The sequence below is a fragment of the Nyctereutes procyonoides genome, unplaced genomic scaffold (assembly GCF_905146905.1).
Source record: "Nyctereutes procyonoides isolate TBG_1078 unplaced genomic scaffold, NYPRO_anot_genome, whole genome shotgun sequence".
Classification (NCBI taxonomy): Eukaryota; Metazoa; Chordata; class Mammalia; order Carnivora; family Canidae; genus Nyctereutes; species Nyctereutes procyonoides.
The window spans coordinates 63,845,159-63,987,466 of record NW_026575146.1 but is presented as its reverse complement, the minus strand read 5'-3'; the positions used below and the strand labels follow the sequence as shown (position 1 = coordinate 63,987,466).

At 48.5% G+C, this 142,308-nt stretch overlaps 3 protein-coding genes across 9 annotated transcripts; 2 read left to right on the top strand and 1 right to left on the bottom strand.

Annotated features, from left to right (window-relative positions):
• The first annotated feature begins 24,279 nt into the window (after positions 1-24,279).
• Positions 24,280-102,095, top strand: SPIN1 (spindlin 1). Of its 7 annotated transcripts, none has more exons than XM_055311004.1 (7): positions 24,300-24,407; positions 26,580-26,700; positions 64,886-65,096; positions 79,841-79,889; positions 90,716-90,969; positions 95,257-95,490; positions 98,712-102,095. In XM_055311004.1, exons 3-7 carry the CDS (start codon positions 65,045-65,047, stop codon positions 98,909-98,911), a joined length of 789 nt encoding a protein of 262 aa, XP_055166979.1. In that variant the 5' UTR covers positions 24,300-24,407; positions 26,580-26,700; positions 64,886-65,044; the 3' UTR covers positions 98,912-102,095. The 7 variants fall into 7 exon arrangements, with proteins under 7 accessions (XP_055166981.1, XP_055166979.1, XP_055166977.1 ...); XM_055311002.1 differs by having other exon boundaries at positions 24,300-24,463; XM_055311001.1 differs by lacking the exon at positions 24,300-24,407 and adding an exon at positions 25,217-25,304.
• On the bottom strand, positions 51,001-53,169 carry LOC129500494 (PR domain zinc finger protein 14-like). Its single transcript, XM_055311000.1, is given in 3 exon segments — positions 51,001-51,693; positions 51,696-52,930; positions 52,932-53,169. Coding segments are annotated over 3 exon segments (1,686 nt in total). The 5' UTR covers positions 53,069-53,169; the 3' UTR covers positions 51,001-51,379.
• An 18,212-nt stretch (positions 102,096-120,307) lies between the features above and the next one.
• Positions 120,308-127,707, top strand: NXNL2 (nucleoredoxin like 2). Its single transcript, XM_055310172.1, has 2 exons — positions 120,308-120,609; positions 127,539-127,707. The coding sequence occupies exons 1-2, from the start codon at positions 120,308-120,310 to the stop codon at positions 127,705-127,707; spliced, it is 471 nt and encodes a 156-aa protein (XP_055166147.1).
• The last annotated feature ends 14,601 nt before the right edge of the window (positions 127,708-142,308 follow it).

Genomic DNA, 142,308 nt, shown 5'->3' with positions numbered 1-142,308 from the left:
TCTCTTCACCAGCAGTGACACGTTCCTATCTGATTTGTGTTTGCTCATGAACCAGTCTAGCTCTTGTTTCCTCCTTGTCTCTTTCCAGAAAATTTTGTTAAGGATAAATAAAGGGGGAGCCGACAAGCACCAAGCATGTAGGCTGTGGTGGAAGGAGGCCCGAGTGGGAGCTCTGGGAACGTGGACCTGTGAGGACACCCCCAACACCAGAGGCCACTCAGGTCCGAGGAAGAAGAAACCACTGCGTCTGCCTCCTGAGGGCAGTTGGCGGGCACCCTGGTCTCCTGGGCCCGGGAGCAAAAAGGAAGGAACGTGGAGGTGCAGCCCCCTCTTCCCACCAAACACAGAATGCCCGCCCCCCAGCGTCACACTGGCTGTGACCAGTTCATCATAGGAATGATACGATGAGAAGGAACAACAAGGCGCCTTCTCTGTTTCCTTCTCAAACAAGCTGAAGGGAACCTGGCAGTTGATCAAACGGTGAGGCTCTTTGTTCAAAACCTTTGGTCCTTGGACAGTGAGGACCTGACTGCCGTGCAGCAAGGGAGCTGCTGACTGGGCCATGGAGGGTGAGGGGACTGTGTAGGGTGGGGGTGGTGCAGGGTGTGGGCTGCACAGGGTGGGGGGATCATGTAGGGCAGGGGCCGCACAACGTGGGGGCTGTGCAGGGTGGGGGGACTGTGTAGGGTGGGGGTGGTGCAGAGTGGGGGCTGCACAGGGTGGGGCCTGTAGGGTGTGGGGTCTGCGGCCATGGAGGGTGGGGGGCATGCAGGGTGGGGGGCGTTCAGGGTGGGGCCCACACTGGGTGGGGGCAGGAGGATGGAGAACCAAAAGGGGGGTGGCCTCCAGGGGAAGGCGGTGTGTTGTCAGACCTTGGGGCAGGAGAAGGAGTCTGATCCCTATCAGGGTCGGAACCCCCAGACTGACTGGGCAGGATTCTTTGCTGAGATGTCCTCAGGGGCCGAGACCTAGAGCCCGTGTGATGTTGGAGCCAGAAGCGTCTTTGTGAAGCAGCAGGTTTAAGCAGGGGGCCCGAGTGTGGCCGTGTGTGTGCCCGCATGTGTTCAATTATGGAAGCAGAAGAGGCAGAAAAGAGGCAGAAACGAGCTCTCTTGTAAGAGCATATCTTACATGACAGGGTCCCTCTTGCTCTGCTGGGGTGTCTGTCCCTGCCTCTGTCTGGGATGGGCAACAAGTGCCACATAACCTGCTCTGGGGGATGAACTAGCCTGACGAGTGCAGGAAGCCAGACAGCAGTGGGGGCTGCAGGGGTGGTGGGGGAGGAGGGGGAGGCGGGGGAGGGGGCAGAGGGCACAGCGGGGGGGCTGCAGGGGTGGGGGGTGGGAGGAGGGAGCGGTGGGGGAGGAGGGAGCAGCGGGAGGCTGGGGGGAGGGCGCAGAGGGCATGGCAGGGGCTGGGGGGGTTGGGAGGCAGGAGGGCCCAGAGGGCTTGGTGGGCCGCACACTCCTCTGCTCCCACCTGCAGGATGGCTCCATCCCCACGGGGTCCCCTGAGGGCGGGGGGTGTCTGCACACTGACCCCTAGACTGCACGGCCTTCCTGCTTGAGCCAGGCCTTGAGTCCACTGGTCGGGTGGGCACATGGAGGGGGAGGCAGGGCTGTGGCACTCCAGGGCTCTGGGGCAAAGCGGGGGTGTCAGGGAACCCTCTGAGAAGTCGGCAGCCCTCACTGACCTTCCTCCTTCTTTCCTGACCCAGGACCAGTCCCCTTGCCCTGATGTGTAACCCATATGTGCTGATGGAGTCCTAACGCATGTCAGACGTTCAGTAATAGGAGTTAGGGTTGGTGACTGGACAAGCGCTTTCAGCCCCAGGATGTGCACGGAGACACCCTGGCCAGAGCTCTGGGGCGCCCACAGCACCGCCTCCTCTCTGCAGCTGCTCTTCCATATTCAGGGTCACCCTCCCCCCCAGGTCATGGAGGGGGGCAGTACCCAGCCCCACTGTGAGGAAGGCACATTTCGTGGGGCAGGACCAGTGCTTCCTTGGCTTCCTTCTGGCTCAACCACTGGGCCTGCGTCACCCCCTTGGGAGCCAGGCCTGCAAGACAAAATCACACAGGTACTCGGGTGTGCGGTACTGCGGGGACCCTTGTGGCAACCGGACAAACACCTGTCCATCTGTGGGGAGGGTGCAGGCTCAGGAACAGGTGTCCCCAAGCTGACTCCCAAGGCAGCTGTAGAGCAGCTTTGTCATGTAGACTCTCCTTCACACCTGGGGATTTTACAGGCGGGAGGGCGGGAGGGCGGGAGGGCGGGAGGGCGAGGGCTCTATTTGGCATCTGCCTTTTCTCAATTGTCTTTAGCTCAATCCTTATGTCAAAGTAGCCTCTTGGGGGGTGGTGTGTTCTGAAGGGTGGCCAAGTATGGCTCTGCCCTCCAGGGAGTCGTGGCGGGAGGGAGCCACGTGGCACCAGGATGGCAGTTTCTGGCTGTGTGGCTCCGGCTGAGGAGCTGGGAGCGACTTCTCCATCCACACAATACTCAGTGGAGACCACAGTGACATGCCCATGAGTCAGCAGGTGTGGAATCCTTAGGGCATCAGGCACACACAGTAGGTGCTCCATAAATGCCAGCTTCTATTACTTAGCTACGACAAGCCTTCAGCAATAATCGGCACCCGCAGGAGCCCTGTGAATTTTGGGGTGAATGTTGAAAGACTCAACAAAATTTAGTCTGTCCCAGGCAGAGAGCATTGCATGGGCCAGAAGGAAGGGTAAGGGGATAGAAAAGAGCTTTGAAAAAACAGTGAGGAAACTTGTTTCTTTTGCCGATTGCCAATTAGGGTTCTGTTGCCAGGAGGTCACATGACACCCCCTAAAATTACCTCCTGCGTGTTGGGGTTCCACACCCCTTGAGGAAGAGAACGAAAGCATAGTCGCAGCCCAAATCTAGCATCCTCATCCCTGCGTGACACTTCCCTGCCCTGCAGCGTGACAGGTAGCGCCTAGTAGAGAAATTTTGGAAGCAGCTAGTGTCTCAGACAATGGAATGTTATTCGGCACCAGGAGGACCATCCCATGGGGAGGCTGCATGGGGCGGTTGGTGGGAATCTCTGCACCTAACTCTTAATGTTGCTGTGAATCTACAGCTGCTCTCAAACAAATAAGTCTGCTTCCAAGGGATACACCGGAGACATAGAAAGACAAACGGTCCAGCAAAGAGATCGGCTCGTAGTTGTGAAACTGTTTCTTGGCAATAAAACGTTCCAACAAACAGCAGTTTTACAAATAGCTGGTGCTCGTGCCGGCAAGGTGGGTGCGGGCCAGAAACACATTCCTTCGAAAGGCCGGACATTACCGTGCCTGTGTGGGAAGATGGGTCACCTGAACCTATCGTGATCATTTCATAGAATACGTGAATCGGGCCACCACAGTGCATCCTTAAACGTGTACGGTGATGTATGTCAATTATTTCCCACCAAAACTGGAAAAGTAAATAAATAAAAAGAAAAATTATAAAAAAAAAGGTCATAGGAATGTGGATAAAGCTGCTCTCACCCTTCGATCTGCAGCTTCTGTGACAAAACAGGAGACAGAAAAGCAGAAGGCAGTGTTTTGAGGGGAATTTAAAGGGAAGGAAAGACAAGGGTGTTGAGAACCATGAGTAGACCTGCCCTCTGCTTGATGTGTGTGTGTGAGACACCTGCAGGGCCACCCTCACTCTCGGTTACCGGCCACAGGTGCCGGTTTCACTGCCCTCAGCTGGTCCGGGCACCGGGCCAGCCAGGGAGCAAACGGGTAGCCACCCGAAGGATACACGTCTCAGGGCACAGGTTTTCCAGACTCTGCGAGAGGACGCAGAAGAAACAAGCATGTTGAAAAGCCTCCTTAGGTTTCCTGCTGCGGTAGGTGGGTTGTTCTAGATCTCTCTGCAGCTGAGAGTAGAACTGGTGTTCCCAAATGGCCGGATTAGGTAAGTGGTGCCACTTAGCTTGTTTGAGGAGACATTTCTTAAGGACGGGACCACCTTCCACGGCGACACTGGGAGTTTCTTACCAGTCCTTCTATTAGATGTGAGAACTCGATATTTGCTTCCATGAAAAGGCCAAGTGTTGGGGCACCTGGGGTTTCCGTCAGTGAAGCGTCTGCCTTCTGCTCAGGTCACCATCCTGGGGTCCTGGGATGGAGTCCCACATCAAGCTCCCTGCTCACCGAGGAGTCCGCTTCTCCCTCTTCTTCTGCCCCTCATCCTGCTTATGTTCTCTCTCTCTCTCAAGTAAATAAAATCTAAAAACAAAACAAATAAACAGCCAAGTGTCTGACTTGAGCATTGCTGCTGAGCATGACCTCCCCCCGAGGATGATACAAGCCCACAGCTGCTGGGAAGCCATCCAGGGCACTGGGCCCAGGGGAAATATCCCTACCTACCAGCCCAACCGTGGCCAGCAGACAACGCTCTGGGTGACACAGAGTCACTCAGCGTGTGAAGTCTGGTAGCCGGGATCCTGCCATCCTCTCCCTCAAGCTCTCATCTGGACACAAGGCCAGCCAGGTAGGGTGCTAGTTGCTGTGAGCACAGTCCTGGGCTGCTTGCCACCCTCACCGCAGGCCCCAACCCTGCCAAATCTTAGGACAGAGGCTGAGCTGGTCCTCCTGGGGCACCGATGCTATCCTGCTGGCTGGGGGTACAGGTGGACTGGTGGAGGATGCCCGCATGGCCCTTGTCTTGGTGGAGTACTGGGTGAGCTTATACCTCAGCAGGTGCAGGAGGGACAGGGCCTCGCCAGCCAGGGTGCTAGCCCTGCCACACGGCTTACCCAGGCCGTGACACAAGCACAGGCTGAAAAGAAGAGTCTTCAAGGTCCTGAGAAATATGGGAGGAGACATTCTCCCTGCCCTTTTCTTTCAGAATGCCTCTGTTCTGTCCTATTTTAAATGTGCAGAAGTCTGGGGCATCTGGGGGGCTCAGCGGTTGAGCTTCTGCCTTCAGCTCAGGGTGTGATCCTGGGGTCCTGGGATCGAGTCCCACATTGGCTCCCCGCAGGGAGCCAGCTTCTCCCTCTGCCTGTCTCTCTCTCTCTCTCAGTGTCTCTCATAAATAAATAAATAACATCTTTCTTTAAAAAAAAATAAAATCTTTTAAAAAGTAAATGTATGAGAGTCTTTCACAGCCAAGGAAGCAGTGGGAGGGGGTGGGCTGGACTTTTCACCTGACTCCAATGGCAAACCTGCCCCAAGTGTGGCTTGTCTGCAATTTCCCTCTGTCCCTGGGGCACTGCTAGTGGCTGTCCGTTGGTCGTGGGTTTAATGATTATCTGAGCAGCATTGTTTTCTTTCTCTTCTACTCTTACGGAGTGATGTTCTGGGGTGTGAGAGGATTTTGTTTGCAGCTCTATCTCCCTATCCCTGGCCCCCGACAACCCCCAGTGCACCTGCCCCAGAGAACCTGCAGATGGGTGCAGATTCTGGGCCCCCGCCCCAGCCAGGGCTCCTTTTCTGCCTCCCCGAAAGCACCACCGGGGTGCTCCAGTGGGAGCCCAGGCCAATCACCAGCAATCGGAATTTCTGGGCCAGGGCTGGGAAATCAGATGTTTGGCTTGTTTTTCCCAGGAGACTCCGAGGTGCAGGCACTGCTGGTATTTCCACCTTGGGAGACAAACAAGGCCAACTCTAGCAGGAATTGGAGCTGCAGCAGGGCCGTAAAGGAGCCGGGTCTCTAGTCTACTTTCTATTTGGGGAATAATGAGTTGCCATTAATTTAATTTCACTTGTTGGCTCATAACAGAAAACCCAATATAGCTCTCCTAAGGAAGTGTGAAGGAAGAAGAAAGTTGCCGTGACCTTCTCAGCACCCTCCTCCAGGCATACGGAGGGCTCCTCTAATGCAAGGGCCTCATGCCCAGCTTCAGGGTTGGGGGTGGGGGGGGTGGGGGGTGGGGTCAGAGAACTCTGCCAGCACTTGGCATATCTCAAATCCCTTCAACTTAAAATAGTCAATATGCCAAGGTGCCAAGATGTCCCCAATCCCATGAGAAGGAATCACTAGTCTAAGCCTTATAATGAAAATCTGACCATGCGTTAGATTTTTTTCCTAACCTCTCAAAGCTTAGAAAATCCAATTCAAACTTTTTAAGACCACGGCCCTTTTAAAGAAAAGATTATTCTGACACTCGTTAGAATGGGACAGTGGGACGGGTGTCCAGACTGTTGGACATGGGCGCTCGGCAGCAAAGATGCTGGAGATGTGTGGGTCACCTGTCACATGGGGCCGGTTTAGCCAGAATCCCCTCCTGATCGGTTGATCTTATTATATCCCAAATTTTCTTTAAAACACTGGATTTTAAAACATTATGTGACTATTGCTATGATTAGATTGTCAACTATTTGTGGGAAGAGATACTTGTATAGTGTCGAGACCTGGCATGGTGTCTGACCCCCGAGTAGTTTCTCGAATGTAATTAAAGTAAACACAAAGACATATATTTCTTTGAAATAAAATAATAGCCAAAAAAAGAAAGAAGGAAAGAAAGAAAGAAATAGAAAAAGTAATGAAGTAAGTGTAGACTATAGTTGGTCGATTACAAGGCAAAGTAAACTCAGGGGTCTCACCATGCAGCCACCTGTCGGGTCCCCAGGTCCCTCGCCGATCAGCCTTCTTCTCTGCAGCTTTCAGAGTCTCGTCATGTTTGTTTCACGTTCAACATCCAGTAAACACGTTGTACTTAGTGAGGGAAACCAGGGTTAGGGAAACCACCATGACTCCCCTATCATGAAACGGATTGTTTGAAGAGCCACATAACTCCTAAAGAAACAGAGTCCGTAATTTAAAACTCTCAAAAAAGAAATATTTAGGGCCAGATGGTTCCATTGGAGACTTCCTCCAAATGTTTAAAGGATGAACCCCAATTTTACAGTCTATTTCAGAAACATAGCAGAGCTGGGAACTCCTCCTGAATCATTTTATGAAGTTAGTATCACCTTGATACCAGAGCCAGACAAAGAAAATACAAACAAACAAAGATAAAAAACCACAGACTAATCTCCCTCTTGAGTAGAAGTGCAAAAATCCTTAAAATATTAGCAAGTAAAATTTGACAGCGTATTGAAAATTGCACACCATGACCTGTAGAGTTGGTTCCAGGGATGTGAGACTGGTTCAATGTTTGAAAAGCAATCAAGGTAATCCACTAAACTAACGGTGAAAAGAGGGGGAAAAAATCACATGATCATGTCAAGCATTGCAGAAAAAGCTTCGGAGAAACTTCAACATGGGTTAATGATAAATTTCCTGGTGGGAGTATGGAACAGAACCAGCCACTTCTGTGGTCCCTCAAAGTGATCAACGCGGTGTTACTACGTGACTGGCAGCTCATTCCTAAGCACCAACCTGGAGAGATACAAGTGTGAGACAATGTGAAAACTTGTACACAAATGCTCGGGGCAGCATTTTTCATAATCACCCCCAAAGAGAATGATGCAAATGTCCATCAACTGATGAGTGAATAGACAAACTGTGATCCGTAGGCTGAATTATTATTATTCTATGATAACAAGGAAGGAAGCATTGACACCTGCTAACACGTGGATGAGGCCTGAAAACACGCTGAGTGGGAGGAGCCAGTCACAGAAAACCACGTCTTGTAGGATTCTGTTTATATGAAATGTCCAGAACAGGTAAATCCTCAGATATGGAGAGTAAATCAGTGGTTGCCCAGGCCAGGGGGAGGAGGGAACGGGGAGACACTACTAATGCTATAAATAGATTGTAAACTGATTGTAGTGATGGTTGCACAACTCTGTAAATACAGCAAGAATATGGAACCGCACACTTTATTTTTTATTTTTAAAGATACTTTATTTATTTATTCATGAAAGACACAGACACACAGGCAGAGGGAGAAGCAGGCTCGATGTGGGGAGCCTGATGTGGGACTCGATCCCAGGACCCCGAGATCATGCCCTGAGCTGAAGGCAGATGCTTAACCACTGAGCCACCCAGGCGCCCCAGCTTTGTGCTTTTTGCTGTAGCTGCATTTCACTGTTTCCAGGGATTATTTGCATCCTGTTAAGCGACGTCATCCTTGGCACCCAGTAAATACTTATTGAAGGAATGAGGGCAGAGGAAGAGATCCTGGTAGAAGTACATTGCAGACTCTGTTATTTCTATTCCTTTGGCGTAAAAGATTACCTCTCCTGCAAAAAGAAAAAGGCAGCAAACATCTTCTAGGGATCTGCATGCTAGGGGATGATACTGTTTAATTGTGCTGGAATTTTTATAGCTTCTTTTGGAACATTGTTTGTATTTTACTGTTATTACATGCTGTGATGGTTTTAGGTTGGCCAGGGTGGTATTTGCCCCATCGAAGTCTTCCTATTACTGTTGTAATTGTCTCCTCCTGATGAGCACAATCCGTCTCCAGATGCAGTGACCAGAGATACAGGAGTTACACAGAAGAGCATATGGACAGCATTAGTAAAAATACTTTCAATGCTTTGTCAACAAGTCTTTTACAGTTATTGTAATGAAATTTGTGAAAAAACGTACTCGTTACAGGGTGGAAACTTGGAGGACATTACTGAGTGTTTTGTTAGACCTGGAAGCTCACCAGCTTTCTCTTGTAGGTGGATGGACAACTTACCTGGTCATTCATTGCCTGTCTCTCAGAAGCCCCTGGATGTAAGGACACATCTATCAGAACCGAACACAGCAGAGATGCTCGACGAATGCTGGGGTGGCTGGGGTCCAAAGTATTTGATCACCTATTATGCTATAATGTGGGGATCACATTTCGGAATGAGTTGGATTGTATCAGAAGGAGCACCGCCCTTAGGACATAAATGGATTAATGATTAAAATGGATCCAAAGTGGCCTCCCCACATTCATACACTCATCTTGTCTTGACATTATGTTGGATGTACTGACAAGATGCTTTAAAAGACAAGAGCTTTGGCTACTCACCTTCGTAAAAAGCACACCTGCTGTTGGAACATGTTCTGGTGAATCTTCTACCTTTCCTTGTCCCTTTGTTCTCTTGACAGCCAGGTAATTTTTAATTTTCTACCACAAATGAGCCTTTGGTTCACTTGAAGTACTGTATGAGTGGCTGACATGTTTACCACACGTTTTCCATGCCCAAGCGGGAAGCAGGTTGTCTGCTATGATGAAATAAAGAGACACCTGCAGCCCAGTGCTGGGCTCACCACAGGGTTAAAAAAGCTTTACTAGGGATGCCTGGTTGGCTCAGTCAGTGGGGCAGGTGACTCTTGATCTCGGGGTTGTGAGTTTGAGCCCTGATTTGGATGTAGGGATGACTTAAAAATTAAAAAAAAAAACTTAAAAAAAAACCTTAAAAAACAAAGATTTATTAGTTTTTTTTTTTATTATTTATTTATGATAGTCATACAGAGAGAGAGAGAGAGAGGCAGAGACACAGGCAGAGGGAGAAGCAGGCTCCATGCTACCGGGAGCCTGACGTGGGATTCGATCCCGGGTCTCCAGGATCGCGCCTTGGGCCAAAGGCAGGCGCCAAACCGCTGCGCCACCCAGGGATCCCCAACAAAGATTTATTAGTAAGAATGGTTTTACATGAATACCAACATGATACCAACAAAGAGGAGGATCTTCTGCCAAATGCAATAAAACGAATATGGGATCAAGAATCCTATGGTAATGATAATTTTGCTGTGAGTGTTCTAGACCAAAGGCAAGCTAAGCAACATGGCATTTGTTCCTGCCATGGATAGGATTGTTAATGAACTCATATTCCTGTGGCTTTTATTTAAACTAGAGTATGGATTGTATTGCTCTTGAGTTTGTTTCCTGGGGCAGCACACAGCTTGTGTATGATGCACCAGGGAGACGAGTTTAAGAGGAAGAGTGTGCCTCTGGAGGGTGGGTAGCCCCCGAGGTCGGCTGCAGGGGGTCATCCATGGCCCCACAGTCAGCCAGCCTGAGGGTCCTGGAGGACCAGCCATGGAGAGGCCACAAAGGGAGTGTTCTCCTTCTAGTAAGAGTGTGGTAACAGGCATAGAATCTGTCCCTGGCCTCACCCTACCAGAATGCATACCAAGTATAGGAAAGCACCTGAGTCAGCCACTGGGGAGCAGGTAGGCCAGACGGTGGCCCCTGGATTCCTACCTGGAGAGTTTGCTGGCCACAGAGCCAAGAGCAGCCCCCCTAAGGGAGGGCAGCCAAGGGGCTCGGCTTCACAGGGCAGCAGCCAGTTCCAGGAATCTGTCTGCAGACTCCACTGGCTTCTGAAAAGTGAGTGCACAAGCGGATGAAGGCCAGAGAGAGATCGGCCCTGGGGAGCCGTCCCCAGGCTCACTCAGGCCAGGGCTAATTCATGGTCCACCAATGAGCCTGGAAGGACTCCCAAGAAACCACGTGTTGAGGAAGGTATTCAAAAGGGTATTGTCCTGCTGGCGACTCCAGAATAAATAAGCCTCTGAAGGTCAAGCCCTTTCCACCACCTTCAGGAAACACCACAGAAAAGGCTAAGAATATCTCAAGGGATTTAAAAAAATAATAATAAAATAAATAATCCTGCACCCAGGGGCATATTTACCATATCTCTGAAGCAATAAAATATTTCTAAATATGCAAAGAAGGAGGAAGATATTACTCATGATTATTAGAGAAATGAGTCAGTGGAGACAGATCCAGGAGGACACCAGTGCAAGAACCGGTGGACACTCTGATAGACTCCAAACGTGCACGGGAGCTCAGGGAATGCATGTGTACAAAACAGATCTAGAAAAAGGGACCCAAACAGAAAGACCTTTGAGAAATGAAAACACAACATCTAACATGAAAACTGCACCGATGGGATTTGTGGCCACTCAGACAATGTGGAAGAAAGGTTAGCAAAGACCGAACAAAAGTGTCCAAAGTGCAAGCGCACCAGTGAGCTGCACACCATGAATGCTGCCCAGTAATTCTGTGATTTGAGCCCAGAAGTACCGAGTAGGGGGGGAGGGTGGGGGGATTGGACGAATACTGTAAACCCACAGCTCAGGCAAGCAAGAACAAAAAGCAGAACTCCACAACCTGGAGCAGAAGGAGCACAGTGATGACTGCACTTTTAGTCTTTGACAACAGATTGGGACAAAGTGTGTCTGGCAGTGGTTGCAGCCTCTGGGCGACTCTGCTCGGACAAGAGCTGGGGTTCCTGGTGCCCGGAACCCTCAGGATCCAGGATACCCAAGCTGCCCTCTGGGGCTGATGAGGGGACTTCAGAGAAGGCCTCTTCCCGCCTTAGGTCTTCAAGTGCCTTCAGTTCAAGATGATCAATATACCAAAGAGGCATATTTCTGGATGGCATGTCTGGAACTCCTTCTAGAGACCTCAGCATTTGTGGATGCAGAATGAGGGCCCCCAGACATACAGGATCCAAGAAATGCCACATAATATCTTACAGCCGCAAAAGGCAACAACACCACACACAAAGAGGCTAGCTACTGCCTTACAGGGGAGGCTGCAGATCATTTAACTTGAGTCCTGGGGACATGGGCTGGGAGGCCCTTTGGCACAGAAACATGTCCCTCATTTTGAGAAGGTCATGTAGTTTTTCTGGGGTGGAGGGATCACCTCTGCTTGGGAAGGGCATCCTTACCCCTCTCCTGTCTTTGCTGTGTGAATGGATTTCAAGATTTAAACATAGATGTGGACCCGAGGACACACACAGTATTAACAGTCTTGTACATGCTTGGTATTTTAGGCATTTTTAAAGTTTAAGGACTTGGGACACAATAGTCTCATGATTTCAAATTAAAGTGTGTAAATAGGGCTCCTGGGGGGCTCAGTTGGTGACACGTCTGCCCTCGGCTCAGGTCCATGATCTCAGAGTCCTGGGATCTAGTTCCACATCAGATTCCCTGCTCAGCAGGGACCCTGCTCCCCCCTCTGCCTCTGCCCATAACCCCGCTCGTGCATACTCTCTGTCAAATAAATAAAATATATTTTTAAAAACTAGTATAACTGTTAGATACTAAATAGAGTAATAAGAATTATAAGTTTAACTTGAAGAACTGGGTTTTTACATTTTTAAAATTCATGAACTTTATATTCATCCCTTTGGCAAAGCGAATATTGACTTTAAAAAACAAAGCTTGCCCCACAATGTAGCTTGAGTGTGTGTAGGGAGCCACCCTCAAGGATATCCAAACCTGTGCTTTGAAAGGAAGTGACTTTTCCTTTTTTTTTTTAAGATTTTATTTATTTATTCATGAGAGACACACACAGAGAGAGAGAGAGAGTCAGAGGGAGAAGCAGGCTCCATGCTGGGAACCCGACATGGGACTCCATCCACAGTCTCAAGAATCACACCCTGGGCTGAAGGTGGCGCTAAACCACTGAGCCCCACCCGGGCTGCCTAAGAAGTGACTTTTCTGATGAAAGAAGTCCTCCGGAGGTCAACAGGAGTGGCCCCTGAGCAGTGGAGGCGAGCTCATGGTACACATCTCTGGTATTCCTTGTGTATTGCTCAACAAGCAAGATCACTTTTCCAATAAGAAAGTGTTTTAAAAAGTGAATGCTGCCACCTGTCCTTTCTTATCACAGGAGAGCTGGACTCAGAAGTCCAGCTGTTTATCTGCAATCCAGGGGGAGGGCTTGGGAGCAGCCTCCCCCACCCAGGGTCCTGCTCCCTGCCTGCCTGCAGCACAGGTGGTGACCCAGGGCAGCTGGGGAGTCATTTGCCCTTTGTAGGGACCAGCTGACATTTGTCCTTGAGAACCAGAATCCATCTCTCCTGGGCAGATTTATTTTTTTTAAGTAATGTCTATACCTAACATGGGGCTTGAACTCACGACCTGGAGACCAGGTCCACTGATGGCAGCAGCCTGGGCATACTGAAAGCTCTCCCTCTCACTAGTTAATCACAAAACTCAACCAAGCAAACCTCAAGATCTGACTGGCTTTATTGGGTGAATCCTGAAGGGGCAACCCCCCACCTGGCAGGTAGAGAGGCGGTGTGGGGAGTTGTGTGGCCTGGAAGGTTGGAGGGTGGGAGCAAGAAAGTTCGCGGTGGAAGAAAGGAGGCTGTGTGTGGACAGCTCGGGCTCTGACCATGCTGGTGACCTGCTCTTCTTTCTGGGATAAGGAGGCCTGGGCAGCAGGCGCCCCCTGCGCTGCGGAAGCAAACATTTCCTGAGTGGCTGGGGAGCCACATTTCCAGGGGAGGTGGAGTCACAGTCAGATGGGAATACGTGTAAGTGATACGCGTGTCACCATCAGCACGTCAGTCACCAGTGTCACCATCAGCATGGTGCCGCCGTGCACTGGCTGCTGGCTGGCTGACCCACGCCACATTTAACTCACATCCACAGCAGCGGGGAAAGCGGTGTTTTGCCAGTCTTATGTGTATTCTTTTTTTAAGATTTTATTTATTTATTTCAGAGAGAGACTGAGAGAGAGAGAACACGCAAGAGGAGGGGCAGAGGCAGAGGGAGTGGCAGGTTCCCTTCTGAGTGAGGACCCCCCCAACCCCCCGCTCAAAACGAGGGACCCCATACCAGGACCCCATGTTCACTACTTGAGCCGAAGGCAGACGCTCTACCATCTGAGCCCCCCCAGGCGCCCCAGCTTTCCCGTATTGACGTGCAGCAGCCTGGACACTCACACGAAGCCCACTCCACGTGGGGAGGCCTGGGGCTTTTAGCTGCTGATCAAACATGTTTGGAATCCAACTGTTTAGAACCTGTGAACACCCCTGCCTCAATGGAGGGGGGTCAGAAGAATGAAAGAGAGCACAACTCTTGCCATCTGATGGACAAAGTGGGCTTCCAAGTTTTGCAGGTAGGGATGGTGGTTTGAGACAGAAATGGGAGCCCTACAGGCCAGGCTTCAGACTCAAACAGCCGACATCAAGGACACAGGGACCCGGGGGTGCAGGGGTTGGAGATGAGGTCAGCCGGCCCTGGCCTCCTGAGGTCAGGATGCTCTCCTCATCCTCCCAGGTCCTGAAGTCTGCCAATGCCCGGAAAGATATGGGGCCTGAGTTGGAGTTTGGCAAAGCCCACGGCAGGAGGCTCTCAGCTCTGCGCCATGTAGGCCACGGGCTAGAGTCTCAGCAGAGGGCCTGTGTGTTGGTCTGGTCCTGATCACGGGCTGCGCAGCAGGGGGGCCCTGGACGTGTGTGGTCCCCTGGAATGCTGGTGCTCCCCGCGGACCTCAGCTTTGCTCTGCCCACGTCAGCCTCACACCCGGAGGAGGTGTGCTGGGGCCTAGCATCACCCTCATTGGGATACCACCCTCACACGCACCCAAACTGAAGCTGGTCCATTTCCTGGAAGGGACATTGTGAAAAGTTGTGGCCCAGGGTCACTTCGCATGCACTTTGGCTTCACAGATGTAATCTCTCCCACTGTGGGCTAATTATTCTCATTTTTCAAATCAAAGAAGTGAGCTTTTATGCCTTTATGCTCTTGAGGTGAACATGGGAGTGGGGTGCGGGCTCTTGGCTCTAGCACAGTAAAAACGGCGTGCCCCCTCGGAGCAAGGGCAATCTCTCTCTCTCTCTTGGGACCCTTGGGAAATCTTGTTTTGGATTTCTAGGGACATCATCTGTGAATGATCCAAATATTTTTTTTAAATTTTTAAAAAAGATTTTATTTATTTATTCATAGAGACAGAGAGCAGAGAGAGAAGCAGGCATCATACAGAGAGCCTGATGTGAGACTCGATCCAGGGTCTCCAGGATCACTCCCTGGGCTGCAGGCGGTGCTAAACCACTGCGCTACCGGGGCTGCCCCAGACAAATATTTAAACATGATAGAAGATGAACATCAATGATGTTGGCTATTGGACAATGAAATCCACATTAAAAACATGGGCAAATGTTTAAAGACAAAGTCAAAACGACTCTTTTCTAGTGCTTAAAGTTATATTGTATAATTCTAAGTTCCTAAAGAACCAAAAAAACAACAAAAAAAGTTTCTGAACATGGGAGGGAGAAATGCATTATCTCCTGATAGGGAAGGTCTTTCCAAACATGGTTAAAAAAAAAAAAAAAAAAGAGGCAACGTAAGACTACCAAAGCTGCTTGTATAAATTTTTTTTTTTTTTTTTTTTTTTAGATTTTATTTATTCATTCATGAGAGACACAGAGAGGCAGAGAAGCAGGCTCCATGCAGGGAGCCTGATATGGAACTCGATCCCCGGACTCCAGGATCACACCCTGGGCCGAAGGCAGGTGCTCAACCACTCAAGCCACCCAGGCGTCCCCACTTGTATAAAACTTTCAAACCTTTGCAGGAAAAAAGCAATCCCAGAAACAAAATAAGAAGCCAGACAAAAAAATCAGATAAAAATTTTGTTAGCATATGATAAAGCTAATATTGTGCAACATGTAAAGAGTGCCTACAAACAGGGAGAAAAATAAAGCAAAAATCCAAGTAGAAGAGAAGACTAAGGCCACGGACAATTTGCAAGAAATAGCCGCCCAATGACATTATTCTGTTTTATTCTTTTATTTAGCAACTTATTTTGAGAGAGAATTCATGTAGCAAACAGTCCACCCACCTAACGTGTACAATTCAATGGTGTTTGGTGTATTCATATAGCTGTGCACCCATCACAAGCAGTACTCCTGTACCCAGGCCTGGGCCACCACTAATCTACTTTCTCTCTCATACATTTGCCTATTTCTGGACATTTGTCTAAAGAGAATCACACCATCTGTGGCCCTTCTGATAGTTGATGACATTGAATGTCTTTTCCTGGGCTTACTGACCATTTGCTTATCGTTTTGAGAGAATTATCTGTTCCAACACGTGGTCCGTTCTTGATTGATTGTTGTTTTTTTATTGTAAGTTCTTTTACATGATCTATATGCAAGTTCTTTTCCAAATATGTGATTTTCAGATATTTTCTCCCATTCTGTGGGTTTTCTTTACACACTTTAAAAAAAGGTTATATTCATTTATTGGAGAGACAGAGTGAGCACAAGAGTCGAGGGAGAGGGAGAGGGTGAAGGAGAAGCAAGCTTCCCCCTGCCGAGCAGGGAGCCTGGTGTGGGGCTCCATCCCAGGACCCTGGGAGCCACCCAGGCTCCCCTCTTTTCACATTTTTGATGGTGTTCTCTGAGCTCAGGTTTTAATTTAGGTGATCCACAGTTTATTTTTCCTTTTACTGCTTGTGCTTTTGGTATTGTAGTTGAGAAACCTCTGCCCTAATCCAAGGTCACAAAGATTTACACCTATATTTTCTTCTAAGCACTCTATAGTTCTTACATTTAGGTCTTTGACATGTTTTGAGTCAATATGTAACATATAGTGGAGTTGGGGGATCCAACATCATTTTTTTTTATGTATGAAATACACTTGTCCCAGTATCATTTATGGTAAAGACCGGCATCCCATTCCATGGTCTTGGTAACCCTGTCGAAAATTGATTGTACATATGAGGGTTTATTTCTGGGCTGTTTTATTCCATCTATCTGTATAGCTAGTCCTATGGCAGGACCACCAAGTCTCTGTTACTGTAGCTTTGTAGGAAGTTCTACAATTGAGAAGGGTGATTGCTCAAACTTTTTCAATATTGCTTTGGCCATCCTGGATGTCTTAAATTTGCATACGAATGTTAGGATCAACTTGTCAATGTTTGCAAAAAGGAAAAAAAAATGTCAGCTGGGATTTTGACAGGGATTGCACTGAACCCATTATAGATCAATCCAGGGAGTATTGCCACCAGTAAGTATGAAGTCTTTTAGTCAATGCCTTAGTTCTTTAATTTCTACACTGTTTGGTGGTTTTCAGGGTATAAAATTTGCACTTCTTTTATTAGATTTATCCCTATTTTATTTTTTGAAATCTACTCTAAGAGGAGTTTCTTTTGAATTACATCTTTCTTTTCATTTTTTTAAAAAAAGTGATGTCTAGTTGACACACAATGTTACATCAGTGTCAGGTGCATGGCACAGACGCCCCACAAGTCTGTGCTCCCCAAATGTGTAGGGGCCACCTGTCACTGCATGACACCATCACAGAACCACTGGCTGGACGCCCCGTGTTGTGCCATTATCCCCGGGACTCACTCACTCCATAACTGGGAGCTGGGACCTCCTGCTCCTTCCCCCACTGTGCCCGGCCCCCCACCCCTCTGACAACCACCAGTTTGTTTTGTTTTTATGGTTTGTTTCCACTTTATGTTGTTTTTTAGATTCCGCATATAAGTGAAATCATATATTTGACTTATGATACCTTCTGGTCCATCCATGTTGTAGGAATGGTTTCCTTAATCTCACTTTTAGTTTGTTCATTGCTACTATACAAAACCACAATTGATTTCTGTATATTGATCTTATATCCTGCAACCTTGCTGAATTTATTACATCCAATAGTTTTTAGTGGACTCCCTAGGATCAAATGACTTTTAAACATCAGAAAAGAGACCAGTTTCTTTTACAGTGTGAGAAATGCAGATGCAAACTATCATAGGATATGGTTTTGCTCACTTACGAACTTGGCAAAGATATAAAATTCTGGTACCATCGTACAGATGTGGTGTCTAGTAACATATAGGCTCCATCAAGCCCACTTGTAGGGATACATCCTACAGCAGCCGTCTTCCAGCTTGTCTACAGTATCTCTGGGATGTATAAATAATATTGAAGGAATATGTGATATGCAGGCATGTCACTGTTTGATTCCATTTATATAAAGTTCAAACACAGGAAAAACTAATCTGTTGAGAGAAATCAGCATAATTGTACTATCATCATAACATTTAATTAAAATTCTCAGGTAGTATTTTTTTTAAATGATGAGGATTTCCTTCTTCTCAACCTGATCATAAGGCCATCCAATAAAACAGTAATTTCCCCCTGCCATCAAGTGTCCACCGTGCGTGCTGTTTGGAAGTCATTGTTCTATTACTCTTTCCATGAGCACTCCATTCAGTCCAATCCATCCCCCAACATTATTACCATATTCTTCATGGTCTCCTGTAGTTCATGATTCTCTCTCTAAATCCTCCTCTAGATAGCATCAGATTGGTACTAACCCGACTGAATGGTGTTAGTTGTGTCTTCCTGGGAAGTGAAACTCCCTTGTGTCTGTGTAGGGCTGTACAGAATTTATTTTGATCTCTTTTTAAAAGATTTTAGTTATTTATTCATGAGAGACACACAGAGAGAGGCAGAGTCAGGCAGAGGGAGAATCAGGATCTCTGCAGGGAACCTGATGTGGGACTTGGTCCTGGGACCCCGGGATCACGCCCTGAGCCGAAGCCAGATGCTCAACCACTGAGCTACCCAGGTGGCCCCCCTTTTTCTTAGATTTTAGCTATTTTGATCTTTGACATAACCTTATAAGAGTAGGTAATGAGAATTTAAATTGCCTGATATCCAGGTATTTGAGCCCTGCGTCATAATAAATCCACGTGATCCAGTATTCTCAGAACATGTCATATATTCATTTATAATAGACAGCTTCTGAGTCCTTCCTGTCCTTTAGGAGGTAGATTGATAAGGACAACAAATCTTGTCTCTGCCACCTGGACTTTTTTTTTTAAAAGATTTTATTTATTTATTTATTCATAAAGACAGAGAGAAAGAGAGGCAGAGACACAGGCAGAGGGAGGAGAAGCAGGCATCATACAGAGAGCCTGACGTGGGACTTGATTCAGGGTCTCCAGGATCACACCCTGGGCTGCAGGTGGCGCTAAACCGCTGCGCCACCGGGGCTGCCCTGCCACCTGGACTTTTTAACGAGGTGGGGTACAGGCAATACACATATAAATGACTCAATGCTGTATGCGATTACAAAACAGAAGCCAAAGAGAAATAAATAAGGATGCACGTCAAAGAGTAGAGAACAATCAGCTTGTGCAGGTGCTCATGGGAGACTTCTGAGCAGAAGTGGGAGAGTGCTTATTTGCCTGCTGTGTAGAGAATGATCTCAAGGAGTGCCAGAGTGGACCAGGGCAGGAAGCTGTGTGGTGGACCAGATGGCTGAACTCTGCTCCTGCAGTCTCTACCAGAGTCATTCTTTCTGCCAGCATTTCCGTAGCACCAGGAGATGTTCCCTTTACACTTCATGAAGTTCACGAAGTGTAAACGCCTTGTGGCTGTAGACGCGTGCCTCCTTCAGAGGCTAATGCTGCATCTGTGTTCCCTAGGGCGCTTTTGACAATTGCAGGGAGTGGAAAGGCTCTTCTGGCTCACTTCTTCATGAGGCAGTGCCGTGATGGTTTCTGTTGTTTGAGAGAAAACTGGAGGGGCAGGGCACTCTAATTTGTGACTTTGCTGAAGTTCCAGGAGCAAGTTATTAAAGTCAGAATTGCCTTTGGAGAGAGTGCCTTCTGGGAGAAAGGATTCCCGAGAGGAATGTGGTCCTCCTGGCCCTTCCTGACCCACTGCTGCCAGACGTCCAGGGAGAAAGAGGATTATAACAGGCTGGCTCCCTCCCACTCCACCAGGAAGAAGCTTCAGTGTGGGATCTACTAGGTCTGAGGCCCCTCCACTCACAGTGGACAGTTGAGGTGGACCCTGGAGAGCACTGGGTATGGGGAGAGGGGTAAGCAGCCAGGGTCTAGGCCTGGGACTGTGTGGCCCTCCAGAGCCTGCATTAGCATCTCCCGTGAACCTGAGTTCTTCCCTGGAGGATGAATTCCCCTCGAAGTATAACATCTGCACTCAAGTGGTGGAGCAAACCTGGGGAAGCCATCTCTAGACCACAGATGGTGTGCAGGACCTTCAGTGAACTCCTCGCTCTGCTCTAGTCTGCAGATACAGCAGAGAATGGAAAGAAAGGGTCTTACAAGAGATGAGGTGATAGGAGGGTGAGAAGCAGCTGGAGAATGCATCCCCACCCACTCCGGCCTCTGGGAGCCCCGAGTGGGGTCAATACCTGGAGAAGTTCCAGGCAGGGCTGACCCTGCCCCTTCCTGTGCTCTCCTTATCACTCTCCCTTTTTCTGGTCCCACTGCTGACCTGGCAAACAAGCTCTGGTCTCCTTTGCACTGCATGGCAGCCCTAGACCTCACACATCCTTCTGCAGAGTGTGTATCAGGGTGCCTTTCAGTTAGAGATTTAGCCCTGGTGCCTTATCAGGACCAGCAGACAACAGATGTCTCTGTCCAGTACGGCCACTGTCTTATCAGGATTCCCGTGCTAGGGCTGCCTAATTAACATAGCCATAAATCTGGACCACAGGCGGGGGGGGGGGGAGGGCCAGCCTGAGCTCCATTTGAAAGGACCAACATATTAGAGACTGAAAAACCCTGAGTGTGCCCAGCTCAACAGCCTTTGCCCCCACTACCTGGGGTGGGGGGTGGGAAGGAACAGGCTGTTGGGCCAATTGGAGGATGACCCAGGTACCCAACAGGGAAAGAGGATCCTTACCTACAAGAAGACTGGTACCCCATCAAACTAATCCACCTAGAGAAGCTAATACAAAGAATTATCCCCGTGCGTGGTGTGTATGATGCATATTGAATACTTTCTGCTGTGTTGAATAATTGGATTATTTTATAAGTATAACTAATTTGAAAAGGCTTCTGAAGGTTAGTTTTCATCTAACATATCAAGGTCAGTTCACTGTGGATCCAGCTCACCCTACCTCCATACCACACATCTCCGGGCAGAAATTTCATCTCTCCAAGTAGGAACCCAGGGACCCAGCACGAAGAGACATGGCCCTAGGGGCGCCTAGGTGGCTCAGTTGGTTAAGCATCTGACTCTTGGTTTTGGCTCAGGTCATGCTCAGTGTTGTGGAATTGAGCCTGCGCTGGGGGTCTGCAATGGGCGTGGGGCCTGCTTAAGACTCTCTCCCAAGCTCGCTCAATCTCTTTATCAAACAAATACAATCTTAAGAAAAAGAGAGAGAGAGAGACAGAGACAGAGACATAGGTCTAGGAGAGGTTGGAACTGTTAACATGCCTATTTGTTTACTGGCAATAAATTTCCTGCAGTAGGAAAAAATATACACAGGCTCCTCCGACCTAGTCTCCAGAAATCAAGTGTGGTTGAGAAACTGTAAAGACACTATTATATTTCAGTTTCTGAAAATGCGTGACAAGTTGGAAGAGGGCAGGGACTGTTGACCTAGCACCCTAGAAATTCAAGACATAACTGGGGTTCACTCTTCCAATTTATTTTGGAAAATTTCAGTTTTCCTGAAAAGCTCAATGGGACAATGAACACACATATCCCCATCATTTAAATGTACTGATTGGTAACATTTTGTTATATTTGCTTTATCTCTGTATAAAATACATCTGTTTCTGAACCATTTGAGATACGTTGTAGCCACTAGGACTCTTCACTTTAAATAACTCAGGACAAGGGATGTTTGGGTGGCTCAGCAGTTGAGCATCTGCCTTTGGCTCAGTTCATGATCCTGCGGTCCCAGGATCGAGTACTGCATTGGATGCCCTGCAGGAACCTGTTTCTCCCTCTGTCTCTGACTCTCTCTGTTTCTCATGAATAAATAAAACTTAAAACAACAACAACAAAAAACAACTCAGGACATATGTCCTAAGAATGAGGGTATTCTCATAAATAGATGTCATGACATTGAAACATTCAATGATCACTTAGCAGTACTCTCTCTGAAATGCATTCCACATACAAAATCTTCCAACTGTCCCCCAAATCTTTTACAGCTTCTTTCCTTCAAAGTGGTGTAAGATCAGGGTCATGTAATGGATTTGATTGTGGTTTTCTATGTCTGGCCTGATTCCCTAGCTTTTCTGTGTATTTTTTTGATACTGAGTTTTTGAAAAGTCCAGTGGAACTGTTTCGCACAAAGTCTCTCAATCTGGATTTGTCTGATTCTCCTCCCCAACTCCTCCACCCCTCCTCCCCCAACCAGATTCATTTAAGAATTTTTTTTGGCAGATTTACATTGGTGATGTAGATGCCCATTTCTGACATTCAGCACGGTAAGGAGCAAGGCTTTTGAGGGGAGGGAGAGGAGATACTTCTAAGGGAAGGACTGGTGGTTGCCTACTTGGGAGGGCGGCCCTTTCTGACGTAGGGTGTTGGCTCACCTCCCCCGCCAGTGCATTGTTGATAGCTCCCAGTGATCATTACTTTGGGCAAAATTTAAAACAGAGGTTCTCCAAGAGGGAGAGGATGGGAAATGCATGTGGCTTTGTCTGGCGACAATTCTGGTCGTCATAATGTTGGGGAGGGTGTGTGCTACTGGCATCTAGTGGATAGAGGCCAAGGATGCTGCCAAACATCTTCCTTTAAAAAAGAATCACTCAGCCTCAAATGTCAACAGTGGCAAGGTGGAGAAATCCAGGGGACAGACAACACTGAAGCCCCCTATCAGCAGACTCCTTGGCACCTGCCTCCTTCTCATCCCTTCTGCTCCCTGATCGGCTCCACTGCCGTCTGCGCCTTCAACATTAAACACAACGGATTCAACAATTTTCCAATGCTTCCTCACTGCTAAGTACAGTGACTTGCTTCTCTGTCCGTGTCTAAATTGGCTCTCTACTTGGCCTGTGAACTCCCAGGTCTTGCCAAGTGTGTCACCTGAGAGGAGCTTTAATTGCTGGAGCAGGCACGTATCAATCTCATTTGGGAGAAGAGGACAAGGTGCCAGTAAAATCCTGCAGAGCATTGCTAACTAGCAGTCGTGCGGCGCCAGAGCCTAGTGCGCTCTCCAAAGTCCTGTCATCTGACCCGATAACACCGCGGAGGCGTTTTTCTGAGAGGTCGATTGCACTCGAGGAACGACCTCTGCTCGGTGACCTGCTGGACACCGGGCTGGTGGGGGGGGGGGGCGCGCAGAGCTCCAGCCAGGGGTGCGGGGGTGGGGGGGCTGGGGTTTAGACTCAGGATTCAGCCTACAGGTCCTGCACTCAACACAGCAGACGTCAAAACTGTTCTCACTGCCTTCCTCTCTCCCCTTCCTCCCGCAAACAACTAACAAAATACTCAAGGGGCATTTTGGGTCAAACGAGTCAAACGAGTTCACGAATGACCGTGGGAATGCCTGGCTCCCGATCTCAGAGAAGAGCTGGTCGACTTCTCCCATGTGTGGTGGGGGCCAGGCTCTCAAGGTCACAGATAGGTGGGCCAGGCCCGGGTCCGGGGTACAGGGGCGCAGGTCTGCAGAGATCCCCTTCCCTGCTCCGCGGGGCAGGGGGGTGGGTGGGGGAGGCTCGGGTGGGGGCCCGGGTCTGCAGAGATCCCCTTCCCTGCTCCGCCGGGCAGGGGGGTGGGTGGGGGAGGCTCGGGTGGGAGCCCGGGTCTGCAGACAGCCCCTCCCCTGCTCCGCGGGGCAGGGGGGCGGGTGGGGGAGGCTCGGGTGGGGGCCCGGGTCTGCAGACAGCCCCTCCCCTGCTCCGCCGGGCAGGGGGGCGGGTGGGGGAGGCTCGGGTGGGGGCCCGGGTCTGCAGACAGCCCCTCCCCTGCTCCGCCGGGCAGGGGGGCGGGTGGGGAGGCTCGGTGGGGGCCCGGGTCTGCAGACAGCCCCTCCCCTGCTCCGCGGGGCAGGGGGGCGGGTGGGGGAGGCTCGGGTGGGGGCCCGGGTCTGCAGACAGCCCCTCCCCTGCTCCGCCGGGCAGGGGGGTGGGTGGGGGAGGCTCGGGTGGGGGCCCGGGTCTGCAGACAGCCCCTCCCCTGCTCCGCGGGGCAGGGGGGTGGGTGGGGGAGGCTCGGGTGGGGGCCCGGGTCTGCAGACAGCCCCTCCCCTGCTCCGCGGGGCAGGGGGGCGGGTGGGGGAGGCTCGGGTGGGGGCCCGGGTCTGCAGACAGCCCCTCCCCTGCTCCGCCGGGCAGGGGGGCGGGTGGGGGAGGCTCGGGTGGGGGCCCGGGTCTGCAGACAGCCCCTCCCCTGCTCCGCGGGGCAGGGGGGCGGGTGGGGGAGGCTCGGGTGGGGGCCCGGGTCTGCAGACAGCCCCTTTCCCAGCCCCCGCCCCGCAGGGCAGAGGGGTGGGCGAGGCCCGGGTCCACACGGACCCGGGAGCGGGGCGGCGGCGCAGTGCGGCGGCGGGTCGGCGCGCAGGAGGCGATGCGGCCCGGCGCTGGCGGCTGGCGCCCTGCCCGGCGTGCGGACCGCGTCCAGGCGGCCACGACTCCGCCCGCGGGCGCCCCTACCACCGTACCCGGCCTCATCCTCCCCGGCGGCGCGCGGGCACGACGTCTGGCGGCTCAAATCCAAGGAGGAGGAGGGCCGCTCCACCAGAAAGCGTCCTCCCACCGAGCGAAAACGAAACTTCCCAGGATGCCTGACTTCCGGCGCCCCAACACCGCCCCTTCCCGCGCGCACCTGCGGTCCCGCCCCGCCCAGTCGCCCCCGGCGCCGGCAGGTGAGATGCGCGCCAGGCCCCGCCCCTCGGCCCCGCCCCAGCCTCCCACGCCGCCACCTGGCCAGGCCGCGCCGGGTCCGCCTGCTCTGTCCCGCCCGGCCGCCAGGTGAGCCGCGCCAGGCCCCAGCGCCCAGCAGGCCCAGCCCCGCTCCCTTACGCCTCGCCCGCCCCGCCGCCAGGTGAGCAGCTCCAGGCCCCGTCCCGCGCCGTCCCCGCTCATCCTTCCGACCGCCAGGTGAGCAGCTCCGGGCCCCGCCCCACTACCAGGCCCTGTCCCGCGCCGCGCCGTCCCGTCCCCTTTCTTCCTCCCGGCTCCCAGGTGAGCACCGCTAAGCCCCGCCCCACCGCCAGGCCCTGTCCCGCGCCGACCCCTCCCATCCTCCCGGCCCCAGGTGAGCAGCTCCAAGCCCCGCCCTACCGCCAGGCCCGGTCCCACGCGGTCCCTCCTCATCCTCCCGGCCCCCAGGTGAGTGGCGCCCTTCCCCGCTGGGCCACCCACCAGGCCCCGCCCCGCCGCGGACCCTGGTCCTACTTCCTCGCGCCCCGCCCCGCCCCGCCCCGCCCCGCCGTGCCTGCCCCCAGGTGCGCAGCTCCGGGCCCCGCCCGCCGCCCCCAGGCTCCACCCAGACGCCAGTGCCCGTCGCGCCCGGTCCCGCCCCACCTGCGTCGCCGCGGGCTGGGTTGCGCCAGGCCCGGTCCCGCCGCCAGCCAGCCCGGCTCCGAGGCCTCTTCCCGCCGCCTCGCCGGGCCCCGCCCCGCCTCCAGGTGAGCGTCGCGGGACCGAGTCCGGGCTCAGGCCGCGCCCCGCCGTGCTCCAGGCCCCGCCCTCCCAGCGGGCCCCGCCCACCGCCCGCGGCGCCTGCGCAGTGCGGCCCGTCGGGCCGGAGCCGGGCGGCGCGGCCGGCGCAGTCGGCGGGCGCAGTGCGCGTGCGCTGTGCGGCCGGGGGCGGGCGGTGGCGGCCGCGGAGCGGAGCGGGGGCGGGGCGGCGCCGTCTGGCTCGGTCGGGCCGGGGCGGGAGTGCGGCGCGGGACGGCGGGGCCCGCGGGCTGAGGACGGCGGCCTAGGCGGCCGGCAGGTGAGACCCGCGGGCCGCGGGGGAGCGGGCGCCGCTCGGGGCGGGGAGGGGGCGCGGGCGGGGCGCGCGGCGGGGCGGCGGGGCGCGGGGGAGCGGCGGCCGGGCCGCGGCGCATTGTCCGGGCGCGGGCGGCGCCTGCACAGCGCCCCCTGCCGGCCGGGCCGCGGGGCGGGGGGCCTCGGGCTCGGGCCGCGCGCCTTTGTTCGCCGCCCCCGCCAACATGGCGGCCGCCCTGCCCGCCGGGCCGCGGGCCCCGCGCTTTGTTCCGCAGGCCTGGGCGGCGGGGGCGGGGGCGGGGGCGGGGGGCGGCGGGGGCGGGGCGCGGGAGCGTTGCATAACCCGCCGGGCGGGGCGGGGGACGGGACCCCCGGGCGGAGGCGGGGCGGGGGGGGAGGGGCGGGGCGGGGCGGCCGTTCTCCTCCCTCCTCCGTCCCTCCCGCGGGCCCGGGGCGCCCCCGCCCCGCGCCCCCGGCCCCGGCCCCGGCCCCGGCCCCGGCCGGGGTCTGCCCCTCGCCCGCGCGCCCCCGCATCCCGGGTGACCTTGAGCGCGCTGCGCCCGGGGCGCGGGGATGAGCCGCACGACGCGGAAGCTTGCGCAGTGCCCGGGGTGGGCTCGCGCGCCTGCCCGGAGCCGGTTTCGGGGGGCGGCGGTGGCCGCGGCCGGGAGGTGGGCGCCCGAGGCTGTTGGCGCCCGAGGCTGTTGGCGCGGCGGCTGCGTGCGGCGGGGCCGGGCCCGGGGCCGGGTGCTCGGGGGTGTCCGTGCTCGCCGGGGCCGCGGTGGCGGGCACCTCGGGGGGCGGCGCGGGACGCCGTGGGCCGACACCTGTAACTTTCTTCTGCGGGAATCTTCTGGAAGGAGCCCTGCAGGCCGAAGAGCTGGAGGCAGAGGGCACAGCTTTTGTTAGGAGACGAGAATCCCGCGTGCGCTTGGGGGTGTTTCCAGGGCGGGCGCTGACAGTGCAGGCGGGGGTCAGAGGGAAGGGGCGGCTGCCCCAGGGCCTTGCCCCAGCCTGGCGTGGTGGGCAGACACCCCAGGTTGTAACCGCCGGGAATTCGCGGAACAGCCTTGTTAGACTGGAGGATGGCGAGTAAACGTCGCACACTTTGTATGTGTCACAAATTCATGGATAGGTATTAGTTTTTTGTGGGGAGATAGAATTTATTTTTCATTTAGAGTAGCGAGTAGATGTTAAGATGCTGTGAAATGGCTAAGGCAAGCAAAGGCCTTCTAGTCATTTCTTTACCTTTGACCTACAGGTTTTTTTTTTTTTCCAGAAACTTTGGCTGATCCCAGGAATTTGGCTAGTAGTGCTTCCACAGTACTTCCGGTTCCCAGTCCAGACTACAGTAACAGTACCGACTTAGTTTTGGAATATCTGAAGCGGTGCTGCTGAAGGTAGTGCGGAACTAGTCTTAGATGCTACTGGAGAAACAAAGGGTTCCTTGGTCACCTCAGTTTGGGAAATAGTGCTGTGTTCTGTCCTCCCTTGGGGTCGGAGTCTACCGCCTCCAATTAAGGGCTCTGAGAAATATTGTGCCGTTTCCATCGTTGGCTGCAGATCTTTGTTTTGTTTTGTTTCAGCGCCCATGAAATCCAGGTAACAGTGAAACGTTGGTCATTGCTGTCCTCAGAGTGCATTTTAGGTAACGGTACCCACGCCTTCATGTGCTTTGTGATGCCTGTGCATCTCGTGGTCAGGATCTCAAATCTGGCTTTTAGTCTTCAGATGAGAATTATTAATTTGAAGTTGTAAGTGGAGAAATGCAATAGCAGTGTTTTCGCAGTGACTTAACTTGAATGCCCACACACTCGTAACTTGTCTTGCTGCACTCCTTAATCGTTAGCCTTTTTTTCTCTGGTGCATTAAAAATTTGTGGAAAAGATACTGTTTCTGAAGAATTAATCACATCGGTCATTTACAGATTAAAAGTAATGATGTTGAGTGTTTTTTTGATTTAACTGTTAGGATCTTAATTTGCTGACAGAGCAGTTGATACATGTCTACATAAACACTTTCTTAATATTTATTGATGCTTGAATGGCCCCCCACCCCCACCCCCGTTCCTTGAATGAGAAGAACTTGGAAGAGGGAATCAATTATTTTATCCAGGTATTTTGTTCAATTTGGCACACACACTGTGGTGTTGTGAAAAGGCTCTGGGCTCTGAAGTTGGCCACTGAGAGAGTGTGGCCTTCAGCTCTGGAGAGTCTGGGTGTGGAAATCAAGCCCTACTGGGTCCTGATCTGAAGCCACACAGCTGATCCCCCTTCCCAAACCCCTTGTGTTCTTTAGAACTTGCCATTTCTTCCCTGTAAACTGGGAGGAGACGTGTCACATGAGGCTTTTTCGAGAACTACATGAATTTGTAGGGTTCCCAGCACAGTCCTGCAATGCAATAGCTGCTGCCATTCATTGTTCATTTCCTTCCCTTCTGCTTTTGAACTTTGCTGCAGTCAATGTTGAAGTGAACCATTTGGTTCATTGTGCTCTAGTATTCAGTGTGATTTTTTTTTTTTAAAGATTTTATTTATTTATTCATGAGACACAGAGAGAGAGAAGCAGAGACACAGGCAGAGGGAAGCAGGCTCCATGCAGGAAGACTGATGCGGAACTCGATCCCAGGTCTCCCAGAGGCAGCCCTAAACCGCTGAGCCACCCAGGCTGCCCCTTCAGTGTGATTTTTAGTTCTTTATTAGGTGCTTAAGGCATTTAAAAATGCCATAAGTTCTTAATGCAGTGAGTCTCGTATGGGCATACTGCACAAACATGTGCCCTTGGAGACCTTCCAGTCTGGTAGGGAGGATACGCATACACAGGTTGAGGGCATCTGGAAGAGAAGGCAATGCTCTAGCAGGGTCAGGAGTGTAGAGCAGGAGAGCAAAGAAGTCCAGGTGGAAGGACAGTGCCAGCAGACACGTGTAGAGGGTGTTTGAGACCATCCTGGATTTGCATCCCAACCATAGATTGCCCCATGTTAACATTTACTTCTAAGAGTGTGTTTATCTGTTAAACAGGATGACACCTACCTTATCAAGTGTAAGTTTCTAGGGCTTTGTGGTAAGTGCCCTGCGGATACCGACAATGATGATGAGGTCACCACTGCTGACACCACCTGTACTTTGTCAGGGCCGGTCTGGGTAGCATGAATTTGGGGCCAGGTTTTACTTGGTCTGCATACCATGTCAAGGCAGTTGGGGTTTCTTCTCTATGTGGGGAAAGCCATTGGAAGGCATTAAGCAGCATGAAAGGTGGACCAAGGAATGTGCCAGCACAGGATCTCTATGTAGTCCAGACTTGGGGGGTGGTGGTGGATGAAGTCATTTGGGACAAGGGGGATCAGTCTGGAGCCACTACAATGTTGACTGTGTTGAGTTTTTCAGGCAGAAGGGGTGGAGGGAGAAGGATCCATTCAACACGGGTGTTGTTTTATTCAAATGTTGACAGTGTAAGTAAAGAGACTACTAAAGCATTTTTTATACCATTTTAGATACTTTTCAATTGTAGTAACCTGTGTTTTTAGTTTTTTAAATTTTTTTTATTTTTTAAAAGGCAGGCATGCCTGGTTGGCTCGGTTGGAAGAGCATGTGACTCTTAATCTCAGGGTCATGAGTTCAAACCCCACCTTGGGTATAGAGACTGCTTAAAATAAATACATAAAAACTAAAAGAAAAGATGGAACAACTTTTTTTTTTAAACTTAGATTGTATTTGTTTAAAGCAAGTTCAATTTGCTTATAGTTACATCCATAGAGCGTAAATGTAATTTTTGTACCTGTTGGTGGCCTATATGTTTGTCTACAAATGAGAACAAATCCATGTTTATAGTTGTATATGTGAATGTATATTTATATATTAACTAGTCCCATTTCTTAGTTAATATTAATCATTCTAGGCCCTGACAGGTGATTAGAATGTCCATTTTTCCTGTGTCTAGAGTTGGGTTGTGAATTTCTTCCTTTTTGCTTTTTTCTCATTTGAAACCACTGTGGACTGATGAAGTTTTGTGTTTTCGGTGTTATTAATCAAGTAGTTCTTGTTCTTTTTCCTCAGCTTGCCCTAACTTGGGCATGGTGCACTCCCTTCAAGCTGGATCTCTTCCCTGGGATGCCACCCCATTAATCTTTGAACCATTTCTTGCTTTCTGATACTAGATGTCTAAGATTTCATGATCAGCTGGTTCTTTCAGCTCCTCTTATTGGGGGATGGAATTTAGATACTGAAATCTGGTGCTTCGTGTCTGTATTGCTACTGGTATGCCTCTACTTTCATTGGGCAGATGCGGGAAATACATAAAATTCGATTTTGTGTGTTTTTTTTTTTTTTTAAGATTTGATGTATTTATTTGACAAGGAGAGAAAGCACAGTAGGCAGAGCAGGAGGCAGAGGGAGAGGGAGAAACAGAGCCTCTACTGAGCAGAGAGCCCAATGTGGGGCTTCATCCCAGAACCCTGGGATCATGACCTGAACCAAAGGCAGACGCTTCACCAACTGAGGCACCCAGGAGCCCTTGTATTGGTATTTTCAATTAAATTTAACATTGCAGGGTTTTTACTTTGAGTTTATCTTTTTTTCTCCAACGTTGAAAATTTGCATTCTTTGCAACATTACTTCCCTTGTCCTGCAGTATATAAATGATATTTGAAAACACTGATAATAGAATGCTGGCTTATATTTCATTACAGTTCTTTTGTTCTTAAAACATATCCATGTAAGGGTGTGTAGTTGACATTCTGAATTATAAAATGACTTGAAGATATTTTTCTTTCTGATGATGTTACCAGTTTGATTATTAGTTTGGTTTATTTGTATGAAATACTTAAGGTTTAAGGGTTGCATTACGTTTTTAATGTATTTTTAGAAATTTTATTATGTAAAATGTTTATGTAGTTTAAAAGTCAAAGCTGTGTTACAAAGGTATATTCATAGTCCTTCCACTGCTGTTGACTGCATCATACCCATAGTGCCCCCCTTTTATTTCTGGTTTATTTTTCCAGTGTTTCATTTTTGCAAATACAAGCATGGACACGTATTTTTATTCCCTTTTCATTTTTAGACAGAAAGTAGACTCCAATGCTGTTATTTTTTTCCCCTTAGTATAGTCTGCAGATTGCTTTATATAAGCTCTTTTCCATTTTTACGTTCTTGTAGTTTTTAATGATGAACATGGGTTGTTTATATTCTGTTGCTCTTATAAATGTTGATACAGGGAATAACCTTGTAGATATGTTGTTTTGTATTTGTGCATGTGTAGGTTTAAGGTAGATTTTTGGGTAAAAGATAAACATGTTTGAAATTTGTGTAGTGTCAGAAATTTAGAGTTTAAAAAAGCAGATCTGATTATGTCACCCTTTTACTTAAAGCTCTCATTGGCTTCCCACTGCTTTAAGTACTGAAATTCGTGACATGATCTCAGGGGCATACGTGTAACTTTTATCCTTTGGGACTTTGGCCACATGTCTCCCCTTCCCTTGCTCCAGCCACGCCTGTCATTCTTCTGTCTTCTGTGCTCAGCACCTTCTCCTTCATAGGGCACGTGGCACTGGTTCTTGTTCCTCTGCCTGGAATGTGTTATTGGTGTGTTTGTTTGTGTTTTGGTCCTGTTTCAGTTCATTCTATAGAGTTTGTCTCAAGCATCATTTTTTTCATGAGATTCTTTTTGAGCCACTGCAGCAGCAGCCTTGCAAGGCCAGCCCTGCCTGACATCAGTGAGGAGAACCAGAAGACCAGCGGATGCAGACTGTACAGATGTGCTGCCACATGTGCTGCGCAGGAACGTCTCTTGTGACCCACCCAAACCAGAAGCAAATGGGAAAGGAAATTCTGGGGAATGTGGTTCAGTATAGCCAAGTTAAAATCTTACATTGCAAAATGATGAACCCAGGGTTTTATATTCCTTACTCAGGTTCCACATAAGGGACCGGAAAGTTTCTGTGACTGCCCTAAAAAAATGCAAATTGAATTCTAAATTTGTAAGCCAGGGCATTGATTGGTAAGGAGTGGGATCCTAAAAATTGGATTAGAGACGTATGGTCAGATTCTGATTAAGCTGGAGACCTAAATTCTGCTGTGCTACCTTTGCCAGTAGAAGTAGCTTTTCCATCCCGTGTGGGGAACTTGATCTCTGTTTGCCTGGCAAACTGTAATTGCCTGCCCTTCCCCAAGGATCATCCCAGCAGGCCCCAATGTGGGAGGTATAGAATGTGACCCATGAGGAGTTCCAAAAGATTGGTTTGCCGTTAAATTATAGGTCGGACCTGAGGGATATTTGTGGGAATGGATCTTAGGGTTATGGGATAATGGTGGAAGGGACACGAAGGTGCGTTAGGATGAATTTGTTGACACGGGCTCATAAGCAGGCATTCTGGATCAGTTTTGTACCTTGAGGGGGTTAGAGTGCTGGTGATTGCCTGAAACAAATCCAGAGGTGGTCTGAGCAAAGCTGAGATGCCAGAACTGTCTTGCTATACCATGGAAGAAGGAGACAGCTAAAGGCTTTCGGAGATTGGAACATTCCGAGTGGCTTTGTTGTAAAAGACCAGCTCACCACCCTGGGAGGATTCAGAGCTCATGCATTATATTCCAGTTACAAGGGGAGCCCCAGTATCCTAGAGAGGTCTGGTCACTTTTCTCTGTAGGTCAGAAATCACAGTGGGAACCACAGGAACTGTAAATGCAGTGATGACTGGGGTGGCAGGTCTGTAGAATGATCTTATTTTACTTTATTACTTTTTAAAAGATTTATTCACTTCTTTTTTTAGACAGCGAGCGAGCAAGCAGGGGGAAAGGGAGGGAAAGCAAGCAGGGGGAAAGAATCTCCAGTAGCTCCCCCCGCCTCTGCTGGTTGTGGAGCCTGATGTGGGGCTCCACCCCAAGACCTGTGATCTTGACCTGAGCTGAAATCAAGAGTCAGACATTCAACTGACTGTGTCACCCGGGTGCCCTGGAATGGTCTTACTTTAATTTAGGATTAATTTCTTTTCCTTTTGTATCATGTATTTATGAACATATTTTTATTTATTTATTGTATATATTTTTATTGGAGTTCAATTTACCAACATATAGCATAACACCCAGTGCTCATCCCATCAAGTGCCCCCCTCAGTGCCCATCACCCAGTCACCCCAACCCCCCACCCACCTCCCTTTCCACTACCCCTTGTTCGCACCCAGAGTTAGGGGTCTCTCATGTGCTGTCACCCTCACTGATATTTCCTATTCATTTTCTCTCCTTTCCCCTTTATTCCCTTTCACTATTTTTTATATTCCCCAAATGAATGAGACCATATAATGTTTGTCCTTCTCCAACTGACTTACTTCACTCAGCATAATACCCTCCAGATCTATCCATGTTGAAGCAAATGGTGGGTATTCGTCGTTTTAATGGCTGAGTAATATTCCATGGTATACATAGACCACAGCTTCTTTATCCATTCATCTTTTTTTTTTTTTTTTATGATAGTCACAGAGAAGAGAGAGGAGAGAGAGGCGCAGAGACATAGGCAGAGGGAGAAGCAGGCTCCATGCACTGGGAGCCCGATGTGGGATTCGATCCTGGGTCTCCAGGATCGCGCCCTGGGCCAAAGGCAGACGCCAAACCGCTGCGCCACCCAGGGATCCCTATCCATTCATCTTTCGATGGACACTGAGGCTCCTCCTACAGTTTGGCTATTGTGGACGTTGCTGCTATAGACGTTGGGGTGCAGGTGTCCTGCCGTTTCACTGCATCTGTATCTTAGGGGTAAATCCCCAGCAGTGCAATTGCTGGGTCATAGGGTAGCTCTATTTTTAACTCTTTGAGGAAACTTCACACAGTTTTCCAGAGTTGCTGTACAGTTCACACTCATCAACTGTGCAAGAGGGTTTCCCTTTCTCCACATCCTCTCCAACATTTGTTGTTTCCTGTCTTGTTAATTTTCACCATTCTCACTGGTGTGAGGTGGTATCTCATTGTGGTTTCAATTTGTATTTAAATTTAGGATTAATTTTTAGGTTGCAACTACCAGTGATTTCTTTGCTTGCTCTGATTTTATTTTATTTTATTTTTAAAGATTTTATTTGTTCAGAGAGAGAGAGGCAGAGACACAGGCAGAGGGAGAAGCAGGCTTCTTGCAGGGAGCCCGATACGGGACTTGATCCTGGGACTCGATCCTGGGACTCCAGGATCACATCCTGGGCCAAAGGCAGGAGCTAAACCGCTGAGCCACCCAGACGTCCCTGATATTGTTTAATCTTATAAAGTTTTCCCCTTAAATTGATTTAGTAAAAGATAGAAGTGATCTTATGTACTTCCATCTGTAATTATTTTTCATAGTTTCTGAGGTGTTAGTCTGATATAGTAAAATTCATCTAAAGTATACATAGTTTATCAGTACATTATGTCATTGGTGGGGCCTTGTTGGAAGGTAGTTTCAGTATAGAATCTTTTCAAAAAATTATTTTAGAGAGGGAGAGTGGGGGAGGGGTAGAGGAAGAGAATCTTAAGTAGACTCCCTGCTCAGCGTGAAGCTTGACACAGGGCTCGATCCCATGACCCTGAGATCCTGATCTGAACGGAAACTTAACTGAGTCACTGAGACGCCCCTATACTTAGACATTTTTAAATACCTGTACTGTTTGGCTTAGCAGTTTCACTTTTAGGAATTTGTTGTATAGCTGCGTTTGCAGGATTGTATAATCTGAGTAAGATTTTTCATGACAGGAGTATTTGTGATATTATAACTATGAAACACTTGTCCAATATTGGGGTTAGAGTAAAATAAATGAATTTTATACCCATACATTGGCATGTTATGTTATTAGTAAAAATAAGAGAGGAGTAAAAATAAAGCTCTGTGGGAAGCAAGACATTTAGTAAGCAAGTTGTAAAACTGTATTCTTGGTTGTGTGTTTTAAGATGTTTGTGTTTGTGTGTATGCTTTATTTTTTTAAAGTTTTCTTTTTTTTTTTTTTTTTTCTTTTTCATGAGAGATCTAGGCAGAGGAAGAAGCAGGCTCCCTGCGGGGTGCCTGATGTGGGACTCGATCCCAGGACTCCAGGGTCACGTACTGAGCTGAAGGTAGATGCTCAACCACTGAGCGACCCAGGCGGCCCTGTATCTGTTTGTTAAGTGTGTATAATAGTATGTCAGATTCAGAGCAGTGTTTTATAATTGGTTACTTCTGGGGGTGGGCTGATGGAGGAAGGCGTGGGGAGGGCGATGGCTACCATAGTAACAATTAGGCTCTAAATAGCTTAATCTGAATTAATAGTAGCAGATTTACCTTTGGTTTGAGGACTGTTGACATCTCAGAATCTTGCTTTTTTTTTTTATTTTGTGTGTGTGTGTGTGTAATGTATAGTAGTGGCATGTTCATGGTTTGTGACACACTAACGAACTACTTACCATGAATTTCATTTATGTGGTCACTAGAGTTATAGTTTATTTGTGTGTATACTATTTGTGGGTCTTCATCCTCTCATTGATAAACATTGGGCCCTTCTCAGTTTGAGACTTTAGTTCAGATGACCCAAGAACCAGAGGACAGCAAGTTGGGATTAGATTTATTTACGTAGAAGATGTTATTTACTTGAGAGAGTCAGTGCACAAGCAGAGGGAGACTCCCTGCTGAGCAGAGAGCCTGATGTGGGCTTGATCCCAGGATGCTGGGACCATGACCTGAGTGAGCCAAAGGTAGATGCTTCACCGGCTGAGCCATCCAGGCACCCCAACTTTGGATCAGATTGATTTTAATTTAAATTTTTAAAAAAATTTTATTTATTCATGAGAGACAGAGGGGCAAGACACAGAGGGAGAAGCAGGCTCCCTGCGGGGAGCCCAATGTGGGACTTGATCCTGGGATCCCAGGATCATGCCCTGGGCTGAAGGCAGACGCTCAACTGAAGAGCCATCCAGGCATCCCTGGATCATATTTAGATGTAGTGGAGGAAATACATGTGTGGGTACTGTCAGTAACTTGGAGATGTGCTATATTAAAGGAGGAAGGGAGAGAGAATATTTAGGAGGCAAAGTCTGATGACCACAGTGCAGTGTAAGAAAGTTTAAGCAAGGCCAGTGAGGAGTCTTCCAGCCAGAGTTGGGGATTACAGGAATCCCTTGTCCTGTAGGATTCAGCTTGTGTTAGTATTCTGCTGTGTCTGGTCATTGGTGAGAAACCACCAATGTGGTTGGTGCTAGTGTGCAGGGTGTTGGTGGGTTCAGAGTACAGAAGTTTTTCATAGTAGGTGACCCAACAGGCTCATTTTCATGGCTGTCACAGGGCTTACATGAGTGGACTTGTTGTGAACTTTCAGGTACGTGTTTCTTGCATACTTTTCTGTTCAGTGCACTTAGGAGTAGAATTGCTGGATCATATATATTAGGTGTGTGTTCAATATTAGAAGATAATGCCAAACTTTTCCAAAATGGATATACCAGTTTCTATTCCTATTACAGTGAATACATCCTTGTGACTGTCCATTCTCACCCAGTATTTGGCATTGTTGATATTTGTAATTTTAGACTTTTCGAGTGGGTGTGTGGTAGTCTCTGGTTCCTACTTCCTGGACTAGAGGTGGCCGTGTATTTAGCTTGGTCAGTTCTTGATGGATACATCTCATAAACTTTAAGAACAGTGGTGAGATTTGCCACATTCCCTTCCTCCTGCTAGTGATCATGTTTCCAAATGGAGCTTCCTGTAGTGCTGGTCTTTTATGTGTCCACAGTGAGCAGAAAGCAGAAAGAGGTAGAGGAGGAGTAAGGTGTGGAGGAAAGAGGAGGAGGAGTGGGAGGGCAGAGGTGGGAAATGGGAATTATTTTGAGTTAAGTTTTCGTAACTAAGATTTCTGGGGTTTGTAACCAGAGCATACTTAACATATTCTGATAGTTAAACCTTTTTAAAAAGTAGACTTTATTTTTAAGAGCAGTTGTAAGTTCACTGCACAACTGAGCAGAAAGTGCAGAGTTTTCCTGCACCTCCTGATCCCTGACCATGTCTCCACCATGTTGACATCCTGCACCAGATTGTACTTTGTTTGTTTGTTTGGATTACTGAACGTTTGTTGACACATCATTGCCATTCATTCTAAGTCCATAGTTTTATGTTAGGATTTGCTATTGATGGTGTATATTCTATGGGTTTTGATAAATATGCAATATGTATCCATCATTATAGCATCATTCACAGTGGTTTCACTGCTCTTAAGAATCCTTTCTGCTCTGTGTGTATTTCTGTTTTAATTCTGTGGCCAGGACACTATTTAAAAGCTTATGTAAGTTTTGAAGCTTGCCTTATGGTCCAGCATATGATAAATTTTTGTTAATGTCCATCCAGTGTGTGCTTGGAAAGAATGCTTCTGTATTTGTTGGATGCAATGTCTGTATATGTCAGTTTAGCTTGATTAGTTGTGTTAACTTCAACATCCTTGCTCTTTTTTCCTTTTAGTCTACTGGTTGTATTGCTTAGCAACAGAAATGTGTTAATACTGTGATCTTGAATTTGTTCCTCCTTAGTTTTGATGGTTTTTGCTTTATATATTTTGAAGATACGTTGTTAGGTGCATACATGTTTAGAATTGTACATCTTCCTCATCAGTTGAGTTTTGAAAAATCATTAAGTATCTCTTTTTAAAAGTATTGTTAGAGATTAAGTTTAGTTAGCTGAGTATTAATGTAGCTGTGCTATTTTTCTCCGATTAATATATGCAATGTCTTTTTTTTTTACCTTTTATGTTCATACTTTCTATGTACTTGTGTTTTGAATGAGTCTGTTGTAGACAATGTGTAGTTGGAATTTAAAAAATTTAGTCTGACAGGGATCCCTGGGTGGCGCAGCGGTTTGGCGCCTGCCTTTGGCCCAGGGCGCGATCCTGGAGACCCGGGATCGAATCCCACGTCGGGTTCCCGGTGCATGGAGCCTGCTTCTTCCTCTGCCTATGTCTCTGCCTTTCTCTCTCTCCCTCTCTGTGACTATCATAAATAAATAAAAAAAAAAATTTAAAAAAAAAAATTTAGTCTGACAATATTTCATACATTTGGTCTGTTGACATTTAAAAAAATAACTGACATAGTTGACATTTAAGAAAATGACTGACCTAGGGTTTAAATTTTATATTAAGTGCTTTCTCTTTATTACACCTGTTTAATGTGCTTTTTCTCTCTTTTTTTGTTTTTCTTTGGTTGCTTTTTTTTTCCTTAAGTTGGAAGTTATTTAAAACGTGTCATCTTTGACTTCTCAAAATGTAATATTTGTTTTTTTTTCTCTCTGGGTATTTAAACTCCATTTATCTCATTTCACTTACATGCCACTGTTGTGCTCCTTTAATTCTGTATCTGTTTTAGGAAATTATTAATTTATATAATCAATAACCATTTAGAATTATCTTTTTCATTCATTTATGTTATTCTAGTCCTCCATCTTTGAACATTTTTCTTCCTGGAGAACGCTCTGTTTCTCACCTGTTGCAGGACTGCTAATAGTGAATTCTCTGATTGTGTTAGCTAAAAATTTCACAAATTGATGTTTTTTTGAAGGATAATTTTGATGTATATTGAATTGCCTAATTTTGGTTGGTTTCCTTCTAAGATGTTGAAAGAAGTTACTGAGTTACATACCTAGCTTCTGTTCTCTCTGAGAAGTAAACTATCAGTTTAATATTTGCTCTCATGAGTGGAATTTGTTTTTTCTTACTTATTTAAGACTTTTATGGTTTTGTTTTTGTTTTTCAACAGTTTTATGTGTGTAGGTATGTTTTTGTGTGTATTTTCTTTTGGTTCTAATTGAATCTAATGAAGTTCTTTTCGTTCTTTTGAACAGTTTGTAGCACCATCTTTAAAAGTATTTCTGTTGCCTGCCTCCCACTCCCTTCTCAGAATCCATTGGAAAGCATATAAGACTGTTTCTTACCCTCTCCATGCTTCGTTTAGGATATTTTTTTATTTTAAAGACCTTATTCATTTATTCATGAGAGAGAGAGAGAGAGAGAGAGAGAGAGAGAGAGAGGCAGAGACACAGGCAGAGAGAGAAGCAGGCTCCATGCAAGGAGCCTGATGCAGAACTCGATCCTGGGTCCCCAGGATCAGGCCCTGGGCCAAAGGTGGCGCTAAACTGCTGAGCCACCCAGGCTGCCCAGGATATTTTAACTCACTTTGTTCACTAATTTTTTACAAGAGTAGCCTACTGTTAACGTCATCCATTGAATTTATTCACTTCTGGAAAATCATGGTCTTTGATACTGTCAAAGGTTCAAAATAGCCAGAATAAAACCAATGAATAACCGAAGTAATTAGTAGAAGTTTGTTATGCACGCACCAGAGATACAATTTGCAAACTAGGAGCACTCAAATCAGAATATAGAATGCGGTTAGGGGTATATTGTTATAAATGATTTTAGTGAGAAGACAGTGACTGTTTATTTTTCACAATGATTAGTTACAGTGTTAGAATTTTCTTGACGATATGGAATTGGTCAGTGGTTACCTCATATTGACCTTGAGAAACAGTTCAAGTGTTGCTTGTGATTTTAAGAGGCACAAGAAAGTAATGATCCAGTTCTAGTTAACCTTGCCAGGTAAGCTGACTTAGGCTTTGCCTGCTTAACTAAACTGGTTATCTCTGCTCAGGGAATCTTCAAGGCCTGTCTCTGTCCTTGATTTAGCAGTTCCCTCTTTGGTCATTCACTTAGGCTGAGAGTATTATATGGTATTTCTGGTTACTACTGCTGATGTAGTCAGGCAGAAGAATAAACATACTTGCTGTTTCCATGAGTTGCATCACCAGGCTGGAGGTCCATGTAGTTCATGCTATCATTTTTGTGGTTATTGTTGATATCTTCCAGTTGGTTATCCTGGTGGGTGCCATTTATCATGTGAGTGGCTGCTGACAGGCAGTTAAAAATTCTGAGAGATGACAGTGCACCAGATGGGTTAATATGACTATGAGGAGGACGATAGCCGAGGATTGAAAAATTTCCCAGGGTGAGGATTCCCAGGAGCTAAGACTTAGTCACTCAAATAAATCAAATGGGTTATAACCAGATTCAAGTTTAAGCTAAGACAGTTCACATTTTTTTTTAATGATTACATAGAGCACAACATAACGTGTAAGCAAACATGTTCAAAATACCTCGGATAGGGTGAATGAGAGGCTGGTGGATATCAGAAGGTGGTGTTGCAGATGGGCTTTCATGTAAATTAGGCCTCTGTAAGAAGGGAGCTATCAGGTAATTTAACGAGGCATTTCTATGGAAATAAAGAAAAAACAAAGGTTAATAGTTCGAGTAAACTATAAATTCTGTTTTGTGAATTTAATGAGCAGCTAGTTGACGTTTCTAAAAGTAGGGTTCTGAGTATCCTCAGATGGAGTGAGGGCAGGTAGTGGCAACCAGACGGATTTTCCTGGTTTGCAGCATGAATGTCCCTGGTGATCTTTCTGAGTAGCCACATACAGCAGCATGCATGAAGACTGTCCATACATGAGCAATGTGGTTCCTCTGAAGTTTCTATCAGATTGTCCAGATTTAGCTTATATGGCTTTAGGGAAAAGTCAATTTTTAGTTTCATGGTGTTTTCATCTAAAAAAAGGTGAGAGAAAATTGGAAATGTTAGAGTTCTAGCCAAATATTAGAGGAAACTTAAATTCAGGAACCAGTCAAGTTCACTGGTAGAAAACAATTAACATACTAATATGATAGCTATAAAAGGTCTATTACTTGATAAAATTTTTTTATATCAGTTCCATTTCTATTAAAAATAAGAACATAAGACTGTTCTTGCAGATTAAATCTAGATTTGATAAACTTGCCTTGATTATTTACATGAGTGCCAGAAGAATATCATTTTGACTGTAAAGACTTTTTAAATCTAGTTCACAGGAGTTTTTCATAAGGAATCTTGGATTGGGCTTTAAAAGTCTCTTTTGGTTAAAAAGTCAAGCCTTGTCTAATTGTTTCCTGTTATAGGGAGAACAGATTTTTTTTTTTTAATATCTTATTTACTTACTAGAGGGTCTCCAGCACACTTGAGCAGGGGAGGGGCATAGGGCAGAGGGAGTGGAAGAGGGAGAAGCAGATTCCCCATTGAGCAGGCAACCTGATGTGGGGCTGGATCCCTGGAGTCCCCAGACTGGGAGATCATGACCTGAGCCGAAGGCAGATGCTTCACCAACTGAGCCACCCAAGGGGCCCTGGGAGAACAGATTCATATTGAACTTATGCAGAAATGTACATTGTCAACCTTTGTTATAAAGCTATACCTTACTAAGTTGCTGTTACATCACAGATAGGTTAAAAGAAAAAGGGCGTCCTTTAAATCAGGAAGACAAAACGTTAAAGAAACATTAAAGAGCCAGCAGCAGTGTTTTAAATGAAGGCATAAAAATCGCAATCTTTATCTGCTTATTCAGTCTTCTGTAATTAATTCTTGTCTTCTGTTAGCAGTTTTATGAATTCATCAGTTTTTGCATCAGAGTCTTAGAAATTCTTATCCTGGTTCGGTTTTACCATTTTAGAGTTTCAGAAATCTTTATTCTAGAGTATTTGTCAGGGTTTTTTCCATGGATCTCCTTGAAGATGAAGCATTTTTGCAGGCACGGTTTTGTGAAAGCATCAGAGTAAAACAGTTGTGACAAAAGACTTAAAATTTGGGGATGGTTAAACTTCAGATTAAAAAAAAGATGAGACATTGTTGTAATTGACAAAGAGGTTTAGTTATTTTTGTATTATACAATATTTTAAGAGAATAGCTGGAATTATGACTTACAATGTGCTAGGACATTAGAGATTTTTAAGATTTCCATATAATTTCTGGAATACTTATTTATGTAAATATAACATAAAGAAGAGTGTTACTTTTTATTTGATAATGCTTGCCATGTTATTTCATATAGCCATGCTTGTTTTATTGCACTTCAGTTTATTCTTTGCAGATACTGCTTTTTTTTTTTTTTTTGGTGGCAGCCTTCTATTGAGTCTTAGGGCCATTTTTCTTTTTTGTTTCTTTTTTTATAAGATTTTATTTTTTAAAGTAATCTCTATGCCCATTGTGAGGCTTGAACCCACAATCCCAAGGTCAAGAGTCCCATGTTCTACTAATTAAGCTAGCCAGGTGCCTTGGTGCCATTTTTTTTAACAGTGTTTGCTCACTTTCTCTCTGTCACATTTTGATAATCCTCACAATATTTCATACATTTTCGTTATTGTGATAATTGTTGTGGTGAAGTGTCATCACTGATCTTTGATTTTACTATTGTAATTGTTTTGGGGCACCATGAACCATGCTCAAATTAGATGATCAGCCTAATCGATAAATGTTTTGTGTGTTCTGACTGCTCCACTGTTTGGGTGTTCTGCCATCTTTTGCTCTTCTTTGAGACACAATAATATTGAAATTAGGCCAACAATACCCTATAATGATTTCTCATGCTCAACTGAGAGGAAGAGTCACATGGTTCTCACTTTCAATCAAAAGCTAGAAATGATTGAATTTAGGAAGGCATATTGAAAGCTGAAATGGGCTGAAAGCTAGGCCTCTTGCAACAATTAACCAAGTTGTGATTGTAAAGGAGGTTTTTGAAGGAAATTAAAAGTACTACTCCAGTACTGTTGCTGTTATGGAGGAAGTGTGGTCTGGATAGATGATCAGACCAGCCACAACATTCCATTTAGCCAAAGCTTCACCCAGGGCAAGGCCCTGACTCTTCAATTCTCAGAAAGCTAAATGAGATGAGGACGCTGCAGAAGAAAAGTTTGAAGCTTAACAGAGCTTGGTTCATGGGGTCTCAGGAAAGAATCTGTCTCTATGACTTAAAAGTGTAAGGTAAAGTAGGACCTGCTGGTGTAGATGCTGCAAGTGATTCAGAAGGTCTTGTGAGAGAATTAGTGAAGATGCTTCCACTAAACAGCATATTTTCAGTGTAAATGAAACAGCCTTAAAGTGAAAGATGCTATCTAGGATTTTCACAGCTGGAGAGAAGTCCGTGCATAGCTTCAAAGCTTGCTTTAAAGGACACTCTCTTGTTATGGGCTAATGCAGCTGATGACTGTAAGTTGAAGTCATTTACCATTCTGAAAAATCTTAGGGAGCTTACGAAGTATGCTAAATCTACTCTGCTCATGCTCTAGAAATGGAACAACAGTCTGCGTACAACATGGTTTATGGAATATTTTAAGCCCACTGTTAAGACCTACTGTCAAGGAAAGAAGTTTTCTTTCACAATATAAATAACTGCTTGTTGACAGTGCACCTGGTCACCCACGAGTGCTAATGAGGTGTCCAATGAAATTAATGTTTTCATGCTGGTGACACAACATTCTGCAGCCCATGGATTAAGGAGTAATTTCGACTTTTATGTCTTATTGAAGAAGTAATTTTTGTAAGGTTATAGCTGCCATTGATAGTGATTTCTCTGATGGGTCTGGGCAAAGTCAGCTGAAAACTTCTGGAAAGGATTCACCATTTTAGATGCCATGGAAAACATTTGTGATTGATAGAGGCCAAAATGGCAACATCAATAGGAGTTTGAAAGAAGTTGATTCTAGCTCTCATGGATGGCTCTCATGGATTCAGGACTTCAGCGGAGGAAGCCACTGCAGATATGGGAACAGCAAGAGAACCGGATGAGAAGTATGGTCTGAAGATGTGACTGAACTGCCCCCAATCTTGGGATAAAACTTGAACAGACGAGTTGCTTCTTATAGATGAGCAAAGAAAGTGGGTTCTAGGGTGGGATTTACTCTTGGTGAAGATGCCATGAAATGACAACGAAGGATTTAGAATATCATGTGAACTTAGCTGTAAAGCAGGGGCAGGGTTTGAGAAGAGGGACTCCAGTTTTGGAAGAAGTCCTACTGTGGGTAAAATGTTACCAAACAGTAGCACAGGCTATGGAGAAATCATTCACGAAAGGAAGAGTCAATCCATATGGCAAACTTTAGGGTTGTCTTATTTTCAGAAATGGCCACAGTCACCCAGCCTTTGGTCACCAGCACCCTAATGGATAACAGCCATCAACACTGAGGCAAGATCCTCCACCAGCAAAAGATTACATCATTAAGTTAGTGTTTTTCTTTTTACTTTATTTAGAATTTGATTTGGGAAGTTTATTAAAAATGTCAAGCTTTAAAAAGCATTTGATCAAATAGGACCACAGGCCTTTGTGAACAATACTTTGTTATCTCTTCAACCAAAGTGATACTGAAAAGATTTTGGTAATAAGTACATGTAAAAAAAAAAAAACAAAACCCAAATTTAGAGAAGATTCTGTTATTTTTTCTAAGAAGTCAAAGATCTGTTGAAGACAATGGAAAACAGGAAATATTCTTGTAAGATATCACATTAAAGGCCATGAAAACTCTTTGTTTATAATTTCTTATTAAGAGCAGACCAGTAGTCTACAAAGAATTTTGTCCATTTAACTTCTAGAAAACCAAATTCTAATTTTGCACTAGGGTACTTTTGAGATGAAAATAAATTAGCATCTCCTCCTTCCTTTCCTCCTCCCTCCCCCTCCCTCCCTCTTCCTCCTTTTAAATAGGCCCATCCTAACCTTAGCTTGATCACACACAAAATTTCTTTTTGAGGTTCCTTTTTCCACCAGTCTTCTACAACTTTATTTAGGTTTTCTGTGTAATTTTTTTCTTTTTCCCTTATTTTGGGATAATTATTTTACCTAAGGATAATTTATTTCCTTCAGCAAAAATGCATCTCCATTCCTATCTTTTTTTTCTTCAACAGAAACTACATATCCTATTTTTTGTATACAGTCCTTTTCTTTCATCTTTATTATTTCTAATAGTATAAATATGTGGGAAAATATACTACTTTGGTGGCTTGCTGGCAAGATAGAGTAGGAGGACCTTAAGCTCCCTTGTCCCATGGATGTAACTAGATAACAGCCCAAATAACTGAGAAAATGACCTGAAGACTGGCAGAACAAGCTCCACAACTAAAGGCAGTGAAAGTGCCATATCAAAGAAGGGAATGGTGAAGATGTGATCTGGGTGCAGAACAGATCCTGGCCATTTGAGGTGGGGAGGGAGCTGGTGGCAAAGAGAAGGGCAGAAAACAGACTTCTATACCAGGGAGCCCAGAAATGGGGAGGATGAATCCCCATAGTATTTGCTTTTGAAAAGAAGAGGAATTTGTGAGTTTTTATGATCAGCAGGACTTAAAGCCTGGAATTTAAAACATCAGCAGAACCCAGAGGGTGAGGGCATAGGTAAGGTGAATCCCCATCCTTAAGAGATAGCCTGAGCAGATGCAGCATAGAACTAGTAGTTTGAAAAACGCTGGTACCAGCTGGGAGAGTGATTTGCTCATTTTGAAGTGTGGTCCAGAGAGGGATCATAGCGAGGGTCCCTTCTCCCTCCCATGGGAACCAGTGTGATGCTGACACTCCTAACTTGCTTACACTTGCGCTGCACACTCTTCCCCCAAAACCCCTCCTCTGCTTTGGCAGATCTGCCCTTTCCAGTCATGCTACTTCAGTCCTAGTGCTGTGGGCCTCACAGCACTCACCCAGAAGACCAGCACAAACCCTGCCAATACCACATCCCCTGGTCTGCACGTTTTGCGAGATGTCAGTTTGGGCACAGGCCTCATTTTGCTAGCAGACCACCGCATACCTTGTTAAAATGAGCCTCAGTCCCTGGGCCCCAAATACTGTAAACAGTAAGCAAGGAGAAGCTCTACAGACAACTGGACTGAAGGAATAAGCGTCTGAGACTTAATAGCAGAGCACATACAATACATACAGGAGGCACTCTCTTGGGTGCCGGGCCCTGGGGAATCAGACACTGCACTGCAGGGCACTACAAGACTTCTTCACAAAGCTATTATCAAAAAGAAAAGTAGCTGATTTTCCTCACAGAATGAAAGAACAGGATCAAACCACAGTAAGATACCAAAGTGAAATGCTTAGGAGTAATATGCTTGATAGGGAATTTTCAGTAATGATTATAAAGATACTCACTGGACTTGAGAGAAGAATGGAGGACATCAGTGAGACCCTTGATATAGAGATTAAAAAAACTAATCAGATCATGAACCCAATAAATGAAATTTAAAATACACTTGATGGAATAAATAGCTAGGTTAAATGAAAAGAGAGGAAGAAATTGATGACCTGGAAGACAGAGTAAAGTAACCAAGGTGAGCAAAGGAGAGCAGAGAAAATTTGCAAATTGAGAACAGTCTTAGGGAACATTGTGACTGCATCAAGCATATAATAACATGTGCATTGTAGGGATCACAGGAGAGGAGAGAGGTAAGGGGGCAGAAAATGTATTAGAAGAAATGATAGCCAGCAACTCCCTGAATCTGGGGAAGGAAACCTGCAGATCCAGGAGGCACGGAGATCTCCCTCCACACCCCAGAATTGAACCCAAGGAGGTCCACACCGAGAACAGTAATTAAAATGGCAAAAAGTAGCAGTAGAAGGAAAACCTTTATTTTTTTTTATTTTTTATTTTTTATTTTTTTTAGGAAAACCTTTAAAAGCAGAAGACAGTTACAGGGAAACTACATAAGGGTGTGAGTAGATTTTTTAGCTGAAAGTTTGCAAGCTAGAAGGGAAGTGGCATGATATATTCAAAGTGCTGAAAGAGAAACATCTGTAGTCAAGAATACTCTATCTGGCAAGGCTGTCATTCAGAGTAGGAGAGAAAAAGAATTTCTCAGACAAAAACTAAAGGAGTTTATGACCATTGAACCATTCTACAAGACATATCAAAGGGGTCTCTGAATGGAAAGAGAAGATCATAAGGGAGAGAATGGAAAATAGAGAAAGCCAAAAGCAGTAAAAATGAGTATTTCTGTAAAACAAAGGGTTCATAAAAGGATGTAAAATATGACACCATATACCTAAAATGGAGGGAGTCAAGAATAGGTTCCAACTTAAGTGACCATTAATTTAATACAGACTATTATATGCAGATGTCACATACAAACCTAATGGTAAGCACAGATCAAAAACCAGTCACAGATAAGCAAAGACTGAAGAGATAAGAAGAATCCAAGTATATCACTAAAGAAAACCAACAATCCATGAAAGAGAGCAAGAGAAGAAAGGATCAGAGAAAATCTATAGAAACAACCATAAAATAAAAGCATTGATAAATACATACCTATGAATAGTTACTAAAATATAAATGGACTAAATGCTCTAGTCAAAAGACATAAGGTGACGGGATAAAAAAAACAAAACCTATGTATATGCTGTGTAGAAGAGATTCATTTCGGACCTAAAGACCCATGAATATTAAAAGTGAGAGAATAGAGAAGCATTTATCATGCAAAGCCAGTGTACCAATACTAATATCAGACAAACTTTAAAACAAAGACTATAATAGACAAAGAGGGACATTATATAATAACAATGGGAACAACCCAACAAGAGGATATAACAACTGTAAACTATAAATATTTATGCACCCAACATGAGAGTACCCTTAATAACATAAAGGAACTACTTGGTAGTAATATAATAGTAGGAGATTTTAACACCCTACTTACATCAACAGACAGATAAAACAAGGAAATAGCTTTGAATGACACACTGGACCAGATGGATTTAACACATTTAGAGCATTTCATTCTAAAACAATACACCTTGTTTTCAAGTGCAACATGGAATATTCTTCAGAATAGATTACATATTCAGTCACAAAACAACTCAGAAATTCAAATCGAAGTCATACCACACATCTCTGACTACAACACCATGAAATTAGAAATCAACCAGAAGAAAAAAAAGGGAAGGAACACAAATACATGGAGGTTAAGCAACATGCTACTAGACAATTGGTCAACCAAGAAATCAAAAAAGAAATTAAAAATTACATGCAAGGAAATAAATGTGAAAATACAATGGTCCAAAGTCTTTGAGATGTAGCAAAAGCTTTTTTAAGAGGGAAGTTTATAGCAATACAGGCCTGCCTCATGTAACTCTGTGGGAGAGAGGACTGTTTATGATTCTTTCTTTTGAGGTGAGGTTTTCCTTCTAGTCATTTTGCTCAGTGCAGAGTGGCCAAAAACAAGTTGTATTGGGAAAAGGAGAAAAAGAAGGGAAGAAAAGAGAAAAAGAAAAAAGGAAGAAAAAAGGAAAAAAGAGAAAGAAAGGTGAAAAAAGGGTGGGGGAAACAATCAGAAATCAAAAAGAAAAAAAAAGAAAAAAAAAACACGGGGGAGTATCTTCTGATTCTGTATACTTTAAGTCCCTTGACTTCCCCTGGAACTTGTCCGTCTAGCTGGTCTTCTGGGGGGCCAGGCCTGCCTCATGAAGCAAGAAAAATTTCAACATAACCTTGCACTTAAAAGGAGTTAGAAAAAGAACAAACAAAACCCAAACCCAACAAATAGAGGGAAATAATAAAGATTTGAACAGAAATAGATGATAGAGACTTAAAAAATCCCCAGGAGAACAGATCAATGAAACTGGGAGCTGGTTCTTTGGAAAGATCAACAAAATAGATAAACTTGTACAAGGCTTGTTAAAAAAGAGGATCCAAGTAAACAAAATCACTAATGAAAGAGGAGAAATAGCAGGGTGCCTGGGTGGCTCAGTGGTTGAGTGCCTTCAGTACCCGGTGTGATCCCCGGGTTCTGGGATTGAGTCCCACATTGGGCTCCCGGTAGGGAACCTACTTCTGCCTCTGCCTGTGTCTTTGCCGGTCTCTCTGTCTCTCATGAGTAAATAAATAAAAGAGAAATAACAGTCAACACCACAGAAATACAAAGAATTGTAACAATATTATGAAAAATTATATACCAACAAATTGGACAGCTTAGAAGAGATGAGTAAAAATTCCTAGAAACTATAACTTCCCAAAACTGAAGCAGGAAGAAATAGAAATTTGAACAGAATGATTACCAGCAAGGAGATTGAATCAGTAATCAAAAATCTCCCAATTAACAAAAGTCCAGGACCAGTTTCACGGTGAATTCTGTCAAACTTTTAAAGAAGCTATTATCTATTCTTAAACTACCCCCCCCCAAAAAAAAACATGGAAAGAAAACCTCCAAATTCATTCTGTGCAGCCAGTATCACCCTGATACCAGAACCAGTTAAAGACACCAGGAAAAAAGAAGGGCCAGTGTCTTTTATGAATAAAGATGCAAAAATCTTTAACAAATTGGCAAACTGTATCCAACAATATGTTAAAAGAATTATTCACCACAATCAAGTGGGATTTATTCCTAGGATGCAAGGGTGGTTCAGTATTTGCAAAACAATGTTGTACATCACATTGGTAAGAGAAAGAATGAAAATATTACTTCAACAGATGCAGAAAACGCATTTGACAAAGTACAACATGCATTCATGATAAAAGCCCTCAACAAAGCAGGTTTAGAGGAACCTATTATACCTCAATGTAATAAAGACCATGTATGAAAAACCCACATTGAGCGTCATACAACAGAGCTTTTCCCTGATGTCAGAAACAAGACAGGGGTGTCCATTCTCACCACAGTACTGGATATACTAACCACAGAGGTTAGATGATGAGAAGAAAGAAAAGACATGCAAATTGGTGAAGAAGTAAAGCTCTATTTGTAGGTGACTGCAAATGATATATATATCTTCGTATATATGTGTATATGTGATACTATACATATGAAACCTAGAGACCCACTGGGAAGTCCTGGAGCTGATAAAGGAGTTCAGTTAATTCATAGGATATAAAATCAATGTATTGAAAGTTGTTGTATTCCTATAAAACAATAATGAAGCAGTGGAAGTGAAATTAAGAAAACAACCCATTTATAGGTACACCAAAAACAACAAAATGTCTAGGAGTAGACTTAATGTAGGGGGTGAAAGATCTGTTCTCTAAAAACTGTAAAACATTGGTGAAAGAAATTCAAGATGTGACACAAAGAAATGGAAGAAAGATACTCCATGCTCCTAAGTTGGAAGAACAAATATTTTGAAAATGTCTATACTATCCAAAGGAGTCTACCAATTCATGGCAGTCTCTCAAAATACTAACAGCATATTTCACAGAACTAGAACATACAATCCTTTTTTTTTTTTTTAATTTTTATTTACTTATGATAGTCACACACACAGAGAGAGAGAGGCAGAGACACAGGCAGAGGGAGAAGCAGGCTCCATGCAGGGAGCCCATGTGGGATTCGATCCCGGGTCCCCAGGATTGCGCCCTGGGCCAAAGGCAGGCGCCAAACCGCTGCGCCACCCAGGGATCCCTAGAACATACAATCCTAAAACTTGTGTGCAACCACAGAAAACCTCAAATAGTCAAAGCAGTCTTGAAGAAGAGAAATCTGGAGGTACCACAATTCCATATTTCAAGTTATATTACAGATGTGGGTGGTAATTAAAGCTGTATGGTACTGATGTAAAAATACATAGATCAATGGAATAAAACAAAACCCAGGGGCACCTGGCTGGCTCAGTTGGCTAAGCATCTGCCTTCAATTCAGGTAATGATTCTGGGATCGAGCCCCAAGTCAGGCACCCTGCTTAGCAGGGAGTCTGCTGCTTTCTCTGCCCCTCCCACTTGTTCTCTCTCTCTCTCTCTCAAATAAAAAAAAAATTTTTTTAAAAAGAAAACCCAGAAATCCACAGTTATGTGGACAATTAATTTTTTACAAAAGAGGGCTACACTGGGAAGAAGCCTTCTCAACAAATGGTGTTTGGAAAAGTGGACAGCATCATGGGAAAGAATGAAACTGGACCACTTTCACCATATAGAAATATAAGCTCAGAATGGATTAGAGACCTAAAGGTGAGATCTGAAACCATAAAAATCTTTGAAGAGAACACAGGCAGTGATCTTTCTGACATCAGCCATAGCAATATTTTTCTAGATAAGTCTCCTAAGGCAAGGGAAACAGAAGCAAAAGTAGGTTACATCAAAATAAAAAGCTGCTGCACAGTGGAGGAAAACATCAATAAAAGTAAACAACCTATGGAGTGGGAGAAGATACTTGCAAATGACATATCCAGAAAGGGATTAGTATTCAAAATATATAAGGAACTGATACAGCTCAACACCAAAGTAACAAAAACAGAGGAAACAAGTGTTGGTGAGGATGTGGAGAAACGGGAACCCCTGTTGCACTGTTGGTGGGAATGCAAACTGGTGCAGCCACTGTGGAGAGCAGTGTGGAGGTTCCTCAAAAATAAAAAAAACCCTATGATCCAGCAATTGCTCTACTGGGGTAAACACCCAAAGAAGACAAAACTACTGATTCAAAGGGATACATGTACCCCAATGTTTATAGCATTAACAATAGCCAAATTATGGAAGCAGCCCCAGTGTCCATCCATGGATGAATGGGTAAAGAAGGTGTGGTAAATATACAAATATGGACTATTACTCAACCATAAAAAGGATGAAGTCTTGCCATTTGCAACGATGTGGATAGAATTAGAGGGTATTATGCTAAGTGAAATGAGTCAGAGAAAGATTTCACATGATTTCACTCATGTGGGAGTTCAACGAGCAAATAAGAAAAGAGAGAGACAAACCAAGAAACAGACTCTTACCTACAGAGAACACTGCTGATTACCAGAGGGGAGGTGAGGTGGGGAAAATAAGTGATGGGGATTAAGGAGTTCACTTATCATGATGAATGAAAATCATATAAATAAGTAAACAAATATTTTTTGCTGACAGTTGCAATTTTATTAGTTCAGATCTTAATTTCTTTTTTTTTTTTTTTTTGAATTTTTAAAGAATTTATTCTGTGAATATGGCCACAGCCATATTACAATCAGGGACCCAAAGCAAATAGTAGAGAAAGGGTAATTTTAATCACAGAAATCAAACTCTACTTCCAGTCTCTGAAATAAAATACAGTCCCTCTCCCAGGGTTTGTGTGGTTTCCAGACCCCTTAGCTATATCAATAGCCAGCTCTCACTATTTCTAGGTAGATTCACCAAAACTCCATTCTTGTGGAAAATATTTCTGCGAAAGCAGAGGAAATAAATAGATAAATCCAGTTTATTGGCTGGTCCCATTTTTCTGTTTCTCATCTCAGTGTAACTATCACCTGTTCACTTGACACACCCAAAAGCGACAAAAATGAAGACAAAATCCTAGCCTTTAGATTTGCATGGTCTCCACACTCTGAGGGCTAGTGGCCTTCATGCAGCTTCATATGGGAGTAGGATTCTTCTTGATTCGGGAAGGTTTTTCCACAGATGCTGCAAGACCAGCCCTTATCCTCCTTGTGTGAGCGCCGGACGTGGCTGTCGTGAGCGGCGTGAGCGGATGCAAAAGATTTCCCACAGTACTTGCATTTGAAGGGCTTCTCCCGGGAGTGCTGCCTGATATGTGTGCGGAGGATGCTGGAGGCAGTGAACCTCTTTGTACAATATACACAGTGGTATGGTCTGTCTCCAGAGTGGACTCTTGTATGTTTGTTTAGGCTGGAAGACTGAGAGAAACCTTCCCACAGGTAGAACAGTTGTGAGGCCGGTGCTTCTCATGAACATGAAGGACGTGGATCCGAAGCCGGTCTCGCTTCTCAAAGGATCGTTTGCAGAGAGAGCAGGGAAATTTCCTGTCACCCTTGTCCACACAAGGGGTATACTTGAGATGCTTATCTCTGTAATATTTGTAGGTAAATACTTTTCCACATCTTTCACATCTGTAGCCTTCTGCAGACTCCTCAGAGGACCTAGGAGCCTGCTTCCCCTGTTCTGTGACTTGAAGGCTCACAGGAATGTCCAGAAACTTTTCATAGCAGTCTCCATACCACACAAGGAGCTCTTGGTTCTGGCAGATCTCCTTGCAGCTCTCATAAAATATCTGCCCTTGACACTGCACTGCAACTAGGTTCTGCTCCTTGGGGAAATGGGCACAGTTGACAAAGGACATCCAGTTCCCTGCATTTCCTTTTCCATCTGTAAAGTGGCTCAAATGACCATCTTCAAAGATCTCCCACATCAGAGAATTGTCTCCATAGGTCTTGACTTCACTGGTGTTGACCACTTTACCTTGAAAGGGCCCAAACCTGACTCCTTTGGCAATGAGGCTACTGCAGAATACACCAAAATGCCGCAATTCTCCGAACGTTGTCTGCTTGAGGCAGAGACCTTCTGGTAGCTGAAGGGAGTCTTTATCCAGAGTTCGACAAAGAGAATCGAATCCAGAGCTGTCTGTGGGGACCAGGAAGCCAGAAATTGCATGGTGCAGAGGGGCTGAGTGCTTCACGCTGGGGATAACCCCGAACAAAACGAAGTGCAGGTCCTCCTGGGTGAAGTGGTAACGGGGAATCGACTTTCCATACGGGTTGGGGAGTTTGGAGCCCTCCTCAGATCGCTTGCCGGGGAAGGAAGGTAATAACTGGGGGGTCTTCATCACCTCAGGTAATAGGGAAGCATTCACAGCCGTCGGTTTCATTAAAATCTCAGGTCCACAACACTGGCCACTGTCGCTTTGGCCACCAACGTGGTCCAAGTCTCCACTGGTGGCGCCTCTGTACTCGTGGCTGCTATTGAAGTGTGGCACCTCTCTGGGGAGGTGGGGAATCGCGTACCATGGTGGCAGCTTGCCGTACCAGGGCAGATCGTAGAGTGGCTCCCTCTGCAGGGCCAGGCTGGAGCTCAGCAAGGGAGGCGCGGGCCAGAAGGTGAAGGGGGGCACCGTGTGGGACACGGACACTGCAGCCTCCCGGGGCGGGTAGCAAGTTCCCATTGTGGCCGTAGGGCAGGAAGGGCATGTTGTAGGCGTCCAGGTGCTGGGGGCTGCGCTGGAGCCTCTCGGGCGCGAAGCACATCTTGTCCTGCGGGCCGGCCTCACCTGGCGGCGGCAGAGCCATCTGGGGCCACAGCGCGCGGCGCACCTTCCCGGGCGCCTCCAGAAGCCTGAGGGCGGCGCGGGCTCCGCACCGGTAGGTTTCGGGCGGCCGCTTCGGCCGACGGGGTCGAGCGGCGGGCGGGGCCGCGGGGCTGGGACTGGGCGAGGGTGGGGAAGGGACCCGCGGCCCACGCAGGGCCCGGCCGCTCTCCTCCCTGCCCACCGCAGCCATTGGCCGGTGCGCCCGAGCCCTCCTGTCCCCTCAGATCTTAATTTCTAAAACTTGCGACTCTTACCTAGAAAAGAAATTCGCAAGGCAGTTGTTACAGAATAAATGACAGGCTTACTGGTAGAGGATAATAAAAGTGTTCGTATAGTACACTGAATAAGTGTAAGTTCCCTGTACAGAATTAATGTGAACCATATACCTTCTGGAGATTACAGCGTGAGACTGTGTCTGTACGGTTCTCTTGACATCGCTCTGCCAGGGTGGATGTGATAGGACAGGTGGGGGCCGCAGATCCCTCATTATTGCTGACAGGGAGAATCAAGATTTGAAAGGTGAGACTTGGCTTCTAAACTGATAGAGCTGTAAATCCTGTGGATCTGCCCCTGGAACTCACGCCCTCAAGTTCAGTTGGCCCTTGAACAGGGACTGTGAGCCACATGGGCCCTTCACCTACAGGACAGTGTTGTAAAAATATCCTCTCTTATGACTTTCTTAGAGATGTTTTCTTTTCTCTATTTTATTGTAAGAATACAGCATATGATACTTGTAACTTACAGAATGTGTTAATGTGTTATGTGATCGCTAAGACTTCCAGTCAATGGTGGTGATCACTGGTTAAGGTTTTTCGCAGTCATAAGTTATATGTGGATTTTCAGTAGTGTTGGCAGTCCGTGTCCCAACCCCAGTGTTGTTCAAGGGTGAATTTTAGTTATAAGCAATAGAAGTTTTTTAAGATACGGATTGTTGCCTGGCTGAGAAGAAGGCAAGAACATGTGAGACTATCAGTGCTCGCAGCCTGTCCTTGGGGGGCTGTCACTGTGCAGGACAGCAGGAGTGGTGGTTCTTGTATTGGTCTTTCCAACTGGCTGCGTAGACCCTTTTGTTGCTCAGTAGACCGCATGAAAGCAGTGACTTTAAAACATTTTGGATAATTACACAGCAAAAAATACAGGTATATTTTGGCCCAGCACATACTAAATATGTATGTGGATACCATGTAAGTAAATAAGAGCTTAATAAACTGACATGTATTTCCTATTTTATGCTACGCATGTACTCTTGCACTTTTTGAGAATCTTTCAATTATCTGTAGATAAGTTTATAATTCACTTGTAACATAGATAAATTGAATATAATCCATTTATATAGGTCGCTACTAATAATGTGTATATTTCCTACTTATTTCTTAAAAGATTTTATTTATTTAGATAGAAAACATGTGAGACCCGGGAGGGGCAGATGAGGGGAGAAGAGGGAGAAAGAATCTCAAGCAGACTCTGCACTGAGCAGGGAGCCGGACAAGAGGCTTGATCCAGGGACTCAAGATCACGACCTGAGCTAAAACCAAGAGTCAGATGCTTAACTGACTGAGCCACCCAGGTGCCCCTCTATTTCCTGTTTAATAAATGTTAACGACAACTCACCAAGGGTCTGTGACCACAGTTTGAGAAACAGGAAGTTACAGTAACTACTCCACAGTAGGTGCTGCCCCCCTTGCACAGGGCATCTGCTGCCTTGTGTGCACATAGCGTGTGCAGAGTTAATTTGTGCCAGTACTTCAAGTGTTCTCGTGTTTTCTCTGGTGCACTTTGCACTTTAAGCCTCTATTGCAGCTTTTAACAGATCTTAACCTTGCTTTCAGGGAAAACCAGGAGGTGGGTGTTGTGAGCAGTTGTCATGTTAGCATCCTCTAGTAGTAGATTAGCAAACTGATACATGCATTCCAAAATTTCTAATCTATTGTCTCAACTTTTTTCAGTGTGGTATGAAACATGTTTATTAATAGAGCCAAATTTTTAAAAAATTTTATTTATTCATGAGAGAGATAGGCAGAGACATAGGCAAAGGGAGAAGCAGGCTCCTTGAGGGGAGTCCGATGTGGGACTCGATCCCAGGACTCTGGGATCACGCCCTGAGCCAAAGGCAGACACTCAACCACTGAGCCACCCAGGCATACATCTAAAACCAAATTTTTTTTGTCTCTATAAAAATTCAAAAGCCAGAATTAACGATATTCAGCATTTAATGTTTATCTAATATAGAAATGATTTAGATATTCAGTGAAAATCCATTAGTTTAACAGTAGAGAGTTTGTTCCCATTTACATTTATTTAAATTGCCTGCTTCTAACGAGGCTTGAGTTAGACATTAAATAACCATCATCTTAAGTTTTTTCTTGTGGATACATTCTGTAACCTTGGAGACACTGTGATCTTACCTGATCAGTAAACCTGGATAGGAAAGTTTCCTGTTTGTATTACATTCAGTATTGATCACTCTCAAGACATGCCTGTTTTTGTTAAACCAAGAAACTTCAACTACCTTTTATTTATCAGAGATTATCCAGATCTGATGAACTTGAAGAATGGGTTAGTATCTGTGTTTCTTTTCTTTAATCTTTTAATTTTTTATTTATTCATGGCAGACAGAGAGAGAGAGAGAGAGAGAGAGAGAGAGAGAGAGGGGCAGAGGGAGAGGCAAGCTCCATGCAGGGAGCCCAACGTGGGACTCAATCCCGGGTCTCCAGGATCACACCCCAGGCTGAAGGCAGCGCTAAACTGCTGGGCCACCGGGGCTGCCCAGTATCTGTGTTTCTAGGGGTATACCTAATATATAGAAATGCCCAATTTTCTTTAAGCCAATTGAATAGAGCCTTTAAAATTAATTCTGGCAGTATCATTAAGAGGTGAAAATGAAATCACATCTACAGCATATACACAGGCATCATAAATCTCCAGATAGACACAGAGATCTTACAGCTTTTGTTTCAATAAATTGTAGTCATGTCCCAGATAAAAAACTCAAAAGAATAGTTGGATCCAAATTATGTTTTTGGCAGATGGAGTAGGTTAAGGGTTACTTGCTCAGATGGCCAGAGATTTTACTCAATTTTATTTGCTGTAAGGATCCTTTTAGAACTGGTTTTGAAGTCATCTTTGTGTTTTAGAAGCTCCTGCATACCAAACAGAGCATTCCATTTATCTATGGAGGTTTGGGATCCTCTTTAAGGGTGTTTCTTAAGGTGGACTCACCTAACGAAAGGTTCCCTCAGTGACCACTGCAGTTCACCTGTTTGTGGAGGAAGGGCGGAGAGCCTGGTCCAGGGACGAGGTGGAACCTGTTTGCCTCTGGATTCCCTAACATGCCTGAGCTATGAGGGCCTTAGTTTCTGACAGTTGTTCCAAATCACCGGGAATCACGTGTTTCCTCCCTGTGAACAGGAGGGGTGACTTACCCAGAAGTTTCCACAAAGGGAAATAGAAACCAGAGAGCAGCGCAGGGACAGGAAGCAAGTGCACAAGAAGCTGGGAGAGCTTGGAGCCCAGAGAGACTTAGCTTCAGCCTCTAGGAGTGGGGAGGTGGGGAGGGAGGGCTCTGCGTGGGAGGGGACTCTGAGGGTCCTAGAGCTCTGGGAGCCTCACTTGCATTCCACTTCTGATACTGTGAAAGGTCAGAGGCTCACAACAGCCAAAGGCAGACAGTGGATCATGCATCTTATTGTGCACACACTCCAATAGCAGTTTGCAAGCTGGCATGTGGAGTGAGGCTCGGGGGCAGCTTCTCTGGTGAGACGTCGGTGACTGTGTCTTCTTCCCGGGGATTGGTCACGATGCTAGCATGATCTCCAGTGATCGGGAACTGGCCAGCGGTTACCTCATACCAATCTTGGGAAAACACTTCACTTGTTGCTCATGATGTCCAGAGGCCCCACCAAGGGATGACCCAGGTCCAGTCCGTCTTGCAAAATAAATAAGCCAAATTGAGTTTTGCCTGCATGACTAAACTGGTGCCTTCTGCTCAGGGGAACTTCAAGGCTGGGTGCCGGCTGTCCTGCATCTTAACAAAAGTTTTCTACCAGTTTTTCTCTTAGATTTTACCATTTGGAGCATGATGCTTGACAGCTGTTTTATTTTTCATTTAACAGTAATTATATTTATGTATTTTTCCCCCTAGCATAAAGTATGATTTTGCAACTCCAAGTACCCAGCAACTCTGTGGGTCTCCTTTTTTCATTCTGTTTTGTTGTTTCTGCCTGTTTTTTGTCTCCTTGTGGGCCAGTTTATAAGTGTGCACATCTGTGTATCAGCAGATTACATTTTTAAAATTGTTTGAAATAGTCTGGAGTCTGGGATGATATTCGTAGGGAAGATTGATTGATGCTTGCTCCTGCCAGACACCTGAGGGAGTGGGCAGTTAGTGCTTCCACCAGCGCCGTGTTCGGAGTGCAGACGAGTTACAGGCACACCGCAGTTCTTAGCCTGCCTTCCTACCATGTCCTGGTCACCACAGCCTAGGTTCACAGCCTCCCCTTGCTGTGCTGGTCCCCGATCGTCCTGGGCTTCTGGTCTTCAGCTCCTTGCAGAGCTGTCAGCCTTTGCCACCCCCTTGCTCTCAGGGATACGAGTCGTTCCAGATGTGGGGTTTATCTCCCCAGATCCTGCCATTGTGAGTGCAACAGTCAGTCATGTCCTTCGATGCCTTCAAACTGTGCATTCCAAATCTTGTTGTGGAAGTCTTCAGTCATATTCAGAACTTAAAATGGTTAAGGGAACCTGTCTGACGCTCCTCCAGGGATGTCTCCCTGGCTCCGGTAGCTTCCTGGCTTTTGATACCTCCAGGTGTTCCAGGCTGCTCCTCTAGGTCCTGAACCTGACCTGGAAGTAACTTGTTTCTTTTCTTTCTTTTTTTTTTTTTAATATTTTATTTATTTATTCATGAGAGACACCAAGAGAGAGGCAGAGACACAGGCAGAGAGAGAAGCAGGGAACACGATGTGGAACTCGATCCCAGGACTCCAGGATCACGCCCTAGGCGGGAGGCAGGCGCTCAACTGCTGAGCCACCCAGATGCCCCTGGAAGTAACTATTTCTGTAAGAAACCCTGGTTCCTGATAGTAATTGCTTTCAGATTTTGTTTTGATTTTCTAGCTTTCAGAGGAGTGTTCTCAGTGACTAGTCCTCCCTACCAGGAGTTGTCCATTCTTTACCTGGTGCTTGCAGGTGACCTTTAAAGGTTGCAGAGTTGCTTATTGCCAGTGGTTTAGACAGGGTTAGTTGTGTTGTGGTCCTTTTGGCAGTCTGCTGAAACCTGTGGATACTTTCTGGCAGGTTTTCTGAATACAGTAGAGAAAATAGAAGGGACCATAAAAGAAGTCAGTTATATTTAAATGGTTATAAAAATACAAAAAATTTAATGGTACTATGACTTTAAGTACAGGATGGTATTGTTAATATATGCATCATTAAAGTTTTATATTTTAAGATACTTGAATGATGGCTTTTTGACACTCATAAAAAAGTAAATTGAGGTGGTCTTTGCCTTTTCTTCCTTCACATATTGGTCAGCAGGTATTCAGTGAGAAGGAACTAGAGAGCAGTGCAGACCTGTGTGGTGCCTGCAGCACAGCCTCCAACACCAGCTTCCCCGGGTGAGGTCACACGTCCCTGACCTCCACATAGCTGCCCTCACTGCAGACCTCAGCCCAAGCTTGGGGGCCCCCAACCCCCTGCAGTTATGACCAGCCAGCTACAAATGTGAGGGTTCCCACGGCCCCCTCAGATTTGAGGATTTACTGGAACGTCTTGCATTATGCAGGCATCCCTCACCTTAGTGGGTTCACGTCATCGTGCTGGGCAGATACTGTGTTCTTTACAGGGTGAGGGTTTGTGGCAGCTCTGTCAAGCATGCAGCACCGTTTTTCCAACAGTCTTTGCTCACTTTTTGTGTTTGTGTTCTGTTTTTGTGATTCTTGCAGTATTGCAAATTTTTTCATTATTTGTTACAGTGATCTGATCAGTGATTATGACTTGCTGAAAGCTCAGATGATGGTTAGTTTCTAGCAATAAACTTTCCAAATTAAGGTGGTATTTTTTTTAGTCTTAATTCTGTTGCATAAATGGACTACAGTAGAGTATGAACATAGCATTTTTATGCACTGGGAAACAAAAAATTCACTTGACTTGCAGTGGTCTGGAACCCGAATGTGCAGGATCCAAGGTATGTATCTACTTGCAGAAAAGGATCCAAATCTTAACAATCCTAAGAGGAAACACACACACAAGACGAGGTCTGTGAGGGTCCAGATGGGAAGCTTGTAGTGCTCTTCTGTGGAGTTGGGAGCATTGCTGACCGGGGAGCCCACTTCAACTCTGTGTCCAGTTTCTTTTGGGTTCTATTATGTAAGCATGATTGATGGATCATTGGCCGTCAGGTTGAATTGAACATCTAGCAGTTGGGCTGCCATCATGGGATTCAGAGCCTCAGTCCTCCAGGTCCATGGTTGGTCTTTCTGGTGTGACCAACCCCATTCTGAGACATCTTGTCAGCACAAATCATCTAGGGGCCACCATGAATCATAGAGACTCCTGTCACTCTAGAAGCTTCAAGGATTTAGAGGGATTCTCCCTGGAATTTGGACCAGGGCTGGCCAGGCCTTTGTCTAACACCATCAACTGTGTTTTCACAGTTGGAGGACTGCTGACCCAGCAGCTGGTCTGCTCTGGTCCAGTCTGTTCTGCAGCATGTGACATCATTTAAAAGTATTGATGAGCTAAAAAGTGACTTTGGGATCTATAACACATTCAGTGGGATGGAAATAGTTTCCCATTGAGGAAGTCAGGGTTCCTAGTAACACTATGGTTTGTTGTATACATTCATGGTGGAGGGAGATGCTGTCTTTTAGAGGAGGGTTAGGAAAATGAAGACAGGTTTTCCCCATCTAGATTTGGCTCCCATGCATTAGGTCCATGGTTCAGAGCTCCATATTAGGACATGGTATTTAGATGTGTAGGGATTTTGGCTGTTCAGTAATTTTGCTCATACTGGTATATGAGAGTGTGGGGCTCTGGAGGCCTTCAGATACCCACTTGGCATTCAAGCCGAACACTGGGTGAGCAACAGCCTTCATTTTCATCCTGAGGTTTGGGCCAAAGAGACAGCCTGTACTAGAAGCCTCTGTAATGTGGTCTTTAGGTGCCATCCATTGAACTTTTCTTTCTTTCCTTTATTTTTTAAAGATTTATTTTAGAGTGAGCACAAGTGAACAGGGGAAGGGGCAAAGGAAGAGAGAGAATCCTCAAAGAGAGGATTCTGTGCTGAGTGTGGAGCCCAGTGTGGGGCTTGATCTCACAACCTTGAGATCACGACCTGAGCTGAAGTCAAGGGCCAGCTTTTCCCGAGTGACTGAGCAACCCAGGTGCCCCTCCATTGGACTTTCTAGTACATTTTAGGAAGTAATTTTTTCTTTTCTTTTCTTTTCTTTTCTTCTTTTCTTTTCTTTTCTTTCTTTTCTTTTCTTTTCTTTTCTTTTCTTTTCTTTTCTTTTCTTTTCTTTCTGATTATTCATGAGAGATACATAGAGGCAGAGACACAGGGAGAGAGAGAAGCAGGCCCCCTCAGGGGAGCCTGATGTGGGACTCCATCCTGGGACCCTGGGATCATGACCTGAGCCAAAGGCAGATGCTTCACCCACTGAGCCACCCAGGCCTCCTCCACCGAGACTTCTTAAATGAAATTTTCTATACACAGAAAAGTTGAAACTGTAGTTGAGTTATATCCATATGCCCTACATTGAGATTCTTTTGCTAATATTTTGCTACATTAATTTTTTTTTTGAGCCCTTAGAAAGCTTGCATGGTAAATTGCAGATGTCACAACACTTCTTAGGGATGTTTTTCTCTATAATATTTTAACTAAAAAGGTTATTTAATATTTAGGCCCTGTTGAGATTATAGCTGTATGTCAGTTTTTACGTGTTCGTGGTAATACGCATTCCTCCCACCCATGTGGAATCCTCTGTGACAGTAGCTTTAAGACAACTTGGGGGCAGCTCAGACTTCAACTCACCTTGGTGTATTTTGGCCACTAGTGCTCCCCTGTGCTTTTCCAGTAGTGGTCTGGGTATCGAGACCTTTTTGAGACTTAACATCTTTGCTTAAACAGTTTAGGAGATTTATTTTTATAAACAGCACGGTTTGATGGTAGCAGCTGGGAGCAAATACTTTGATAATGTAACTTCTTGTATTTATTCTTTTTTATCTGAAATGTTGAAACTCATTTTTTATGCTTTCTGGAAATAGGATTTAGTGGCATTGAATTTTGTGGCACACTCTTCCTTTATGGGAACAATCTATATGTTTATTGTTAAAATAGGAAATTATCTCAGCAGTGCTCCTTGCAGTCTGTGTGATCGTGTGCAAGCTGCCTTAGCTTCTGTGCTGCAGTGTGGTCACTGTCTGTGCCTCCTGGTGGCTGTGAGGTGCCTGAGCAGATGCACACACAGCAGCATGTGGACGCACAGTGTGTGCCTTGGGACATATTTTTTCTGTGAAACTGTTTGTAAGAATGTTGTCCCCATTATTACGGAGAGAGAATTTTGAGTTTGAAAACTAAATTAATGACACATTTTAAAGATTGTTTAGCAAGATTGCAAACCTGGATAGTTGGCCTTATTTTAGCAAAGATGGATTTAGCAAAGGAAAATCCAGGATCCTTTCTTCCTCAGCTTTTTATTCTGAAAAATTTCAAATTGAAGTAAGAGTTCAAAGAATAGCATTGGTACGCATCAATTAGATTTGTTATTTGTTATTTTCATTTTCTTCTGTGTATTTCATTTTCTTTCCTGAACCATTTGAAATTCATTTTCAGACCTTACGGGAGTCTGCCTCTGAAATCTCCATGTGTGTTTCCTGAGAATGACTGTGCAACCCCAGCGTCACAAGTGTGTGCAGGGGGCCGTCAGTAATGCCCGAGTGTCCATCACATTCTCCACTCCAGCCTGCACATCACGGCTCCTGTAGTCCAGGATGGAGCTGTATGTGGCTGTCTAGCAGAGTGGGGCCTGCTTGCCTTGTAGACACTTGCGTGTGGCTTCTGTATCACCCAAGTTCACCGTAAACTGGGGCTGAGGTCCAGAGGCTTGAGGAAGGGTTTCTGACAATGTCGTGTGAGCAGTGGTGCCCCTGGAGGCTGTTGGGGGATGCCCAGCTCATGTGAGGGGCACTGGCTTGAGTGGCCTTGCTTCTGAAAGCCACGTGGCCCTGTGGCACCCTTCCCCTTGTGGCGGCCATGGCATTGGGCCTCTCCAGACCTAGGACTGCCTTTCTGTGGCCTGTGACAGCATTTTCTGTAATACTTGGAAAAAAACTTTTAGAATTCCTATTCTCCTAGAAATAAGGGGTTTTTACTCTGTCACCATTTAAAGTTCTTAAAAATAATTTCTTTTTGTTTTGTTGACTAAATTAACCACTTAATAGAGTAACTTAAGGGAAAGTTTATTAAGGTAAAAAAATAAAAAATTTTTGAACAAATTAAATTTGTCTCTTTCCAGACAGAAGAGTGAGATTTGTTTTAGAGATTTTTGAAGCATTCTGTGGCAGCTGTTGGAACAGAGCAAAGCCAGGGGTGCGAGGTGGCGCCGGGTAGTGTTCTCACTCAGGCTCTCCTTTCTCTCTGGACTCAAAGGCGTCTGGGTAGATGAGGTAGTTGGGATATTGACTGTATCTCAAAAAATGGGGAAAACCTACCTGGATCTAAAATTTTGCACTCTTAGCTTATTCAGAAAGCTCCTTGCAGCCTTCCCCACAATGGCTCTCTCACCTCGGGCATTGCACTGTTTTGAAGTAGAACAGGGGTGACAGGTTCATCCCGGTGATCTGTGCAGTAGGGAGTGTCACCGGGAGACCCTGAGTGTGCTCAGGAGAGGGGCGGGCACTTCAGGACCCCAGGAAGCTGGGTTTCTCATGGTGCAGAGCAGATTTACTCACCAGGGAGGATACATTGGTATTTGTATAGATGAAAACCTGCCTCAGTCTTCGGGTAGCTCCGTGAAGGGGTGGATGTTCTCTGGTTGGGGGATGGTGCATCGTTTGTCAAGTACCACTGAGGATGCTCTGGTGGTAAGGGGGAGCCAGTAGGGGAGGCAGGAGAGAGCTGACGTCGCCCTCGGGGTCGGAGGTGTGAGGGTGGGTTGTCCTCTCTCATGCAGGGCTGTTCCCCTGGCAGGTGGCCACGTGCTTGCCTGCTTGCTCCATTGGTTGTCCATACCTGGTGGCATGAGCCGTGGGCACTGGAGGCTTTGCCACCAAGGGGACAGGACAAGAGGGGTGAGAAAATGGAGGCAAGCAGGGGAGTAGCTGTCGTGGGTGATGTCCGAGGAGTTGGAGCAGTTGCAGGGGCAGGTTGGCCCCGATGATGCCCACGAACTGTGGGACAGTGCTGAGGCCCCGGCACACCAGGAAGTGTGGGGTAGAGCATCCATGCAAGGGGAGGGGGACGATCAGAGGTGGTTTGAGATGAGGTCCTTGCGGTGAGGATTCCGGAGCTCTCGTAGGCTTGGTGGTCAGAAGGTGCGAGCTGTGATTCTGGAGCTTGGGGCGGGAGCAGCGGTCTTGAAAGGAGGGTGTCAGAGACCTGGGGGGCAGACTGCAGGAGTGCATCGTTCCGAGGGCATGGTGAACATGGTGGCACAGCGGAGGGGATTGGGCATGGGGGCCTTGGGTGGCCCCAGGCCCAGGCAGCAGGCTGGCATGTACGATATTCCCGTGCTGTGGCCTGGTGGCCCTGTGGGTGGCTGATGGGGAGCTGTGGGCAGGAGTAGCCGCTTGTGGCCTTCTAGAGGGTGGGGGCATTGTGTAGGATGCTGGAGAGGCTGCGGGTGGACCTGGGAGATGGGTGGCAGCCTCTGCGGGGGCTCCCCAGGCCTTGGGTGGTGAGGCTGCAAGCCCTAGAACCTCAAGGGGGAAGAGCCAAGTCCTGAAGAGGTGCTGCTCCTGCGTCGCATGTTCTCACTTAGGTGTGTGCTGCCTCCCTTCCTCCTGAGCCTCAGTGGGGGCCATACTCGCTGAGTGAGTTCTAACATCTGGTCATTTTTAAGTCTGCCTTGAATATGGAAAAGTTTAATATAGTTAAGAATTTTCATCTGTTAAATGGATTCTTCTCTCCCAATTAATGATTAATAAGGCTTTTTAATCATTTTATTCTGTTACATTTTTGTCTCGAAAATTAATTCAGCACTGCCTTCAGTTCTTGAATCTGTGAACACGTGGCCGTGGTTGCATGAAGACTAACCCCACGAAGCCCAGGGTAGTGCTGTGCATCTGTGAGATACGCAGGAGGCGTTGTCTCCACATATGTGTTACTCTGGATGCAGTGGGAATCAGATTTACCTTAAGGGATAAACTGCTTCCCTAAGATGACTTAACTTTTGCATGGGTACAGGAGTTGCTGCTCTTCCCTCTGGTTTCTGGAAGCTCGGGAGTAGACAGGGCACTTGAGTCCTGTTGGCTGTGCTCCTCTCTCTGACCTGCTGGCCCCCTTCCTCTGAGGGAGGACCCTGTTCACTGCCACCCCGGTGCTCTCCCTTTATGGCTGTGGCAGCAGGATGGGTCTTGGGCTGAGTGCAGAAGGCAGATGCAGTGTGGGCGATCCCACGGCCTCCGTGGGTGGTGCAGCCCCTGGTGCCCAGGTCTGAGGAAGTCAGGCTAATTGCTTCTGGGCAGACCACTTTGTGGCTGATGTTGTGTTTAAAATTTTACGTTAGTTGGTGGCTCACTCGGGTAGTTTTGCTTTTGTGATGCTCTAGTAACGAACCATTACTTCACTGTTTTACAGAGTCCTTATGATTTCACATGTTTTTGCTGAACTTGTAAAAAAAGGCACTTGGATGATGGATTAACAGGAACATTGAGATTCTGTGAAAAGTTTCAAATCGGAGAGTATTCAATTTTCACCCTAGTCCAGCAGCTGTGCTGCTCACTTAAATACAGATGAATGAAGACCCCATTCGGGAAGACACCTGGCCAGCGGTCCAGAGCGGATGCAGGTAGGCGGCCCCTGCCTTTGTTACTACGTGTGGAACATGGTAACATCCAGGAGTCTCTCACATGGCTCCTACTGGTTGGCTGTTCTTAAAACTTTGTGCTTTCCAGGGTTCCAGACACATACATGGGAAATAATAGGTCCCTTTTTTTCAAAGGCAGGGAGCATGTTAATATTTTTTTCTGTGGTCTTTCTGGTAAATACAGATGTCTGCTAAATACAGCAAGTGAATTATAAATACTTACCTCATGGGATTATAATAAATGAAAGTGATTTGACTAGAACAGTATGAGTGTTAGGCTATTTAGTGATTTTAAGGAAAAAAGCTTTTGTATGTTTATTTGAAATAATTTATTGGGATGAAATGGGTGGAAATGAGACAAATATTTACTAGACACGAACTCTTGTGGCACACAGCTATTACAACTAGATAGAAGGTTAGACTTTGCATGATCTTTACCCACCCCAGAAGCAAAGGTAAAATCTTACAGGCTTACATTCTGGAATAGGTAAGTGATATTTTCTTTAGGCCGTAAGTTCTTCTTCAGTAATACATTTGAATGTTGAAAAAAGTCTGTCATAACATTTTAAGATTCTATGATAAATGAGAGAATTCTGCTGGTAAAATAATAATACTCCAGAAATGGTTGCTGTTTGATTTAGAACTCTTTCTTACATTTATTACCATACCATGGTATTTGGAACTCCTTTTTAGAAGATCCACAAGGATTAAGATTTTTAAGTTCCCCTTGTCTCTTCTTTATTTATTTTAGCTCTTCTTTTGTGAAGATAATATTGATTTCAGTGTTCATGATTTGTCAGTAAGATTATGTTGGGCCAGAGATGACAGACTGAAGTGTAAGCCATCTGTGACTACGTTATCTTATCCTGGCCCTCTCAGCCACATAGACATGGGCACGCTGCACGTCTTCTCAAGCCTTGGTTTTTGTCACTTAAGTAGGGGTGTGCTGTGGTATGGACCTGCTGAGGTTATTGGGAGAAGCGGGGTGGGGCTCAGTTGGGTGCCTGGTGCGTTAATAGCTGTCCTACAGAAAGCATTGTTATTTATGATCATACTATTTACAATAAAATATTTTTAATTTTATCTTGTTGATTGCAAAAAGCTGTCAAGTTTTTTTTTATTAGTGAAACCTCCCACGTTTGTCATTTGAAATAGTGATTAATTTTCCAGGGTTCTTTTTATGCACACCATTTCAAATTCAGCAGTCCCGTTTTCTTTTTTTTTTTTAGTCCCATTTTCTTCATTGATTTTAAGTCCTTTTGGTCAGGAGAGCGAGCAGATTACACTGATTATGTCCCATGGTATAAATGCCTGAAGGATCTAAACCAAGTGATGCTGTCTGTTGCTCTTAAGGGAGAGATTGTTCATACAGCCAGTACTTTGATCTTAGATTTTCTTTTTCCTGGACGTTTCTAAGAGCACCTGGCATACGGCTAAAGACAAAGCAGGTACTCTTGTAAGTTTTCGTTGGCCCGTTGTTTGATACTTCAGTGTGAGATCATGGAGTCCCTTGTTTCCTACTGTTGTGTGACAGATCGTACTTTGGAAAGATTGCTGACCCCTTGATCAGTATTGTTTATAAAATTGTCTTAAATCATTCTTCCAATTTACATAGATCAGGGTTTTGTTGCTTTTAAATCCCAATGTCAGTTCTGAATGTGCCCATTTACAAATAAAAAAATTCACCCAAAAGGGAGGTGTCTTTTTTTCATGGAGCAAGAAGCCTGGGTAGGCATTCCAGGATTGGTAGAGTGGCTCAGCTATGCCTGTAGGTGGATCCCATCTCAGCTTACAGTGGAGGGATCTTTCTTTTCCTCTCTGGGCCTCTTGGGGTTGGACTAACACAAAGCCCGCACCCCCCCCCCCCCCCCCCCAGAAAGTCACAGATGTGAGGCTCTCCTCGTGGAGCCTGGGGCCCTGGGACTCATACTGACTGGCCGACTTGCTGCATAGCCAAGCCAGGCACTAGGGAGGGAGCGTGTACCATACTTGATGGGAGAAGGGTGAGGAATTTGAGGCCATGCCTTAAATGTGCCACTGTGGTAAGTAGATCAGTAGGCAGTCCCTAGTACTGGGTTTTATGGTTGACGTGGAGCATGGGTGATCAATAAAAACTTGAAAAACAAATGTTTGCATGCTCTTTATATATTTAGTTCAACATATTAGGAATTTTTTTAAATTTCTATTTTAATTTTTTGAAAGATTTTATTTATTTATTTGACAGAGAGAGAACCAGAGAGCACAAGTTGTGGGGGGAACAGCAGAGGGAATAGAAGAGGCAGGCTCCCTGCTCAGCAAGTGCTTGATAGTGCTTGATCCCAGATCCCAGCATCATGACCTGAGCCGAAGGCAGGCGCTCAACCAACTGAGCCACCCAGGCGCCCCAGGAATTTCTATTTTAAAATAACTTATGTTTATCTATATAATTATGTTGGAATTAAATTGGTTACTAAGATAGTAATTTATATACACTTAAAGACAGGCACCAAATCCTATTATATGGTACAATGTTTTTCATGTGTTTTTTTTAGAGTTAGTCTCCATTTTTACTACTTTAACCAGGGTTGCAGTTTTTCCCTTTTTAGGATATACTTGAATCATACAGATAGGTACAATGAACAGTAATACATACCCATGTGTCTAATACTGAGATTTAGCAACTAATTTTGCTGTGTTTAGTTCAAATATTTTTAAAACTTTGGTTTTATTCTCATCAAATTAATAAAAATTCATTGTTGAAAAAGTTAAGTAGTGTCAAAAGACTTACAACTAAAAGCAGGCACTCTGTCCCTTCTGATGTTTACCTTTGCCATTTGTAAATAATAGGAGTAGGTAAATTTCTCTTGAATATGACAGTGCTGAACCAAGTAAGGCAATGAGATGACTTTCTTTTTTTCTTTTTTTGGTACATTTTTTTTTTGGAGTTTTAGCAATTTCTTGTTTTTTTTTTTTCCTATTTGCTTAAATTTCTTTGCAACTTGAAGTCTCTTAAACACTCCCAACAGCTTTATAGAACTGTCAGTGTAATATGCAACGTGGCCGACGCCATAGACAGCCCATTTGTCCGTGCTTCCTTGGGAACTCTTCTCCCGTTTTCCGGCCTGTCATGTGAGCTGCGTCCTCTAGCCCCACGGCTGTGCTGTCATTCTTGGAACGTCTGTTTCCTGTCTGTAGCTGGGTTCTCCTCATTTCTGGTTGCTGTGCCCTTCCTGTTTTTGGTGTGTATGCTTGCCTAGGTACAGAGTCAAGAAGCTTCCAGAGCAGACAGTGAGTGAATTCATGGTTAAAGTGACAAGTGGAGGGGTACCTGTCAGTGGTTGAGCATCTGCCCTTCGGCTCGGTCCTGGGATCAAGTCCCACATCGGGTTCCCTGCTCAGCTAAGAGTCTGCTTCTGCCTCTCCCTCTGCCCTTCCCTCGCTCATGCTCTCTCTCTGGCTCTGTCTTTCAAATACATTTTTAAGAAACCTTTAAAATGACAAGTGGAATGTGTAGTTGGTCATATTCTCTACTTTTCTGCCTATGTAAAATGTGGTCTCTAATAGACTTTTCTGAAAGTGCACCTAGGTGAGGTTCTTTCTGAGACCTCACATCAGCATTGTCTTCTTTCTCTCCTGCCCGGTCTTTGGTCAGCCAAAGGTCTAGGTCGAAAATCACTGTTGCTTCAGAATCTCCGGGCATTGTTGCCCTCCTTGTCTCTGAGACCCCACCATTGCTGTTGGGGGAATTGGATGCTGTTTCTGAACCTGTGTGTGTGTGTCCAGGGGTTTCTCCCTCTCCTCTGAAAACCTCTGGGCTGGATTTTTCCTTTGCTTGAGAATGAGTCTCTGTGGGCCTTTCTGACTTGGTGCTTGGGCTTTCCGTTTCACGTCTCTCCTCTTGTGGGGGGAGTTCTGTGTTCTTTTATGTGCTCATTTCCTCTTCTCTGGAATGCATGATGCTGGGACCTCTGCTTCTGAGGCTGGGCTTTCTATTTTTTTCCCTAAACTTCTCCAATTATTCATTTCCATTTTCTCATTCTTAGGAAGTTTACTGACTTTATTTTCCAACCTTTAAAAATGATTTCAGTGAGTATTTTAAGTTTCTATGAGCTCCTTTTTGTTCTCCTATAATTTCATTGATGCAAGTATTCTGTGGCTATAAATTGTAATTTTAAAAAGACTTTTTTGAATTAGCCTGGCCTGTTAGGAGTGTCTTTGTGTCTATTTGCTTTTTAGTCTGTTTTGTTTGGAGGTTTTCCTCAAATTTCCTGAGCTCCAAGGTGGATCCTTTAGCAAGACACAAAAAAGTTAGTTGGAAGCTGTGTGTATAAGTGGTGCTTGGTGGCCTTCAGTTACATTATTGGGGCCTCCCAGTGTCAGTATTTGGGGGTGTTTTCTCTATAGATAGGTTTTTAGATTTCCTGGCAGTATAAGGAGAGAATATTGATCAACCCTCAGATACCCCGATTTCTCCTCTGTAGTCCTGTACCTTTACATCTGTTGAAGCCTTGCCACCAGAGACCACTTCTTGTCACATGAAACTGGGCTTACTAGATTTATTCAGCAGCAGGGAGAGTGCCCTTGACAGCCTCCCAGGGAGATTTCACAAGACGCAGAGCTGTTCCCAGGGAGGACTGTGTGAGTTGGTAGGGTTGGAGACACTGAATGTGATGTGGATGAGATTGGTGAGGATTCCTAATTTAAACAAGGTGCTGGAACAGAATGGGTTTTTATCTTTGGGAAATCTGAGTCCACTTGAAATTTACAGCTAGTAAAAGGCCTGTCTGGTAGCTGTTGCAGCTTCAGCTCCAGACCACCATGATAACGCAGATATCGCAGTACTATGTGTCAGATGAATTTCTTGGTTTCTCAGTGTATATATGAGTTATGTATATGCTCTACTGCAGTCTATTGTGTGTAGTAGTGTTATGTTTATTTTTCTTAAAAGATTTATTTATCCATTTTAGAGAGAGTGCATGAGGAGGGGGAAAGGACAGGCAGAGAGAGGAGGAGAATCTCACACAGACTCCCCACTGACTATGAAGCCTGATGCAGGGCTGATCCCACCACCCTGGGATCCTGACCTGAGCTGAAACTGAGTCAGATGCTCCACTGAGCCACCTAGCCACCCCCCCCCCACCCTTTTTAAGTAAACCATGCCCAGTGTGAGACTTGAACTCACAGCCCAGAGATTGACTTAACATGCTATACAGACTGAGCCAGCCAGCTGCCCTGATAGCATTATGTCTACAAAACAGTGTACATACCTTAATTTTAAAAAGTCTATTCCTAAAAAATGCTAACCATATGAACTTTCAGCAAGGCTTAAGCACTGATCACAGAACACTGTAATAAATATTGTAATAATGAAAAGATTTGGAATATTCTGAGAATTACCAAAATGTGACACAGAGACATGAAGGGAGCAAATGCTGTTGGAAAAATGACGCTGACTTGCTCCATGCAGGGTTGCCACAAACCTTCGGTTTGTAAAAAGCACAGTATCTGCAAAGCACAGTAAAGTGAGGCTCAATAAGAGGCGTGAGTGTTTTTGGAACATCCATCCCTGAATGAGCTTCTGTTAAAGCAGTTTGAGTGAATGTAGTTTTTCTTAGGTATCACAGTTTAGTACAGTTTCAATAACTTTTCTGAGTCTACTAGAACAGTTTATTTTGTAAATTATGCCTCTGTTTGTTTTCACATTTCAATCAACAAATAGATGTAGTACCTAGTAAAGGATCTTGTTCTGTTTTCTCTTGGACAATCTGTGATCAAGTGACTGATGCCACCCTGACACCAGGGCGCCTCTGTTACTTGTCCCCTGCATGGTGTGTGCTGATGACACTCCTCAGCAGTATGAGAGTGCCTCCTTACCGCTCTTCACAGCTCGGGCATTCCCACTCATTTGTTCGGAGGCCACTTAGTTGGACATTCAGGTTCTTTCTGCTCTTCCTTATTAGACGTGATGACTACAATAAATAGGCTTGTCCGTTTGTTCTGCCAGTGTGTTGTCATTGGGATAGCTTTCCAGAGAGAGAAGGACTCAGATCTTAAATGCATATGCAATTCTGTAAGGTATTTGTGGACTTTGTGCCATTTTGCCCTCTTACCAGCAGGCAGTTGAAGCAAGTCTCTCCCCCAGACTTGGTGCTGTAGTGTGTTGTCAGAAAGGTGAGGAAGGAATCTCTACTTCCATGTATGAGGTGAATATCACATCCTGTAGGGCCTTCCCTTTTCTGTTTTGTTTTTTCTTTTTTCTTTAAATTCAATTTGCCAACACGTAGTATAACATCAAGTGCCCTCCTCAGTGCCCGGCACCCAGTTACCCCATCCCCCACCTCCCTCCCTTCCCTTTTCTGTTCTTATCTCCCCTGGTTTTCTTCTACTTTTAGAAGCTCTTTTAAAGTCAGTTACTAACCTTTGTGATAGGAGTTATTTCTTAACCCTTGCCGCTGTGTGGCGCTGGCTCCTTGGAGAGGACTTTGCTTAAGTCCCTGGCCTCTTGTTCCCATCTACGTGGGTCTCAGCCTCCGTCACAGAAGCCATGCTGGACTTCTGCACTCCTAGCTTATGTCTGTGGTTACTTTGTGAATCTTTTCTTTCCTGTTTTCTGAAGAATATCCTCCAGTGACTTCCAGAGATTTGTGGGAGATGTAACTTTTGAGGCCATATGTGAATATAAATGTCTGTACCCTCAATTGGGAATTTCACTGGGTATGGAAGTCTGGGTTCAAAGTCCTTTTGCCTCCGTTTTGTGGGTATTGCTTTCTGGTTGATGATGAAAGAGTATGTCTGGTACCTCTTTATTTTTTTAAAAAAGACTTTTTAAAAAGGACTTTATTTTTCTTAAAGCAGTTTTAACTGCCCAGCAAAATTGAGCAGAATATATGTTTTTCATATACTCCTGGTGCCCTCTCCCTCGGCCTCACCTACTAGCAGTATCCCCCAGCTGATAGTACATTGGTTACAGCTGATGCAGCTACAGTGATATGTCATGATCACCCAGAGTCCATTGTTACCTTAAGGTTCACTTTTGGTGCTGTATATTCTGTGGGGTTTTGACAAATGTATAATCACTCACATCCACCTTTCTGGTATCATTCAGAGTAGTTTTACTCCCTAAAAAATCCTCCTATTTTACAGCTATTCATTTCTCTCTCCCCCTAAGCCCTAGCCGCCACTGACCTTTTACTGTATCCATAGATGTGCCTTTCCCAGGATGTCATAGAGTTGGAATTCTGTGTAGCCTTTTCAGATTGGCTTCTTTTCACTTAGCAGTATGCACTTAGGGTTTTCCATGTCTTTCTATGACTTGATAGCTTGTCTTTTTCAGTAGTGAGTAATACTCCGTTTGTGGACGTACCATGGTGTATTTATCCAGTCACCCACTAAAGGATGTCTTGGATGCTTCCAAGTTTAGGGAATTCTAAATCTGCTGTACACATCCATCGGCAGGTTTTTGTGTGGACACGTTTCCAGCTTCTTTGGGTAAATATCAAGGACTATAATTGCTAGATCACATGGTAAGAGTATGGTTTGTAAGAAACCACCAAACTGTCTTCCAGTGCGGCTGCACCAGTCTGCCTTCTCTCCTCCATGAATGCGAGTTCCTGTTGCTGTACATCCTCTCCAGTGATTGATGTTGTTGGTGTTTTGGATTTTGGCCATTCTATTAGATGTGTAGTGGTATCACATTGTTTTTAGTTTGCATTTCCCTGATGACATATGATGTATAGAGCATCTTTTCATACAAGTTTTTTGCCATCTCTGTTTTTTGGTGTTAAGCTCTTTGGGCCATGTTTAATCAGGTGGCTTTCTTATTGTTGAATTTTAAGAATTCTTTGTATATTTTGGATAATAGTCCTACATCAGTTTTCTTCTCATTGTCTTGTCATTTTCTTGATAGTGTCTTTCACAGAGCAGCAGTTTTTTAATATTAATGAAATCCAATTTCGTTATAATTCATAATCTTATTAATTTCTTTCATAAATTAGGCCATTGGTGTATTATCTAAAAAGTCATCAACATAAGCAAGGTCATTTGGATTTTTTCCTATGTTAACTTTTAGGAGTTTTACAGTTTTGCACTCTGCATTTAGGTCTGTGATCCATTTTGCGTTAATTTTTGTGAAGCATATACGATCTGTGTCTAAATTCATTTTTTTGCACACGGATGTCTAAGTCGTTCCAGCATCATTTATTAAAAAGACTGTCTTTTTGGGACACCTGGGTGGCTCAGTGGTTGAGCATCTGCCTTTGGCTCAGGGCATGATCCCGGGGTCCTGGGATTGAGTCCTGTGTCGGGCTCCCGTGCAGGGAGCCTGCTTCTCCCTCTGCCTCTCTCTTTCTATGTCTTTCATGAATAAATGAAGTCTTTTTTTTTAAAAAAAGACTGTCTTTTCTGTATCGTACTGTTGTATTGCCTTTGCTTCTTGTCAAAGATCAGTTGACCATATGTGGGTCTTTTTCAGGGTTTTCTGTTTGATCTATTTGTCTATTCTTTAGCAGGTACCATGCTGTTTTGATTAGTGTAGTTTTTATAATATATCTTAAAGTCAAGTACTGTCAGTCCTCTAACTTTGTTCTCCTCCTTCAGTATTGTGTATGCTGTTTGGATCTTCTTCTCCCTATAAGCTTTAGAACTAGTTTATTGATAGCCACAAAATAACTCGCTAGGATTTGTGTTGGGATTGCCTTGAATCTATAGATCAAGTTGGGAAGAACTGACATCTTGACAATATTGAGTCTTTCTGTTGGTGAATATGGATTATCTTTCCTTTTTTTTTTTTTTGAGTATCTTTCCATTTAGATAGTTCTTTGATTTTTTTCACCACTTTCATAGTTTTCCTCATATCTACCTTGTATATAGGGTCTGTAGTTAACGTCTCCTCTTTGATTTCTCATGTTAGTAATTTGTTCTCTCTTCTTGTTACCCTGTTTAGAGATTTATCAGTTTTGATCTTTTCAAAGAATGAACTTTTGATTTTATTGATTTCTTGTTTAAAATATTATTGGTTTCTGTTATAATTTTTATAATATCTTTTGCTTACTTTGTATTTAATATGGTTTCCTCTTTTAGTTTTTTAAGATGGAAGCTTAGATTTTTTTAGATCTTTCCTTTTTTTCTAATATGTGTATTCAGTGCTATACATTTCTTTCTGTGCACTGTTTTCCCTGCATCCCACAAATTTTGTAAATTGTATTTTCATTTTCATTTAGTTCAAAACATTTTTAAGTTTGTCTTGTGATTTCTTCTTTGAACTTTGTATTTATAAGTGTGTTTAATCTTTGAGGATTTGGGGATTTTCCAGCTACTTTTCTCTTATTGTATTTATTTTGATTTTATTGTTTTTGAGCAGTTGTAGGATTTCTGTTCTTTTAAATGTGTTAAGATTTGTTTTATCCGGAATGAATGCTTCATGGGAGCTTGCAAAGAATGTGTATTCTGCTGTTGTTGGTCTGTTGATGTCCATCGCATCCATTTGATTTGTGGTAGTGTTGGGTTTGACTGTCCTCACTGATTTTCTGCCTGCTGGATCTGCCCATTTTTGATAGAGGGGTATTGAAGCATCAAGTATGATAGTGGTTTCCTCAGTTTCTTTCTCTTCATAGTTCTGACAGTTTGCCTCATGTGGTTTGATGTGCTGTTGTTAGGTGCACACGTTAGGGATTGTCCTATCTTCCTAGAGGATTGATTGCTTTATCATAATCTCTCTCTTTTTCCTTGATGACTTTTCTTGCTCTGGAATCTCTCTGAAATTAATATAGCTACTCTCGCTTCTCCGATCAGTGTTAGCATGGTATATCTTTTTCCTTTTCTCTACTTTTAATCTAAATATATCTTTATATTTAAAGTGGATTTATTGTGGAGAGTATATAGTATGGTCTTGTTTTTTGTTCCACATTGACAGTCTTGGTCTTTTAATTGGTGTACTTAGACATACTTAAGGTGATTATTGGATTAATGTATGCTATATTTGTTTTGTTCTTTTATTTTTTAAGAGACTGTCTTATAGTTTGCAGGATACATTTATAATTAATCCAGTTCACTTACAGGTAAGCTATGATAATAAAGTACTTGTTAGTATTCTGAAAAAAATGTTACCAGTTCTAGTAAGAAGAATAAAAACAAAAGGTTTTGTTTTACTTTCACTGATTCCATCTCTAATGATCTTTCTACACATTTGAGTTTCTCAGTTGTATCATTTTTTCTTCTCTCTAAATAATTTCTGTTAACATTTCTTGTAGCTCAGGTGTCTTGGCAACAGATTCTCTTAACTTTTGCTTGTTTGAGCAGGTCATCATCAGCTCCACTCTTGAAGGGTAGCAGAATATAAAATTGCAGGTTTTTAATTTTATCCCAGCACTTGAGGTCTCTCAATCTGCTCTATGTGGGCTTTCTGAGGAGTCATTGGATGTGATTTTTGCTCCTTTCCTCCACGTGTAAGATGTTTTTTCTCTGGCTTTATCAGGAGTTTTTCTGTGTCCTTGATTTGCGGTGGTGTGAATATGACGCACTTCTCTGTGGTTTGGGGGCACTTATCCTGCCTGGCCTTCTGGGTTAGTGTTTGACATCAGTTTGGGGAAATAGTCACTTCATTTACTTCTCGTATTCCCCTTGTATTGTGTTACTTCTTTGCAGTTGTCCCAAGGTGCTTGGATATTCTGATTTATTTTTTCCTGTCTTGGTCTTTTTCTCTTAGCTTTTCAGGTTTGGGGGGTTTCTGTTGGCATGTCCAGAAGCTCCAGGATTCTTCCTCACCCCCGATCAGTGATTGCTGGGTTCATATTGGCTGCGTTTCTCACTGTTCCTGGTCCTTGCCCTCGGGCTTTCTTCCTTTTCTCCCTTCCACTCTCCCCTGCCTTGTATGGTTTTAATCAAGCACTTTCCATGATGCCACTTTCTCCATGGTGAGTCCCCCAGACACATCTTCATTCCCATTATGGTGTGATCTCTGCCATATCTTTTTAATTTTTTCTGATAGCTTCTCTCTGTTTACATTACTCATCTTTTCTAACGTGTTGTCTACATTTTTTTCATTAGAGCCCCTGGCTTATTATTGATAGTTACTTATAATTCTTGGTCTGATAATTCCACCATACCTGGGTCTAGTTCGAATGCTTGCTTTCTCCTCAAACCACGTTGTTTGCTTTTTAATGTGCATTATAATTTTTTGACTAAGACACAATGTACGGACGAAGGAAGCCCATCAATCTGCAGTGATGTGACGACGGGCCATGTGGGTGGCACATAGTTTGTGGTGCTGTGATCCTGTCTCCTTTTGTGAGTTGTGCCACTGGGTGACCACCTCCTCCTGTGGGGTAGGACAGCAGGCAGCTGGACTTTGCATGTCCCTTCCCTCAGGCCAGCTGGGCTTGGGTATGAACCCCAGAGGTTAGGCTCTTGAGGGGGCTTTGTGAAGACTTGAATGCTTCATTGAGTTCTACATGTGTACTTTCCCCTCCCTCTGCTGGAAGCAGGAGGAGATTTTTCTCTGATCTTTCCTGAGAACTTGGTGGAGCTCCCAGGGTAAAACCTGCAGAAGCGTGGAGCCCTGCGTTCCCTCAGCAAGACTGGTGGCTGGAGGGTTTGTTCCATACTTGTCCACACAGAGGCTCCAGCTGCCTGTTGCTCGGGCATCCCTGCCCTGGTTCCCACCCCACAGAAGCTTCTGCCTCTTAGTTCTGTCTCCTTGTCCATATCCCCAGGTCTGTCTCCGCTTTGGGGAGCAGTGGTTCACCCTGTGACTTTGCTTCTCTGGCCAGTCGAAGAAGAGTTGTTGATTCTTCATCTTGTTCAGCTTTCTGCCGGTTAGGGGGCAGGGAAACTTCAGCTCCTCAGGTGCCACCTCAGAACCGTCCTTTCTGCCCACCACGGTCGGTTTTCAGGAGCTCTTGCTTTCCCTCTTGTTCCCATGTGGTGACTGTGATGGCCTCAGGGTTCTTGAGGATACCAGTTCTTTCACTTCATCTGTATAGCTCTGAGATCATTCCATGAACAGCGAGCTGCTCGTCTTAGAGCATGCATACCGGTGGGAGATTCTTTTTTTTTTTTTTTTTTTTTTATTTATGATAGTCACAGAGAGAGAAAGAGAGGCGCAGAGACACAGGCAGAGGGAGAAGCAGGCTCCATGCACCGAGAGCCCGACGTGGGATTCAATCCCGGGTCTCCAGGATCGCGCCCTGGGCCAAAGGCAGGCGCCAAACCGCTGTGCCACCCAGGGATCCCTCGGTGGGGGATTCTTGAGTGATAAAGAGAAGACTCTGTCCACTGTGGTCCTCCTCTGGCTGGGGTGTGTGGTGACTTGTGGGCAGGAGCTTTGCCAGGCATGCAGACGGCACAGCCCAGATGCTAAGCTGCCCTGTCCTGCAGTGCTCCACGTGGGAGTGGAGGGTGCAGATGCCTGTGGCAGGTCCAACAGACCTTGGGCGATCCTTCATGTCTGCTTGATTACCTGCTTTCCTCAGCCCATCCACCCCAGGCCTTGAGATGTTCCAGGGATGCTTCAGGGAGATCTGCTCTCCTTCCGGGCTGTGTCTTCCCGGATGGCTGGACTGGGTCGAGGTCGGGAGGATGTCCCTCTGGCGTCACCTATGAACAGTAACAGAGAGTCCTGCACAGACTGGTTGGCCGTCTGTCTCCCTGTTTACTTAACATTAAAATTATAAATGTAGTATTAGGAAATGTGTGTTAAAACACACTCTTCAATATGAGGCCAAGGAGAGAATGCTTTGGGGATAACCCACAAGCCTTCCTCCTTCAGCCAGGGAACCACCATCCTGAGCTTGTGGTCTTGAGGCTCTTTGTTCTCTGTATAGTTTTGCTGCTCAGCATGAATTTTGATGACCTTAGTACCTGCTGTGATAGCTGCATCCCATGGATTGTGTTTCCAGTTTTCTTCAAGGTCTGCTTTCATTGTGATTTTTGTCTTTGAACTATGGACTTTTAGAAGTTTGGTGTTTAATGTTCAAAAAACCAGGTATTTGCGGATACTATTTCTGGTTTAATTCTGATGTGGTCAGAGCATGAACTTCTTATGATTTCAGGTTAAGTGTATGGAGGGTTTGTTTTAGGAGCACGTGGTGTGTCGGGGTGAACGTCTTGAAAAAATGCATGTTGGCTGTTTATGGAGTTCGGGTCTTCTGTGTACCCACCAATTTTCTACCCGCTTGCTATGTCCGTTACCGAGAGAGGAATTCAAGTGTGTACAGGGAACAGGGGGGATTTTTCCTGCCGGGGTTGTCAGGTCTTGCTGCATGTACCTCAATGTCCTGGGACAAGGTTCACACGCAGCCTGTTGTTAAATGTGGCTTCTTGGTGTGTGTATGTGTGCTGTAACCGCATGCTCCATTGGGGCTGGAGGCTGCTAAGTCCATGCACAGGGCTTCCTCAGGCTAGCCCCACACTCTCTCTTCTGTCCTGGCTCCGCTCTTTCTGACAGTGAATCTGGAGCTAGGATTCTCTTTGTGTCCGTACATTTAATGCTTCTTTCATTGGCTGGCTGTCTTAAAAGTATTTTATTGGTTGCTGGTTTTTAGAAACGTGATTTAGGATGTGCCCTCGTCTGGTCATCGTTGGCGTCATTGAGCTTGCTGGCCATGTGGTTGTGCACTTACTGCATCGAGAGGGCTCCCTTCTTCCAGAGTTGTGTTTCTTTGCCATGCAGCCCCCTGTGTCATTGGTGCAGTTTGCTGTACGTGGGGCCAGGCGACACTGGCCCACAGGCCACCAGGGCCATTCCCCGCTGCTGGACAGCGGCACTGGTCTTTGTGTCTGTCGGGCCTGGCCTGTGGCTCACCACGTCTGCTCATCTTCATTTCAGAGCATCTGTTTTCCACCCGGTCATTCCCGTCCTTTCTTTTCTCATATTTTTTTTAAGTTGTATCTTCCTTTATGTATTTGAGAGTATTTATTACAGCACTTTTAGCACCTCTGCTAGTTACTTAAACTGACTGGGTGTGGTGCATGGTGCCGCTCCCCATTGGTAATGTGTTGTGGCACATCGGGATCCCCTTGGCCTCTTGAGTTTGTTGGGTCAGCAGATGCCAGGATGGGCAGTAGCAATTTTTATTCGTAGGGCTCCTTCAGCCTTCCTGCTGAGGGGCCATCTCTTCGTGGCTTTTACTGATGGCCCACAGGTTCAAATAGGTGGCTGGCTGGACTTGGAACAACTTCCTGCTCCCCCCACCTCCAGGTGTTTGGAGACCCTCTGAGACCCCCTGGCCCCCTGTCCTCCCAGCTCTGGCTCTCAGCTTGGCGTACCAACTGCTTCTGGTTTCCTTCTCTTCCTGTCATCCGCATGTTGCCCCGGGAACATGGTCTGGGTCAGCATGGGGCCCCGTATGGCCTTCTCATCCCGGGGTCTTGTCCCACCCATCGTCCCAATGGCCGACACCCAGGTCTGCCTGCTGCACCCATAGTGGCTGGTAGCAAGAACACAGTTTCTCTACCTGCTAACTTCACGCAGGATCCTTATTCACTTTTGTAATATCTGTCCATGTGATTTTGGGTGGTTTTTCGTGGCTGATTTAGGGAGGTAAGCTGTTGTTCTTGTCATTTTATCTTCCCAGAACTCCTCTTATCTCCTTTTTAAAAGTTAGATACATAAATGGCTTTCTACATGTTGGCTGTTTATGGTTTATTTTCATTTCATGCTTTATATAGCAGCTTTTCAGAATTTATTTTTTCCCAAGTTCTGAAGTCTTTTCTGTCCAGTTTTTATTGACTTATGTTCACTTCTCTTTTAGGCCATGCTGGTGTGTCTGCAAGCATGATGAAGAAAAGGACATCCCACAAGTAAGCAACTCTGAAACTTGCTTTTAGCTAGCAGGTGTGGCTTTAGGTGGCATAGGGTTTGAGACGCCAGTGTGATGCCATCTCCCGCTGCATGTTGGGGACAGGCATGCAGTCATGCCCCTTGGCCTTGGCCTGGCCTTCCCTGTCTTAAAGCCTCTGGCCCATGATTTCCCCTCCAGCTCCATGGGGCTAGACTGTTGTGGTGCGGGTGGCAGGTGTGTTGTGAACCTCTTCTGCTTTTGTCCTCGGAAGGGCTGCACGTTCTTGGCATGTGGGGTCTCTTCTCAGATCTGCTGCTGGACAAGAAGCTCCCTGAGGACAGAGGCCTGAGCTCATGCTTAAGGGCCTGCCTAGCATGCTGACGGGCACTTGCTCACTGCTTTATAATGTCTCCAAATAAATGAAAAGCTTGTAATTTAGAAAAGGCATATGCATGTTGAAAGACAATGAAAAAATTGTGTATTTTAAGTGACTGGTATGTCATAAATCCTAAATTCTATAGGTACTAGAGTAAAAAGCCACTTTTCTCCCTCAAGTCTTTGCATACAACATAGTTAAATTTAAAAAGAACATTGAGACCCTCTCTTAAATGAAAATACCGTGCTTGTACTGAATTACATTTAATGAGTTTCACAGAACCCACCAGGTTCTGGTCGTTGCTACTGCCCCACGGAAACCACTCTAACGATCCAGTTCTGATTGTTTGAGTCTTAATTGTAGACTCTTAACCCTGGAAGAAACCCTCGGGCCCTAGCTACCACCTCCGGAGCCTCTCCCTACAGCAGTTCTTTCCAAATTATTCATACTGAAAGGCTTGTGAAGCACCTCAGTCACCACCCTTTGTGGGCGAAGAACACGAGACACTGTGGCTGTTGCAGAGGCTCTGGATGCGTAAGCGTGCTTTTCTCTGGCACTCGGTGGTCAGAGCACACGTGCTTCTTCGTGGACATGTAATGTAAATATCTGTAGTGCGAGGGTCAGCAGATGACTTGGAATATAAAGTGTGATGTTGAGGTGAGTACGTGTGTCCTGGAAATTTGATAAAGCACCTCCCAGATTTCGTGGATTTGCCCATTACCTTCATGGTTCTGTCAGGTCCAGTGATCTACTTCATCTAATAGATTGCTCTTCGTGATCAAACCATAGCATCACTGGAAATGGTAAACCATCCCTTGACCCAAGTAGAAGGTAACAAAACAAACAGAAGCCTTAAGTATTAGGTAACTATAGAAACATAAATACAGCAGGGGAGAGAAGCAGAGCACAATGTTAACTCTGTGAGGCCAGAACAGTTCCCACAAAACAGATTTTGCCAGTCAGTTAATACTGGGCTATAAGAATGTAATGTGCGTTCAGTTTTATCCTGTTTTACACATTCCTGGGTGTCTGTGACTAGAAGATCCTTTACTCAGGATTTTGGGTCCTGTTGGGTTTGTGCAAGGATTTCATGAGCCCCGTCGGAAGCACTGTTGTTTGTTAACTCCTGGCTCTGAGGTGCTGATTATTTCTTGCCCTGGAGCACGAGGAATAAACACCTACCTATTAAAGCTTTGCAGTCTATATATGTGCCAGCTGAAAGCCCTGGTCCCTGTGCTCTTTGGTGCACTAGCTTGGACTAGTGCTTGTTTCAGTTGAAAGAGTGGAGGGCTATGACCAAGGTACTTTGTAGCCAGAGGAAGCCAGGAAGAAAGGAAAGCCCGGAGGTCCCATTTGCCTGTGTCTTCTAATTGCCGCGTACATCTGAAGATGGAGAAAAGAGGGACGATGCACGAGTGTACACATTTCACAACAAGTGGCCTCTGGAGGGGCCAGAACGCTGGTGGAGTAGCCCCGGGCCAGGAGCTGGTTCGAAGCGGGATGCTGGATGGCTCTGCTGGACGCCTTGGCACTTTGTTCCACCTGCCTCGTACCACTTTCTATACCTAAAAATCCTCCTGCGGACTAGGATGGTCCCTCTCCACAAGGAAAATGTGTGTGGAAGCCACGTACAGAGAAGCAGACCTGGAGCCTCACTCTGCCCTGTGCTTCCTGCACCGCTGCCCTCCAGCATGCAACCCACTGACCTGTGGCCACGCCGCACCCTGTGTGGTTTGGGGAGATTGAGCAGACACCCCACTGCTGGACAGAGGCACAGAGACACCCAACAGACGAGTACGGTGGGGCCCCCGTCCCTGTGGGTACCAGCAGGATTCAAGGGTTCAGGTCTATGCTGGAGCACTGCTGCCCCCAGAAGTTCGTGGAGCTATGGAACAAATGTGCGTGCCTCCTGCTGGCCAGTCCTCTCATGGTGTTCTGGGAGCACATTGGTGACAGGCCTCTCCCGGCCCCACCCACGGTAAAAGTGTGGGTGGCCCTAGGACAGCCTGGGCTAGAGCTGCATGGGTCTACGTGGACTGGGCTGCTTTCCATAAACACAGGACGGCGCTGAAAATTATCTTCTCTTCCTTATGGTTGTCTTCTCAACCATCTCTTTTTCCCCAGCTTACGTGATTGTAAAAACGCGGCATATAATACAGCTAACATAAAAAATAGGTGTTAATTGACAGTTCTGTTACCAGTAAGGATTCTGGTCAAGCTGTTCCATTTTGAGTAGGTCAGGAGTTTTACCCAGATTGTTGACCATGTGGGGGTCAGTGCCCCAATCCCTTTTTGTTCAAGGCCCCAGGAGTGCTTTTTGAAGGGAAGGTACAGTTGGGGCGCGTCTAAGGTGAGTTTAGCTATAATTGTTCTTTGTTTCAGTTCTTCTTTTTTATTTTTTTTTAAAGATTTTATTTATTTATTCATGAGAGACACAGAGAGAGGCAGAGACACAGGCAGAGGGAGAAGCAGGCTCCCTGCGGGGAACCCAATGCAGGACTCGATCCCAGGACTCTGGGATCATGCCCTGAGCCAAAGGCAGGCGCTAAATTGCTAAGCCACTGAGGCGTCCCTGTTTGTTTTTAAATGGACATCTGGTTCTTCCCTAATTTGAAGAGTGGATGCATTTCCACTTCCAGGGTTTTGGTATATTTTCCGCTAATGGACTTTAGAGAATGGACCAGAGCTGTCACATACTAAGTAGAGGTATTTCCAGGGAGTGCTGTTCCATTTGTTAAGATTTAGGTCACTGACAGTGACAACGACAGAAACTCCCCCTCCTCTTCCTCGAGTCCCTGGGTGGCCTTGGGCACTGTTCATGGCATTTCCATCGAGGGGAACCCTGAGTCCTTTCCTGCACAGAGGCTGAGTGGCCAGTCCGGGCTCCCGCATGGAGTACCCAGCGAGCACACCGTGTTTCCATGGGGAGCGTGTTCCTGCCTCCTGTTGAAGAGTGGGGGTGTCCATCATAAACGCGGGGACTACAGGGGCAGTGGAGCAGCCATCTAGGTGGAGCCCACATGGTGCTGAGGGCCTTGAACTGATCAAAACCTACAAGACTTGAATCTGCTTGTGAGTCACCACTCTTCAACCAGTGAGGTGGAGAGTGTGCTGGAAGGCCCTCAGTGGTGGGAGGGCTAGTTCCTAGAGCCATAGCATAGCATGTAAACAGCCTCAGAACTCATAGCAATTTGGGTGGAAGATGCACTTGCCCTTTCCTGTTTTGATACTGTCCTGTGATGCCGGCAGTGGCATAGCAGCTGTGGAACTTTTATTAAAGCAATGGCTACAGGAAAGCAGTCTTCTTTCTCTGTGCTGCTGTGCATCTTGTCAAAAGACAGCCGTGTTGATTTAATCAGTATTTTCTTCTGAAGTCTGCTAGAATACAGAGCAAGGGAGCTGCTTTTCTAGGACAGTACTAAGTAGAATAAAGAGAGAGAGTCATGAATTTATATGTCAAAGTACAAAGTTCATACTGTGGGACAGGCATTTACTGGTTCAGTGCTGTGGTAGTTGAATTTGGATTTAGGACGTGTGAGCCCTTTACTACTGGCTACTGAAATAAGACCTTCCAGTCCTGGAGGGTAGTTCAGGGCAGTTCAGGGTGGGTCTCAGGCATGGAGGGAGCCTAGGTAAACAAGTGGAAGGTCTCCCAACACAGAATTTCTTCTCTGGATGACAGAACAAGTGGAGTGGTTGATTCAGAACTTACCTGAAGTGTTGAGCAAGGTACAGAAGTGCCCCCTATGGTCTCGGTGTACTTTTTCTGAACACGAGTGCATAGAAATTTGTGTTGGTTCCGAGTTGTGCTCCCCCAGGTTGCAGAGCCTGTTAGGTTAGAAGGTTGTGGGATCATGGACTCAGGGCCAGCATGGGCCTACCACATGCGCTCTGGTGCCCTTGTTCCTGGCTGTGGCTCCTCGGACGCCCATCAGAGCATGGAATAGGTGTTGCTGGTGCAGTGAGAGTGGCTGTCTGCCAAGGGGCTGGCCCCATCCACTCTCCCTGACAGTCCTCGCTGTGGGGACTACATGGCGGCTCGTCCCTCCCAAGGCCAGACACCAGAGCCTGAAACCAATTGTTTCAGAGATGGCTTCTGGAGATCAGGAGTGAGCAAAGTAGTCATCCGTGCTTACCTCTGCTCTCTCCACTTTATCCTCCACTCCTTGGATCCCGACTTGGGGTGGCCTTTCCCTTGTGCTCAGCCGTAGTCCCAGCTTTCTGCCCAGAGTGAAACATCTAGGCACCGGTTGGCAGTGGCTGGCTCGTTCCCAAGAACATACAGCAGGTTAAGGGCGGTTAAAAACGTGTGTCCAGGGGAGCTCTCATTTTAAATTAAAGTTGTTTCCGTTGATAATATCCCACCTGTGTGCTGCTCTTTGAACTACCCAGAGATGACCCAAGGGTGTGTCTGCGTCTGGACCTTCTCCAGGAATCAGCCACGTTCCTCTGAGTCTGCTTTTATAGGTACTCAGCTCGTGAAAATAAGCTTTAATTTTTATTACAATTCTTGATTTTTATCTAAATTAGCGATTAGCAATTAAAATAAGAGTTAACAACTTGGTTAGGATACAATTTTTAACCTTTCTAGTTAAATGCACAATTTAAAACATACACAAGAATGAGTAATGTGTACTGCACCCTGTCAGCCAGCGTCAGCAACTATTGGCATTTTGCCCCATAATAGACTAATAGACTAATGTGATACGTGAGCATGTTGCTTGTTACCCAGGGAAGTTCCCAAACTTGTCGTCAGATCGATGCTGGTTGGAAGAACTTAAATCAGTTTATAAACAATGTATATTTGTGCACTCTTAAATTATATTTGATATTTTAACATGTATAAAAATATTTTAGAATACTGTTCTGTAAACTGGCTGCAGGGGCAGTCAGGTGGCTTGCAGAGTCATGTCCCGGTAGGTGGGGAGCTTGACTTCTGGCTTGAAACACAAGCGTGTTGTTCTAATTACTCATCTTTGTCTTTGGGGCTCCCTCAGGGAGAGCCATCTCTGTCACTTCTTCAGTCACGCTGTTGATTCTTCTTTACTTATTAATTCAGAGCCATTGAAGTGATGCTCTCTAGGTAGAGTTATCTGTGACTAGATGCAGGCACTAGGAGCGAGATTCGGAATTGGTAATGGTAACATGCATAAATCTGTTTTTATATGTAGTTTCCTGCAGAATTAAGATATTCATTGCATTAATTTGGCAGTAATTAAATTAAAAATTGCGGTTCATTTGCCTGTAAAAATGAACTGATTTTAAGTCATTGTAGGAAAATTTAAAAGCACAGGTAGACACAGAGGAAGACAAGTATTTCTAATGCCATCCAGGGATTACTGACAGCTCTTAGTACTTTAGTGACTGTTTTAGAAGTCTTTATTTCTCCATATTTGTATGGATAATTATGTAATTATGTATCCAAGGCTTCTCTGTCCCATATCCTACATTTCTCTGTAGAGTGCTCTTACACATGCTGCAAGCTGCTATATCAGGGGGCCTGTTGTTGAATGTGCACACTCTTTGCTCTGCCGTCATGACCTGGTGTCTGCCCACTACCTTCTGCAGATAAATTCCTGCACGTGGAATCACTAGGAGAACTGTATCTGTACCATAAGCAGATAGAGGGCCTGCCTCGCCATAATTCACATTAAAATAACTCCTCAAACTTTGAATTTTTGTTGCTAATGAACTAGAAAGTTCATCCTACATTATTCTGGGAGGCCAGAACACTAGAAATTTCTGGGAGACCTAAAGCATGTTGGAGCAGATTTATATAAAATGTGAGCTGAGGAATACTCTGCCACTTTGAGGTGAAAAGGAGGACTCCAAAGAGTGACGACCAGAGTAGGCCCTGGAATCTGTGTAGGTCAGAGACCACCAGGGCTGGCTGCAGCCGAGGTTGCCGGAAAGGGGATCCAGCTTGCTTAGATGCCCAGGATGTCCCTGGCCACCCTCCCCAAGGTCTCGGCTCCCTTGCCTCCCCACCACTCTGCAGCCCCCTGCACCACAGCTGCTTATCAGACCCTGCCCAGATCTCAGGGCTCCCCCGGGCCTGAGGGAAGTGCTCCCACTACAGATGCTCTGGTCTCAGCCTGCATGTAACACAGAAGCACCAGGGACCGTCAGGCACCTGAGGAGCACTGATGGAGGAGAGTCACACGGCACCCACCTGCATGAACAGGGCCCGCCTGCAGAGTTCATAGGGTATCAGGAAGGACGTGAACCTTACCCTTGATGTCAGAAGGCTTGTTAACTTTAAAGTCACTGTTCAAGAGGAGATCAAGCAATCAGTTTCTAGAAATTAAAGATACTATGTAAGGTATTCAACGGATAGGCTGAATTTCAAGCCTATTTTACCTGATTCAGGAAAACTTGGTTCTGAGGCTTTCAGGAAGGTGAGCAACCCCAGGAAGGTGGATGGTGGATGGACCTGGAAGCACTGTATACCTCTCCTGAGGAAGGGATGGAGGGGGAAGGATCAAGAATAAATAGGGTAGATAATTCTGCACATCTTACATGGACCAAGTGCTAGTTGAGGGGTGATTAAAAACACAAGTCACAAGTTCTGACATTTCTGATTGCAGGAACAGAGAAAATTCTAAAAGCAACTCAGAAAATCTGGTTAAAATGAAGGACCGATTGGCCTGCTCTCTGTAACTTGGAAGATGGGAGACAGTGAACATAGTGTTTGCTGACACAGGTCCTGAGGGAGGAGGGCCTTGAGCCGGACGTGTAGACACGGGTGCAAGGACAGCGTTGGGAGGCTGCGGGAACGTGTACTTGCCTCTGGGAACCCGTCTTCACCAGAGGATGTTTCTAGAAAGATAAAACGTCTATGAGATGGGAATGTTACAAGAAGCAACAAAAATCCTTCCTTGTTTGTTTCTAAGTAAGGTAATGTATTTAAAAAGTTATTCAGATAAGAATGAAATGAAAGGGACCCCTGGGTGGCGCAGTGGTTTGGTGCCTTCCTTTGGCCCAGGGCGTGATCCTGGAGACCCGGGATCGAATCCCATGTCGGGCTCCCGGTGCATGGAGCCTGCTTCTCCCTCTGCCTGTGTCTCTGCCTCTCTCTCTGTGACTATCATAAATAAATTTAAAAAAAAAAAGTAAAAAAAAAAGAATGAAATGAAAAATAACGATTTAGAATAGCAGCCCAGGTTTGAGCATGTCAGGTGGGGTTACTATGTGCCGAGGTGTTTTTCAGTAATTTTCATTCTTTTACTAAGAATTTTTTGCTTGTTTCTGTTCTTGGTAGAGCTAGGAAAGAAAGAAAGCATAGATTTTGATTAATTATAGGTTTTAGTAGGAAAACGTTAAATCTAAATGCAGCACTTCAGAGGTTAGAGGTAGCTTCTGTAAGACCAGAGCTAAGCTCTGTGGCTTCCAGCGAGAGCTGCACACGGGGCTCAGAAGCCTCCGTCATCAGCCACACGGACAAAAGGAGATACCACGGGAGGAAGTGAAGGCACCGTGTCGCACAGACACAACTAGATGTGGGACCCGCCCAGGCTTCCTGTGTACGGCAGCAGGACTTGGTGCTTCCAGTTCCCATAATGAAGGCGGAGGAAAGGACTGCCGTGTTCTGGGGTGACGGGTGCAGGAGCCCCTTTGGAGAGGACTACCCAGCAGCTCCCCATGAGGGAGAGGGCCTGCGCTGCTGCTGGACACAGCAGGATAAGGGTCTTCTGCTTGGAATTGCAATGATGCACCGTGGCATGCTCCCTCAGGAATGGCTGCAAGCCACAGCACAGCACCACTCGTGAACATATGGGGGACGTGGGGGACGCGTGGCCAAGCTGGTACGTGCTGCTCTGAGTCTCCAGCTGCCCTTTGTTTGGCCATGTTTAGGTTGGTTTTGTTGAGAGTCACAGGAACAGAGGATGATCCCTTACGTGCCTCTGAATCTAGAATAGAAATCTGCTGGCTGTAGTTTCTTTTTGTAAGCCGACAGAACTAGTGGAGATTGTGGGTGTGTGTGTGTGTGTGTGGTGTGTGTGTGTGTGTATACAGGTACACATGCACACAAGGACAGAGGTTATTGCCCAGGGAAGACCTGGTGTTGCCGCTCCAGTCTGGGGGGAAATTGCGTCTCCCTGTGAGACCACATTTTCTTATGACCTTCAACTGACTAGATGAGGCCCACCTACATTGTTGAGCAGGGCATTGCTGATGTACATGTCCTTCTAGAAGAGTGCCTTCACAGAAAAACTTACAGTAATGGTTGAGCACATACCCAAGTACTGTGGCCCAGCCACCTTGACAGAGTTGGCTAAACCATGACATTGGTGCAGATGCTGTATTGCCCTCATTTTGATAGCGACTGCAGAGTGTTGATGTGGATCACTGAAATGCTGCGTGGGACTGCATTCCTTCCTCACTGGGGTTTGGGAGCGAGCCTCTGCCTTTGTGTGCAGAAAGCCTGACCCTGTATACAGTGCATCACTGGCATCTCTGCCTAAATGTCACAAGAAGTAGGTGATGGGCTGATGGAGAAGAAATGCCATGCTAGCAGGATTGCTCCCCGTCCACCCCACATGGGGCCCATCAGGTACAGCGGCATGCTCCCAGGGGTTGTAAAGAGGCCTGAAGTTGACAGTTTTGGGGGTTGACCTCTGCCTGGGGTTGGCCTCTGTGGTACTCCTGTGACTTCTCAGGAGGTGCTGGTGAGGACAGTCTTCCTGGGCCTCAGTGGTCAGTGGAGAGCCTTCGGCTCATGTTTCTGTCCTGGGAATCTGACCCCTGTCACTCTGTTGTCTGGTGGCCCCAGTGTCACTGTCAACGTTCCCAGTTTGTTTGCTTATACATGCTGTGGTCCCTTTGCCCAGATGCCCACAAGATGTTCTGTTCCCTGAGGTCCATTTGTCTTATTAGAATGTCAGTGTCTGTGGTTTGGGCCCACTTTCCCAGGGTGGCCTTCACAGATTTGGGGCATTTCTCTAGAGTTATATGGTGTCGTCCTGTTGTTTGGAAGCTGGAACTGGTGTCTGTCACTGTCTCTCTGTTACTGTCCTCTGTCCTCTGTCCTCTCTCCCAGGCGTGCCCCCCAGTGTCTGTTGGACACTTCAGTCCTCCTTTCTGGGTTGTATGTCTGATGGTTGCAGATACCTTTGGGGGTATGCTTCCCTTGGGGTCCTACTCCCCGATGGCTGTCCTTGCTGCCGAGTTCAGAGCCCCTGTGTCTCTGTGAGGTCTCTGTGACGTGTCCCCATTGTCTCTTTGTCTCTCATGGTGCTGTTCTGCCGGAGAAGACGGCGAGCCCCACCTTCCTGGGAGGCAGGTTTGCTGTGTGCTTGCCGAGCCTTCTTGGGGTGGGGGGCAGACCTATGATTGCTGCTGTCCTCACAGCCCTGCACGGAACCTCAGAACCTCAGGACCCCTTCTCCAGCCCAGCGTGAGACGGTTTACTCCTGGGCCGGCGCCTCTGGTTGAGGTGAAGCCTGCAGCAGCTTACCCGGCCTCCTCAGGCAGCCATGCTCTGCTGGCACCTGTTCCCGTCTCACAGAACTCTGGGCTTGCCAGACTCTTCTACTGGAAATACATACCTCTGTAGCTTTAAATGTTACAGCCTCCAATAAATGGTTTTCCTTTTCAACGTTTGTGTGTGTGCCAGTCGTTCATCATTTGCGCTCGTGCTGCCGCAGCAAGAGCTTTCTATTTACTGAAGGTTCTTGTTGCAGCGTGGGCAGGGCTGGGCCGTCCGTTATGTGTGGAGAGCTAGGTGGAACCAGGATCCCAGGACCCACATGTACTGCATATAAACACCATGCGGAGAGTTTTCAGTTTTAATCTGGGAAGAATATGTTGCTGTAACACTTTTTAACGTTACATTAAGTATTTGTCCCAAGTCTCAGTGTGTAAGATCGCATGTTTTCTGGAGACGTCCTGATGGTACCGTGTGGGGGTCTGACGGAGCGAGATGCCAGCCAGCCTGGACTGCTGGCCAGGGAGAAGGGACAAACTCAATGTCTAGTGTCTTTTCACTGCTTCAGGTGGTGGAGGCTCAAGATGTGGCCACCACAGTGGGTGACACTGAACGTTTGCACATTTCATGTGATGAGGAACAGGTTCATGCTCTGTAAAGCCATGTGCATGTTTACATATTTCACGTGGTCAGCCCTTCTCTTCCTCTGATTAACTGGGATTGTTGTGAATTGATTGCATTAAAGGGAACTCGGAATGCTGACAACAGGATGCTCATGCTCAGTACGAGGGCTGATGGGCAGTGTGCCCTGCTGCCTGTCCACAGTGGGTACACGGGGAGCCCTGTGGCTGCCATGCCATGTGTACATGCAGTGATGGGGGTGGGGAGCTCACCTGTAGACACCTGGACCGGGAACGTGGCACCGTTAGCCAGTGCAGGCCTGGGATTACCTGGAGGAGAGCATGCTAGCTAGTGGTAGCGTTGGATCGAGGGGTGCATACTTCTGAGATGATCCCTTACGTGTGTATATGTGTGAATGCAGAAAACATCGGAGCAGTGTGGGGCCGAGCAAACCTGTTTCCCAGCCCCGGCGGAACATCGTAGGCTGCAGGATTCAGCATGGGTGGAAGGAGGGGAATGGCCCTGTCACCCAGTGGAAAGGAACCGTTCTGGACCAGGTGCCTGTAAATCCTTCTTTGTATCTTATAAAATACGATGGATTTGACTGTGTTTATGGACTAGAACTTAATAAAGATGAAAGAGTTTCTGCGCTCGAAGTCCTCCCTGATAGAGTTGGTAAGTTCTCTTTACTATTTGTGCGTTGTATGCTTTAAAAATGATTATCGAAATGGATGCTTTTTGATGATTCTTTTGCATTATTGGTGTTTTTATTTTTACTGGAGTGCAGGCACTCCCAGTACACAGTTAAGTCACTGAAAGCACAGTCCAGGGAACTGTTAGGGATGTAAAGATGTATCAGGTTATTGGTGAAGAAATTGACAATCTGATAATTTCTAACATGGTTATTTCCTACATTTTGCTCACTGTTCATGTGGACTCTGATGGGTAAGAATATTTTATTAGCTCAACTATGCTGTGCACTTGTTTCATCAGACTGTGGTAGCTTATGCCTTTATTAGAAGCCTTATGTGAAGTGTAGCTTTCATCGTGTAATGTCAGTGGCATTGCATTTGCAGCCACACCTGAGGCAGCCACCCCCTGTTTGCATTGACTGTGGAAGGGAGTCTTTAAATGTCCCCCAGATGTGTTCCTCAAGACACAAGGTGTCCGTTAAATAATAATGACTGATTTTATCCTTAGGAATGAAGTAAAATGTTATTGTTAAGATCATCTGCATTAACCTTACTTTCTTCAGAGTGTTCACTTTGAAATGTTTCCTTATTACAGTGATGCTGCTCGTGTACGAGCATCTATCTGTTTATGCTTTTGGAATGGTCTTTAGAAGCTTCCGTGTTAACAAACCCCATCCCAGCAGAGGTGGACCTGGAGGGGCCAGGTTGTCAAGAGATGGTGCTCCTCAGTCCCCTGTCCCCTTTGTTCTTGCCCCTGTGTTCTTAGGACACACACTTCCCCCACCAAGTTAATTCTTTGCCAGGTCAGCAGGTTTCTTGTTGGTGTTCCCTGAGGATAGCAGTGCTGTGTATTTGTCTTTGTCAGGACTGCTCAGTTCTCACAGAGATCTTGCTTTCCATCTTTCTTATCCATTTATTCAAGGTACCTCACTGAGCGGTGTTGCATCTTTGGCACCTGTCATATCTTCACCTGTTCCTGAGGCCTCCCCCCCCACCCCCCACCCCCGTAGGATGCCATGGTTTCCTCTTGATCCCCATGTGCGCCCATTTCCAATGTAGGACACAAACATCAAAGAGTCTTACCTTCAGGTGTTGAAAATGTCCAAACCTTTATATCCATTGTCTGTGCTGGGTAGTGATCACATATTCTTGTGACCCAGAAGTTTAGTCTCCCTCCTTCCTGGGGCGAGGCTGCCAGCCCACATGAGATTACCTGCATTCTGCTGCATTGCCTGTGTCAGATCTCCCGAGTTCTTCTGCCATTGTAGGACAGAGGAAGTCCTTATATGTTGGTAAAAACATGGTTTGAACAAACCAAAATAGCCCCAAATCTCTAAGTATTTATGGTGATGGACCCAGAGTGCCTCCTATTTTCTTGGCAGTTCCCAGCAGGAGGCAGGGTTGCTTTTCTAGAGTCTTACCAAGGAAATACAAAGGCTGCTATGCAAGCCAGGGTATCGCGTGCTGACTTGAATTGCTAGTTAATGTCGGTATTCCCTGTGGACCTCAGTCTGGAAAGCTGTGTAGCGGTCACTCTCATTCCACTGGGAAGGAGGCAGTGTTCATGGTCTGTATCACTCAGCAAACACAGCATCTTCTCTATGGGACCAGATCATGTGCTGGTAAAGGATCCATTGGACGATCAACAGGTTAGTTTTGTGGTGAGAAAACATGTGACCTGCAGTTCGCTACCTTGATTATTCTTAAGTGTCCATAATTAAGCGAGTGTTTAGTTGTGTCCGCACAGTCGTGGAGCAGGTCTCCAGAAAGTCTTCATCCTGTTGGCCTGTAGCTCTGTCCCTCTTTACCACCGCCCCCCACCCTTCTCCGTGGTGTTGATCACCTGAAACGCCTCCTAATGGGATTGTAGAGTATTTGTGTTCTTGTGACCTCACTGCACCCTTGCAGTTGCAGCACCCCCTTCTCTCTAGGGCTGCACCATGCCTCCGTGCTCACGTGCACCCCTTCTGTGCCTCCCGCCCTCTGTGGGGCTGCGGGGGGTGATGCTGCTGTGGAGGTGGTGGGCCCCTGCTTTCCTGTCCCTCGAGGACAGTGCCCCAGGTGGAATTGCTGGGGTGTCCCTGTGCTGTTCTTCACAACACTCATAGCATCTTGGGTTCCCAGCTGCAGGCACAGGCTCTGGTTTCTCTCCTGTCCTCCCCGGCCCTTGGCGTGCCCTGCCCTGTTGGGTGTTTTTTTTTTTTCATTTGTGTTTTGTTTTTTTAAGATTTTATTTATTCATGAGACACAGAGAGGCAGAGGGAGAAGCAGGCTCCATGCTGGGAGCCCAGTGCGAAACTCGATCCCAGGACCCTGGGATCACGACCTGAGCCAAAGGCAAGACACTCAACCGCTGAACCCCCCCAGGCATCCCTCTCTGTCAGTTTTGATGTGAGTCTCCCTGACATTTAGTGATGTTGAGCATCTTCTTACATGCTTTTCGGCCACTTGTCTGTCATCTCTGCAGAAATGTCTATTCGGATCCTTGCCCAATTTCCATCAGATTATTTATTTTTTTGCTGCTGAGTTGTCGAAGTTCTTTATCTCTTCTGGAGACAGTTTTATTGTGACTGTGACAGGTTTGCTAATAACAATTCCAGATTCTGCACCACACTTAACCATGAAGGAGCTACCACATGTTGATTGTCAAGTAGCATCACAGGGGAGCATCTGGTTTCCTGAAAAGCCCCTTTTAAGCAGCAGGGCTTTGTGAGGTTGGATTTTGTGTGTCCACTGGAAGAGCATGTGACTGACTACTGGAGCATATAGGAGAACCTGGCTGCCCTGTAGAGCTGGGCATCAGGAGGTGTACAGAGATGTGAAGCTACACACTTCCTACTACATTTTTATAAGAAGATAGTTATTTTTTGTTAGAAATGAATTCTGTAGATTTGTCATTTATAATTTCCAACAGCTGATTCTGATAGTTATCCATATGCTAAAGTGCATTTTATTTATTTATTTATTTATTTATTTATTTATTTATTTATTTATTTATTTATTTTTGCTAAAGTGCATTTTTAGATCCTCAGAAATATTTTAAGAATATAGGAGTCTGGAGATCGAACTTTGAGAAATTCTGGCCTAAAGAGTGTAGTAGGCTTTGTTTTAGTGTGCAGTGGGGAATTTTATGTAATTTTGGAGAATTCCTGCATGTGTAAGTGGAGAGAACCACCATATGTGCTTGGAGTGTCCTTCTAATAAAATTAGGTAATAGTATCTTTAGCAAGAACTTACAATCTGTTCCTTTGAATTTTAACAGAAATAGAAGCGATTATGAATGAGTGAAATAGAAGTGCTAATTTGTTTTTAATGACAATTGTCTAAAATGTGAGGACAAGAGAAATCTTTGCATCATTAGGATCCTCCATGATTTTCCCACTATTAATAAAAGGAAGGTTGTGATTGTCCGCCAGCCTCTTCACACAGCAGGCCTGAGAATTAGTTTGTACGGTAGTTGTTGACGCCCTGGGGTCTCAGTGTGGGAATGCAGATGCTGTCTGAGCCAGGAACAGGATCACTGCAGGTGATGCCAGGTGTCATTAGGGAATAAGTAAAGTGGAGGACACGACAGGTGGCTGGTGTGGGGCTGATCTCACCTTGTGGTCCTGGAAACAGAGGAGCCTGGTGGGAAGGAGAGAGAGGCCCGTGGGGGCAGGGGGACAGGCCAGGAAGGGAGGCTGCGAGGCCCAGGGAAATGGTTTGATTTTCACATGACCAGGTGGAAGCACTGGGGCATTTTAAGCCAAAGCGCTGGCTGCCGTGACTGACACCAGGCGCAGTCTGGTCACCATGCATATGAGAGTCCCCTCTCTGGCCTGGCATGGGTGAAATTTCTTAGCTTGCATCCCTGGCTTGTGTTACCCAGGTGTTAATAAAGGGAAGGGGGGTGACGGTGTATGTGACCGCTCCTGCCCTGCAGTTAGAGTGAGGCTGTGATTACTCAGTATATAAAGTAACCATTAACACTAAACACTTTATACTTCGAATAAAACCTTTGGAAGTTCCAGGTAGAATCAGTGTAGGGCAGAGGAGTACAGGAGAAGAACCAGGAGCTGCCTGGGAACAGAACCAGGAGGTGCCGTGGGAGCCCGTGCTCTGGGCCCCCAGCAGTACTGTGGGCCTGGCCCCTGCTGCCTCCGGCTGGCCCTTGTGCCACTACTGTGGTGCGTGGACCACGTCTCAGGCTGTCCCTCTGCCGGAGCTCAGTCTCCACAGTACGGATCTTGTAAAACCCCCATGTGAACCGTTGTTTGCTTCTTGTCCACAGCGACTTCTCGAATCAGTGATGCACACTTGGCCGACACGATGATCGGCAAGGCGGTAGAGCACATGTTTGAGACGGAGGATGGCTCCAAGGACGAGTGGAGGGGGATGGTCCTAGCGCGCGCCCCTATCATGAACACGTGGTTCTACATCACCTACGAGAAGGATCCCGTCTTGTACATGTACCAGCTCCTAGATGATTATAAAGAAGGCGACCTTCGCATTATGCCCGATTCTAGTAAGTGTATATTGGCAATCTTTGTTTCTGATAATTCCAAAGGAACTTGAATTTTAGAATGAGATATATGATGATCTATTTTTGCACATGTATCTTTTATTTTGATCACGAGGGTTAAATTATTCTTCTAGTCATGCACCAAACATAGGTTGTGAAGTTTTGCATTTTTGCCTCAAGTCCTGTGCTATTTTGGTGTCCTATCCTGGGTGTGGACTTGTCCGTGGGTGGAGTGTGTCATGTAGACTCCTCATGAGTGACTTCTTTACTAACTCAGCATTTTCAGGGCTCATCCATGTTGTGACAAGTGTCTGTGCTTCATTTCTTTTAATGGCCAAGTACAATTGCACTGTATGCACGTTTATTCACCCATCCGCTGATGGGCACGTGTGTTGTCAGCCACCTCTTGGTGATGATGAAGGATGTTGCTGTAAACCTTTGTGTGCAGGTTTCTGAGTGGACGTTTGTTTTCAGTTCCCTTGAGTGCTTGCTGAGGACTGGGATCATTGGGTCTGTGGTCACTGCTGAATCTGTGGGGAACCGCCAGACTGGTTTTCGAGACCGCTGTACCCTTCTCCATGCACGTCAACTGTGTCTCAGGGCTCTGACACAAACACTTCATGTTACCTGACGTTTGGCTCTAACTGTCCTGGTTGCGAAACACTACCTCACCATGGGCTTGGTTTGCATTTCCCCGACCGCTACAGACGCCAGGGGGCCTTCTGTGTGTTACTGGCCGTTTCCATGTCTTTTTTGGAGAAGCCTATTGGTGCTGTCTGCCTGTTTCTCGTCGCCGCCATTCTGTTGCTGTGTTTATCAAGTCTGGGTCTTGGTGCGGATCTCCTCACATGTGTAGGATTTGCAGACACTTTCTCATATTCTGTGGGTTTCTTTTCACGGTCTTGGTGGTGTTCAAAGCACAGAAGTGTTTCATTGTGACGAAGGCCACTTTAGTTTTCCTTTTGTACCTTGTGCTTTTGGTGTTGTGTCTGACAGTCTTTGCCAAGGCCAAGGTCATGATGACCTACCTCTTCCTTTTCCTTTACGGGTCTTGTAGGCATTGCTCTTACATTTAGATCTTTGAAATGTTTTGCATTAATTTTCATGATGTGCTGGAGGGTCCACCTTCATTCTGCGCATTGTCTGAGCACCATGTTGTGGAAAGACTTGTTTCCCTGCTGGTGGTGGAAAGAAGCTGGCTGTGGATGGACAGCTGTGTTCCTGGGGTTTGGGTGCTGCTCTCTGTGCCTGTGCCTTGGGGGGCATGTGCCACACTCGGTTACCCGGCTCTGGGGTAAGTTACGGTGTTGGGCAGTGCTGAATCCTATGTTCTCTCTCAGGATTGTTTGGATTTTTCTGAGTTCCTTGCAATGTCATGAATTTTGGAATCAGTTTGTCAGTTTCTGCAAAGAAGTCAGCTGGGACTCAGAGGGGGATTGAATCCGATCATCCTGACAATGTGAAGCCTTCTGACCTGGGAGCACAGGAATACTCTCCGCTTTGCTGAGATTTACAGATGTCTATCAACAGTGTCTTGATGTTCTCAGAGTAGCAGTTTTGTACTTCTTTGTTAGGTTTTATTCCTGAATATTGTGCTCTTTTTGATACTGTTATGAATGAAATTATTATCTTAATTTCATTTTTGGGTGGTAAGCCTGTTCTTTTTTAAACTGCCCCATAGCCTTGCCTCCAGCACTGGGCTCCCTGGCCTGGATGGGGTGACAGCATGTCTGTTCTCGTTTGGGTTCTTCCTCCAGCACTTGTACTCATCTGGCCCTGACTTTTTACCTTTTTCGTCTTAGGGTTTGTCATAAGTCTGTAATGGAAAATATTTATATGGGCAGGAATTTAATTATCAGGAGAGTGTTCCTTAAGAGCATTTCTCCAGCCTATATGAAGTTGGATTTTTAACTTTTTTGTAGAGAAGGACCCACAGTAAGGACTCTGCTGCCTCACTGTTGGAAAGCGTGGGCCTTTGCATTGTGTGTGGTGTCCCCCAGACCCCCTTGCCTTTTCATTCTTTTCCTCCCATCAGCGAACTGCTTCAGTAAGTGTTTGGCCCACAGTGATAATGCTCCGGTGTGAATGCTGTGCAGGGGCCTCTGTGCGGGGGGCCTCGGCGAGAGGCCCTGACATCCTGCCGGGGTTGCTGAGGTGGCGGCCGTCCCAGCTCCTAAAGCTCTGTAAGCTCCTGAAGCTCTGTAAACTGGAGGTGCTCCTAAAGTGAGGCGGGCTTGGCGCCACTGCCTGGCAAGGGAACAGTGTGTGGCTCGGCCCTGTGGCTTGGCCAGGCTTCCTTGCTCAGAGACCCGCTGAAACAAGGCTGGGCGTGGGCTGGTCGAGGTGGCAGGCTCAGGGCTGCGAGACTGAGGGTGCTCCATGTGGTGTGAGCAAGGCGCCTGGGGTGGGAGGCCGGTGCTGCTCCTGGCTGAAGAGCTCACCGCACCTGCCCTGCTGCTCCCAGCTTCGCCATGGGAGCCGGTGGTCGCTTGTTGCTGTGCTCCAAGCCGTTCTCGCCCAGGGTGGCATGGCGTGGCTTTGCCAGGGTCACCCGGCAGGCCCCGGGCAGAGGGGACCTCTGCCATCTCAGGGGACCCGGGGGACCTGTTGTGATTGGTCTGGGCCGGAGGGTGGCGCTGGGCACCTGTGTTCAGAGCTCGGGAACTCATATCAGAGCTGGGAACTCTTATTCGGAAGCTGAGCTGGGGGAGACTGTGTGTGGTGGGGTGACCTGGGAAAGCCCAGGGGGGGTGTGTCTTCTCAGCGTCCCAGGGGGCACTATTACCAGTGGCAAGTCCTGTGGGGCTCAGCTTTTCCCTGGTCTTGCCCTGCTGAGCCCTCACCTCTCATTCTCAGCTGTTACTACACAGGAGCCACGGGAATTTCTGCTTATGATTTTAAAATCCTTTACCCACCCTGGTCCTGGGGGGTGGCACACTGTTTTAATAAATAAAGTTTTACGGGCATACAGCCACACCTTTCACTTAGGCACCCCCGCGGCTGCTCCCCTGTGACTGGCAGAGCTGAGTAGTCTGTGCAGACACCGTGTACAGCCTCAAGCCTCACATATTTACCATCTGGCCCTTGAAGAAAACATTGCCGACTCTTGCCCTAGATAATCAGGGATGTGAAGTTTTTAAAAAATTATTATGAAAATAGACATGTGAATTGGTACATACCTAAGATTTGACTTTAAATTCTTTTCTTTCCCCTCTTTAACACAGATGATTCTCCTCCAGCAGAAAGGGAACCAGGAGAAGTTGTGGACAGCCTGGTAGGCAAACAAGTGGAATATGCCAAAGAGGACGGCTCTAAAAGGACTGGCATGGTCATTCATCAAGTGGAGGCCAAACCGTCTGTCTATTTCATCAAGTTTGATGACGATTTCCATATTTATGTCTACGATTTGGTGAAAACATCCTAGATGTCATCATGAACTTTGCCAAATTTGTGGAACTATTAAATGTATAATTTGTAGACATAAAGACTTGATTGCTTTCCAGTTTAATGAAAGCTTAAATGTCCCTGCGAACCCACAATCTCTGCCAGCAGAACTGGTTTTGTTCTGAATAGTACAGATTTATGTGAACACAAAGCATTTTGTGTAAGGAACTCCTTCCTCTTAAAAGAAGTCTGTGTGTCTGGAGGGGAGTTAAGGCAAGTTTGGTGCAAGTTAAGCTAGCATTGCGGTCGTGTAGAACTGTACTGGATCGTCCCCAGCTCCCCGTCACCATAGCTCTCCTTCTCTGCTGCCACACTGCAAGCGTAGTTTGGTACTGTCGGTACTGCCTTCTTTTTTGAGACGTGTACGTATCTCTATCTACCTGTCCAGCTCTGTGTGTGTCCATATGCACTACGCGCGCGCACGCGCGCACACACACACACTCTTCCTTGGCAGTCCTTTCTTTGTGGATTGGGGTGGGGGTTCAATAATATTCTCCAGTTTAACAGGAGTGCTTGTCCTAAGTCAGTCCTATTTTGTATATTACTGCTGTCTATTTAAAATTAAATGTGGGCACAGGAGACAACATCAGGATGTTCAGCATGTTCTGGAGTCGGAAGTTCAGACACTGTTTCAGTCTGGAGGCTTTAAATCATGAGTCCAAATATGAATCCCTTGAGAACAGTTGCTGGACCCACATTAGAATTCAACAAAACATTAGAAATCTGGGTCAAAAGCTGCCTTTAATTCTAAGCTTTGTAAATTTTTGTTTACATTTTTTTTTAATCATAAATCCTCTTTCTGTTTTAAAGCAAAGCCCAGGTACTTGTGCACACACAGTGGTGCAGGTGTGTTTTGGGCGGCCCAAGCGGTCCGTTCATGTGTACAAATCAGTCTGGATTCTAGTACGTGGATCTGAGAGGCAGCAGTGCATCAGTGGTTTGTGTGTGTGTGTGGTAAGTTCCTGGCAGAACCTAGTGCTTTTATATTAGAAATACAAGTTTCAGAATGGTGTTGCCGCCTGCCAGCAGGTTCTCTGGAACACTTATTTTTATTACTGTTCTTACTGGTACATGGTTGCGGTCAGAAGGCTTTTCCCCACAAGAGGATCTAGATGCACAACAGCCAGGTCCCCGGCCGCCTTCTGTGGTGCTGCACAGTCTTGCTCCTCGAGTGCTGTTGATATGGGCTCTCCCCATCCAGGGGCCCTGCCACGTCAGGGCCGGTCACTGCGCTAGCCCCCCGGGTGTGCCTGGAAGCAGCCTGTGGCTGCACGACCTTCTCGTGGCTGATTGCCACAAGGTGGGCTTCACCGGAATAGACCCGCAGAGGTAGTTGGTGTGTCAGCGACATGGCCATCTGTCCCTTTGTTTTGGATGAGCCCTGACCGTATGAAAGCCAGGAGAGAGGCAGGACGTCAGACCAGTCTCTTGTGGAGATTGGAAAACTTGCCTGAGTTCTGGGAGTCAGCTCCCAGATCGTGAGGCCTCAGAGACACTGTAGCTGTGGCCTCGGCATGCTTGTCCGCATGGTGAGGCTGTGTGCTGTGGTGCTGTAGGGTGGTCACCTTGCGCGCTCTAGCAGGGCAGCGCCCGGCCTGTGTAGGTTGTCTCCCTGCGGTGAGCACCTGGTCTCAGACGCTCCTCCTGCTTGAACAGGGGTCATGCTGCACACCTGTCACCTCCTTCCCTGGAGGCTCTCGTCACAGTCCCTGCATGCGAATCTCCAGGCTGGGCCCAGCTCCCAAGCGCATGTGGACACGTGTGCCAATAGAGTGGGTGTGCCCAGTGTGTGCACCCGGACGTGACGAGGTGGCTTCAGGCTGAAAACCAGTGTTCTTGGGAAGTGTCCTGAGGGTTGGGTCACTTGGTGACTTGCATTGGGGTTTTCCTGCAAGTACCTGTAGCAGCTTCAGTACTACGTGGTCTGCCACTCCCCAGATGAACGTGACGATCACCGTTATGTTAATCAGTGTTCCATGTGTTGCCTTTAGGGTGGAAGGAAGGGGAAGGGGTTTTTTTGTTGTGTTCTTTATTCCCCCCATTCTTTTTACTTTTGGTGGCTCAGCCCACACTTGCGCGGTGACTGACTGCACTCCCTCGCCCGGTATTTCAGGCTTCGTTCTAGGCTCACGTTTCAGATCTGCATGCATTGCTTGCCTTTTCCTGCTATCAGAATGTTGGTTCCTTGTTCTAGGAGGCCAACATGAGTTTCCAAAATTATCGTGGGACTTGTGACCACACAAGACCTGAACCTGTATAAAATGTCCCGGCCTTCCTCACTGACCTGCTCTAGTGTTCTCGTGTCGTGTGCGTGTGACGTCCGGCTGCCACGTGAAGCTTCCGAGGAGAACCTTAGACGCAGACCATCCTTTTTTGCATGCTCTATTCTAAGTAGGATGTTCAATGTAACTAACTGAACTTGCATGTGAAAGATATTTAGGTTTTTTTTCTATCTTTGTTTTTATTTGTTTTCAGTTTTCTGTATATTTGCTTCCTGTGCCGTTTTAGTGGTCGTAGGATGAAAGTGCACTGGCGAAGCCATGCAGTGCCAGCAGCAGGTGACTTCCCAGCTCTGTCGTGCAGCATTTGAAGGGACTGTGCATTCTCGAAGCCTCACAGTTACTTCTAAGCCAGAGTTCATTCCTGTCCTTGTTTTACGTGCCAAACCCCGAAGTGCATTGGGCTTGAATCTCTGAACGCTGTGGACCCATTAGAGGACTGTTCTGATTGTCACAAATTGTAGTGCCTGAAAACATTCTTAAGCTGATTGTCTTAAAAAAAAAAGAAAAAAAAGAAAAAAAAAGAAAGTTCTCCAAAGACAAAACAGGAACAATTATTATAACAAAATAATTATGGTCGAAATGTCTGTGGTTCCTTGGAAATGCTGCGCTTTTTGTATTTCCACCATTAGTGCGGTGTGAGCGGATGTGTATAGTTCAGGGGTCGTCGTGTTCGCATCTTGCAATTAGGTAAATGACCTCATTTTCAAGCTTGAATTCATTTTTAATTTTAATTTTATTTTATACGATGTGTAGACAGTTCCCTGTTCTCTGCATTTAGAAGTATAAACAATATAAATCTGTTAATTCTGTAAGTAATTTTTATAATTATGATGTAACTCTATCCTATCCTTAAAACATTTAAAATAAACCCTTTATGTGCAACTTCTGACTGTAAATTTTGTGCTCATGAGCAAAATGTGATGTGTTAAACCTGCTTCTGGAAAGTTTCTAAAGTTTGACTATATGATTCTGAGTAACCTTTTCCCCATTTTCACCACGTGTCAACTGTCCGACGCACGCAGAAACGGGAAGAAGTCGAACTCCTACTTGCGTGAGGACACTTGGCAGTCCCCGAGGGGAGACGGGCAGGAAGTGATACTCCAGATGCGTAGTCCAAAATAATCAAGTTTGTGGTTTGCCATTCATGAGAAATTTACCATAAAATTTTAAACTTAATTATTTTAAATAGAATTAAATAATGCGTATTTTGTACTTTCACATCTAGTTTTGCTTTGTATATTGCTTGTAATGCTGTTAATACTTTAGTACCAACCAGTGCAAGTGCAGGGGCAGAGCTCCATATCTCCAGACGGGGGCGCAAACGGCATGTGTGTTCTGTGCTTTATCTTCCTGGGTATAATTTTAATCAGTGAGGTTTAAAGAGTATTCATGATGTGCCTTTAATTAGATTTGTTTTTTGATGTTTCCCTGTTGAGCTGGGCCCACGGATCACGTGGTTAAGGCTGGGGCGGGACAGGCCACCTTCCTGCTATGCTGGTGGCTGTGGGTACGGGTGCCAGGGCTGTGTGGAGTTGCAAGCAAGTGCTGGGGACTCGGGGGCTGGACTGGCACCGCCGGTGGAGGGCGGATCTCATGTCGTCCTCCTGACATGCACCAACCCTTGTGCTACCGCAGGCGCAGCTGGGGAAGCGTTTCCTTGAGAGGGGCGGCAGGTTTCCCAGGATGGGTGATCGCTGGCCGCTGGCCACAGGCCTGCGAGTGGGTCTGTTTGAAGCAGTCCTGGCTTGGAGGATTGTGGGGGAGCCAGCCGGTTCCACTGTCCTTGGCGCAGCCACGGCGCTGGTGGTGAGTAAGGTGTGGGAGGTACTCCACAGCCTTCGGCCATCATGGTGTGGGACCCCAGGTCGGTGGGAGGTGCCCACAAGAGGGCTGTGGGGTCCTGGGGCACCCAGAGCCCGGCCGTCTCTCTGGACACCTCTCTGACCTTCCTTCCTAAGTCAATGGCAAACTGTGTTTTCTTACTTTCAAATTATGCTGAAGAAATGTATGCTTCCATTACAGGATTATAGGAACTATTTTCTGTTTCTTTTTTCTTTTTTTTTCTGTTTCAAAGATACTTTGAACATGTCCAGGTATTCTCGTCAGACTGAGGCTTCTGAGCCCACGTACATGGTCTCACCTCGTGTCTGTAAGCTCCCAGGCTGCTGAGCCTCAGGGTTAGGGGAGTCTTTGCGTTATTTCTGTGGATGTTTCAGAGAGTCTCTCGGCCCTTGTATTAGCCGTGAAATCTTTCAGCTTAGAGATCTCTGTGACAGATGGTTTTGGGTTCTTTTGTCTTGGCACATCATTTTGCTAAAAGTGACCCTGCGTCTTTCTGCTTAGACCAGGTGGTGCGTTGGTCCCTGCCAGCCCAGGCGATGGTGACACTGAGGTGCGGGCCCTGGCTCACATTTCCTTCTGCTAGCTGTTTCCAGCGGGTGATAGGGCGCCGTGTGCCCTGTGGGTGAGTCCCCGTGCCCCTTAGCTCCGCGCTGTGGACCTGGGTGCTCGGGCAGCACAGGGCTCGAAGCCCCGGGTGAGCTACCAGAGCCCTTCATGGATCAGCACCTACACCTACCTGGGAAACTGTTTTTGTGTTGGCATGGCTATGGCGGGTGTGAGCAAACAGGATAGAGGCAGGCCTTCTATGGACCTTGGCGCAAATGCAGAGCTGGCTGCCCTGGATTGAAATCCCGAATTTGGAGTCGGCTTCGGCTGCAGACGGCAGAAGTAGCTTTAGAGATTTGCCTTGAATTTGTGTCCTGCCGGATGTGTGAGCCATTTGGTGGCTTCTGTTCAGGCGCTGTGTGTACGTGTGACCAGAGGGGGCATCCCCACCAGGGAGACAAGCAGGGCTCTGTCCCAGCAGTTCTTTACTGGGGACTGTGTGCGTGTCACCGACTGGGGGCCTCGTTTCAGCAGAATGTTGCTTCGGCTTGCCTTGTGATGCTCGGGTCCAGTCACCTTCACCCCTTGATCGTGTCGTCTCCGTCATCTCCAGAATGGCCCTGTGCAGGGGAGCAGTGGTCAGGGGCTGAGGAGCATGTCTGAGGGGATGGAGCCCTGTCCATGTCATCCTGCAGCTGGGACTCCTGCCTGAGCAGCTGGAGGGGTCACGTCCACACTCGGGGTCCTGGCCCTGTTCCCAGAGGGCCCTTTGTTGGACTCGCACTTGTACTCAGAAGCCCAGACGTGTCTCAGCTGCCCTCACCGGCCTTCTTAAGGGCCGTGCTCTGACCACACAGTGGGCCATGGGGGGCGATGGTGAGAGCACCCTCATGCCGTGTGCATCAGGCCAAGGTGGTTTTAACGGCAGGTTTCCTCCTAGGGCTGAGGCTGGAGGACAGGATGCAGGTGGGGCAGGGCTGGCTCCCCTGAGGTCTCTCCTGGCTGTGTAGACATGTGGCCTTCCCTCTGTCTGTAAGGACACAGTCATACTGCATCGTGTCCCTCCCGTCTAATCTCATTAAACCTCAGCAATCTCCTTAGCACCCCATCTCCACACGCCATCCCCTTCTGAGGTCCGAGGTCCTGGAGTGTAGTTTGGGGGGCACCCTGCAGCCCACGGCCCATGTTCACATTTAGTTGGGCTTTCTTACTGTTAACCTAATGGGAAAGAAATCTCACTGGTGCGGCGTTATTTTTGACAGACTTTTCTGAGTGATAACTGAGGTTCTATTCTGGTATAAAAGGGGCGCGGGTAGATGTCACACACTGAAAAGTGAGAAATCATAGAGTTCTAGGTGTGGCCGCCAGCACTTCTAGGCAGGTCAGCTTGCCCTTGACCTTGCCCTCACCTGTGCATGGGGAGAGCCCTGGCCAGCCTCCTGGGTCCAGGGCAGCGCGCACCTGATGTAGAGGCCACCAGCCACTGAGCAGGGATGGTCTGCCGCCCTCACAGAGGCTGCGTTGTCCCTCAGGCCTTGCCATGTTCCCTTCTCCATGGTTGGCTTCGGCTCACAGGTCCTATATCCTGGAACAGTGGGCAGGTTGTCATCGGTACCCTTCACGGAACTCTAGTGTCTGCCCACTTCGTTGCCATAAAGCACCGTGGAGGTGTTGGCGATGTGTTATGCAGTTTGTTTTATGGTGACTGAGAAGAAGACACGAATAAAGGTGTGTATGGGAATCTTCGTGTGTTTTCATGTTGTCATGGGCCCTGAGCTTCACGCTGCTCCTTACAGCTCTTGGAGACGCGGTGCTGGAGGATGTGGTGGCCACTGGCTCCCCATGAGTTGTTACTTACAAAGCAGGTCTTGTTTCAGGGATGGTGGCTGCCACACAGGGAGGTCGTGCTCTTTAGAAGAGGCCATGATGTCCGGCGAGGGGCAGATGTGCTCGCAGGCAGGAGTGAACCTTGCCATTCCCCGAGTGGCTGCTTTTCTTCCCCTTTCTGATAATGTCTGACACTGCTCCCTCTTAGAGAAGTTGTCAGAGTTGACCAGGTTTCTAGGGGACGAGAAATTTGCAGGTGTTAAAGTTCATCGTGATTGTGGCCTCCGTTGTTCATTAAGTTCCTGATGTGGATTTTTTTTTTTTTTTTTAATTTAAGTAGGGTCAGTGCCCAGTGTAGAGCCTAACTCGGGGTTTGAACTCATGACCCTGAGATCAAGCTGTGAGCTGAGATCAAGGGTCAGATGCTTAACCCGACTGAGCCACCAGGTGCCTCTCTGGTTTGGGCATTAAATATTCCTCCCCTTATGGTTTGTTTCTTTCCTTTCTTTTCTTTCTTTGTGAGAGAGACAGAGAGAGACTGAGAAGCAGAGACACAGGCAGAGGGAGAAGCAGGCTCCATGCAGGGAGCCCGATGTGGGACTTGATCCCAGGACCCCATGATCACCCCCTGAGCCAAAGGCAGACACTCCACTGCTGAGTCACCCAGGCGCCCCCTCCTCATGTTTTCTAGGTAAAGCCTGTTGCTTTACTTAAAATGCTGCAGAATCTCATTCTGTTTTGATGTGTTTGCTCCAGAGACACAAACACAAAGGTTCTCACAGGAGAGACTGGAAGCTGGTGTGTAAGAGCATCGTCTTCTGTGGGAGGCGGGGAGACTGAGTGCATGGGCTCCCAGGGCACGTCCTTGTGGTTTTGCGGAAGCAGAGAGATGAAGGGACAGCTGCATAGGGGATGCTCTGGACCTCAGTCTCCGTCAAAACTGGAGGTGAGGGTTTGATGAGACTTCATAGGGGAGTCCCCGGTGTTGCTGTCCAGCGGATCTTTGATCCGTCACCCAGTCCGTTCTGACCTGATTGAGCATTGATGCTGTTCAGACAGCAGCAAACACACACCCTCTGGTCTGTTGTGTACGTATGGACATGGACACATGATTCCATTAGCCCCCAGGACGTGTCACGGAGCCAACGGGTGTATTTAGTTTGTCCTTAAAGTTCTGCATCCTTGAGTGGTGGATTTGTGAGCAGAGCCATGGAACATTGCTCACTCTTCGGTACCACACATGGGAGTGCTGGGGCGCCCCCCCTGTGGTCTGACCTTGGGGGGCAGTCATCCAGAACTGCTCCTAAACTTTGTGGCCCCCGGATCCGTGGTTACACGGCAGCTGCAGGAACCGTGCTGTTGGGCCGGTTCCCCGGGCCGAGAAAACCACCCTGGCAGGTCGTGGGATCTGGTCTCCGTTCTATTTGCAGACTTCTCTATACCCCAGTGTCTTTCCTTGCAGGGTTTGTCTTAACCTCTCCAAACTTCTCATTTTTTATCCAGAATAATACGATTTCCCATTTCTTCAGAGCACTTGGGAAAGATGAGTAGTGTTCACAAAAACAGCTCAGAAGGTAGTAGACCATGTTGTGTGTATGGTGGTGGAGCTGGTGCTGGCCCCAGTGTCACTGCATCAGGCCGTCCGTGCCCCCCTGCCCAGTGAGCTGCCTTGTGCCTGGGCATTGGCTGATGGACACAGGGCCGCGGGGACATTTGTTCCTGATGTCTTCCCCACTGTGCCATGCTCCCCGGAGGAGATCCCGTCTGCCAACTGCCATGTAAACATTTCATTTCTCTGAAACCAGAGAGCGGCATGGAACACAGCAAGGCACAGATTGCAGCGTGTCCTCCGTTGGCATTGCTCCCAGCTGCCCAGGAGCCAACCCCGTGTTGTGAGTGTGGAGTCCAGTGCGTCCGAGGCCCAGACCTTCCACGGGATGCCTGGCAGGATGCGTGCATGCTCCGGCAGCCCCAACGTGGATCCCAGAGACAGCCGTCACCTTGTTTGCCATCGCCTCGTTTCCCGTTACCGGCAGAAAACCCTGAAATTTTTTCCCTAGTTTTTCTGTCTTTGTTATCTTAAACATCCTAAAACTGTGTCACGTGTTTTCACGTTTCAGGTTGCAGTGCCAGGCTGGCCGCGGGCTGAAGAGCTAGCTGCCTGTGGTTTTGCTGGACGCCCATCCTGTCTGCAGCTGCCCAATTTCCCTCTGTCGTTACCTCTGCCTCCTTCGGAGGAAAAGACCAGCCTTCCCTTTTGGGTGGGGATATCGCTCCATTTGGTGGATTTCAAAAAGCTTAAATATTTGGAAGAAAGAAACTTAAAATAGGACTTTTGAAAACCAAGGCACATTAATGTTTTCCTTATTCTGTGGAAAGAATGCTGAGTTTTACTGAATAGTTCACATACTGATTTAGCACAGAGCAGAAGGTAAAGTAGAAGTTCTTCAGAATTGATTTGAGAGGCTATTATAATCAGCCGCTTTAGTTTGAGGCTAGTTGCTAAATCTTTTCAAGACAATAAAGTTCCTTATGTAACTAAACATCCTGCTGAAATTCCTCTGCACTTTGCGAAACCAATAATGTCTATAAATCAAAGTAAAACGATCATGCCTTTAATTAGGGATCCTTCTTAAGGATCATGGTAATGGAATTTTATGCTTGATGGATGTGTTTTTTTTATGACCTTTAAAGGCAAGATTGTAAGAATCTCGTGTCATGGATGTTTTCAGATGGTTACGACCTAGTTCACAGGAAGTTCTGTCTAGAGCATCCTCCTGGAAGCACTCTGGTGGGAGGAGGCATGTCGTCTATGCAGCACCAAGGTGGAACGCTTGGAGCAAGTGCGCCCCGGGGTCACCCGAGAGCCCATCCTAACAGCTCCCTGCTCCCATCAGCTGCCCGCCAGCCTCAAGCGCGTTGGCATTCCTGCGAAGCTCAGTGCTCAGCCGAGTCGGGAGGTGCCCCAGCTGTTCTGTCCTCCTTCAGGAGCTCTGGCTGCCAGCCTGCATTCCCATAACATCGTGACCAGTGTCCCTGGCCACCCAAGTGTTGGCGTGGTCACCTGGCACTGCTCTCGTGAAGTCCCTGCTGCAGCCCAGCAGCCAGTATGAGTGTAGTCCTGGTGACGATGGCTCTGTGGTCAGCAGGGGTGCAGACCCAGAAGGCATGAGGTCCACCTGCCCCAGCCCTGCCGTATGGCCTCTGCTCAGGCTGCTGGGCGGAGAGAGGACCAGGACAGAACCGCTTCCTGTACACAGGGTGCTATTCCTGAACATGGCTGTTCACCCTAGAATGGCCCTGCTGGTGGCAGTCGGGGTCTACGAGGAGAAGCACCAGATCCCAGCCCCATGTGGCTGTGCTGGACTTAGAGCTGCGGGCCATGGCCATCTGCGCCTGTCGCTGCGGAGCGGTGTGTGCAGGTGTGGCTTGCTGTGGTACGTGGGAGCGTGTCCGCCCTGTGACGGGCTTCTTTCTGAGGGGTCCTGGGGAGCGGTGGGGGTCTCACTGCCCCCGCACCTCGCCACCACGCAGTGCTGACCAGGGCTTGCAGAGAGTGGCCAGTGGGCCCCAGGCTGCATGTCAGAGCAGGTGGCCAAGCAGCACCATGCGAGGCAGCGGCATGCCAGTGGATGGGGCTGCTTTCATCTCCCTCGTGCTGTCCATGCCAAACGCACTTTTTCCATAGGCCACTGAACATGGTTGTCAGAAGCCTAGCTAAGCCCTTCCAGAAAACTGTGGCTGCCTTCTGTCTCTAAAAGGTGGCTTTTATGTCCTTTCTTCTTGGCATCTGACATGGCTCTGGGATGAGAGCCAAGAAATAGGAATTCACTGCCTGCAGATTTTGTCAGTCTGAGAGTCCTTAGAAGTGAATAATCATTAATGGTCAGTAAGAGGAATGAGATGCTAACCCCCTGGGCTAGCATTCCTGGGTGCGCTGTGAGACTTGGCCTCAGGATGTGCTGAGGCTTGGGCGAGATGCACTGGGAATGCAGGTTCCTGGGCTTCAGGCGCTGATTTGGGCCCAGGAAACTGTAGTCTAAGGAAACGCCTCTCCAAACCCAGGGTGGTGTGCTGCGCTCACCTCGGAGACTTGCTGTCTTGGGGCTCAGGGCTTCATGAAAGTCGTGGGGTATTTGTTCCTATTTGCAGAGCTGGATTTCTGGGGTGATGAGAAAATAGCTTTTATATTTCTATTGACCGTGACCTGAGTTTTCTGTTTTAAACCTCCAGATTACGTTTTACGTCAATACAAGAATCTTACTCTTAGAGGATGTTGGGATCCTGGAAATGGTTAAAGTTGCGTTTGGAGTTCTAGGAATGCTTTCTGTGGTTGGTTGCTCAGATTGTCAGCGTGTGGCATGTCTGTTCTGCCATCTGCGAGCCAGGCTGTGGGCCGTCTGTGACCTCCGCCAGGTGGCCCTGGTCTCCTGCTGCCTTTCAGGAATGCCTTCTGGGCAAAGTTCGGCCCTCCAGTGTCAGCACCCTAATGATGTTGGTGGCTCCATCTGAAATGAAATGTAACTCCTTCTAGATAGCTCCATTCTCTTCCAGAAAGGACACCCACTACATTTTAGAGCAACACACGAGGGAAACCTGCAGGCCTGAGCAGTACTTTGCACAAAATGACTTCTACTTGCAAGATGCTCTTGCGTCCTCTCATGTTAATGCAATTTTGGAAGATGATGTTTTGTAAGTTTGGAAGATACATATTATTTATTACAAGAAACCACTGCTTAATTATGGGAACAGAATAATAGTATCACAGAGCATTTGTTGTGTAGTCTTGGAGTTTCACTGAGTAACCATCACAGCTGTGTGTTCCACAGAATTCGTGTTTGTCCTTAAGAGGCTGGAACTCAGTCCACAGACCATCTGGGTTATGACATAGATTGTGCAACGGCTTAGTACCAAGCATATCCCTGTGTACTTTGCACAAAGTTCTCATCAGCTGGCTTCTGGGACTATGTGCAGAGAAAAAGGAAGAGAGACTGTGAGATGCTTCCCTATTTCCTTTCAGTACATGTACTACAGAGCTTGGATTAGTTAACCGACAACGTATGTTTTATATTGAACTCCTTGATACTTTCTTGGAGTTTGACTTTAGCAAAAACTGTAATTGGTCATTAAAGAGGTGTTTGTAAATAGAATATTACTTCCTACTGTTAATCACAACACAGTGTAATCAAAATTTATGAGGTGCAGCAAACCCGTGCTCACAGGAAGATTTACAACTGTAAATACTGAAGAGATTTCAAGTCAGGAATCTAAAATTCTACCTTTAAAAAACTAGCAAAAGAGCAAAATAAATCCAAAGCAAACAGAAGGAAAGAATAAAGATTAGTATGAAAACCATGACACAGGAAAGCAAAGACAATTGAAAAAAATCAATGAAACCAAAAACTAGTTGGTTCTTTGAAAAGATACATGAGTTTGGTACACTTTTAGCTATAATGACAGAGGTGACACAGATCGCCATCGTCAGGAATGAAAGAGGAGACATTACCACCAACTTTACAGAAGTTATGAGGGTTGTGAGGAAATACGTGCACAGCTTCATGCCACATGCTGGACGACTCCAGGGAGGTGGGAAGGTCTTGGGTACAAATGGCCGAGACAGGTGGGCAGACACCGTGGGGACTATCAAAAGGCCTGTGACAAGGACAGATGTTGAAACAAAAAGCTAAGGAGTGGATGGCTTTGGTGGTGATGCCACTGAACGTGCAGAAGTAAGTAATGTGTGTCTTTCACGGTGTCAGGAAAGAGAACAGGGGATGCCTGCCAGTTGTGTGCTCTGAGCCACACAGAACCAGGAGGAGTGGACCGTGGACCAGGAAGTGTCCTTCGGAAGTTCTGGGGACACGTGGAGACTCGTTAACAAATCCAGCAATGCGCAGGCACACCTCCGAGACACTGTGGGCTTCTTTCCCAGAGAACGCGGTGTCACGGTACAGCAAATCAGGTGAATTTTTTGGTTTCCTGTACGTCTAAAAGTCATGTTTGCACTACACCTAGTCTGTGAAATGTGCAGTTGCATTGTGTCTAGAAATATGTATGTACCTTAATTGAAAAATATTTAATTGCTAACAAATGCTATTATCTGAGTTTTGAAGGAGGCCTCATCACTGATCACAGATCACCGTAACAAATATAATGAGGAAATTTGAAATACTGCAAGAATCACCAAAGCGTGTTGCATAGATAGGAAATGAGCCAGTGCCGTTGGAAATGCCAACAGACATTCTGGCAAGGTTGCCAGAAACCTTTGAATAAAAAAAAAAAAAAAAGTAATTGTGACGTGCTATAAAACGAGGTGTGTCTGTATAGAAGAGTTGAGGTGCACAGCCAAGTGAGGTTTAATATCAGAAAACCAATGTATGTGTCTACCACATTAGCAAGTGGAGGACAGAAGGTGCACATCCGTTCTAGAGGTGGGAAGAAATTATTTGACCAAATGTGATAGCTGTTTGTAACAAAAACTCGGGGAACGTGGAGTAGGAAGCAATTTCTCAACCTGATGAAGGGCCTCCTTGAGAAGAATCTATAGCCAGGGCCCCTGGCTGGTTCTGTAGGGAACACAGGTGACTCTTGATCTCAAGATCATGAGTTTTGAGTCCCGTGTCAGATGTGTAGATGACTTAAAATCTTTTTCTTTTTTTTTTAAGAAATCTACAGGTGACATTGTACCTGGCTTCCCATAGGATTAGGGATGTCAAGGGCCTCCACACTCATCACTTCTCAACATTGTACTGCTGCAGTCAGATAGGAAAGAAAGAAATAAAACCGTCCTTATTTGCAGGTGACATGATTCTGTGTCAAAAATCCCAAGGGATATACACAAAAAAAAACTTGAGATCTAACGAACTCGGCAAAGTGGTTCCATAGATCTCTATGCAGAAGTCATCTACGTCTCTGTACAGTACGAGTGATCTCAAGTGAAGTTAATTTCCTCCACTCCTGCATCAGAAAGGTTATACTACTTGGGAATAAATTTAATAAAAGCAAGATTATGCCCCGAAGATGAACACTGAGAAATTCCATGTTTGTGGATTGGAAGAGTCCTCGTTACTGTGGCCATCTCTCCCGGAAAGCTGGCCAGTTTGTTGCAGAAGTAAGCAAGCTGCCTAAAATTTTTATGGATGTACAAAAGGACTCCAAATACTCAAAAGACTGTTGAAAAGTGAAAATCTGGGTTAAGTTCTGATGTCAGAGCTTTCTGTAAATGTGTGGTGAGATAGGCCCAAGGTAGGGTGGTGTTGGTATAAGGCTCTGACTCAGAAACACAGGAGAGTCCCAAAACCTGCCTCCACTCATAGTCAGCCAACCTTGCTCAGAGGTGCCACGGCACCTCACGGTCCTTCCTGCATGCCAGGCTGGAGGAATTCGATGTCCACATGCAAAAACATGGATTTAGACCCTTTATATATGAATATTAAAGAGTGGACCATGGGTGAGCCTGGAAGTAAGAGCCAGCATGGAAACCCACAGGACATCCTAGGCAAGAGTCTTCATGACGCTGGGGTTGTGGAACCTCCCGTGGGACCCTCAAAGCACAGTCCACAAAGGCAGGTGACGTCACATAAGGCTTCATCAGGGTTGAAGTGTGTACTTCGTAAGCACCTGCTGATAAAGTGAGGGAAGGTGCAGATGCGGCCATGTCTGGGTGGTGGAAGGTTGGTGCCCAGAATGTGGAAGGAGCTCCAACAAGAGGACAACCCAAGTGAGAAGGAAGGAGCCATGGACGGTCTCCTGGAGAAGGTCCACAAGGGCCAGGAAACCCAGGGAAGCTGCTTGGCGTCTGAGTCACTAGGGAAGGGCAGGTGAAAGCTGCGCCTTGGCTGCCCGCTGCTGGGCTGGCTGTAGCTCATTCCCAGGACATTAACACAGACTTCACACAGAGGACGATGGGAGGTTCCTGGGGAATCCACGTAGACAACCTAAGGCACTCGTGTGCAGAAAACCCGTGAGCCAGGTGTGGGCATGTTGTCTGTGGGCCCCAGAGGGATGTGGGGCATGTTCTTGCCGGCCGGAGCATGCCAGGCAGCCTGGGAGCAGACACCAGCCTGGGGGAGCACCTGGAGGCCGCCGCAGCCTGTGAATCCGCCTACGTGTCTGTCCTGACAAGGGAAGACTACACGGTGAGCGAGCTCCACACCGTGGGGTTGAGTGAGGAAGGCCGACCCCGCCGCTGGGTGCAGGAGGCTTCTGGGTGAAGGTGGTGGCCTTAACTGTGGGGCAGAAGGGTACCCCACGACCTTGAGGAGCAGCATCTTTGCCTCCCGGTGACAGGAGGTCCAGGGGGTGTGTATGCACATCAGGGGGGTGGGGCTGGCGACCCCGAGAGTCCCCTGTGGAGGGGGGGTGTCTCTCCTCTTCCAGGAAGGTCTTCCGTCCTGTGGGACATGGAGTGGGTTGTGGCTGTTGGGGGCCTGTGGTTAGGGCGGCCCTCCCCACCATCCCACCCCCAACATTCTTGGGTGTTGAGTGAGCCCGGCTGCAGGGCCTCCTCCCAGGACCTGCTGGAGGCTCCCCAGCAGCTCACCCGCTGAGGCCCCGCTGCTGTTGTGGCCCCACACCCGCCAGAGGGCCAGCTGGACGCATGCCCTGAAGCCAATCGCTTGGGTTTGCACAGCTGCCCTGTTTCAGCTGGTAGCATGAGGGCAGTGTCTCCTGTGTTTTCATGCTTTTTATCCTGGCAGGGAAGCCCCTCTGCCCTTGCAGACGCAGCTGCTGCCCACCTTCCTTAGAGCTGAGGCTCCGTGTGCGTGCACGTGCATGTGGGTATGCATATGTGTGAGAGCTCGTGTGTGAGCTCTGCGTGTGTGTTTGTGTGTGACTGCGTCTGCGTGCATGTGCGAGCTCATGTGAGAGTGTGTGTTTGTGAGCTCATGTGGGGGCTGCTCTGAAAACAGGAGAGACCCAGCGCGGGGAGGAAGGTCCTGCAGCGCTTCCTGGAGGGAGGAGGGGACGACTGTGGGTTTTCCAGTGACCTGCGTTCCTGTTCCGTGTGGGATCCTCTGTGGCTGCTCAGCGGGGGTGACCTGTCCAGTGCCCCCCTAGCCCCTGTCCACTGTGGTAAGAGACAGTTTCAGAGGGAGCAAGCTTGTGACCTGCTCAGCCGGAGGCTGCACGCGGCAGCCGGCCATGAGCAGTAGGCCCGCTGTGTGACGGGGACACTGCCCCTAGCCGGCATCCCTAGCCACAGGCTCACAGCGGCAAACCAAAGGCTGCTGTGCGATTTCTCTATAAAAAGGAGAAAGGTTAGCAGATTTCAGCAGCTGTACCTGGGGATGGAACTGTATCCCAGCAGGTCTCCGGCCTGACAGGCTCGCAAGGAGACAGCGTGCCCTCCTCTCGGAGTGTGCCAGGCCGCGCGCCACGTGCTGGCTCAGTCACGTCTGCCCCAACAGTTGCCCTGCACGCTCCCTCCTCGTGTGGCCGCCGGACACCTCGAGGGACCCCTGGTCCTGCCCACAGCCCCAAGCCGGCCAGTGGTTGGGACCCGAGGCCGAGGCCGGAGGGCAGCTGCAGCAGGGCTGCCTGGCAACCTGGGTCAGGTCGCGCGGCTGTTCGTATTAGGACAGCTCCATATTTTACAGGAAAATCATAAACCAAAGGTGAGCTACAGAATCAAAGCAGGAGCGGCACATCCACGGCCCTACAGCGCCCAGGTTGGGAGATGTCTCTGGCCAAGAACTTACATGCACACAGAATTGTGGCCTCATTACTGAAGACTCGGAAGGATCTTCCTTAACGGCAGGTGCCCTCTGGTCTCTGGGGTCATAGCCTTGTGCCGGGTGTCGCTAAGATGACAATTAAGATGATGAGCAGGCCCAGCAATTTCACGGTTTTCTCATGATCCACAGATTTTCCCTGGGGGGCTCCGGGTTGGCCTGGGCGCGTGTGAGACCAAGCGAGATCCCCGCCCGAGTGTTGGCGCTGCCATCCACAGCTTGGGCCCCCTGTGGGCTCTGGGGAAGCACCTCCCAGCGCAAGGCAGAGGCGGGGCTGCCGGGCAGGGTTCTCAGTGCATCCCAGGGCCTGACCTCTCCCAGGGTCACCAGGGGCACTGATCGGTCACCCACCTCCTGTCCTGTCCCAGGAAGGACTCACAGCAACAACCAGCAGAGACGTTACCCAAACATGACAGGAGATGTGGGGTGAGGGGGGTGCCTGATTCCAAGCCCCAGGGAGGGGGCCCTGGGTCAGTCTGGCCCTTAGGAATCCGTGGAGCCCTAAGTGGAGTTCCCGGGGATGGGGAGGGAGGGGACACGGCAACATGATGAGCGACAGAACCATCCAGTCCTGGACAGTTGCAGCACACCGGGTTTTACTCAAGGGCCGCATGGAGAGAGGAGGACATTTTCGTGTCCGCAGAGCCCCCTCCACACCCATGCACAATTCTCCACGGCCCTTGTGTGGGCCTTGTGTGCTCCCTGTTCTGGAGCCGGTTTTACTGAAACAGGACAGACAGTGGGACACAAGAGCCAAGGTCTCTGGGTTCATGCACAGGGGTGGGGCCACAGGCTACAGAGAGACAGGGTGCCTCTCGAGAATGGGGCAGGTGGGACCCCCCTCCAGAGAGGGCCCCAAGCTCTGGGCACCACCCCGGCCACCCTGGGAGGACACCTCTGCTGCAGGGAGTGGGGAGCTCCGGGGCTGAGGTGGGGGCAGGGGGGGGCGCAGGGGGGCTCCTGGGGCACCCGAGGCAAGCGTTCAGTTGCCGGATCATGGGCTGCGCGTGCACATGCCTACTGTCACACACTTGCGCACGTACAGGCACAGATAGGTGTTTCACAAGGTAGGTGTCATTGTTCAGGAGTGCTGGGGCCAGTGGGTCATGAGATGATGCCATGGAGGGGATGTGGTCACCTCCCCTGCCACGGGGAGGGTCACACAGGTAGCGTTGGGGTCAGACACAGTGCGGGGACGGTGAGGCTGGGGGAGTGAGCTGGGCACTGGGCTCAGGGCGGACGGGGAAGAGCACAGATGAAGGAGGTGCCTGGGTAGGTGGATGTGCGTCTGTCTCTAGGCAGCGGTGGCCTGGGGGGGTCCAGGGGTCCCCCTAGGTCAGAGGGGCCTGATGTCAAGCATCAGGTACACATGGTCGATGCCCTACCCCCCCTTAGGTTAAGGGCTGGGTTCTACACCCTCATCAGGACTGGAGCTTGGCCTCTGCTGGCCGCTCAGTGGCTGTCGGGAAACGTACAGCCTGCGTGTCTGTGGCCTTCCGCCGTCCTGAGGCCACACCGAGAAGCGTCCTCCCGGGGCCCTGTTAAGTTTGAAGAACAGTGTGCACAATCATTAACTTCTACAGTGTCATCATCAACATGAAGTAAAACTGGCTTTTTCACCGGGAATGCACATAAAGAGATAAGATGGTGACCGCTAAGAATGGTTTGGTGCCACTTGGCCCGATTCAGGTTGCGCCAGCATTTTCCCACTGCTCCCTGTGCACCATCAGTGCCAATGCCAATACACCCGAGAAGGCAGATACGGTCTCCGTGTCATCATGAAAACAGTTTCCACCCTGCAAGCCATCTGAACGGGCCTCGGGTCTCCCAGTGTCCTGCAAAACAGACTCCGAACACTGCTGAAATTCGGGGTTATTCTTCTCACAAACCACCTGTAAGCCTCCAGGGGACTGTAATGCTGATTGGGCTTTAGGAGCTGCTGATGTCAGAGGATGAGGCAGGTGTCTCCAAAATTCTCTTGACTTACTCCTCACAGACTCAAGGTGGCTGCAGCAGCTCCAGGCATCATGTCCTTGCTTAGCATCCAAAGTCAGGGAGAAGGGGTAGCACCAGGCAGGGGCTCTTATTCCCCTCCTGTTGGGGAAATGATATACCATTCCAGGGAGGGCCTTCCATCTCCCTGGGCAGGCACTGGGGAGGGAGGTGGGAAAGGAAGTGTTTGGATCATCCCAGCACCTCCTGGAGGGTGGCAGGCAGGGGGGATGGGGTCAGCCATGGGAAGCCTTGGGGCCTCACCAGGTCCAGCACTTTCAGACTATCATGCATAGCATGGAGCTTTTGTCTCATGTGATTAAAATTATTTTAATTCTTGAAAGATCTCATTTATTTATTCACGAGAGAGGCAGAGCCACAGGCAGAGGGACTCTCCTGCAGGACTCCATCCCCAGACCCTGGGATCACGACCTGAGCCAAAGGCAGATACTCCACCACTGATACCCCCAGGGGCCCCTCAAATACATTAAAGAAAAAATGAGTCCCGAAGACTTCACACTATCATTCCCTAGGAACAAATATTTAAATATGGGAAAACAACCCCAGCGTGACTACCTGAAGCCAGGAACTGCAGACAGTGGTATTTGCACACTGGGATGTCTAATTTGTTTGCAGCGCTGATCAGAGTAGAAAGTTTCCCTGGAGATCATTCTGTGTTCCCACGCAGCGGTGGAAATAAGCGGATTGCCCTCACGTGTGCACCTTGTAGTGAAAAGAAAAAGTCAGTTTCACGTCCAGTGGCCCAGCCACTGGCACGGAGGAGCAGAGTGCATGTGGCATCCGAGGGCAGGCTGGCCCGGGCTTCCCCAGTACTCCCGCTCAGAACATGACATCTCCTGAGGAGCAGCCTGGTCCCCACACGCCCGGAGCCTGCACGCTGGCCCCACGTGCGTGCGGGGAGCTTGCGCGCTAAGGCAGGCTGGCGGAGCCGGGATCATACCGTAGCTTTCTCCCCGGGGAGGCTTTGAAGACCCTGTGCCAGCAGCCGGCGTTCTGCAGTCGCTCTGCAAACGTTCTGCCCTTGGTCACTGAGCTGCGGGGAGGCCGAGCCAGGGCTGAGGGCAGCGGGCAGATTATGCGCAGTCCTCCTGTGGGGAGGAGGGAGAGGGAGCTAAGCTCCACTCTGGATACAGGTGGGGTTGGGGTTAATGGCCGACTGAGAGAGTGCACTGGGGCCAGGGGCCCCCAAGCCGCAGAGAGGAGACCCCAAGGTCAGGGGATTGTTACTGAATGTAGGCTGGGCGATCCGCCCCAGGAGGGGGGATAAATTCGCTGGATTCCTTACGAAGACTGCCAGGGGAGGGCTCTGGGGAGTGTGGTCACCAGAGGAGGAAGTGCAGAGAAGACCCTGCTTCAGTTTGGTGAGGCATGGGTGGTAGGGTGGGACAGAGGTCATGGACTGTTCAGAGGATGGCAAAGGGCAGGGAGACGGCTCTGGGGCAGCAGGTGTGGAGGGCAGGCCCAAGAAGGCCCTCGCCTGGCTGCTCACAAGCCCGAGGACAGGGAGCACTGTCCTGCTGGGCTGTGATTATCTAGGGCACACAAATCGGATTAGCTGATGCCTGTGCTCAGGAGCCTTGGTACATGCCCCCTCCATACATGCCCAGGAGGGCTTCCAGAATGAGCAGTCACTACGTCCCAGCTGGGATTAGAGGTCACCAAATCTGGCTTCTAGGACTCCACTTGTGGATGTTCTTGGTTGGTTGGAGGAAGTTGTGTAGGAGACTTGGTCCCAGCAGAGGCTGGAGAGGGTGCTGGGCTTGCCTCTCATGGCAACTGTAGCCCCGTCCCATCTTAAGGAGTGGCCAGTGGGATGGGGTGGTGGCCAGAGACACAGGCTCATGTGACGGAAGGGCCCTGAGGAGTCCCTCAGTCTGGTGCTGCAGGTGCATGAGCTGTACTGGCCCGGGGTCCCTTGCTCTTCTCTGCAGGAGCTCTGGAGCACAGGTCCCTTCCTTCACACACACACACACACACACACACACACACACACACACTCAGGATGAGGAGGGTCCCCTGGGGAGGGGGGGTGTCCCAGATGTCCCCTCCCTGCAGAGCCACCCGGGTGCACACAGGGTCGCAGGAAGGCTCCCATAGCACTAGACAGCATTTACACCAGTAGCTGGACATGTCCCCGTGGGAGGGTGTCACTAAAAGGAATGTTCCCTACTTTGCTTACTGTTGAGATAAGAAAAAAGAGGTCAAACAGCTCAGAATAGTCTTGGCGACATTTAGAATTCAGGGGCATTCCGTTCTGATAAAAGTCAGACTTCCACACAAGCAAGGGCCCCCTCTCAACTTTTTTCTCCGGTTCCCCAGATCTTACGCTTCCACAGCGAATCTAGGCGTCGGCAGCGCGCCGCTGGGAGCAGCACGGGTCCCCCAGACCCTCTGGACAGACCCTCCGCCGGGCGCTGCGTCCCTGCAGCAGGTGCGTCCCCCGGCGTGGGGCGCCCATTTCGCCCGCACCTAAATCCCTGAATTCTGCGCCCCGCCGCTTCGCACCCCTGCCCAGGCAGAGCTGAGAGGACTTTGCTGCTTCCCCAGGGCCTCTAGCGCTCCTGCTGCGTCAATACTGTCACCTCCTGGGCCGCCTGGATGCTTGGGGCAGGAGCGCGGGGTGGGGAGAGCTTAAGAAGTGGCGACCCGGGGCGCAGGGGAGCGCGGGGCGGGTGTGGGCGCGCAGGGGACCGCGGTGGCACGGGGTTGGGGATGGATGGGGCGGGGCGGGGCGGGGCGGGCCCGAGCGGGGGTGGGAGGCAGCTGCGGGGCCGGCCGGGGGCGCAGGGTGACGAGGGGCGGGCCGGAGAGCCGACGAGCTCCGAGCTCCCGGGAGGGCGGCCTCCTGGGGGCGAGAGCTGCCGCCGCGGCCGCTGCTTCTGGGTCGCAGGTGTCTGCGAATGTCCCTCCAGTCCCCGGGGCGCACGCCCCTGACCCCCCAGAGGCCGAGGCCGGGACGAGGAGCCACTGGGGGCCCAGGTCCCCGCGCAGCGCGGGCAGCGCACGTGACCACCTGTTTGCATCCCCGCCCCCGCCCCCCGCAGGTGTCCGCCGCGCAGGTGTCCGCCGCGCAGGTGCCGCGGCCGCAGGAGCCTGTGCGCCCGCCCCTGCAGGTGCCCGACCGCCCCGGCCATGGTGGACGTCCTGGGCGGCCGGCGCCTGCTGACCCGCGACGGCGCGTGGGTGGAGGCGGACGCTGCGCTGCAGAACAAGGTGGTGGCGCTGTACTTCGCCGCGGGCGGGTGCGCGTCCAGCCGCGACTTCACGCCGCTGCTGCGCCGCTTCCACGCCCAGCTGCTGGCCGAGGCGCGGCGGCCCGCGCCCTTCCAGGTGGTGTTCGTGTCCGCCGACGGCAGCGCGCGGGAGATGCTGGACTTCATGCGCCGCCTGCACGGCGCCTGGCTGGCGCTGCCCTTCCACGACCCCCTCCGGCAGTGAGTGCGCGGGGCTAGACCCAGACCCGCCCCGCCCCGCCCCGCCCCGCCCCGGACTGGCCGCGTCCACCCTCGCTGCTCCCGGCTCCAGCCTCCCCGTGGTCCGGCGGGGCCTGGGGAGCCGGGCCTGCCTCGGGGCTCTGCGTTCCCAACCAGCGCGTCTGCTGAACGCGGAGGGGCCTGGGGGGGGGGGGCTCGGGTCGGAGCTGGGGATCCTCTGTGCGCTGCCGGGTGCACCGGGCCGTCGGGGGGGGGGGGCTGGGGACCGCGTGCCCAGGCGGGCAGGGACCCCAAGGCCAGAGGAACCCGCTTCCCCTGGGATTTCCAAACTGCTGAGCTGCAGGGGAGTTCATGCTGGGCGCCTCGAAAATTCACCTAGGGGAGCTCACCCAGGGGAGCGGGGACCTGCCTGAGAGGGGGGGAGGAGGGAGGAGGTGGGCTGGAGGAGGGAGGACAGAGAAACAGAGAAGGTAAGATAAAGGAGGTGGGCGGGAGGAGGGGGAGGAGGGAGAGCACAGGGGCACAGGCCTGTGGCAGGGCTCGGATTGTACGTTGGGGTCTGTGTTGCGGGGACAGCCTCCAGACTTGGGTGTGCGTTGCACTTCACAAGGTGTGGTAATGGATCCCTGTAATGGATGGGGAGTGGGTTTCTGGGTGTGAGTTACGGGGCATGTTTCTCATGTCTCTGGGGGCTATTACTCAGACGTGGTGTGACACAAACACACACACACACACACACACACACACACACACACACACACACCGGTCCCCTCTACCATCCTGACCACAGTCCTTGTGGACAGTTAGAAATGGCAGCCGGCCCTGGACAGGTCCAGAGGCGAGTGGTCCTCCCCATAGACACAGGGGTGGGTGATACCAAGGGGGAGCAGAGCCTCAGGCCTCCCAGGAGGAGCCCGCACCCCAGGAGAGTCCTACTGTGGTTGCTGTGCACGGCAGTGGAAATGAACCGACGTGGCAACCTAGTGAGGAGGATTCAGGGGGTTACAGGCCACGGATTCACTGCAGGGTCTCCCCAAGCGGCAGAAGCCAAATGCCTCTGACATGCTCAGCTCTCAAGTTCTGTGCAGCTGTTGAAGCAACACACTCCGCTTTGAAAGTGACCGGGTGGCCATGCTGGGCGTTGGGCGGAGGGTCCAGGCGGCCAGCTCTGGGACTTTGGGTGCTGCAATGGGGGATGTAGTCGAGGCATTTCCCAGCCCACAGTCAGGACGCCCTGTGAGGTGTGGGGGCTGCCCCAGAGCCCAAGTTTGTAGCCGTGGTGGTGGTAGTGTGCCCATTTCACAGATGTGTTGTGGGGCGCCGAGGAAGAACCTGACTTTCTGCTCTGGCGTTTCCTCTTCCTCCCAGGAGAGATGGGGGGCTCCAGGAAACCCAATCCTCAGCCCAGCAGCTCCTGGCCCCAAGGTGGGGGTGGGGAGGGTGTGGCCAGCCTCCTCCGCTGTTCCTGTTATGCAGGCAAAGCCTTGCATCTACTGCAGGCAGCTGAGCAGCCCAGGGCCAGGTGGCCAGCCTGGTCTCTGGAAGATTCCAGCATTGGTTTTCTTTCTGGAAAGGGGAGCTCCTTGTCCTTCTGCTTTCTAAACGGCCCCTCATGGGTTCTCCTTGTGATTCTGTGCTCGGAAGTAGGCTGTTCCATGGGAATATTTGGACCTGCGCCCTAAGTTCCACTCAGTCCACCTGGATACTCAGAATCAGGTTGTAACAACCCGGAAACTGCCACCAGCATGGAGAACTAGGGAATGCAGGCTGCATGCAGGCGGCCTTTTGGGAAGGTTCCCGAAGCGAGTGCACACAGCGCTCTGCACCCTGGGGAAGTGCAGCCAGGACAGCGCAGCGGCTGCCTGGGCCCGGTGGGCCGTCATGGTCAGTGGCCACCCACTGGATGACTGCTGACCACCGAGTCCTGGGAGGAGGAGGAGGAGGCTTCACCTGAGAGCCCCACGGGGGTGCCCGGAGCAGGGCTGGGAGGCAGATGGCTGCAGGGCCACAACACCCTCTGCCTGGACACACTCTTGCTCACCATCCCCACAGCCCGCGCCTGTGTGCAGGGAGTGCACAGCCTGAATGTGGGGGCAGCAACGAGGATGGGGCATCCTTTGCGCCTTCCCTCACCTTTGCCTGGCACCCAAGCGACAGCCTCTGCGTGCGAGACCCGCTTAATGGTGATTTTCATGTACTTTCTGGTTGTTTCTTAATAACACTAGTGCCCCCATGGGCTCTTCCAGGCCCCCAGAAGGCCTCAGTGATCCTCCCCACCCCACCCTCTGCCTCCAGTCCGCCCTGGCTCTGCTGCCTCCACCGTGGGCCAGGTGGACGCGACGCCTCAGCCTCCGGGCAAGGAGGATAGAGGAGACAGGTGGCCGTGGCTTTATGTCTCAAGAGGAGGGTGGCTCCGTTAGAGCCGTCCACTCGTCCACTCGGTGGGGCCAAGGGGCCCGTGCTCCCTGCCCTCTCACTTGCCTGGTGCTTGGGCTCCCCCGGGCCTCCTGACTCAGCCTGTCTCCATAGCCACCGAATCCACTAGGTCTGAGTTTCTCCTCCTTGCCGCTTCCCTCCCTTAGGCCCTGGACCATGGGAATATTCTCACCCATGCCCCCAGCCTCAGCCTCCAGAACCCACCTCCTCTTCTTGAAGGCAGGTGTGGTTGCCCCAGGGCGACCCCGGCTCCCCAGGCCCCTGCCCCGGGGGCTCAGTCCCTGTCCTGCCCTGGCCTCTTCTTACCCCCTCTGCACCTGTGTTCTGGCCAGACTGGGCGGCTGCTGTTCAGGGACACCCCATGCCTTTCCTACTCCCAAAGGTGGGAAACCCTCGACCCTGGAGCCCCCATGTCCCCGCCTGGTGGCCCCTACTCCTCCTCCGAGCCCCTGGGGCCCTGGGGGCATTCCTGTGCTCTTCTTGCACCCAGCGCCATCCCCAGCCAGGAGCGCCAATGTGGTCCTTAGGGTTGGGGCAGACACTGTTCAGGGCACCAGTGGGCTGCTTCTTTTTTTTTTTTTTAAAGATTTTATTTATTTATTCATGAGAAACACAGAGAGAGAGAGACAGAGACACAGGCAAAGGGAGAAGCAGACTCCATGCAGGGAGCCCAATGTGGGACTCGATCCAGGGACTCCAGGATCATGCCCTGGGCTGAAAGGTGGCACTAAACCGCTGAGCCACCCGGACTGCCCTGTGGGCTGCTGCTTAGGTGCGTGGGTGACTCGAGGGATGGGAAGAGGCTGGAGCCAGAATTGCCATGGCAACCCAGGAGGAGTTGTGCCAGGGAGGAGGACCCAATGTGTCTGCTGTGTCTACTGTGTCCGGTGATGGGAGGGCTTCTTCACCAGTGCTGAGGGCAGGGAGCAGCCAGGTCCCCCCCCCTCCTGCCAAGGCACACCCCTTCCCTGGGGACACAGTGCCAGAGGAGGTAGAGATGCTTCCGTGGAGATGCTTCCGTGGCCCTCCGGGTGGCTCCAAGGTTACGGTTGTCCCCAGGCACAGGCTGCCAGGGCGGTGACTGGAGGGCCTATGCGGCTGACTCTGAAGATATCCTGGAGCAGATGTCAACTCCAGACTCCAGCTCCCTCCCCTAAGCCTGGCTTGCCTTGCGTGCCCCCCTCCTGGGCATCAGAGCTGATTTCAGGAGGCCACAGCTCAGCGCTTGGATAGTCAAGGTTGTTGATCAGATCAGCTGAACTTACACACCCTGCAGCCAGGAGGTGGTCTCCAGGGAGTGGGGAGGCCAGTGAGGCCGTTGCGTGGCTCTGCTTTCTGCTCTGCCTGCTTCATGCTCAGGTTGCAGCCCCAATGTCACCTGGCAAATCCTGTCTTTCCTCAGGGTGGCAGAGTGGCTGCTGTGTCTCAGGCTGCACACCCTCACACCTTCCTCTTTCCTGGCACCCACACAGGTGCTCTGGGGAGTCTCATGGGTTCTCAGTGTGCTCAGTACCCATCCCAGGACTGGTTAGTGTCACCCCCTGTACTGCATGGGACGGTTGGCCCACTTGGACTTGGAGGCGAGCCTCCCCATCAGTAACAGCCAGCGTGTTTTGAGCATTAGTGTGCTGATCCCTTAGCTGGGCTGTAAGTATATGTGCCATCTCATCATCCCAGCAACCCAGGGAGGTGGGTTCTGTTTTCCCCAGGTGCAGGCGAGGACCCTGGGGCAGGGGGAGGCTGTCCAGCTTGCCCAAGTCCCTCAGCTGATTCATGCCAGGAAAGGCAGAGCTCTGGGTTCTGGGCAGTGAGCCGCAGGCCTCCACGCCCCAGGCTGTCAAGGGCACGGTTCTCAGCCTCCCTCCCAGGAGACCCTGGAAGACGGGCAGGTTGGCAGGCGAGGGCGGGCAGGCAGGGACCCTGGGGCTGCGGGGTCCACCCCCACCTGCAGGGGCAGGAGGCTCCCTGGCACTGCTGCTACTCCGGAGCCCCTATACGCAAAGCAGTGCTGCTGTGCACATGCTGCGCCATGGTGAGCCGGCAGGGGTGTACACGCGGAGTCAGGAATGCATGTGGGCTCGCCGGGAGGTCCCTCAACACCCTCCGGGAGCCCCCCAGGCCTCCCCCTAGTCTTAGGGTCTCAGCCCCAGGCCCTGGGAGGCACAGCCCCAGCGGGAATTTGTGACTCGGTACACGCTGTGTGCTCTGCTGTGCTGCCCAGAGTTGAGGCCTCCATGTACCCCGTCTGCCCGAGCTGGGGGACAAAGTGCCCGGGGGCCACGGGCCGGTTCCTGCCAAGGGCTGCTGGGTGACTCTTTCCTTTGTGTTTGTTTTATGTTTTGGGATAAAGCTGATTTCTTAGGCATTTCAGATTTTGGGGGTTGTGCAGGAGTCTGCAAACCTTGGAGGGGGACATGTCCCCCCCCATCTCCCGGGTCACACCCCCACCCTGTGTGTGCAGGCCTGTGGGGTCTCTCCGTGTCTGGGCATTGGTTTGTCAGCCTCAGTGTGCGTCTCACTGACGGTGATCACTTCTGCACCAAGCTGACCTCTTTCCCTCCTCACATGAGAGTGCAAGGGATGCTGTGTGGGCCGGCTTCCAGGAGCTGCTGGGGTGGCGGCTCACTGAGTGTGGGTTTCCTTGGGGAAGGAGTGCTCAGGGCAGCCATGGGTGTTACAGCCGTGACCTTGGGCCATGCCTGGCCACCGCCTGATTCCTGAGGCTCCCGCGTCTCCCTCTCCATGAGCAGCCCTGGTCCTGCTCTGATTGCTACCCCCTGGGACCAGCTTTGGTTTGTTTGTTGGCGATTCCCACACACTAGGCCTTTCCTGGTGTCTGCTGCAATGGGCCGTGTTTGCCTGTGGGGTCAAGCACACAGCTCGTCTACATGGAGGCTTGTCGTTCAGGAAAGTGTGTTGAGGCCATAACTTCCTATGTCTAATGGAGTCTACGGCTTGGCTTCCAGAGTGTATCCCGTGTAGTTCTTTTAATTACATTGTCGTTGGTGTTGCTGTTCCATGTGTAACATATGGTTATTTAGTTTTTTTTAAGAGTTTATTTATTTATTCATGATAAACATAGAGAGAGAGAGAGAGAGAGAGAGAGAGAGGCAGAGACACAGGCAGAGGGAGAAGCAGGCTCCATGCAGGGAGCCCGACGCAGGACTCGATCCCAGATCCCCAGGATCATGCCCTGGGCCAAAGGCAGGCACCAAACTGCTGCGCCACCCAGGGATCCCCGGTTATTTAGTTTTTAAACCCGTTCTAAAAATTATTTCGTATCGGTTTCCCATTTCTGTGCCTTTAGGGTCCGATTAAATGGTCTGTGTGCTATTGATTATTTGCACTGTATTGAGATCCCATTGTGGTGGAGAGCATGCTGGTTTCATCACTATCTCACAGATGCCTGAAAACAAGGCCGTCTCTTTGTTGGGTGGAGGTAGGATGTATTTTTTTTCTGCTTGATTTGCACTTTTGTGTTTGATCTGGGTGTGGAAAGCCGCAGGAGGGCCGTGATGGAGATGTTGTGGGGAGATTTGGTAACAGGAGGGTCTCACATGTGTTTGTCCTTCCGTGAAGATTCACAGTCTTGGAGGTGACAAGTGAGGGAACTCGGGTAGATTACTGTCACTGGGAGGCCCGTGGGGGCTGGCCTTGGAGACAGGGAGGGATTTTCATCGGCTGCCCTGTTCTGAGGACAGTAATCCAGGTGAAGGTTATGGGGAGGAGCCAAGAAGGTGGATACTCCTTTCCCTGGATGAACACAAGAACTTTTGTAAAAAGGTCACTCACTGGGTTGCACACAATGGAAAAAGTAGCCAAGAAATGTATCATATGTTGTTTTTTTTTAAAAAAAGATTTTATTTATTTATTCATGAGAGATGCAGAGATAGAGAAGCAGGCTCCCTGTGGGAGCTCGATGTGGGACTCGATCCTAGGACCCCGGGATCATGACCTGAGCTGGAGGCAGACACTCAACCACGGAGCCACCCAGGCACCCCGAAATGTGTTGTAATCAGTGTGTCCTTGAGTTTGCTGGGCAGAAAGTCTCACGTGGCTTTGCATTGATGTAGAACTCACGGAGTTCTATCTTTGACCACTGTGTGTGCCTGGTATTTTTCCACATCTAGAATGTAGGAGGGATGTAAATTTGTTGGGGTCTTCGTGTGTCTAGAATTGCATGTCCCATACGGTAGATGTCTGCCTCATGTAGCTACTTCAATTTAAATTAACTGAGATGAAAAATTCATGTTCTGAGACTCGCCACCACCTCTCGGGTGCTGCGTGGTCCCAGGCAGCCATGGCGAGGGTGCGGGCAGCTCAGGCCCAGAGTGGCTTCTCCCTGTGGATGGTCCTCTGGGAAGCACTGGCTTAGCACCGGCCGCTGAGGGTCCACTGGGTCCACTGGGTCGGGGAGGCCCTGGTCCCTCAGTCATGTGTGTGGCCACCTGCCCGGCCTCTGGCTGACCTGGCCCTGCCTCTTCTCTCCACAGTGAGCTGAGGACCATGTACCACATCTCGGTCATCCCTAGGCTGGTGGTTGTGAAGCCCAGTGGGGAGGTCATCACCGACAAAGGGCGCAAGCAGATCCGGGAGCAGGGGCTGGCCTGCTTCCAGAACTGGGTGGAGGCAGCCAACATCTTTCAGAACTTCTCTGGATGACGTGGGGCCTCGGCCCCGGGCAGGGGAGCTGCACACCTGCTGCAGCAACGGGTGCCTGGGACAGGGAGAGTGGCCCGTCTCCCAGAGCTGGGGTCCCCACAGAAGTCCCAGGTGGGGACTGTGCGGCCCAGGAGCAGGGCCCTCCCGCACCTGCCAGGACGTGTTTGCACCTGAGCGCTTGAGCCGGTTCATGTCCAGCTATTGGAATTTGGGAAAAAGGTGTTTGTACTGGCTCTTCAGGGGACGTCATGGACTTGCTGAGACACCACTGGGGACTCAGTTCACGTCAGCGATGTGGACAACTGAGGAACCCACGTGCTTTAATAAAGAGACTCCTCCCCGGAGCCCCCACCCCCTTCTTCCTCGAAGCAAACCTTAGGGGCTGTGGCCGGGAAAGTGAAAGGCTGTGGGGACACCGCCCTCATAACTCCGGACTTTCCCAGGCCGCGTGCTCATGTCTCTAAGATCCAGTGCATGTCTCCTAAAGGTGTTGGTGCATTGGGGGAGCCAAGGCCTGCATGCTGTCTTTGCAAAAAGCACGAGGAGGCCTGTCAGGGTCCTGCACCAGCCCCGGCCTCCACCTGGCCTTGCCCCCCTGCCCTCACCCTGCCCATCACTCACCACTGGGATCTGGACATACCGGTCCCCTGCGGCCTAGTTCCCCCTGCCCCCACTGCTCACTCAGCCGCCGGACCTCGGCTGAGGGGGTGCTCACAGCTGTCCCTTGGAGGGCGCCACACAGACGCACACAGCATGTGCTACACACAGACACGTGAGACGATAACACAGAGCGAGCGCTCATCCCGATTTGCAGAATCGATGGATTAGAAGTATTCTTTCCTATGTCCCTGTGTGCAGGGGGAGTGGGGCCTGCTCTCCGCCCTTGGATGGGTGCAGGAGCACAGGCCTTGCTGGAAAACAGACCCCAACTCACCTCAGTGGTTACAGGCACACTCTGCTTCTTCATCTTATTTTTTTTTTTAAGATTTTATTTATTTGAGAGACAGGGAGCAAGTGAGCAGGGGGAGAGGCAGAGGGGGAAAGAGAAGTGGAACAGGGAGCCTGATGTAGGACTCGATCCCAGGACCCTGAGGTCGTGACCTGAGCTGAAGGCAGATGGTTCACCACCTGAGCCCCCAGGTGCCCCGCAGGTGCACTTCTGACCCCCCCCCCCACCTGGAGGGGTACGGTAGAAACAGAACAAACTCAACAGTCTCCCTTCCTGCCCCAGGAGAACATAATTTACAGGACAGGTCAGCTCAGTCTCCTGCTTTATAATATACCCAGAATCCCTGCTCAGGGTCTCCCCTCTGGCAGCTTGTCCATTGTGGCTCCCTTCAGCAGACACCATCTGATGACTCGTTGGATGGGGCGGTGATTGGGCCTTCTCGTCCCAGGACCAAAGGGGCGGCTGGGGTCCAGTCCCTTGTGCCCACTGCATCCCTGGCCCCACCTCCAGCCTCTTGGCACATGTGCGGGTCAGCTCAGGCTGTGTAACGAAGCCCGCAGACAGGGCGGCTGCCACACTGCAGCTGGTTGGCTTGCACCCTGGAGGCAGAAGTCCGAGAACAAGGTGTCTCGGGCTGTGTGCTCCGAGCTGCGCCGTCCCTGTGTCCTCACTGGTCATCCCTCTGTGTGTGTCTGAGGCCTGATCTCTCGTAAGGACACCAGACAGGTGGGATTAGGTCACCCCGGTGACCTCGTTGGACCCTAATCACCCCTGTAAAGACCTTGTATCCAAGCACAGTCACATCTTGAGGTGCTGGGAGCTGCAGCTTCAGCATAGGAGTTGGCGGGCCATGCGGGCTCCTGGCAGCACGACACAGGGCTGGCAGACACATCCCAGCCTGCAGCACAGCAAGGATGGAGGGCGGGGACGGGCAGAGTCACCAGCCCTTCAGGACCCCTGCCCTCCAGCCTGCCCCCCTGAGCTGGTCTCTCCAGCAGCTCCAGCCCCTGCTTGGGGTGGCCAGGGGGGCCTCTGCTCTCTGACGAGCCCCCGAGAGGCTGCTGGTGCCACGGGAGGCCCTTTGAGACACAGCTCAGTCCCCCAGGGCCAGCAGGGCGGCAGGGACTGTAGAGGGCTCCTCATCCCACATACGGTCATCCCTGTGATGCCCGCAGGCCATGGTGCCTACAGTGGCTCTGCAATCCCTGGGCGGGGCGGCCTCCCTGACGGTCCTCGCCCCCAGCTGCCCTCCTGCCACTCCACTCCCTGTGCAGAGTGAAGCCGCTGAGTCTCTGGCCCCTTCTCAGGTGAACCCAGGAAGCTGCGCCACCCCGGTCGGCGCAGCCCCTCCTCTGTCTTCTGTTCTCCAGCCTCATTGCACGGGGGCACCTGTGGCTTCTCAGGAGTCAGGGCCCCTTCCCTTCAGCATCAGGAAACCCAAATGCACAGCTTCACTTGCTGCTTAAAACCATTTCGGGCAGATTCTGGCCTCGGCGAAGATGGTTAAAGCCTGAATCACCTGCATGACAGCCCCTCCCGGACCAGTCGGACACGTGTCCCACCAGCTCGGGCCTGCCTGCCCCTGGCTGCCTTCCCTGGGCCTCGAGCCTCCTGCCTCAGGCTTGCTCCGCACGTGCCACCTGCAGGGCGCCTGCCTGCCTCCCTGGGGGCCGGTGAGGAGGGGAGCTGTCGGCTGGAAAGGCCCGGAGGTCAGTGCAGGTCCTGAGGGTTGGAAGGAGGCCATGGGGAGGATGAGAGGCACCGCGGCTGTGTCAGGACAGAGCCCGGGTGATAAATGCAACTTGTGTGACTCAGGTTTGCGTAAAGTGACCATTCCTGTGACAGAAATAGTGGGTGGGTGACTAGCAGGGAGGACAGTGGGCACACGCATTGTCCACGGAGCACCCACGGGGATGGGAAGGGGCTGCAGGGACCTGCAGAAGCGCCACCGGGCATGAGGCAGAACAGAGCAGGGCCTCGGGTCCCAGGCTGCCCGTGGACGCCCACCCTGCAGCCAGGGGGCTGCCATGCGGGCTGGCCTGTTCCCGCAGAGCATGTCCTGAGGACTGAAAAATATGACCCGCACAGACTAGGGGCTTCCTGTGGGGGCGGCGGGGGTCTTTCCTGGATCCTGCCTGTCACTTGGATGGCCACCACAGTCCCTGGCTAGGATCTGGTGTTTACACCCCACTTCCTGGAATGTGCCATCCACACAGCAGCTAGGCACGTCCTTCGTGTGGAAATCAGGTCGAGTTGTGTCTCTGCTGCTCAGAGCCTCTGACTGCGGCCAGGCCCTCCTGGGGGTGTCCACTTGTTTCTCCTCCCAGACACACCACCCTGTCCTTCTCCCCGAGTGGCCACCTCCTCACCCTGCTCATGCTGCCCACACGGCTCCTCAGAGTCTCCTTCCCTCACCCTCCCATCCAGATGGCACCTGCTGCATCTTCGTGCATCACTGTCATGGACAGCCTTCTCTGGGTTGTCCATCTGTCTTTCTAGCTGTCTGCCAGTCATTCATCATGTCTGTCAATCATCTATCACATCCATCTGCCTCGTCTACTGAGTCTGTGTCATATCTATCACCCATCCATCCATCTCTATCTACCTGTCTATTATCTATCTATCTATCTATCCATCCATCCATCCAGCAATAATCTATCATGTCTATCTACATCTTTCTCCCTGACCAGCAAGGAATTACCTTGACAGCAGAAACTGCATACTTACCTGGTTCATAGAATTGGTACAGACTGGATGCTGCATGACTTTTTGTTGACTTACTGAATTCTAAGATTTTATTTATTTGAGATATATATATATATATATATATATATATATATATATATAGAGAGAGAGAGAGAGAGAGAGAGAGAGAGCATGTGTGCACGAGCGGGGTTGGGGCAGAGGGAGAATTTCAAGCAGACTCCTCACTGAGCAGGGGGCCCTAAGTGGGGCTCAACCCCAGGACCCTAAGATCATAATCTGAGCCAAAATCAAGAGTTAGACCCTGAACCAACTGAGCCACCCGAGCACCCCGGGCTTACTGTATTCTAATGTCTACTGAGTACGATCAGGGGTGTTACCCGTAGACTACCGTATCCAACTGCAGGTCCTCAGCGCACCTTAGGTTGACTTGTAACCATGGCCGGGACATGGTGAGAAGGTTTCCGGTTTTTCTTGTCAGGTTTGATACTCTTTTTGGTTTAAGATATCCTTTCTCATTATAAGAAGAAAATATCCACTTATTGGTAAGTGTTTTCAAAATTTAATCAGGAATGGATGCTGAATTTCTGTTTTTAAAAGTAGCCTCTGTGCCTAGCACAGAGGCTGTTGCGAGGCTTGAACTCAGGACCGTGAGATTGAGACCTGACCCAAGATCAAGTCAGACACTTAACCTACTGAGCCACCCAGGCGCCTCTGCTGAATTTTTTTAAAATGCCATTTTAGCTTCTCTGTAGTCGATGATATGATTTTTATTCTTTAAATTATTAACACAGTGAGTTCAATGAATAGATGTCCTAGTTTGAATTATCCTTGCATTCCTAAGGGATAGATCCTACTTGGCCATGGCTTATTATTATTTTAATGAGCCTTAGAATTAAATTTTATTATTTTATTGATGCTATTTGCAGAGATATTCATAGATAGCACTGCTCATTTTGTGCTATTTTTTCAGCCCAATCGTGCAGTCAATGCCACCACACACCACGATGTGCCACCTGCTTCTGCAGACCTTGGTACCCACGCAGAGCATTGCCCACTCACAAGTGTGGTATGCACAGGGTGGTTTTACATAAGGTGGAACTCTTGGTTTTGCTTGTTTCGTGCTTCTCAAAGATGTTTTTTTCTTTTGGCAAATGGGGAACATGGAACCATGCTACTCGGGGTTCAATCTTTTGTTTAGAAATAAGCTCTTTTGGGGGCACCTGGGTGGCTCAGTGAGTGAGCATCTGCCTTCGGCTCAGGTCGTGACCCTGGGGTCCTGGGATCGAGTCCCACATCGGGCTCCCTGTGAGGAGTCTGCTTCTCCCTCTGCCTGTGTCTTTGCCCCTCTCTCTGTGTGTCTCATGATAAATAAATAAAATCTAAAAAAGAAAGGAAGAAGGAGAAAGAAAGAAAAAGAAAGAAAGAAAGAAAGAAAGAAAGAAAGAAAATGAAAGAAGCTCTTGTGCGTGTCTTCACCTATAAAGATATAAGAATGCCATGTCCTCATCTGTAAAATAGACACTACACCTTTCTCATAGGCTTTTGGGGAGCAAATGGTTACTAACACACACAAACTCCCAAGACCAGCATCCGCCATAAACATCATGTAAATGCTACTACTATAATCAGTGCTATTATTCAGTTGTTAACAACATGGAATGCCAGGTTTAGCTGGCGGAGCCCAAGTGCAGCTCGATGGCCTCCAATGGTCAGACGGAGCTTGAGCTTGCAGGTGTGTGGAAAGGCTCTGCCGTGTGGGCAGGAGCCCGGGGCCTGCAGGTGGGACAGCCTTGCACACGGATGAAGTAGCTGGCGGACTCAGGACCCGTGCTCTCTTGGTCGGTTGACGCCTTGGTTCTGTCTATGGGAGCTCCCAGTTTTCCGGGAGTGGGTGTTATAATGCATTTCCCCTGCTTCTGGTGAGGTCCTACAGTCCCACAGTGAGGAGCGCAGGCATCTACGGATTGAGGTGAACACTGGGACAAACCAGGGGGGGTGTCTGTGCAAGCTTTTCCCTGAGCGTGTGCAGGGGCGTCATGAGGACGGAGGCTGGCAAGCCCGTCCTGCTGGCAGCGTTACCAGGCCGCGAGGATGGGAACCAGGAAGGTGCCCGAACCCACACGTCTTGTTAATTCGCACGTGTTGTTCAAACAGTGCAGATTGGAAACTGGAGCGCTGGTGTGGACAAATCCTCTACACAGTACATAGCCTTGTGTGGGGTGTAGATGGGGCTCATTGAGGGAAGCCTGTGTGCACCATCTACCAGCTTCCACTGGGACTCTGGACTGGAGCGGCTAACTTGCTGTCGGATGGTGACTGGAAATGCCGTCGCGACGCAAGGACATGCAATGATCTTTTTTTTTTTTTTCATACAATGATCTTGAGTCTGAAATACCCATGATGTCTCTGGTATCATCCGAGCAACGCTCCCACAGAGAGGTCAGTGCCCAGAAGAGTTCCTAACACAATGGAGATGTTTGCACGGGACTGTGCGATGGGGGAGCACAGAGGGTTGGCGTGCTCACAGGCAGCTCGGCGCTCTCCTAGAAATGACAGCGGGGTGCTGGCCGCGGGGCTGGGGGCCAGAGCGTCATTTACCGGGTGTGAGAAGGTTCTGCGGCTGTCGCACCACAACACAAACAGACCTGACATTACCCAACGGTACACTTATAGCCGATTAAGGTGGTAAACTGTGTATTTCGAGTATTTTACCACAATGAAAAGAGCAGAAGATCTGTGTGGGTATTTCCCCCAAGAGGAAATCCACTGATGGTGGATGGTACAGGGAAAGATGCTCAACCGATTCCTCAGGAGGGAAATACAGAGAGGACTTTGGGAGGTGCCACCTCACAGCCCCTCAGCAGCCGTGGTGAGTAACAGCGAGTAAGGATGGGAGATGCAGGACAGGAAGGCCACACGGCACAGCCGCTTGGGAAAACAGTTTAACAGGTGAAAACTTAGCAAAGACTTACCGCGTGTTCCAACAATTCCAAGTGGACGTATATACCTACGAGGACTGAAAACATATGTCCATGGAAATGGTCGTGCACAGACGTTCATCAGATACTATTCACAGATACTCATTATTCATAAATAAGTATTCATAAGTGTTCGCAAACAGTGGAAACAAGCAGGTGCCATCCACTGAGGAACAGGTGCTCCAAGCGTGGTCTGCATTCACGGTGCTGTCACCACGGCAGAGGCCCGAGGCATTGGCACAGGCCACAGAGAAGCTCTTGGAAGCATGCCTGTACTGACCACATGAGGTGGACCAGCCGCTCGTCCATAAGGCTGTCATTGTCCCCGCCCCTGTGTGATGAGTGTGGGTCTCAACACCCACCTCTGAACACGCGATGTGGGACATCTGAGGCTGAGTCTCCCTGCACCTGCTGCGGCCTCAGCCTTGTCCTCATGAAGGAGCTTCCATCTTCAGGCCCCGCTTGCAGGGAGGGGTCACATGCAGCTGATCAGCTGGGCAGGGAAGGGGCCGACATGGGACTGAGCTCATGGTCAGCTCCCAATTAACAGGCTCCAGAAAAGGGACATCAGAGATGACGCCAATAGTACCACTCTTTCCTGGCCCTTAGCGTGAGCGCAGGTGATTTTTTTTTCCTTTTTTAAGATTTTTATGGGCCCCCTGGGTGGCTCTTTGGTTAAGCATTTGGCTCTTGGTTTTGGCTCAGGTGGTGATCTCAGAGTCCTGAGATCGAGCCCCACATCAGGCTCCTGGCTCAGAGCAGAGTCTGCTTGTCTCTCTCCCTTCCCCCATTCCTCCACCCCAGTCATGCTTTCTCTCAAATAAATAAATGAAATTTTAGAAAAATTGAGAGAGAGAGAGAGAGAGAGAGAGAGAGAGAGAGAGAGAGAGAGAGAAAGAGAGCGAGCATGAGCGGGAAGGGCGGAGGGAGAGGGAGAGAAAATTGCAACCAGGCTTCGTGCTGAGCGCAGAGCCCGACGTGGGGCTCGATGCCACAACCCTGAGATCAGGACCTGAGCTGAAACCAAGAGTTAGACGCCTAATCAGCTGAGCCCCCCAGGAGCTCTGAGTGCAGGTGACTTCAGTGAAGCAACTGTTTTACAATTGGTTTGTTTGTGGATGCACTGTGTGCAGATCCACAGATGCATGGTTCAAATGGACTTCACTGAGCACAAAGAACTTTCCTCCACGTTTGGGAGATGGCGGGCTCCAGGGAATGTTGGCCTGTGGGAGCAGCGGGAGCAGCGGTATCCGGTGAGCATCCTCATGGGTGAAGGTCCCAACTTCTCCTGTTACCCGCTTCTCTCCAGGGCCTCCTGTGCAGGCCCCTGACCCTCACCTGGGCTCTGGAAGAGGGTATTCGAGTTGAGGACTGTGCTTTGCTACCCCCTTGGCCATGTCTTTGTAAACAGAAACAGAATTTTGTGTGGGAGAGGGGGGGCTGTTCTCATATGGGGCCTGCACTGTTAGCAAGCATGTGCTGCACGGTGAAGCATCCGGAGTCCAGAGGCGTAAGACACCACCGCTTTCTTCACCTTACTTGTCCAAGAGCTGGTTGGGCCAACGCGGTGGCCTCTGCTGGGTGCTCCCATGCGCTGCGGCCAGTGGGCAGCGGGGCAGGTGGTTCTGCACCCGTGGCCTCTTGTCCCCCAGCAGGCAGCCCTGGCTTCATTCTCAAAGGGATTTGGGGAGTCCAAGCAGGTGCAGCTCTGTTCAAGTCTCTGCTTCTGTCGCATTTGCCATCTTTCCACCTGCGGTTCTGCCCAAAGTCCTGAGGGGGAGGCTGCCCGAGGGCATGAGTGCAAGGAGGCAAATTATTGGCCCCGTTTGCAAGCTGTCTGCCCCGGGGAGAGACGGGAGCCGCCGCTGACACGGCTTTAAGCACCAAACTGTTAATAAAATAATGAGAAAGCAATCCGTCTCCATGTGTCTGTGCAGCGTAGCTCGTCCTTACTCAGCTGCGTGCTCATTGGAAGTAAGGGCACGTCCCTGCATGCCAACAGAGGTCCCATCGACAAACTAGTTCCAGAAGTTTTTCTAAGCCAGAAATTCCATGTGCAATTTATTTTATTTTATTTTTTTTTAATTTTTTTTAAATTTATTTATTTATGATAGTCACACACACACAGAGAGAGGCAGAGACACAGGCAGAGGGAGAAGCAGGCTCAATGCACCGGGAGCTACGGGATTCGATCCGGGTCTCCAGGATCGCGCCCTGAGCCAAAGGCAGGCGCCAAACCGCTGCGCCACCCAGGGATCCCTCCATGTGCAATTTAGATGAAGCTGAAATTCGGTCATTATCTTGGAAAATGGTCAGTTTTGTGCCCATATCCTATCAGGGGCGTTGGTCTCCCCCTGCCCCGAGAAGCCGTGTTAACATTCTTTTGACCCCAAACAGATAACTATGGTCGTAGACATGGTTTTCTGCGGTAACCACGTTCATTCTCACTGTTGGAGTCTCACTGCTGGGCCTTCGGAAGCACAGGTTCCCCTGGGTGTGTGCTGCTCATGTGCGTAGACCCAGCAGCTGCCCATCGCAGACAGGTTCGAGTCCCGGCCAGGTGTCCAGGAGCCCCAGAGATCCCATTCCCAGCACCGATGAGAGAAGTAAAATACTAGTGATGCACACGGCCCGGCCCCACTGCAGGTTCTGTGCTGTCAGAGGCCCAACCCACAGCGGGGCTTCAGATCCCGCCTTCAGCTCCAATTCCTGCCCCATCCTTCTGCCCCCACCCTCACAGGTGAAGGAACATTGGCTTGGTCACTGGGGATGTTTACATATTGAAATGAGTAAATATTAATGTGAAACTTGCTTGTAGTCAAAAGTGCTACATGTAACAGTTTCACAGTGACGAGAGTGGACATGAATTCTCACTTTGAACAACAACAAAAATACCCCCCCGCGCTCTGATCCTGGAACACGAGGCACTTTGGAAAGGTGGTTCCCTTCCCCAGGCAGGGAGCAGACCCTTCTGCTGCTAACAGCAACTGCAAGTTTATTTTCCTCCAAGACACTGTTTCTGGCATCTTCTGTGTGTCCCAGACAGACAGGCCTCTGTGTGCATGGAGGAGGGTGGCCGACCATGGTCTGCAGCCGGGGTGCAGGTCGGGGTCCAGGTCCCTGGGTGTGTGTGCACGCCGGGGCAGGGCCCTGGCCCTAGGTCTCAGGCATTGTGGGTGCTCTGGTCTCCGCCCAGCAGGGGGTGCAGGTGCTCCAAGAAAGTGGATGCCTGGAGTCTGGGGGCCACGTGAAGGCCTGTCACTTAAACTTCCACTGTGCGGTGTGCCAGTTACAGCTCAGTGAAACCGGGAACAAGGCGCAGCGCTCTGCCCGTGGGCATCACGGTGGCTACTCACACGCTGCCGCCACTAGTCCAACTAACTAACACCCCCCTGCCCCTCAGCATCCAGACCACCACTGTCTGCCCGGCACTCACCAGGCGGTTACAAGCTGTCGTGGAGCTTGTGTCCTCCCAGCGAGGGGAACCGAGTGCACGGAAGGGTCATCATGGTTCCTGCGAGGACTGTGCCCCACTGCCCAGGTGGCACCCCGCACAGTCCTCGCCCAGGACTCAGTTTCTCCACCGGAGCCACACTGTTTCATCTGCAGGTGGGTGTCGGCACCTGTTCCTGGGACCTCGGGCTCCTCGTGCCTCACTCTGCGCGCTCTGAATCCGGGCCACGTCCGAGCTTTGGCAGCAGACGGGCTTGGGTGGTAGCTGGTGGGGGACGGAGCCGTGTGCCTGTGAGGCTGTGGACAGAAGCGTGGACATGCGAGGAGCTGTCTGCGCCCTGCTCCTGCAGTCAGCCAGAGAAGGGAACATGTTAGCAGTGGCAGGTATGTGTTTCTGTGTAGTGCTCACCCCACAATCTGACCTCGGGAGCCCGGCACCCGGGGCCCCTCCCTCGACTCACCCAGTGGCACATACAACACGGTGGTTGGGCTTTGGGAGACACATGGGTGGGCGCCTGAGCCAGGAGCCGCCCTGAGCAGCCGCGTGTGGATGACGGTGCCCACGGAGTGCGCCTCTCTTATCCCTGGGAGGTCATTACACGGTCGCACACTTGCACGTTTGTAACTCCGGTCTTCAAGGGTCTGCGCCTTGTCCTTGTTTGGTTTATGCTCACTGGGGTGTCAGGGCACCGCATACATTGAAGGAGTACAGAAGGACAGCAGCTTGTGGGGTTGTCACCAGCGTGAGTGTAGTGCACACCCATCATCTCACACAACTACAGATGTAGTTTGGTTCCTGGGATGAGACCTTTTAGGATCTTAGCAACTTTCAAACAAACCATAGAGCAGTGTTTGCCAGTCACTGTACTGTGCGGCCCACCCCAGGAGTGACAGCAGAACGATGGCTTCTCCACCACCCTCCTCTGGTCCCCACCAACTCTTATTTTTTATTTTATTTTCTTCCTCTGCCTGTGTCTCTGCCTCTCTCTCCGTGTCTCTCATGAATAAATAAATAAAATCTTTAAAAAATCAGATTTTATTATTTATTTTATTTATTTCAAAGATTTTATTTATTTGAGAGAGAGAGAGCACAAGCAGGGGAGCAGCAGAGGGAGAAGCACACTCTCCCTGAGCACACAGACTGATGCAGGACTCGATCCCAGGGCCCTGAGATCATGACCTGAGCCAATGGCTTCACCGACTGAGCCCCCCAGGTACCCCTCTCTTGTTTATTTTTCAGTTAGGTTTATCCCGCCTAATTCGTGAGTCTTGGAAGTATTATGGCTGTCAGCCTGTACACTATTTGATGCAATAATTGCCCCTGCTCACTGCATATTTCATTTCTTCATGGAAATTTCTTACTAGCATGTGTTTGGTTCTGTGGTTTTTGCTGTTTTGATGCATAGGAAGCTCCCGCCCTCAAGCAAAGGGAAGACAAATGCTCACCTACATTTCCTTACTATTGTTATAATTTCAGGTTTATATTTAGCTTTTTAATCCAGGCAACATTTATTTCGATATGTACCATGAAGTCAGCCCCCAACCTGATATGCATCCCAGTGGGATCGATGATTTTGCTAGCAGCACTCGGATGAATCCAGTACACTTTTGGTTTTTGATTTTTAAACTAGATCAAGTTCTTGCCTACGGAGTGCTGTATTGGCCAGAATTGCTGTCCTGGGATCGTGGGCCATGATGGATTGTGCTCCGGTGACCAAGTGATGTTATATGGCACAGATGGCCTTATGGGGAAGTGAGGGGACGCCTCGGGTGCTCAGTGGTTGAGCATCTACCTTCTGGTCAGGGTGTGATCCTGGGGACCAGGATCGAGTCCCACATCAGGCTCCCTGCATGGAGCCTGCTTGTTCTGCTTCTCTCTCTGTGTCTCTCATGAATAAACAAATTTAAAAAAAATCTTTAAAAAAGATGGAGAGGTGATCTGTTGGGCTGGCCTGGTCTCACAGACCCTTCCCCAGCCGCGCTGACCTGGAAGAAGGCAGGATGTCAATAGAGAGGGGGGCAGCCTCCAGTCACCGAAAGTGGCCGCCTGAAGGTCCTGCACACGTGTTCCTGGGGGGCAGTTGGGGACCATCCCTCTGTGCCCCACAGCTTCCTGAGGAGGCTAATGCTCATCAGGAACTGAGCTGACAGTAACATGTTTCTGGAAGCTTCACTCACCCAGAGACGTCTCACCCTGTAGCCATCAGCCATGGTACTGTTTAAACTAAAATTCATTAAAATGAGATAAAATGGGAAAATTCAGTTCCCCAGCTGCACTCGCGAGCTCCCTAGGGAATGTTCCTATAATCCTTGTGTTGGGCAGGGATGCTTCCTGGGCTCTCATTCAGGCACTTGCCATATAGTCCATCCATCTCCCTGGAACTTGAGATGTTCAGAGGCCACCAGCTGCTGTCCTCGGGGCCCCACATGGAGTGGAAGGAGCCACCCGGGATTGCTTCACCAGCCCTTTCCTTTCCAGGTTGTGGGCAGTTGCCTTCTGGGCCAGGCTCCGCTGGTTTAAAAAGAAAAGAGGATTATCGCAGCATGTTAGGTACCCAGAATCCTTGGTAAGGTCAGAGAGCCCAGCTGGGCAGCCACGTAGCCAAGGGCAGGAGCCCACCTCAAGCTCCACGGACTGTCCACTGCTGTGTCCTCTGAATGGAGCAGCAGGCACCTGCTGTCGTGATAGGACTGGGACCTCACCGCCGTCTGCTCTCACCCTGGCCTCACACCACCAGCTATTTTAAATGGCATTATCTTAATAATTTCAATTTCTGACTGTTCATTGCTAGCATATAAATATATAGATGACAGTTGTATATTGACCTAAATCCTGCAGACTTACTAAACTCATTTACTTTTTGTAGGGTCCATCAAACTTTATATATATGATTATGTCATCTGTGGACAAAAATTTTTAGTTTTCCTTTCCAGTATGAATGTCTTTTATCTCTTTTTCTTGCCACTCACATTGGAAAGACCGTCCAGTGCAGGATCGACTGGGCATCCTGAGAACAGGTATCTGTGTCTTGTTCTTGATCTTAGGGGAAATGTGCCCAGTTTCTCCCACTGAGTATTATGTTCACTGTAGGTTTTCTGTAGATGTTCTTTATCACACCGAGGATGCTCCTTTCTTATCCTAATTCTCGAAAAAAAAAATTTTAAAAATCAGAAATAGATGTGAGATTCTATTGAGTGCTTTTCCTGTATCTATTGAAATAATCATACAGTTTTCTATATTTTACATCCTAAAGCTTATTACTATGTCCCATTGCATTGATTTTCAAGTATTAAACCAACTTTGCATTCCTGGTAAACCCACCTTGATGATAATATATTTTCCCTTTTGTACATTATTGGCTTTGATTTGCTAAAATCGTTTTTAGATTTTTTTGCATCTACATTTATGTGGAATATTGGTCTTTAGTTTGCTATTCTTGTAATGTCCTTATCTGATTTTGGTAACTAAGGTACCTGGCCTCATAGAAGAGGTTGGAATATATTCCCTCCTCTTTAATTTTCTGGAGTTTCCTTCATGGGAACAGTTTTAACCACAAGTTACATTTCTTCACATGGAAGTCCTTGGCCAACTTCATGGAAATGGGCTTGCTTTCAAGATTTAAATTAAATAGCAAGTTAATGCAGAAGCCAGTCATCACATTCTGACATTCTGGGCAAACTCCAAAGATTTTGAGTCTCTGAACCTACTTAGAACAGTGAATTTTATGTATTTTGACTATATGGCTTTTACTTATTTGATTTCTACCAGGTTCTTTCTTCTTTTCATCTGAGTTATCAAATCTATTAGCCTAAAGTTGTTCATAGCTTTTCTGTATTATCTTTTTAATATATGTGGATTCTGTGCTAATGCCACTTCTGATTCCCAATATTAGTGATTTGTGTCTTCTCTCTTCATTGGATAATTAGGGATAATGCCTTGTTTTGTTATTCTGGTGGTTTATTTAGGGCTAGGGGTATACTTACCAGAGTTTACTTTCAAGTGATGTACCACTGCTTGTGGAATATAGGGATGCTATAGTCGTATGCTCCCACTTCTCCCTCCCACCCTCTATGGGGTTGTCACCAGACATTTTCTAATATGTATGTTAGAAATCTCAAAATATCTGGTTCTTATTTTTGTTGAAACAATTATTTTTTAAAAGATTGAAATAATATGAAAAAAATCATATATGTTCAACTCATGGTGCTTCATTGACTTGTTAGATCCCTGTGTCCATCTGGCATCATTATCCATCTGTCTGAATGATGTCCTTTAAACATTTCTTTTTTTTTTAAGATTTTATTTATTTATTCATGAGAAACATAAAGAGAGAGGCAGAGACACAGGCAGAGGGAGAAGCAGGCTCCCTGTGGGGAGTTCAATGCGGGACTTGATCCCAGGACCCTGGGATTACGCCCTGAGCCAAAGGCAGATGCTCAACCACTGAGCCACCCAGGCATCCCTCCTTTAAACATTTCTTGAAGCATGGGTCTCCTGGTGGAGAATTCTGTCAG

Bases quoted from the DNA above. Each gene is read 5' to 3' on its own strand.
- NXNL2 (XM_055310172.1), top strand. From the start codon at position 120,308: ATGGTGGACGTCCTGGGCGGCCGGCGCCTGCTGACCCGCGACGGCGCG. The intron at 120,610-127,538 runs GTGAGTGCGCGG...TTCTCTCCACAG, and splicing joins TTCCACGACCCCCTCCGGCA to TGAGCTGAGGACCATGTACC.
- SPIN1 (XM_055311006.1), top strand. From the start codon at position 65,045: ATGAAGACCCCATTCGGGAAGACACCTGGCCAGCGGTCCAGAGCGGAT. The intron at 79,890-90,715 runs GTAAGCAACTCT...GTGTGAATGCAG, and splicing joins AAGAAAAGGACATCCCACAA to AAAACATCGGAGCAGTGTGG. The intron at 95,491-98,711 runs GTAAGTGTATAT...TCTTTAACACAG, and splicing joins TCGCATTATGCCCGATTCTA to ATGATTCTCCTCCAGCAGAA.